This window comes from Vipera ursinii (genome assembly GCF_947247035.1).
Source record: "Vipera ursinii genome assembly, chromosome: 1".
Taxonomy (NCBI): domain Eukaryota; kingdom Metazoa; phylum Chordata; class Lepidosauria; order Squamata; family Viperidae; genus Vipera; species Vipera ursinii.
The window spans coordinates 295,691,610-295,813,505 of NC_139512.1; the positions used below are offsets into that span (position 1 = coordinate 295,691,610).

The following is a 121,896-nucleotide window of genomic DNA, read 5'->3' on the forward strand; positions in this document are numbered from 1 at the left end:
CAGCCAATTAATACTAGAGAAAAGCAGATCCTTGTCAATAATAATGTATTCTATTCTTGGGCTCAAAGAGGTAGAGGTATTGCATTCTGAAGATCTTAGGTTAAAACCATTGCATCTCCTAGTTAAAGGATTATGAAACGAAAGCTCTTTACTTGAGACCTTCAAGAGCATTGGTGATATTCTAGAGAATAAAATCAATGAGTAGGTGATATGGCATACAGCATATGGCAGATTTTTATTTTAGTCTATATTAAGTATATATATATTGCACCACTTAGGAAATACAGCAGTTGCTACATACTGATCACAGGTGGAGTCCAGAAATGGAAGATGCCCTTGAGGAGCTAGGAGAATTGTGGGCTGAATTAAAAAAAAGGCATCAGGAAAATGGCAAGGCATTGCAAGAAATTGACACAGTGAGTAGTAGCCATCCCTGGAAGCAATATTTTATTCTTCCTTTCTCCTTTGCAGTAGTTCAACAAGCATTGTGTATGTTTCCCCTGCTATCTTGTATGTGGAAATGGAAGCAGAGGAATGTGCCATCTTAAGTTGGGACAAACACTACCAGATAGGCTCTGGTGGAATGGGAAACAGGAATTTGGGGGGGGGGGGAGTCCCTTCTAAAACTTGTATCTCACTCATTGCAAGTTCTAATCCCAAGATAACTTCCATTTTTGTTCTCTGTCCAAGCGGTTCATTTGCTTGCAAACCAACCTTGCTCTGAAAAGTTTTTTTTAAAAGCATCTGGATTTGCTTCTTTGTTGGTGGAGTGTTCCTACACAATTTTTCCTACAGTTACAGAAAGCTGATCCGGGGATTTGTGTGAACTCTTTTCTCCTCCAAAGGAGACTACTGGGGTGCTATATATCATAAGCTAGATGTATCTCATATATATGCTATTCCTTTCTCTTTGCAGGCTTTGCAGCTGGTTGGGGAGCTAGAAGCTGCTGAGTGTTGGCTGGAAACTGTGGCAGGCTTGCTCTCTCAGCCAAGAGCAACAAAGAACCTAGATGACCTCCAGAGGGATCTGCAAAAAGTTGGCACCTTGAAGAACAAAGCTGGAGCATGGGCTACTAAGATTCACGCTCTGCAGGAAGAGATGCAGATGGTGTCCTTCTCTGAAAACACAGCAGCTGCAATGATTCAGAGAAAAATGAGACGAGTAAAGGAAAAGTGAGTTCCTAAGGATCAAAATACTGTAGTGTTTTCTGTATGGAAGTAATATAACAGCTGAGTTTTTCAGAAGGTAATACAAAGAGACCACATTTCTTCAGGGAGCCCTTATTTAAAAGACAGCTAAGCAAGAAAAGTTGACTTAAAGGACTAGGGTGGTTTAATAAGGTCTTGTTGCTAGAAATTTATCTTCTGAGCTAACCTGTGGTTTCTGGTTGATAAATCAGAATAAATTTCTCTGTGCCTTATATTGCTAAATAGTTTACATTTTCTCACCAGGCTGGCCTGTGTGCAGGAAGCCCTCCAGCGCCAAGCATCCAATTTACATGATTCCCTGATTTTAATGGAGTTCCTACAGAATGTCCAGATAGATCAAAGAAGCCAAATAAAGGTGAGAAGCAAACAAAAGGAGGAGAAATGTATTACAGAATTATGGAATAACAAGAGTTGGAAGGGACCTTGGAGGTCTTCTAGTCCAACCTCCTGCTGAAGCAGGAGACCCTATAACAGGGGTGGCAAACCTATGGCACGTGTGCCAGAGGCGGCACTCAGACACCTCTCTGTGGGCATGCATGCCATGCCCTGGAGATCGCAACTGTCCCTCTTCAATCAGCCGCCCGCTAACTCGGATGCATCCCAGCATGGCTGGTTTCCCTCCCACCCCTCCCTCCCATCCTTCTTGGCCTCGCATGCTCTCCTTTTCCTGGGCATGACCCACTGCATCGCCTCCTCAGCTGTTGGCCAGCTGTCCAGCTCAGAGGTGGCTTCTCTGAACTGCTGGCAGTGGGCTGCAGAGCCCCAGAGTATGCTGGTGAAGGGGCCAGCAGGCTGTGGCTACTAATGGACACTGTTGGCCCCCATGCGCTCACTGGCCTCTGTGTGCAGGAGCCGATGGTGTCAGGCAGCAGCCACCCTGGTCCCTGCCTCACCTTGCCTTGCAACAAGGGCACCCCCACCCTACCTTGCCTTGCCTCACCTCACCTCACCTCACCCTGCAGGACGAGCCTCCTGCCCACTGCCCCACCTGCCAGAGTCCTCCTGGATCTCCCTCAACCCTGCCCGGCCCACACAGGCGTCCCTCCCCACGAGCAACATCGAGGTGACCATGCCTACCTTGGCCCCACCCAACCAGTCTGCCATGTACACCACAGCCACGCCCACCTGGCACCCGGCAATAAATAAGTGGGTTTTGGGTTGCAGTTTGGACACTCGGTCTCTAAAAGGTTCGCCATCACTGCCCTATAATATTGCAGACAAATGGCTGTCAAATCTCTTCTTAAATACCTCCAGTGATGGAGCACCCACAGCTTTTGAAGGCAAGCCATTCCACTGATAAATTGTTCTCACTGATAGGAGATTAGGTTGAACCTCTCTTTAATCAGTTTCCATCTGTTACTTCTTATCTTGCTCTGAGGTGCTGTGGAGAATAGGTCAGTCCCCCTTTTCTCTGTGACAGAAGTATGATCTCAATCCCTTTCAGTCAGTGGGAAATAGACATTATGAGAGACTTCTCTTTATTGTTTAGTTTGAACAGTTTGATATCTCAGTTCAGAGTTAATTGACCAAAGTAAGGTTTTTGCCGTTAGGGTCAGGATTTCATTCCTTGCTTGGATATAACTTAGTTCTGTGATTGTACATTGCCTCTAAACAGATCATTTGGTGACCAAGAGGAGTTATTCTTTTTTCAGGATTCATTGACTATCAAGAGAAATATGAATCTAAATTAAAATTGATAAATACTTTATATAGCTGAATTTTAACCTCATTCTAGTTCTGATGGTCTCCAATTGTGAAAGCATTAGCTCTAATCCACTAACTGTAACAACTGAAACCAGATGAATTGTCACAATAATCTGCCCTGCTGTTTACTGAAATATCTCTTAAAGAAGTTCATGAGAAAGAACTGGCCATTAGAAATATGATAGATATCAATGTCCCTTTTAGGCTGATTGATAAATTGATGTTAGCAGCCTTGTTGTTAAATGCTTTTTAAGCATATCTGGTAAATAAATCCAAGGGAAGCCTGTTCTGTAGTAGTGCCGTGTCTTTGAGTAGTCTACAAGTTTAAATCTGTCAAGAGTGTCTCATTTGCCATTGACTGAAGAAACTTTTATTTTAAATGTTTACTAATTACTTTTAACATCTATTATATATTTACTATATATTTTGTTATTCTTTATTTAAGCATGTAACAATCTTTTTAATCTTAAAACAGATTTTTTTTTGCAGGATGGTTTAAAATATTGTTTCTTACTGCTTTTATAAATTAGCTGTTGTCCTTATTTTAAGATAATGCTTAATATAGATGAAGACTGGGATCTAGTTTTTTATTATTTTATTTTTATATAAAAATTAGAAAACTCAAAGGCTTCTATCTTTCATGTATTGCAAAACTATTATGTGCATGAATGTCTTGCTACCTTTAATACTGTATATGCAGCTCACATCTCTAATTAGTTCTTCCAATTAGGACTCCTTGTGGATAAAATGTATGTCTGAATATAAAAAGAGAGATGAGATGAGTTTTTCACATTGTTTTATAACTGATAGAGAATTGGTACCATTGTATGCTTGTCTGATACTCTTTTGTGTGATCATAAAGCAGACATGTCAAACACAAGGCCCGGGGGCCAGATCCGGCCCGCGAAGTGGTTTCAGCCATCCTGGAAACAGTGAGGGAACGGCCCCCACTGCCTTGGCCCTGGCCCAGAGACCCTCAGACCCACTCCTGCCCAGGCCCCCATAGGCACCCTTTATGCGAATGATGTAGAGCTGGCCACACCCACCCAGTAGGCCACGCCCACCCAGGCCATACCCACCCGGCCCCCTAAGGGCAACCTCAATGCTGATGTGGCCCTCAATGAAATTGAGTTTGACACGCCTGTCATAAAGGCATTCAGTAGCCATTTTCTTCAGTTTCCAAATGTTGGCATACAATTCAAAAGAAAATGAGCATCAAGAAAAATAGTAAGTCTTCCAAAACAAAATTAATATGTGAAGCAAATTTTGTCCTAAAGAGAATCACTATGAAAGACCACATCATAAGAACCAATCACAGGCTTGTAATTTTTGTAAATAGCATGAAAACTCCTCTGGTACTAAGGAGATTCTGAAGCACTTAAACTTGCCAGCCCACGTAGACTTCAAAAGAAGTTTTAGCTGAATATACAATGATTCTGCTTTTCATGGGAAGGGAAAGCTCATTGAGCAACTATTAGTTATTACTCTAATTGCTTGGTTTAAGATATAATCTCCAAACCCTGTCCAAGTTCTTATGAAAGGATTATCTTGCTATTTTCAATTTGGATTTCCCCTTAATGTTAATATAGCATGCTCATACAGAATAAAGCAGTTGGAATGCTATTGAATACTAATCCTTCACATCATATAATACGTTGGAATGGGAATTCCATAATTACCTGACAGTCAAACATGTTAAATATACCAGTTTCTGAGTTAAACTACAAAGGCAAAAATCCAGGAAACAAAATTTATCATTTATGACTATAAAGGAGACTGTATGATATAAAACTAAATCTAAAGCATTTTTTCCTGAGTTTAGGATTTAGGGTGGGTAAAAATTATTCTGAGACTTTGGACTATTTTCATGATATTTGGATGACAAATGTAAATCATACATATCATTGGATATGTACATTAGTATAATACTGAATTTTTTATTTCTCTGACCAGTTTGCTGGCAATTTCATCTGAATAATCAGGAAAGATTTTATTTTCTTGCCTTAAACTTTCTGAGTAGAGCAGTAAGGTCGGCTGGAGTATTTTGGGAGTTGAAATCCACCCATCTTAAAGCTGACAAGGTTGAGTAGAGAAATATGGATATTATATTATCTTGTCTCTGTATATAAGATTTTACAGGAAATTTCACATGAAAACGTCTCTATTATTTTACACAGCATACTGTATATTTGGTGTGAAGTTTTCAGTTATTATTTCAGTTGTCAAGATGGGTTGGTATATAAATTGATTCATTGGTTAAATAAATATGGATTGATAACCTGGGGATAGTGTGTTACCATTTTCATCCAAATTGAGATTTACCAGGCATATCTAGATATCCTGTATGATGATAATCACAGCACAGTCATGTAAAATTCAACGTTGTATGAGTTCAGTTCCTAGATTTGAACCCAATAAAGTAGATCAAACTAAATACCATGTTTCCCTGAAAATAAGACTTATCCTGAAAATAAGGCCTAGCTTGATTTTTACACGTGTGTCTAATACAAGCCCTACCCCTAAAATAAGTGCTAGTTAAGACCCCACCCACTCCGTCCCACTGTCTGGTTGCACGAGGTAGGGCAAGGCACACACGTAAAAATCAAGGTGGGGGGCAGGGGATGGAGCTGCCCCATGCACCCTGCACCTGCTTACCTCAGAACTGTCACAGCCAGGGCTCCCATGTGCTCACATCTGCCTCACCTTGCGGCAGTGGCACCCACAGCCAGGAGCCTGCGTGGCCACTGCCAGCCCACTTCTGTGGCCACTCGCTGCCGCTAGTGCGAATCACCCCTGGCCTCTGTTTCGCTGGCAGAGGTCTTCAGGAAAGCCCAGAATGGAGCTCCAGGTTGAAGGCCTCTTTTCCTGAAGGCCTCTGCTGCCAAAACAGAGGGCAGGAGGGCAATGTGTGCGTCAACCCAAAGCTCCGTTCTAGGCTACAGATGCCTGTCCTGAAGGCTTCTGCTTGCGAAACGGAGGGTGGGGTGCAACTCAATGAGCAGCTGCAGAAGAAGTGGGCTGGCAGTGGCCATGCGGGCTCCTGTTGGATGGGGTTGTTGGTGCCGCTGCCATGAGGCAAGATAGTAAAAAAAAAATCCCCTGAAAATAAGGCCTAATGCCCCTTTTGGAGGCAATAAAATTGTAAGACTGGGTCTTATTTTCAGAGAAACATGGTCCATCTTATCATGTCCCAATAAGGATGGTAACATACTGTCTCACTATAGTCCAAAATTTATCCCTGACCTTATCAGATAGTCCTTGACTTGTAACAGTTCATTTAGTGATTGTTCAAAATTACAACAGCACTGAAAAATGTAATTTATGACGTATTCTAGCAGAGAAAAATTCCCTGAAGATGGGCTCCTGCATGAGTCCAAAAGCTCAGAAGAGTAAATCTCTCGTCCTAGTGACCGATCCAATCTTGATTTATGACCATTTTTCACACTTACAACCGTTGCAGCATCCCCGTGGTCACATGATCAAAATTTGGATGCTTGGCGACTGGTTCATATGACGGTTGCAATGTTCCACTATCATGGGATCTCCTTTTACAACATTCTGACAAGCAAAGTCAATGGGGAAGCTAGATTCACTTAACAGTCGTGTTATTAACAACTGCATTGATTCACTTAACAACTCTGGCAAGAAAAGTCATAAAACGGGGCAAAATTCACTTCACAATTGTCTCACAGTGACAGAAATCTTAGGCTTAGTTGTGACTGTAAGTTGAGGGCTACTTGTATAAGCTCTTTGTGCTCAAGTATTTCATCAGAATCTGATGAGCACACACTGACTCTAAAAGTCCATTGGTAAATCAGATGTTTCACATCTGAAGTTTCAATAAAGGCAGCAGGAAATTCTTTTCCCCCTGTCCTTAGCAATGCTAAAACTGTGTGTGTTTTTTGTATCACTATGCTTCCAGATATTAACCTGGTTTGTGGTATTTTATTAGCTTTTTTTAAGTTGTTATAGCAGCTTTAGAAATTGTTTGACTACCGAAATTGGGAAATCATGTTTCCTCTTACATGAATTTTATCTGTAGTTGTATTAAAAGGTGTTTAGAATGCATTCATTGAATCTTGTATTCTTCTAAACTTACTAGTAATGTTTTTATTCATTTCTTTAACAGAGGACATCAACTTTTCAACTTTTTCAATGGATATTTCATTGAACAGCTGGTGCTGTAGCATTGTGGCATCATTGTAGCACAGGTTAGGGCTTCAGGATCTTCCTCGTTTTGAAGATATCTAGGCAGTATATATCTAGGCTCTTTAGAAGGCCAGATCCTGAAGTTGAAACTCAAATACTTTGGCCACCTAATGAGAAAGAAGGACTCACTGGAGAAGAGCCTAATGCTGGGAAAGGTTGAGGGCAAGAGAAGAAGGGGACGACAGAGAATGAGGTGGCTGGATGGAGTCACTGAAGCAGTAGGCGTGAGCCTAAATGGACTCCAGAAGATGGAGAGGACAGGAAGGCCTGGAGGAACGTTGTCCATGGGGTCGCGATGGGTCGGACACGACTTCGCAACTAACAACAATAGGCAGTATATATATTATTTAGACCAAGAAACATAGATTGGTCTCCTGTTTATCAATTCTAATTACACAGATTCCCACACACACACACACACTCAATTGTGTGTGATTCTTGGAGACTGCCTGGACACGTCCCTGAAGTTTTCTTGGCAAGGTTTTTCAGAAGTGGCTTTCCATTGCCTCCTTCCTAGAGCTAACAGAGAGTGACTGGTCCAAGGTCACCGAGCTGGCTTTGTGCTGGATCTTCCAATTTCTTGCCTGATGCTCTGACATCACTACACAAAATTGGGCCTCAATTAAGGAGATATATATATATATACAACTCTAAGGCAACAAGAACAGAAAAACACACAAAGATCTTGACTAGCAGTTTAAATAACAAATGATTAATCTTACTGAGTAGGATTGTATTGTCTTATTACCTTTCTGTTTTAAATTCCTGCTTTGTAGAACGGAAATAATGGTATTTTTCCCCCCAAAATGCTGTGAAAATTAATAGAGTGATCTATGTATTTTAATACCAATGTTGCCTGTATACTTATTTTGCTTCAGGGTGCACCGAACCAATTCAGTTCCCCAGAACCTTTGCACCTTGTCTTTGCCCAAAGTGCTCAACAAGGGAACAGTAAGGATATGAGTAGACCACTAAAGGAATTACAAGAAGCAGTGGAAATGCTGAACAATGTAGTGAAGGAAAGAGAGCAGGCCTTGAAGGCGGCGACTGAAACCGAGAGCCTGGAGTGCTTTACTCCGGTCATGAAAGATAAGGAGGAAATTGGGGTAAGAGGAAGCTAAGAGGTGCCACATATTAGCATACTTCTCTAATGGTTAGAGAGAGAAGAGCTACATTTTTTTACCCTTCCCCAACTCATTGATTGTTGTGATAATGTTTCTGGCATTGAAACAAGAATCGGAGGCCAACAGATCAATTTATTTTCCTATTAAAGATATGTCTGAACCAGCAATACAGAACCATTTGCAAGTTGTTATGTTTTTTGGCTTGCTTTAATCCAGTGCAACTCTTCATGCAGACTAACATCTTGAAAAGTCTTTAGAGGAAGCTGATTTATATCAAGTCAGACTGTTATGGTCCATTTAATTCTATATTGTCTACTCTGACTGTCAACCATGCTTTGGAAAGGAGAATTTCTCAGAGATTTAGAGATCCTGGGGATTGAACCTGAGATCCTTTTGCATGTAAATCATGAGCTTCACCTGTGATGAGTTCCCCAAAGTAAATGAGCTGCTCAGGCCCCCTCACATTTCCTCCCTGATGTTCTTCTATTACTGAGAGTCTGTTTATACCTCATACCTTTTCACTGTATTCCTACATGGCTTTCTGCACACTCACATCCCATCCATATAGAAATTATGAGAATTTGTTGGAACTAAATCTTCAAATACATTGGATCAAACATGTAAGTGGTCCAAACTAGCACTACAGTGGATATTATGAAATGCTTTAACAAATCCCAGAAATGGGTCTGCAAATCTAAGAATCCTAAGGGAAGATGGCATGTGTCAACAAATGCATAAGACAATATTTTGTTTAAAGAAAAACAGCTGTTATGAATATCCTAGTTTTCATATTAACAAATCTGCAGTAGGGTGCAAATTAAGACCAAGATGCAGCCATTTTAGGGGGGAAAACCGCAATGTAAAACAGCTTGGTCAGAAAATGTCCTTAAATGATGGAAGAATGATCCAAACTCAGAAACCAAGAATTCAGTCTGGCCTAAACCAAATGGTTCTGCATCTAGACAAGTGCAACTTCAGGTGTTAGACAGATAGCAATAGCACTTAGACTTATAGATGGAAAGCTGAGTCAACCTTGAGCCGGTCAGGATTGAACACCTGGCAGTTGGCAGAGTTATCCTGCAATATTGCATTCTAACCACTGCACCACCACAACTCTATATAACAGCCTATCAAGAAATGTTGGGCACTTGACTGCCATTGCTAAGCTTCAACTTTGTTCTTCCTCTTCTCAGTTGAGCTGGGTTACCTCGCAGATTGAAACAATCCATGAGAGAGCAGAAACACTGGCTCAGGACCTCATCCAAGTAGAGAGGAGTTTTACTACAGTAAAAAGTGAGATGGATCTGCTTGATGTGCAGGGCATACAGAAAAGGCAAGAAGAGATAGAGGTGAGATCCAGAGCTTTAGTTCTGATTTTTCTATCTTGAGGAATGTTGAAACTATGCTGGTTTCCTCCACTTTGGAAAGTTTTCGGGTGGCCCTAGTTTTTAAAATTAGAATTAATTTTAATTAAAATTCACTGTACAACTGTTCTAAGTTTTCCTCCTTTGTGCTTCCATTTGTAAATATAAATGGGGGAACTGGTAGGAAAGGAAAACATTACAAATGGAGAGTAATATCATCTGGATCCCTTGTAAAAATCCAGGAATGAGGTAAGGAAATTGTTTAATAACTGTTTAGTCAGGAACCATTCCATCTCCTGCTAATCTTGTCTGCACTGACAGCTAACTTTTCTTGTTTAGCTCATTCTGTTTTTGGTTTTGTTTTATTTTTTTTGTGTTTTTTTTTGCTTTTTTACGACTTTGGTCTTAGGCTAATCTCAAATGGATGGGAGTGAGGAATGTCCTGGGATTTAGAATTAGATTGGCTCTGGTATATAAGAACAAATATATTTTGCTGTAGTCAGAATGTCCCATATGACACTTACTGGATGCTTAAATGCGTTCCTGGACTTTGTAGGTTGAAGATTTGGAAATAGTTGAACATATTCCAAGGGTTAAGTGGTGTGAAGTGCTTTTCAAGTTTGCACAGATGTAAATGCAGCAACAACTAGCACAATGTACACAAAGTTGCTTGGCTCAGTAGCCACTTCCCCCCCCCCAATTAAGTTTCATTATTTCATACCACATGTGGGAACTATAGATCTTTAAGAAGACATTATACACAGGTGTTCTTTGTACACACACACATATTCATATACATATACATATATACATATATAAGGTAAAGCTTCCCCCGCACATGCATGCTAGTCATTTCCAACTCTAGGGGCCGGTGCTCATCTCCGTTTCAAAGCCGAAGAGCCAGCGCTTGTCCGAGGACATGTCCGTGGTCGTGGCCGGTATTTTTAATTTAATTTTAATTTATTAATATTTCTATACCGCCCTTCTCCCGAAGGACTCAGGGCGGTGAACAGGGCAAGAATAAAAAACACAGAATTACAAAAGTTAAAAAATGATTAAATACATGCCCACTAAAAAACAATTGATACATAGTAAAACCCCAATAAAATACAGTAAAACCCCCACCAATCCCCCATCAGGCCAGGCCGGCTTGTTCGAACAAGTATGTTTTTAGATCGCGGCGAAAGGAGCGAAGATTGGGCGCCATCCGGAGCTCAACCGGTAACTCATTCCATAGTACTGGGGCGCCCACAGAGAAGGATCTCCCCCTGGGGGCCACCAGTCGACATTCTCTGACCGGTGGCACCCTGAGGAGGCCCTCTCTGTGGGAACGCACAAGGCGGAGGGAAGTTGATGCCGGCAGCATGACTAGCATGACTAGATGCCAAAGGCGCACGGAACGCTGTTACCTTCCCACCGTAGTGGTCCCTATTTTTCTACTTGCATTTTTACGTGATTTTGAACTGCTAGGTTGGCAGAAGCTGGGACGAGTAACAGGTGCTTACTCCGTTACACGGCACTCAGGATTCGACCCGCCAAACTGCCGACCTTCTGATCAACAAGCTCAGTGTCCTAACCCACTGAGCCACCGCGTCTCTTATATATGTATATACATATATATACATACATATATATACATATATATATATATGTAGATCTTTGGTCATTTGGGTTTTTTCCCACGTAGAATTGGAGGTATCAGGGCAACGTTTCAACGAAATCTCATCCGTCATCCTCAGGCTGGTGACTTCAGCTTCGTTCTTCTGGGAGAAGTGTTTGTTAGCAAGCCAAAAAAAAAATTTTACACAAATATGAGCTGCCACTGCTGTGGCTACTGCTTGTTGATGGCCTTGGGCTAAGCTGAAACAGGAAATAAGATTTGTCCCGTGTCTGGACTAAGCAAGTGTATTCTGAATGCTTAACAAACATTTAACACATAGCTTCCTTGCTTCTCAGCTAACACACACAGAGAGAGAGCCTGTGGCCTAGTGGTTAAAACAACTGCTTAAGACGCAGTCGGCCCAGGTTCGAATCTCAGAAGAGTATGGCTAACTGATGAGAACAAATAAGTTGAAATGATCATATTGGTCTCCCTTTATTCTTTGTTAGAAGGCAAAAAATTTACATATATATATATGTAATTTTTTTTGCCTTGCTAACAAAGAATAAAGGGAGACCAATATGATCATTTCAAACTTATGTATATATATATATGTGTGTGTGTGTGTGTGGGTGGGTGGGTGTGTATTCTGCCTTGTTACCATTGCAAATCATGGAAGATTATTTCACAAGCTTAAGTGTGACTATAATTTTGAGCAGTACTTTTTTAAAGAGGTATGAAGTTTATTGGTTCTGTGTGCTTTTTTTAGCTTTTTATTTTTTATATTCAAAAACCAATAGCAAAAAAACCCTATCTTTTCTGGGATAGCAACAAGGATTTGCTATCCGGAAGGAACCAGAAAAGTGTCTTCACCACTGTGAATCCTGTTGTCTTGTGTCCCGTAGAGTGATATGTCTCAGCTGGAAGGAAACATAGAGGACCTGGAAAGAGCAGTTACTCACCTGGTTCAAGTATCTGATGACTCCAAACCGATTCTTGAAATATTAGAGGCTTGGAAAGATCTCCAAAAACTGGTGCTAGAAAATTCAGTTCATGGACAGCAGACTGTTCGCTTATGGCAATTCTTTAAAGGCTACCTGGCCATTATGTAAGTTAGTTTCTCTTTCTCTTATTCTCCTTAAACTCTTGGGGTGCAAGATGCCCAGATTTAAGAACTGTCTTAAACTCCCCCCAAAAAATATTGTTTTTCAGATTTCCTTATACTTTTTATACTTCAGCAAGAATGTGTCTTGCTCTTAGAGATATCTTGGGGAGGGCTTGATGTTTTAAAATTAATTAAAGATCAGAATCAGGAAATAGTTCTTTTATTTTTAAAAAAATTAAACCTTCCTTAACCTCCAAAGTGTTTCGTTACTAATCGCGTCTGTGGGATGTTTTTGTTTTGAAGACAATTCAATTAGCTTCTTAAATCTATTTCAGTTCTAGGCACAGTTCTCTACAGGAAGTATTTCTTGACATCGAATGAATTGCGTGCAATTTGAATGTAAATTGTCACAGTTGACAAACATACTGGGAAGTTGCCATTGGCTACAGAATTCCTTGCCTTATACATCTTTATTGAGCAAAATATACATACAAATATTTTAGTGTTGTCAAGTATGATGACCTATGTGTGAGTTCCTTGCTAACTTTTAAACAATAGTGGGAGAAGCTGACATTGTTTCTACATCTTTAATATTTCCTGAGTAGACTTTGAGACAAGGTAATGGAAAGTGTTTCCATATCTTGCCAAGAAAACTGAATGGAAATGTCCATGTAAGTCAGTAGGTGTCCAGCAGAGCTTGAAGGTGATTTGATGTTTTTAAAAGGCTCGAGGGAAGTGCTGCCTAGCTTAATTATGAACTATAGGCAGATAAATCCTGCCATCTAGTGATCCAGATGCAGAATAGACATCCAGTGGGATTCTTGGCTCTTAATTGCTAATGTTCTGCCTGCAGTCTAGGTCAGGGGTCTTCAAACTTGGCCCTTTTATGACATGCTGGCTGGGGAATTCTGGGGAGCTGAAGTCCACAAGTCATAAAACAGCCAGGTTCGAAGACCCCTGGTCTAGGTGAATATTCTGTGTCTTTGCTGGTAGTGCAGAACAAGGATGGGTAGGCTTCAGATCTGTCTGATGTGTTTTACTTTTTTTTTTAATTAAAACCTGAGGACCCACCAACCAAAGACTGGTGTAAACGATGCATTTAGAATTAAGGAATTTATTTATTTATTTTTATTTTTATTCCATTTATATCCCGCCCTTCTCCGAAGACTCAGGGCGGCTTACAAGCTTAGCAGTAGCCTTCATTCTATGTATATGCCTGCTTATTAGGGCTTTCACACACACCCCAAGTGGCATTATTACAAAGTCAGCTTAAGATGTTGTTGTTGTAGTGTTGTTGTTGTTGTTGTTGTTGTTGTTTAATTCCATTTATATCCTGCCCTTCTCCGAAGACTCAGGGCAGCTTACAAGCTTAGCAGTAGCCTTCATTCTATGTATATGCCTGCTTATTAGGGTTTTCACACACACACACCCCAGGCGGCATTATTACAAAGTCAGCTTAATTGCCCCCAACAATCTGGGTCCTCATTTTACCTGCCTCGGAAGGATGGAAGGCTGAGTCAACCTTGAGCCTGGTGGGATGCGAACCTGCACTAATTGCAGGCAGCTGGTGTTACTTAAGGAGGCATTAGCCCACTGCTCCACCAAGGCTCATAATAAGTTGCCCATAAGCATTTCTGAGCCTAAGAGTACACTTTGAGTACCGGGATTGCATTGAACATGCAGCATTTTCTGCCCCTAAATCCGTTCCCTATTTACTTCCAGCTTTCCTCAGTCAGCAGACAAATTTTGGTGCACAAAGTCGTCGAGGGTTTTTGATATTGTTGCTGCTGCTATTCTAACATCATCCAGAAATCTACCTTTTTGTTTTAGTCTACCTTCTCTCCACTTTTGCAATGGAAAGTTAAATTGGCTATATTTAGGCAGGTATGAAGACCTATTTCTTCTGGTTGCGTTCACAGCTGTCCTCACACACTTGATTTTCTAGCTCTTGGACAGAGGACACCCGGGCACAAATTTTCTCAGAGAATCTGAATTCACAGGGCCTTTCAGATGCCCCCTGGGAGAATCTGAAGGATAGTATGGAGGCTACGTTCAAGGAATTTGAAGAGCTGGCAGCATCAGGGTGGGACCTGGTAACTGAAGGGCACTGCTTGAGTAAAACGGTAAGTTTGAGAGGGATGCAAACATCCCATATAGGCTACCAATGGAGATGTCATTTTGGTAATTTACGGATCAGTATTTAAGCCCAGAAAAAGATCATGGTAGCTTTTCAAATATGCACGTCTTTATGAATTAGTGGCTCAGAGCAGCTAATGGCTTTCAGTAGATTATGGTTTTCCTAGCTTTCTCAGGACTGCTCTTAATTACGGGCATTTTTTGCACCATTAAGCATTTCCCTCCTGGGCATTAGCTTCATCCAGTAGCAAATGCTTTCCATGTATTCTCAGGCCCAGATGGGTTAAAGTCCTCGGGAGAGAGAGAGAGATAATAATGTAATTATAGATTATATCCAATTCACATCCTTGGAAGCATTTTTTTCACGTAAAGAAATACAGTGAGCAAATTTTTTTAAAAAAATAACTCATAGCGTTGCCTAGAGCACCTATTTGCTATCTGTGATTTAGCGAGGTCCAGTAACATGATCTTATGAGTGAGTTATTCACTTAGTTATCACTAAAATGATCAGAAAATAATATGATGGTATTAATTATAAAACCTCTCTTAATTTCTGCTATTTGAGCCAGTGAGGAGAACCTACTCCAGTGGGGAAGTGCAGCACAGGTGGGGTAGGATGGACACACCTATCATTTAAATCTAGACCTTAAAATGAGAGATGAAATTCAATTCTGCAAATATATGTTGCCCTCTACAGAAGTGAAAGCACTAAACACAGTCCATGGTACAAGCAGACAAATGTAATCACAGCCCTCAGTCTGGTTTGTAATCATTATTGCACTGGATCAACATGCTACGTTTCAAACAGATGTTTTAATTGCTTTGATTTCTTAAGAAAGTTCAAGTTTTCCTATAGCTGATCTTGGAGAAGTGGGAGAAAGAAATGGTTTCCGAGCAATGACTGGGATCAAGGATATCAAAGATTTATTTATTTTTCAATTCTGAGAGCATATTTAGGAAGAAATAGAGCAGGGGTCTTCAAACTTGGCCCTTTTATTCCACACTGGCTGAGGAATTCTGGGAGCTGAAGTCCACAAGTCATAAAAGGGCCAAGTTTGAAGACCCCTGAAATAGGGTGAAGCTATGGGGTCCTTGGTAATAACCAAGATCAGAGAGCACCAAAGAATCCACAGTTCAACCCTGAGCTACAGAAATTCTCTTCTGTTGGTAGAGTGAAACTAGTTCAAGAGTGTGAGAGGAAAGCAAATGGACAGGTTTCAGAGCTGGTCACAGATCAGATTGCAAGGGAAAATAGCAGCAGAAAACCAGCTGAGTAGCGCTACAGGTAAAGTTTGGGAATAGACTCACGTAGAAGAATCTAAAACAGGAAAAAGCAACTAAAGCAACACAGAGAGTAGCTGCTGAGAACAGGGAGCAACATCACAGGAAACATTGAAAGGGGCTAATTCCTTTCAATTAGAATGAAAAGTGCTATTAACTGTAAGGAATATCGGTTCTTGTCTGCTAAAACAAGTGCAAGAGGACTGTAAAAGATGAACAAGGAGTTTCTCTCTGGGGAACATTTGAGGAGAGTCCAAAGAGATGTGATAACCTTGTTTCCTTTCTCAAATAATTCAATGCATGAAATATATGAAACATCAGTTCCACGCTTCTGATAAAGCTTGCTACGATCTACAGAACCTTTGCAATTATCCTGGAAGTACCAATAGTTGTTCATCATTAAGGTCCCAATGGTTTTTGTGATGAAATGATAAGATTTTCTCAGCAGGCTTTATTGGGGTAACTGGACAAATAAGTAGGGTATAATAGTTAAACTCTTCGAATGAAAAGGGACAGGTACAAATCTATTAATCTACCTGGCATCCTTAAGAATATGGAAGCCAATATTTAAGAGAAAGAAAATAGTTTCAGAGATACTGTAATATTGCATTTCAGGTGTGTTTTTTTTCCTCTCCTCTTTCACACTTTTTCTGCCTTTAGATAAAGGAGCGAATGGAGGAGCTTCAGAACATGCTGGGATGGGTAATGGTACGATATCAAGCACAGTGTTCTCCAAGGCACCCTGGAAACCAGAATGATGGGCCAGAGACTCAGGATAGCACTCTAAACATGCCTCAGAACCTCCAAGTTAGTATGCCTCTAGAGTGCCTTTGTTACAAATAGGAACTTTTATTTATGGACTGACTTTTATTTATGGACTGGGGAAAAGATGAAGACAGTATTGTGCAACCAAGGGAGAGGGTTGAAGTTTCCTTATTATTTAGCTTTATTATCTTTTTCTCTGATTTGTATCACTGGATTGTTATGCGAGTGAACTAGAGAAGTATTCGTGAATTCATGTTTGTATTTGTAAATTCTGCCATCAATATTGAATCTGCAGTTAATATATCCAATTGTTGTCCGTGCCATCAGCTGTCCGCTTATACATGAGGACATAGAACAGCTCAAGATGGTGAAACAATTTTCACTTCTTGTCCTCAGGTTTTAAATGGGCAAAAGTAAAGATGGGTCTCCTTCAAACGTCTGAGAACACTGACAGTGAAAACAGTGGTGACATAAAAGTGCTCCTGATGTAACTGCAAAAACATTAACTAGACTAGTAAATTCACTGTTCATTAAAATGCATGTTCTGATTCAATAGTTCTTTTGATTGGCTCCACCAATCAAAGCACCTATCTAGGCCAGGGGTCTGCAACCTTGACAACTTTAAGACTTGTGGACTTCAGCTCCCAGAATTCCTCAACCAGCATAGCTGAAGTGCACAAGTCTTAAAGTTGTCAAGGTTGCAAACCCCTGATCTAGGCAGAGGGGTGAGATACAGGAGAACAATTTGGTTTTAGAATATTGCCCCACATACATAAGCTTGTGTTTGGATCGGTACAATGGGCTCATAGAATGCAGTGAATCATGACTGCAGTATGCAGTATGCATCTGGATTTATAAAAAAAAAAATAATAATCAAGTGTATCACCAGCAGGGCTCAGAATTCTTAAATAACCCAATTCTGTTGCTTTGTCAACAGCTTCTCATTCTAGGATTTATAGACAAAGTACCAGTCCACTCTATTTTGATAAAGATGAGGACATCTGCCCAAAGGATATACGTACCTCTATCGATGTTTTGTTACCAAAAATAGAAATGGATATTCTACGTCTCATGGCTGTGTTTACATCCTTTAAAAAACATGCTGCTGTAGAAAAAGTGCAGGAGCTAATCACCGGGATCCTTTGTTATTGCCTTCTTCCCCTTTTCAACCTAATTTATTCTGGTCTCTTAAAGTCTCAGAAACTGGAAGGAGCGTGCAATTCTTTTCAGGGCCCTTTGCTCACCTGTACTTGTTAAGACTTGGAAGGAGATAATTCTGTTTTAAGGAAGAAAGCTATCTGGATCAGCCTTGGATAGTGACTACAGATAGTTGAGAACTGGGGGCTAGACTGAGAAGTTGTCAAAACATCACTGAAGAAGCCCTTAGAAGTATAATTATGACTATATTAATATTTTTAAATAACCATCATCTTGGCTCTCATACTCCCATTTCTTAATCTGATTCCTTTCCAATAAGAAGAAGAGCAACGACCGTGCCCTGTGTCTATTTGCTCCCTTTCTCCAATGTTGGAGTTTTCCCATTTAAGTTTTGCTATGCTTGTTTTAAGTAAATTTTTGCACATTCAGATTAAAACTCTCCAAGAATCAATACAGCAGTGGAACTTTTCTCTATGGTCTCCATTCCTATTATATTTAGGTAAATTGAGCTGTTGGTTGATACTTGCCATCAGAATAGATTTTTAGTTGCTGGGGTTTTTTTCCCCCTCCTGAAAAACTCTAGCACAGGAGATTGAGGCAAATAGCCTAGTTTCATATGTAAGGCACTTGTTCACTTGAATGGAGTGTCTCCAAATTTGCAGCAGACTTGCCCAACTGGTCTTTTGCCTCCTGTGTGTGAACCAACCACAACACAGAATGAGGAACCAATCCCTTCCCTGGATTCAATAACGATGGCAGAATTTACAAACACATTCTAATTTTCTGAATAGGCCATGATCTTATGTCCAGTTCATAGTAACTTAATGCATAGAAACCTGTACAGGCAAGAAGGAAGGAGAACCCAGTTCAGAAAAAATAACAATGCATTCAAGCTGAAGGAAGAAAATAAATGATCCACTGCAGCTTATTTACTGTGTTTTCTTACTCCCTAGATTGAACGCGATTCTAGAGCTGCTGTGATTGAAACAGATGGTATCCTGCACTCTAAGGTGTTAACGAAATGTTCAGCAGGAGAGTATCATAAACAACAGAATGAACCAGGCTCCACTGCATTTGCACTAAATGTTCTTCCAGGGTACAAGCAGAGCTTGGAAGAATCAGGAAATGGTTTACCCTTTGAGGTGGACGTCCCCAAGGGAACTCTAGTTCTAGAACCCTCAGAGACCCCAGTGTTACTTGTGCCACGAGCAGCCCCTGGCAGTTTGGGTAGCACAGTCAGCTTGATCTTGAGCATTGAAAAGGAAGGGGAGAAAAAGGCTGCAGCAAGGCAGAGTGCATCTTCACCAACTGTAGGGCAAGAGACTTCACACAAGGTAAGGCACGGACATTTCCTTGCCAAAGAGATATATGTGCTTAATTGCCAAATGCAATAAATGTAACGCTGCCTCTACAGCAGCGTTTTTCAACCTTGGCAACTTTTAAGACGTGTGGACTTTTAACTCCCAAAATTCCCTAGCCAGCATGAATTTGGGGCGCTGAAGTTCACACATCTTAAAAGTTCCTGAATGCATCATTCTAGAGCAGACATGTCAAACTCGCGACGTCACGTGACGTCACGCAACGTATCAGGACGGTTTTGCCATTGCCGGCGGTAGGGTGGGCACGGCTTCCAGATGACGCATTCGGCCCGCGAGCCGGCAGTTTGACACCCCTGTTCTAGAGTGATAGGAGGTAAGAATTTCTAATGTGAGAAAATATCCAACTAAGAATGTCAAGTCGGGGATCACCTAACATCAGCAGAAAATTTGGAACTTCATGACTGAGCAATAGGGCATTAATACGCAGTATGGATCAAGGAAGCCAGTTTTGCTTTCTGCTTCTTACATAAACAGCTGCCATTCCTACATCTAGCATAGTCTTTTTATGTGGCACCAACTGACTTTCTGCACTTTCACTTCTCTGCTGGCTGTTGTAGGTTGTCGTTACTACTCCTTCACTTTCCATTTTTGTTTCCTTCCTAATATCCAGCTCTCTGAAATTAAACCCTCAGCCTGTAAAACATTTTGGAAACGTTGCCAGGGACTTTTAGGAAATACTTTGGGTAGTTTAAAGAGAAAGAAAAGGCTGTACCATCAGCATGCGAAAGAGGTAAAATTGCTGTGAGGTAGGAATGAAGGAGTGAGGACCAGGGATGCATGTTAGAGCACATGGCTGCATGTTGCAAGGTCCTTGACTAACTAGCTCATTGCTACTCCTCATAGTTAACTCCTGTGTTGATTTACGGTTATCCATGTTAGGAATGAGGCAGGCACTTTTTCCAAGGGCGCAGTGTATAAAGGCATGAATACATAACAGTTGCATTAAAGTTTCCATCTCATATCCCAATATGTGCCATGAAAACTGCTCCCATAGGACTTTAAATAGCAATAGCACTTAGCCTCATATACTGCTTCGTAGTGCTTTACAGCCCTCTCTAAGCAGTTTACAGAGTCAGCATATTGCCCCCAACAATCTGGGTCCTCATTTTACTGACCTTGTAAGGGTGAAATGCTAAGTCAACCTTGAGCCGGTCAGGATCAAAGGATTCGAACTCTTGGCAGTGTGAGCAGAGTTAGCCTGCAATGCTGAATTCTAACCACTGCGCCACCACAGCTCTTAAATACTATATGTTGTATTTTATCCAAGCTCTCTCTATATGCTGTATTTGTTCTCCTGGGCATCTTGCATCTTCAGTAATTGAAGCCTACACAGTTTCTGCTGTTAGTCCCTACATTCATGAAGGTTCTCTGTTCTGTGTAACTATTGAAAATGGTGGACTGGTATCACCTACTATGCAGATTTACAAATTAACGGAAGATATACTAGGATGAGGAACAGTATGTAATTTAGATCCCAGTATGAAGGAGCAAATGGGTTTGCAAAGGAAAAAGAATCAACAAATGAGTTCTGCAGTATACTGAATTTCGAGCTAAGATATGGACAGGAGAAATTATTTTATTTCTGGAAAATGGCCAATGCCTCTTTCAGCTAATCACTTTGACTTAACCCATTAGATGTTTTTAGTACTCTGTTGATAGTTTGAATGTTGAAATGAATTGAAAATAGGCAGTACATCATCTATACTGAAATGCTTTGAGATGCATTTAGTAATGGTTCCTCTACATTTAAGTTCTGCCCAACACTTCCTCCCTTCCTGAAAAGCCTGGAATAATAAAATGAAGTAAACTAGAATAGCTCGAGTTTCAGTTGGTAAGAAAATTAATAAACCTGAAGTGCATTGTCCATTTTGGGGGGGATTGCATGAATGGGTCTTTCAGTGAAGAGCGAATAAACATTTGGCAGAAGAAAGCATGTGCCAGTGCATGCCTTTAAATAAGGTTGTAGGAATGCAAGTTTGCTGCTGTGCTATCCTAAATAGTTGGTTGAGACTCCAGCAGCTTCATGCAGCTGAAAGATGTTCTTTACTTTACTTGCCACGTTTTACAGGTGAGCACCTATCTACATGTGAAGGAGAAAGATGGATGTAGAAATCAAGACGCCAACTTTGGAAATTCATCCTTCATACCAGAATCTGTTAAACTAGAGCCTCCCAGAGTTCCTTCTTTCCCATTTTCCGGGGTAGAATGGAGCAAAGCAACCTCTCACACATTCCCCAAGATTAGTTCCAGCTGCTCCTCAAAAAGCCCAAATGGAAAAGCCAAAGCAAGGGCAGTAGATATCCAGTGGCTCACTCCACAAAGGATTATGGGTACAAAAGCAAATTGTCTGCAAGAAGGGAAGCATAACACTTGGCCACCTAGATGCAGCCGGAGGGTGCAAGTCCTGCAGGCATTGTCCTTACCACAAAGAGAGCTGATGGATTACGTGAGGAATCCGCTAGAACGGGCTATTGATGCTGAATGTGATTTAGCCAGAGAAACATCTGGAAAGTGCACGTTCCTGAAACAAGACAAAAGTCTCCATAGTCACCACTCATCCACAGAAAAGATGAACACATGTCAGCATCTTTCCCTGGGATCTGTTTTGAGCCTGGAACTTCCCAAGGACCTCAGTGCTCTTAGAAATGTCCATGATATTGTCAAGGTAGCAAAGAAAGAGGTAGCAGAGAGGAAGGGAGAAAACCAGGTGAAACACGTGGCCCAAAGGAGTACAGAAGAGGCAAAGTCACATGAGACCAGTATCAGCCTGGAAAAGGAAATCATAAGAGGACAGCAAGTAATGCATTCAAAGCACACAGGAGTAGAGGATGTTTCTCATAAGCTCCCCAAGACTAAGAAAGGCACTTGCTTTGAAGAAGTGAACATCAGCCCAAGCTATGGTAGGCAGAAAGCTTACGCTGTTGCTTCTAGTGAAGAGGTGAGGCTGCATCCTGCAAGTCAGAACAATTCCAGTGACGATTTTTTTTATTTCAAGCAGAATAAACCATCTCATATCGGTGCACTTCATGAGCAGATAGGTTTGGAATGGGATAAACTAGCTGCCTCACTGGGTAGAATGGATACCTCCAAAGAGAAGCAAGTAAAAGGTGTAGATGACAAGAGAGTCAACGTTCAAGAAGCTTTGAGGTTGAAATTGAAGCCTTCCTCTGCTGAATCTACAAGCAACCCTGATGTAGTTTCTCATCTAACCAGAATTAAAGATCCTTTAGTGGACGAGATACCCAAAAAAGAAAATGCCCAGTGCTCTGAAGAAAGCACGTCAAGACACCCGCCTTCATTTCTGCACTTGGGACATAAATCCCCCACCGAACCTTCTAAGCTTGATTGTGAGTTGGGCTATGAGGAAAACACTCTGAGTAACCCAGAACTTTGCCCTTTCAATTTGACTCCATGGGCAGAGGTAACCAAAGGAGCAAAGTTGCAAGACCTGGCAGCAGAGGTGCGTCATCCTGCTCGTGACATGTTTGAGGAGGAGGAAGAAGAGCTGCAGGCCATATGGAATAATATGGAGAAGCATCAGAAAGGGTCAGATGTCGGAGGGAAAAAGAGGGACAAAGAACAAACCATGGGCAGTTCAGTTGGAAAGCTTCTCCTGACATCTGCAGATAATTGGTTGATAGCGAAATTCAAGCTTCCCACTTCTGCTGAAATGTTACAGAATTCAGAAGGAGAAAGGAGGACCGGTCTTGGGGTTGACAAGAGGAAAAACGGACCAAATCAGTGCAGCAAAGCAGATATATCTATTTGCCAGGAGCTAAATAAAGAGGCAGCAGCTTCACCCGGAGAATTGTCACTGCAAAAAATAAGTCCAGCAGATCAACAGAAATTCCAAGAAGAAAGCAAAAGTGTTAGCAAGGTGAGGATGATTGGCTTTCAAGGGGTGGGATAGGAAAAACTACATTAAAACTATAACTTCGTTTTATCTAAGATTTAAACTGCGATTCTTTTTCAAATGTCCCCCAAAGAATTGATAGATTTATCTTCTCGCTAATGCAAAACTCACACTTTTTAAAGTAGATTGCTGTGGACACTGAGCCCTACAGGTGTGTCTGAGTGTGATGTTCATCAACACCATTCAATTTGGCCCATTCCGTGTAGCTGGAAGATGATAGCTATGGTAGACAAGCACACCTGGAATTTACTTACTTAACTAAGCTAAGGTTAGTACAGTAGCAAGTTTGTCTAGGGAAAAAGAACATTCTCCCACCCTTTGGCTTCATTTTGGGGAAAGTGATACAAAAATGCCTTGAGTTCCTTTGCAAGAGATTGGGTGTTTTTTTTAAAAAAAAATGTTTTTAGGAGACTATATATTATTATCCGTCTTTTTCTAGACTCTTCCAAGTAAATTGGAACTTCAGATGATGGAAGGACCTCTGGAAAGAAAGAACCTGTTGCAGGCAGGGGGCAGAAAGGTATTTATATAGAGAAAGGGAAAGTATGTTAATTTCTTTTTTTATTTCTTGCTGGTGCTTGTCTGCAGATCCAAACAACTACCGGTTGTCAATTGCCACATTGAAACAATCTCATCTAGTCTTGTAGTGATATGTTGTCAGTAACGTTGATGCAGCTCCAAAAGTTTTTCAATGAGATGATTCAAATATAAACCAAAGGAAGAAATGATATGAGTTTTCAGGATAAGTATAACCCATAGTTTGTCAGCTAAAATAAGGTTAAAAACTAGTTTGATTCAAACCAGACATGGAGTGGGAAATTATTACCAGGGAATCACCCATACTTTATTTGCTTGGTGCCAATTATATAGCTCTTCATGTCCTGAAGGAGCTCTCTGACGCTGGTTGTTTCTGTTGGCCCATGTTTTAGGAGAGAGTTTACAGGTAGTCCTCAACTTACGGCTTACAGTTGGGACCAGAATTTCCATTGCTAAGCTCCTAATTTTACAGTATTTTTTTTGCCGTGTCTGTTAAGGGAATCACTGCAGTTGTGAAGTGAATCCCATAGTCATTGGGTGAATCCAGCTTCCCCCATTGACTTTGCTTGTTGGAGGCCAGCTGGGAAAGTCACAAGGGCTGATCACGTTACTGCTGAATGCTGCAGCCATCATAAATATATGCTGGTTGCCAAGCACCCAAAATATGATCGTATGACTGTGGGGATGCTGCAAAGGTTAAAAGTGCCAGGACAGGTCATATGTAACTCATTTTTTTTCAGTGCTTTATAATCCCAAGGATGCTTTTTCAAGAGGCAACTGGACTTTCTTGTTTTCACTTCTCATCCAAGAAGCTTCTTCAGCTCTGACTGGATAGTGGCGAATGGAAGGATTTATATTCCTTGCAGACAGCTGATCATTTGTATACTTTTAGAGAGTCATTGAGGCCACCTGGAGGTTTATTGGTGTCGTCAGGACCACCTGAGTAATGCAAATGGGCGTGGAGTCTTCTTGGAACTGTTGAAAGGACTGTATGGCTTGTAAACTTTGGTCATTCAACAAATGGTTGTAAGTTGAGGACTACCTGTATTCTAAAAGCAAGTTTGGATAAAAGAGGTTTCATACTTGTGCTACTTTATGTACAGACCAATCTTCATCTGTTTTAGATCTGACCTTGCCCTTTTTTTTCTTTCAGGCAAATAGTCGCTCCTGGAACACATTTCACACAGTTCTGATGAGGCAAACTTTGTGCTTTTACCAGGACAAGAAAGATACCCTCAAGGTAATAGCTGGTGAAAGAGAGAGAAAAAGAGGGAGAAACACACAAAATGGAATGCTTCCATGATTGATTATATGCCATCGTCAAGTCTTTTTGTACCCCTAGCAATCACATAGTTTTTCTCCTTGAGAAAGGTCTCTGCCAGACATTTAACAGTGTTGATGTTCTCCTTTTTAATTCTGCTTGAATTTGTTTCTCCACCATTTTATATTCTTTATAATCCTTCACCCAATGACTTCTGCGTGAACAAGGTCATTAAGTATATCTACTTGAGAACACTTTATACTGTTTTTGTTGACTTAGTTTTAGAAATAAATGGTATTTTTGCCAAAATAAAACTTAAAATGACGTGTATCCTAGTACGGTCATAAAGCATAACAATACAAATTACCCAAAGCTGCATTGAAACTGAACCTGAATTGCAATTATAAACAGCACTGATTAAAACTCACAAAACTTTCATAGAATAGAAGCACCTGCATTGGCTCTCTTAGATTAGAATACTGACGTTGATCCATTAAGCAAGACGAGTGAACATGATCACAAAGAGATCCTTGCATTTTGCATTGTGTCTATCAGAGGTCTCCAAACTTGGCCCTTTAAGACTTGTGGACTTCAAGTCCCAGAATTCTACAGCCTACAAGGCTGGCTAAAGAATTCTGGGAGTTGAGGTCCACAAGTCTTAAAGTGGCCAAGGTTGGAGAGCCCTGGTCTAAATCAGGCAACCTAGAACTAAGGAGAAACTTCCTGACAGTTAGAACAATTAACCAGTGGAACAACCTGCCTCCAGAGGTGGTGAATGCTCCAACACTGGAGGTTTTTAAGAAGAGACTGGACAGCCATTTGTCTGAAATGGTATAGGGTTTCCTGCCTGAGCAGGGGGTTGGACTAGATGACCTCCAAGGTCCCTTCCAACTTTATATTATTATTATTATTATTATTATTATTATTATTATTATTATTATTATTATTATTATTATTATTATTATTATTATCAGTAGAAATGAGAAACAAAATCCTGGATCATTCCTTTCTTCAGTTTGCCATTTAAGCTTTTTCCTGATTAAATATGTACTAGCCATAGCTATAGTTAGAAGCAATATTTTCAAGTGTGGGGACTTTTATGTTTGCCTTCTTTGCATAGCAGAGCTCTGTGATGGCCTTACCAATGAACTTGTCTGGAGCTGTTTGCACCCTGGAAACAGAATACACCAAAAAGAGCAATTGTTTCACATTACAGTGAGTAGCATCAGTTTTTCCATTCCTGTATGAGGTAGCTGGATGCATTTGGTACTTTCAGGTATATGTACTGTTAGAATTGAAAATTTTCATTCTCTGACTGGGCATTTGGAAAAGGTGCTGTCCTTTATATAATTTTTGTAGATACCCCAATATGCCAACAGTGGAACACGTTCACTGTGTTCAGTTGCTTAGGAAGGACACAAGCAGTTTGTCATACCTTGGTGGAGCCTTGGTGGAGCAGTGGGCTGATGCCTCCTTAGGTAACACCAGCTGCCTGCAATTAGTGCAGGTTCGCATCCCACCAGGCTCAAGGTTGACTCAGCCTTCCATCCTTCCGAGGTAGGTAAAATGAGGACCCAGATTGTTGGGGGCAATAAGCTGACTTTGTAATAATGCCGCTTGGGAGGTGTGTGAAAGCCCTAACAAGCAGGCATATACATAGAATGAAGGCTACTGCTAAGCTTGTAAGCTGCCCTGAGTCTTCGGAGAAGGGCGGGATATAAATGTAATAAAAATAAAATAAAATACCTCCCCATCAGATTTCTAGGACAACCCATAGTGCCAATGAATTTCCTGAAGAGAGCAAGATCAACTTTTTTCCCCCAGAATTCCAGCACAAATTGGTTCCTCTTCACATACAACTTTCAATCATCCCCATCTCTTAACTGGTAGTAATGTTTAAGGTAGATAAGTTATTTCTACCTATTACTTATGCCTTAATTCCCAGTGAAATCTGGAATGTAGCCAGCTATCATCTAATAGTTCTATTGACAGATGTCTTAGGATTAAAAAGAACTGGAAATTATTCTATGGAGTTGTCTAGACCAGTCTCCAAAATTATACAGTATTCTTTGCAACATCATATGTAGAAGGCAGAGGGAATGGCCTTGACAGACAGGAGAAAGAGCCACTGCCAAGACAACAATCAGATAAAAGAGGACTGAGTCCAGGGCAGGAAAGTATCCTAAGTAAACATCTCAGACAAGACCCTCCTGAAGGGACAGAGGAGGAAGCACGTTCAGATTTATAAGATTTTGTTACTATAGCTTTACAGAAAGTAGTACTGAGTTACTTAGCAATGAATTCTTAATCTGATCTACCTTGAAGTTTGATACCATAATACGTCTTCTCTCACACAGGTTGAATGATGGCTCCAAGTATCTTCTCAGAGCTCCAACTGAACCACTCATGAAAGAATGGGTCACCAAATTACAGCAAAACTCAGGTAAGACTGAATATAGAAATTGGCCTAAGCAGAGAATCTAACAACTTTTATCTTCCCTCACTACGTATCTTACTGAACCTGTATCAAACCTAAGATTCTAACATGGGCTAATCTTAATATTTTAGGGAAAATTCACTAAAATATTGGGATTTATTTGTGGGAGATGAAGCTAAAATGAAACAATCTCCTAGGCTCAGCTCCTTGTGTGTAACAGTATAACAACAGTGGCTCATACATGAGCTACTGTGCACATTTCACGTTTGAGCCAAACTACAAAAGTAAAGAAGAACGAAAGTGCTTTAAAATTCATGTATCTTTCCAATATGCTCATCAGAGAGACTACAGCACTCTGTTCTTTCTTGCTTTTCTTTTTTTACTCTGAAGTGTAAGAAGTAGACCTTTGTCATAGGTTTGCTTGGATATGAGACCTCTTTTTGAACTACTTGAATGGTTTTATTTTAAAATGTGATATCTGAAATGACTGCTTTCATATGCTCCAAGGTTTACCTGAGATGGATTTCTTCCCATCATCTTCTCAGCCTGCTCAAGGGATGGGCTCTGTGGTTAGGTAAGAAGTTCAAGCCACCTGGCTACAATACTGTGCAGTTTTGCAGAGGAGAGTGCAGAAACTTTTTGAGAATTCACAAACTGATACAGTATCCCTATAAATATTTTGGTGCTTGCTTTTTAAAAATGCAATACTCTGTCAAGGTACTTAGAATATCCAGGCTCTAGGATTCCTAAATGTAAAGTTATGGCCATGCCAGATGGAGCTGATGGGGATTGCAGTCTAGCACATCTGGAGAGATTAGATTAACGACAGTTTTTAATATTTGGCAATGCATTTTCTTCAGATTGAATTAAGATTATCACTGTAGTTTCCTTGCTTTTTCCTTCCTGTGTGACTTTCCAGCCTCTGCATTATTAGAAGCATCTCTAATGCCCACTTCTTATTAACATGCAGTGTGCTGGTTTACTTTCAGCCACATAAAAACTGCGAGTGGACCAAATGAAATTAATTGAGATATCCTAAACTGGTGCCTATGAATAAAGCAGCTCTGTTTGCTTTATGGAAAAGACAATCTACAATTAAGCATTGCCTGAAATATGCAGCATAGCACTCTGCAAGTTCGGATTTTAATCCACTTTCCTATTTCCACCCTCCACCACCACCCCTTTTTTTAGTGCAATTCCTGGCCAAGGAGTTTCCCACTTCCAGAGCTTTCAGAAAAAGCTTCCAACTAAGAGTCAAGAAATCAGATTTCTGCCCAAGTCAAGCGTAAAGCTGCAGTTACCTTATAGTGCTCGCAATGAACCAGTGGATACTACAGGTAAATATGGAGCTTACTGCAGATTTTCAAGAGCATTTTCCTGACAACCTCAATAGATTATTATTGTAGTATCAGCAGTTAGACAACCTGGGCTCCTCTAGACCCTGAACTAAACAAGGCTGGGTCTAGTAAATAATTGGATGGGACAATACAAGTACAGACCCAAAACATCATTAAAGGAAAGAGTGATGAACTATTTGCTGCCAAAAATCGATGAAGTCACCAAAGGTTGATCTTGATCTGAAAGACACTACCTTTATCTTTAGTACAGTAATATTGCTAAGCTACCCAGTGAAGGAGTTCTTTAAATAAAGTATAGTGTAAAAAGTTCCTGTCTTCTCAATCAAAGCACCATATGAGAGCATCCTTCAAAAGCTACAGCTGTAGAGGACAGGTAATAACTAAACACATAGACCCCATTTAAGCATCTTTTTAATTTATTTTGGACTTTTGAAGTCTTGGAGAAACTGGCAAAGGCAGCAGAAATGGCCATTTCCATACAGACCTTTGCTGGGCTGAACTAAGTGTTTAAAAGGAATCCACTGAGACAGAAGTTTTTCCTCCAAGGAAGAGACATCTACAGTATATGAACAAACCCCCAAACTGTGATTGCTGACAGCTGGAGAAAGAGCTTCTATCTACAAAAGAACCAAATTAGTGTACTGTGTACACACGTATATGCACAATGGCTGAACTGAAAAGAACCATGGTTCTTTTCCTTTTGTTTTTAAAATTAGTGCTATCACTTGCCCTGATCCCAGATTGTGTATTCTCTTGCTTTATTTAACATACTTTATTTAACATAAGTTATAAGGTGGATTGTTTTGGTTTGGCTTTACATATCGGGTGGAGCTAGCTAATCATATTTAACCAAATCATGGCTTATCAGTCTTTCCCACTCACCCACACGCAACACCCACACACACACACACATACATGTCCTAAGCTTATTTCTTGGTCTTCATCACAGTAAAGGTTACATAATCAGTGCCAAAGCTAATATCTGATATCACATAAGCATCTGATCCAACCCTGGCAGGGCTTTAAAAGCTACAACTAGCACTCTGAGATACGTGATTGGAATATTTAGCCTTAATGCGGTGTGTCTCTCCTTCTAGGTCTAGGAAATGGCCTCAGAGCTGCACCTATTTATACCACAGAACAGAATCTAAAGCAGCGTTCTCCTCCTTTGGAGTCAGCACGGTCACAAGAGACTCCGTTCTGTCAGGAAGATGACTGTGGACTGGTGACAAGCAAAAGGCGATCATATTCGTTCACCTCAGGTGTGACATGCATATCTATAAAGAAACACTCCCCTGAGTTATTAGGTGTAATTATTGATTTGGTTATGCACAGCATTGATAGAATGACTCTGTCTATAGGCACTGTCAAAGAAATAAATAAGTGTTGCTAAGACTATTTCCCCCCCTGTCTTTCTAACTGTTTGTACAGCTAATCAGCTATTAAACCCATTTCCTTATGTTCAAATGCAGCTCAAAGGTCTGCCATTAAAATGTGTCTACAGTGACTAACATGACATCATAATGCTATTTTCAGACTATATCATTTCAGTTAGAAGTCAAGGTTATTTTCAACTAACAAGTTTATTGCTTAAAATCTCCACTAGGTGCCAGGAGCACACTTTTGGAGTCAGATCCATTTGTTTTGATTTTGAAATACACTTCTCACTTTAATGTGCTTTAAACAAGGTGGAGCAGACTTTGATTACACAGGAGGAATACTAGATTTACAATGGGGCCTAGTATGGAAAACATATCTTTAAAATTAAATAATTCTGCTCCAATAACTGGTTGTGAGCAGAGAACCAAAAGTAAATGGCATTTTCTTTTTTTTTTAGTCAGAAAAAGAAATACATTGAAATATTGTTGATAAAATTGCAGATCTCTAGATTTATCAGTAAATCCAGACCTGTCTTAACTTTCTTAAGATGCATATAACTGCCATTTCAGAATGATAATATGCTCAGTCATTCAGTCCTCAAGATATGTATGTTACCTCTGATAAAAGGAACTGTGACTATTCCTGAATGGCAAATGCATGCTTATACTTTGACAAATGTCTTCCAGAAGCAACTGTCAGAGGCAATTTTGAAAAGGTTATTTCTGAAATCTGATTAATGGTAATGGAAGAGCAAAATGCTCATCAACAAGTAATTGTCCTAAGTGTGAAGGAGGTGTCAGCAGGCCAATACTGGAGACCAAGTGCACCCTGAAGTTTCTCAGGGGCCAGATATTCATTCCTTGTTCACTGTTCCCAAAGCTGAATTTGAACACTAGAAATACTCCAGATATCAAGAGAAGAAGGAAGTAGCACCATATTTGTGGTCATTTCCTGATTAGTACAGTCTGTGATGCCTGAGAATTTTGGCAATAATAGTCCTCAAGCTGTTAGTGAGAGCTCCTGGCTATGGAAGACTTCAATAAAGGAGAATATTTGTAACTCAGGGTTGACATGAGGGGTTCTTGGTGCTCTCTGAGCTTGCTTGTTTCTTGCCGGCCTTTCATTACCCAAACTAGGTAACTTCATTAGTGCAATAGGGGAAGGCTGTTATTTTTTTTAATTTTAATTCCATTTATATCCCGCCCTTCTCTGAAGACTCAGGGCGGCTTACAAGCTTAGCAGTAGCCTTCATTCTATGTATATGCCTACTTATTAGGGCTTTCACACACACCCCAAGCGGCATTACTACAAAGTCAGCTTAATTGCCCCCAACAATCTGGGTCCTCATTTCACCTACCTCGGAAGGATGGAAGGCTGAGTCAACCTTGAGCCTGGTGGGATGCGAACCTGCACTAATTGCAGGCAGCTGGGGTTACTTAAGGAGGCATTAGCCCACTGCTCCACCAAGGCTCTTAATTTTCTCCTTATGATCCCAGCCACTTTCTCCCTCTTTAAGTTTCCTCACTCCATCTTTAATGAAACCTGGTCCTTGCTGAAATAAGAAGTAGAGTTGCTGACTCTCTTCACTCTGCTCTTTGGGCATTTTTTGCTCAACATTTGACTACATTGCCACCGCTCTCAATGTCCTCTTACTGGGGCAACCAAGGCCATTTTCTTCCAACTTGGCTTCAGAGCAGCTGGAATCGACAACAACTTTCATTTTGTCATCACAGAAACTCCACAAGCTTTGAGGACAGGCTGTTGGGGACATTTCTCATTCACTCAAGGAAGTCTTGACTGGCTTACTTCCTGCCACCTGGACAAGGATTAGCTAGTAGACTTCACAGGCAGCCCTACCAGCCAAGTCGATCTTTCTAATCAGTTTCACTACCTCTGAAAATAAAACTATCCAGCTTGATTTTTCTCTGATTATATCAGTGGTTCACACGAAGCCTTGCTTGATTCACCCTGCCTCCCAGTCTCTGTGCTCAAGCAAGCCACTACATGTTACCCACACATATATACCAGCCCTGCACTCAACCTGTTGAAAAAAGATGCCTGGCTTTAATGTGTGTGTGGGGGGGGGGCACTGACAGGTGATTTTTGCACTCTCCTTCCAATCAGTTTGGAGGGAGCACTGATTGGTCCAATCTCTATTTCCTCTACCGAAGTTAGCGAAAAAGGGATCGTGTGTCCAAAATGCTTTAGAAGGTTTGGGGAGTTGAAACAGTGCCATATGCAAGTGTCCTGTGTTTTGTAACTGCTAGTAAAGAAGCGAGTACAGTATATGTAATTTTCATAATTCATGGCCTGGTGATAAGGCACAAGTACTAAAATTGGAGTTGCCAGGCGATTCCATTGATATTATAAAAAATAATAAAGATTCCCCCCCCTCTCTTTCAGCTACATATCAGAAGATCACACCTTTATCAAAGTCTAAAGAACCCAACAACTACTCTGTTACTCTGTACATTGGTGAGCAGACTCCAACTACTCCTCCCCGGCCCCGTTGCCACTCCTTCATAGCTACTCCTGGTGGAGCCCGAGAAATGGTAGGTGAGCAAAACCAAGGTGCTTCACCTAGCCAGAAGAACAAATCCGTCTTCAGGAAATTCTTTGGGAAGAAAGATTGAATTTTGAAGAAATGGGAACTGTGGTACTAACTGCTGGCAGTGAACTGTCCTTTGCTGGACAGGCTGAGAGTCCTGACTGCTTCAAGAGGTTCTGCTACTCTGCCCCAGCTCTTTCCCAAGAGGCCAGAAATTGAAGGAGGGGGGATAGGCTTTGCTCGGTAAAATATTCAGCTCTTTATTCACCCCCGAAAGAAATCAGCTGATGGAGTGGAGGGACAGACCAGCAAAACAACAAGGACCCTTCATTCATTTTGAGGCATAATATTACGTAATTTCAATTATTACAGGGTCTTTCTCTGCAGTGGCAGAGTACCATCTTTCTTTGGCACAGATACAATCAGGTAGTACATTCCAAGACACAAATGTTATTAATACTATATTTGTATTCAGCCTAAAGATGGAGGGAGAAACTATGTTCCTTCAAGTCCTTCCTAGCAAATCTGTGCATAATTCATGACAGGATCAAAAAGCAAAGCAGTTCTTAGATCCAATTATTCAAGCCATGGAATTTATCCGGGCTGAAGGTTGCCCAGCTTTTTCACTTGATTGCTACTTTTGTGCCTTTAACCAGTCTGCAGACATTAGCAAGTAACAATTATGTGCTTCATGCAGAGAGAAGATTTCTCTTTTCTGTTTTTATTATTCTTTTTTTTATAAATTAAGCTGCTGTAAACACAGACACCCCAAAACAGGTCACAGCAGGATTTTTTCTGGTCAGTTGGCAACATTGAATGAGGCCCAAACAATACAATGGAAGCCCGGTCTTTTACAGGGGGAAAAAGAGCACTTAAAACACCAATTTAAAATCAGCATATATGTGAACTGCAGTTATTTTGAGGCTGGTGAAAACTCGTGCTAGATTTTTTTTTCCAGATATTGAAGAGAGCCATTTGCCTTTTACTGTTCAGTGTGGAGTATTATGCCAAGAAGTTCCTTGTCATTTAGTTCTCCTTCCTTCAGCAACATTTAAGGCTGACTTAATAGCCAATTGCATCTCCTGGAGAAATATTAACACCATATTAAAACACCAGTTAGTCTCTGTGCTTTCATTCAAAATGCATTAGAGTTAACTGAGTTATGCCTAGTTATGCCTGAGTTATGCACCGCCAGGCTGCTACTGCACTTAAGATACCCAAACACATGCTGCACTCCATTTAAAAGAATGGTATGGGTCCCTCAAATAAAACAGGAAGGTAATGGACAGATTGCCTGGTGTACTTCGTAGTCCATCTGGAGAGCAAAACGGCACTCTGTGCAAAAACCTGAAATACAGCCTTTGCTAGAATCCAAGGTAATAGCTCAGCATCTGCTGCTTCCAAACTATAAATATTTCTGATAACTGTAGAGATTTTCATTTGAAAATGGGAGCTCACTGAGGACTTAACTTTTTTCACACCTACTGATTCTTCTAAAGAAATGCCCTTCACTGGGGTTTTTTCCCCCTGGTGGAGAAACCTGGAAGAATAATAAAATAACAGCAAACTTAGCATATGCCATATCACCCCATTGCTCTAGGGAGGAGAGAAATGATGAGCAACAAGGTGTCACATTTGTGGGACTGTTCTAGGATATCTTGGTCTGAAATGCAGGAATGGTTATTTAACCTTCTGATAACTTTCATATCTATATTTGGATGACACAATTGACTGAGTTAGCTGAGCCCCGAAGTGCCTCAACTATTTTAAACTAAACTAATCCTTCTGGGTTAATTTCTGGAATTTGTTGGCTTGGTTAGAAGTACACAACAGACTGTTAAAGCATGTCCTGCAAATTGTACTAATGGATCTGCAAATCCAGACAACTGGGTTTCCACAGGAAATCATAGGTATGATTTTTCCCATACACAAAGTTCCAATTCAAAAGGTTTATGAGGCAAAATGTGACTGCAAACCTGAAACTGCTGGTTTCAAATTCTGGTTCCAGACAATTGGAAATTAGAGCCACTCTGATGTTGCATGGTATTGCTAAACTTTAAGTAAACGTGGGACAGGCAGGAGAGGAATAAGATGATGGGAAACACACCCTCATTGAGAATACAGGCTGGCTCAACACGAATTACGTTTAACATGTAGCTCTGCCACTTCTTATCTCTCAAGAAAAAGAAAAAGAATTGTTGCTGTATCTTGTAATCTATTTCTGTGGGTGGAAAAAAATGCTGATTCAAGGAAAATAATCTGGTTATTACATCCCGTGATCTAAACATGTGTATCTGCCTCCCCAGGAGTGCACTTCAAAGATATGGACTTGAATTGGGAATGATAGATTCCATTACTTTAACTCTCACCTTTCTGTTGCACAATTCACTAGCACTATCTTTTATTTGTGTCCTCAGTTTTGACACAATTGAACTCAAAACACATATTTTCAAATGAAAACAGTGAGTACCGGACACCAATAAAAATGGCTACACATAACCATAGAGTTATCCATATTTCAATTATGAAACTCTGGTGCAATCAAAAAACTAAACGGCCTAGTGCAACAACTTGTTTATTATGGGAATTAATATAACAAGAAATTACAAAGCCCAAATAGATGTCTGTTCCACAAGGACAGTTAATTTGGACAGTTAATTGTGCTTGGTTATCCACAACCTGCTCAGTTGTTAAGCCACACTTTTCACTTTCAGATTTTATTTGGTCACGAATGAAAATAAACCCTATAATAATCATTTCTGGACAAGGTATAATCTAACTCTTGTACTCATGCATTCAAGAGTAAACACCTGTATTGTTGGAATAAAAAACAGTCCTAAAGAAGAACTTGAATCTTAAGAATTCTGAGGGCTGCTTCTTTCACACTTCCACAGAACAACAATCCCAGAATTACAATAGAACTGAAGTAACTTACGTTAAGAATTTATCATAATTACATACATACGTATATACCTACTGAACTGGGTCACATGTACCACTGCAAATGGTTACATAATGGCTGGTGGGTAAACTCAGCCATGGCTAAACCCATGGCTAAACCAACTGATGAATTAATGCTGCCAATGAGCCCATTTTTTAGAAGTGAAACAAGCATGTCAGGCAAAGTAAATTACTAAATTGATGAATTAAGGCAGATAGAACAATGTGTGAAGATTAAATATGAAAGGCTCAGATCAACAAGCATTGAGCAACCATGCCAGCCTCATTTACTGATGCTGGCAGTGACATCTGGTTCAGCTGGTCTCCCAAGATGAAAAGGCTGTGAAATGGTGTCAAAGTGATACTGCATAGATACTAAAATTAACCCTTGAAATGGGATTCCTGGAGAACTGGATTCAGCTCAGTCTGGAAGGCTGGCATCTGAGCAGGTAAGGGATTTTAATTTGACCTTTTTGCAGGAAGGGTATTTGAATTCTTTCTAGTATTAAATAAAGAAAAAACTGCTCAGTCAGTAAATTCCTCTCTACAAGCTGCTCTTTTGCCTGTAAAGAGGCAGTACTGAAGTGTTGCATGTTCTTATACGTACAAAACCATGAATTTAATAAGATAGCAGTGCTGGGGGGGGGAATCATTCTGGATTTTTGCTATATATAGCTCATTGCCATCTGCTTCTGTATGCAAATGATGCTATAAATTCTAGCACTTTCACATATACAACCATGTGTAGTCTGTACACTATTCAGATGAGTACAAATGTAGTGCAGCAACCCAGGGCACCAAAAAAAGGAAACAGATTGCCTACCCAACATCTTCCAACAAAATGGAGACCCATGTAATTTTATCAAAAAGTACCTGACCACTCAATCCATTATGACACAACTAACACAAGGATGAAAAGGATAGCACTGCCATACACATTTCAGAAACACAACAGACTATTACTACCACATGTCATCACCATGGCACACAAAGCTTAAAGCCCTCCAAAAACTTAAATCTTAAGGTTTAAATAATCCAAGAAGAAAAAAGAGTCACCTGCAGAAAACTAACAAGCACATCAATGGATATCAACTAGAAGTCAAAAGACACCATGAACGTACTTTAATCTCACAACACATGGACAGACTCGACCAAAGTTTCAACTGAGACATTGTGAGCATCTTAGACCAAATTAAATGCAAATATCCTAGGGAATTACTGGAAGCTTGGCATTGAGATAAATCATCCAACAATATAAAGATAAATCACATTTATACAAAATAGACCATAAAAAAACTAAGAAGGAAACAAAAGACTAGAACACATCATTTCCAGCAACCAATACTCAGAGAAGCAGGGACAACACCAGACAAGTAATCAAGCAGAAAACAATATCTAATCAAGGTGTACGTGCCGGTATCTCAGGAAATTCAGATTATTCCATCTCTTACTATGGGGAGTGAGTTATTACCCCCCATAGATAAGGCTCGCAACTTGGGTGTCCTCTTAGATTCACAGCTCTCCTTTGAAGATCATATAGGAGCTGTGACTAGAGGGGCTTTTGCCCAGGTTCGTCTGGTGCGCCAGTTGCGACCCTATCTGGACCTGGATGCCTTGCGTACAGTCACTCATGCACTTGTGACCTCTCGTTTAGACTACTGCAATGCTCTCTACATGGGGCTGCTCTTGAGGACCACTCAGAAGCTTCAGCTGGTACAGAGTGCAGCCGCGCGAGTTCTGTTGGGGGTCTCCCGATACTCCCATGTTACATCTCTGCTCCGTGAGCTGCATTGGCTTCCAGTTGCCTTCCGGGTGAGATTCAAGGTGCTGGTGATGACATATAAAGCCCTACATGGCATGGGTCCCTACCTACGGGAGCACCTGCTGCCGGCGTCAACTTCCCTCCATCCAGTGCGCTCCCACAGAGAGGGCCTCCTCAGGGTACCACCGGTCAGAGAATGTCGACTGGTGACCCCCAGGGGGAGGGCGTTCTGGGTGGGCACACCAGTCCTTTGGAACCGCTTACTGGCTGAACTCCGGATGGCCCCCGACCTTCGCTCCTTCCGGCGTGATCTAAAAACTTATCTATTCGAACAAGCCGGCCTGGTCTGATGGGTTTGGGGTTTTAACACCGTTTTTAACTAATTTACTGCATCGGGCGCAATCATTTAATTTTAAATCTTATATTCTGTATTCTTATTTTTTTATTGCCCTGTACACCACCCTGAGTCCTTCGGGAGAAGGGCGGTATATAAATCAAATAAATAAATAAATAAATAAACAAACAAACAAACAAACAAACACCAGACAAGTAATCAAGCAGAAAACAATATCTAATCAAGGTGTAGTACCAAGGAAAAAAGTCACATCACCACCAATATTGGCAGAGCAAACTACTGAATATAAACAGAGTCATACTCACTAGCACTGATAGTGTTACCTATTTGGATAATGAAATGTCTGCAAGCAAACAACCAAGCTCAGAGAGCACCAAGGACTCCACAATTCAACCCTGAGCTACATATATTCTCTTCTATTGAGTCTGCTTCCAAAGCTGGCTTTTTCTTTTTTTGATATACTGGGAATCAAACTAGATCAGGGGTGTCAAACTCAATTTCATTGAGGGCCGCATCAGCATTGCGGTTGCCCTCAGGGGGCTGGGTGGGTGTGGCCTGGGTGGGTGTGGCCTACTGGGTGAGCGTGGCTAAAGTGAGTATGGCCTACTGGGTGGGCATGGCCAGCTCTACATCGTTCGCATCAAGGGATGCCTATGGGGGCCTGGGCAGGAGTGGGACAGATCTGGGGGTCTCTGGCAGGAGGAGGGTCTCTGGGTCAGGGCCAAGGCAGAGGGGGCCGTTCCCTCACTGTTTCCAGGATGGCTTCGCGGGCCACATGAAACCACTTCACGGGCCGGATCTAGCCCCCCAGCCTTGTGTTTGACATGTCTGAACTAGATTCTACATGCAGATATAAGAGGAGATAAACCCCTCTTTGGATAGCTTTTCATATAGGTATCCTAAACTGGAATGAAAAAACCCATATGTGCCTGAATGTGTGAACACAGTCATTGTATTTATGGCTTAGGCTTTAGCTTTCAAAAGCTGCCCTGGAGAAGTTAAGTGAAAACAGATAGAGAGAAGCAGTTCTTTTAACTTTCCTTTTGTTCATTATTTCCCTCCTCCAAATCACCTCCAAGCTTCTGGGGCACAAGAAAAAAAAATTCAATTGCAGATTTATGAGTTCAACTTTTCAAAGAAAAAAAATACAATTATGCTGTAGCTATAAATGTATGCATGACAAATCCCAGAGGTATTAACTATTATGTCTTTGAAAAGGTGTTGCAGCTACATATTTACATGGAGCATGACTTTTGATTCTCAAAATTATTCTGCTGGCTTAACTAGTTCTTCCAGGATTCTAAACTTCAGAAGAAAACACATCTACAGGTAGTCCTCGACTTACAATCATTTGTTTAATGACCGTCTGAAGTTACAACAAATGCTGAGAAATTGACTTATAACTGATCCTTGCACTTATGACTGTCGTAACATCCCCTGGCCATGTGATTAAAATTCAGGAACTTGGCAACGGGCATGTATTTATGATGGTTTTGGGGTGACATGATCAGCATTATCGTCCTTTTCAGGGTGCTTCCAACATGCTAAGTCAATGGGGAAATTAGATTTACTTAACAACTGTAGCGATACACTTAATGACCATGACAAAATATCTTTTATAGTCAGGCAAATGTATTTAACATTACGTTAAATACGGTACCAATTGTGATTATAAATTGAGGACTACCTATAAGGTAAAGTCTTTGATTCACTCCTAACATCTATAATGAAAATATGAAGGAAGAAACAAAAATTCAGATTCCAAAAAGCCACAGCCAGGCATAAAAACTGCAGGATTCATCATTTTTGTAGAAGATTGTTTCCTCCTTTTTAGTCTTGAATACAAAGTTCATGCGAGAACTCTGGGGGTTACTGTAGCTTAATCATCAAGTTGCCTGCTTTGTCTAGAAAACATTCTTCATTCAGTTCCTGGTATTCAGTTCCAGACTGACGCTGAAAAAACCCCAAATGAATTGTTTAAGCAACTTCAACATTGATAATTCTGGCTCAGCAAACCCAAAAATTTGATTCAGATCCTAAATCGTGGTTTTATTATTTCTTTCTCTTTAGTTGTACTGCCTAAAAAAATTATATGCTACATAGTACTTTAAATAAGGCCCACTTAGGAAAAAAATTAGGCTCCAACACAAACACCAAGTTTGCCACCGTAGTGATTGGTTTTAGAAATAGAGACATTGCAAGGAGGTTTTCTTCTCTCACAGAGCATGCATATAAAGCCATGAGAGAAAATCTGTGAACTCTTTAAATTCTCCATAATTCTATAGTAGACTTGCTTTAGTATACTGTAGTATTTAATGCACCAGGCTAGAACACAGGAAACTGAGTTCTAATCCTATCTTGGGCTTGAAACCAGCTAAATGACCTTGGGCCAGTCATTCCCTTTAAGCCCTAAGACGAAGGCAATGACAAACTACTTCTGAAATCTTGCCAAGAAAACTGTAGGGAGTAGTCCAGGCAATCAGCAGGAGTCAACACTGGATCACACATAAGACACAAATCTTTACTAATCGGAAAGATCAGTGCTTTATCTAAGTCCTGTTAATAGATAAAAAGATTCTGGATAAATAAACAGCAGCTAACAATATGTTTTTATTATGTGTTTATTGAACATCCTTTTCACTGTCAACATTCATTTGTTAGAAAAAGTATATGAAGCTCCTAGAATAATTGGCTTTCTTAAGTTGAATCATGGGCATTTACAATCAATGTGATGACAGTCACAGGTAGATTTGAAGAGGCCTCCCCTATTTAAAGAAAAACATGTTAGTTGCCATCATTAGATTCAGCTCTTCATAACAGTTCAGGAGGGAACAAAGAAGTCCAGAGATACAGCAAGGGATCTGCAAACTACTCTTGCATTGTTGATGTTAGTATAAGAAATATACTGAATAAGACTATACGTGCATGGAAGATAAAAAAGAAAAAAACCACAGCCTTCCACAAAGCACATTTTTGCCTGCTCAGTTTTGACAAAGGCCACTTGGATGATCCAGCAGAATAATGTTCTTGGAACTGGTAAGACTAAAATGGAAGTTTCTGGCTTTAATGAGGAATGTTCTGTTTGGAGAAAACAAAATTGTAATCCAGCAAAACAAACCTTGTTCCAACTTTGAAACGGCAGTGGGAGCCTTCTCAAAATGGAGGCAGTTTGCAATCATTTAGGGAGCAGCAAATTCTGCAATAGTTTGGAAAAATGCCAGGGTTTTGTCAGTTATCTGAAACTTGAAAGTTTTAAGACAGCAGGTACTAATTGACCTCCGCCTGTGTAAAAGTAATGTTTAATTGCATTTGAGGACCTATTGGCTGCTTGCAATGTATGATCCAGGTGTGCCTTCCATGTCCCTTGCGAATGGAAAACCACCCCAAGGTATCTAAATCTTCTAACCTGTTCCAAAGTATGTCCTTCTATTTTCCAGGAGTATTGGCTGGGTCTTTTAGCAAAAACTAAAATTTCTGATTTATCAAAGTTAAGGACCAACTTGTTCTGTCTGCAATAGCCAAGTGTTACCCTAATTGCTCTCTTCAGTCCTACAGGAGTTTGTGAAATAATAACAGCATCATCAGCATGTAGGAGAATCGGGATTTTGCATTGTGCTAGGTTAGGTGGATGCAAATCAGGGTTCTGTAAGAGATCGATCAGGGGGTTGATATAGAAGTTTAAAAGGGAGGGGGACAGGATGCAACCCTGCTGTACCCCTTTTTGTACCTTTACTGAGCCGGTTAAAGTCCCTTGAGGATTACACCTCACTTTCAAGGTGGAATTGGCATACAATTTTTGTATGAGGAAAAGGAGATGTTTTAATTTCTCCCAGAGGGTGTTTCTGGATATTGAATTGAATGCCTGCTTAAAATCAAGGAAGGCCACGAAAAGAAGATTTTTTTTATATATGTGTGTATTTTTGTACTAGATGGTGAAGTACCAAGATATAATCCTCCGTTGATCTTCCTTCTCTATAAAACCGGCTTGTTCATCTTTGATTATCCCCCCCGAAATTAGCCAGTCCTGAAGTTTATAGTTTAGGTGTTTGGCATACAGTTTACTAATAACACTCAGAAGACTAATGGGTCTAGAATTGCCTGGGTCATTTCTACTACCTTTTTTATAAATTGGTATGATAATTGCTAATCCCCAACCTCTTGGCATATGGCCCTTTCTATCTATAAATGTAAACAAAGATGCTAAAAGTGGAGCCCACCAACTGGCATTATTTATTATTATTTCTGGCAGGACATTGTCAGCACCAGGTGCTTTATTTATTTATTTATTTATTTATTTATTTATTTATTTATTTTTATTTGGATTTATATACTGCCCCTCTCCGAAGGGACTCGGGGCGGTGTACAGGGCAATTAAAACCCTATAAATAACACATAATGTATAAAAATTAAAATAGAATTAAATCAAATAGCCCTAAACAATAAACACATTCTAAAATTTAATTTTTTTAAAAAAATTTAAAATCTAAAATCCCAGTCCCTCAGTCCAGGCCGGCAAGTTCAAATAGCCAAGTCTTCAGGTCGTGGCGAAACGAGTGAAGGTCGGGAACCATCCAGAGCTCAACGGGAAGCTGATTCCAGAGGGATCCCACAGAGAATGCTCTCCCCCTGGGGGCCACCAGTCAACATTCCCTGACTGACGGCACCCTGAGGAGGCCCTCTCTGTGGGAGCGCACAGGATGATGGGAAGTTAACGCTGGCAAAAGGTGCTCCCTTGAGGGCTCCAATCAACTGGGATATCTCGTTTGGTGTAACGGGGCCAATAAGGGGATTGGTCCAAACTAATTTGGCTCTCCTTAGTTACATAATCGGGGTCTGCATATAGCTCTCTAAAATATTCTTCCCAGGCATGAATCGGTACCTGATTAGTTGGGGGTAGGCGGGATTTCCCCAATCCTCTGGTGATGTACCAGAAAAGGGATGTATTTTTTGTCCTGACTGATGCAATTAGTCTATGCCAAGACTCCTTCAGAGCCGCGCTTTTCTTGCTTTAAGTAGTAAGTGTGATCCTCAGAAGGGGCATTTTTACTTTTTCTGTACTCCTTGTTATATATATTTTTTTACTTGCACGCAATCCCTGTCAAACCATTTTTATTCTTTAAAGACGGCTTTTTGGACTGAGCTAGTATTCTGTTAGTGGGAACCGATTTCAAATATAAAAAGTTTCAAACCCCTCTAAGTATGATCCTTCAAACTTATTCCTTAGTAGAGATGTATGTAGTTCTATGGTTTCTGGGGCTAACATCCATTTAGTAATTTCCTTTGCATTTTTCTCAGTCCATTTAATTTTTACCTGGGTATTTTGGTTCTCTAACCTGAGTAGGTAGGCTGAGGTCAGCCCTTAGCAATTTCTGGTGTAATGTAAAAGTAAGGATTAGTGGATCGTGATCGCTTTCCAGTCACAAGTCTGCCTCCATCTTCTGCAAGGTCGTACAATATTATCCAGTAATCAACTGTGGATTTTCTTCTTGCCTCCCAATACATATAGTCTGCTGGGTAATCATCCCATTTGGAACCATTAAGGATACAAAGGTCCAAACGTACAGTCATCTATCTGTCTTAACACAGACCTGCCCAATTTGCCTTGGTGTCTTTAAATGCAGGGGTTCTCCTGGTACATTCTCATCATAATGGATCTAAAATTGATTAAATAATGATCGTTTGGGCCCATCCTAGTGTTTAAGTCCCCCCCCCAATAATTATTGATGCTGTAGGGTATTTGTCTAAGCAGCCCAGGATAAAATCTTCTATACCGTCCCAAATCTTGTTGATCAGATTATTCTTATTGAGTAGAGGAATGTAGATATTAAAAAGCAAAATCTCTACCTGTTTAAATACAGTAAGAGTAAGGTAGTCACAACCCATGGCTGAAGAGGTGGCAGCGATACTACATTTAAAATGCAAGGATGTATTCACTAATGTCACAATTATGGAGCGAAGGAACTGAATGAGGCTGTCGGCAAGCCCAGAGGAAGAGAGAGGCACTTTTGGAGGAGTTGGTGGCAGTGGCAGCATGCTCCAGGGGCGAAAAAAAGCAAGGCCTCTTAAAGGAAAAGGTGGAAGAGTCAGGATCAGAAAAAGGAAAGAAGGCGAGGTTGTCAGAGTACAAGCTAACTTGAGGGCTAATCCACATGGAGCCCCATTTCCATCTGTCCTGTTTGCCATTGTTCACTCCCTAGAGACTAAAATGGACAATGTGAAATTTGAGCGGGCCACGAACAAGGAGTATATATCACAGGTGGTGACCCTTTGAGAGCTGTATGCAATGAAATTTCATTTTGATGTATGCCGATTGGTGTACATTCAAAGTGACAATAAAGTTATCATAACCAATCATAACCAATGCCCCCTTTAGCTTTCCCACAGACCTTACTTGGGACTGCTGGGATAGAGTTAACCCAATAACCATCTAACTGTATCTCTGTGGAGGCCCAGGTTTGCTATAGGAAGAGAATGTCAAATTGTGATATATAATAAAAAAAAAGTTGGTCTTTTGATGGCACAGTCCAACCCGCTATACTGTATTCCAGGTTAAAATGGAGAGGGGATCATCTTTTGCAACTCATCAGGAAGTTTGATTTATACAAAGGGAAGTTGTAGGGTTGTTGCAATTGCTTGAGGTGTCATCACGCACGAAATTGGCCTTCTCTAAAAAGAGGGGAGCCCTATCAAAATTCTCTGTACACTCCTGGGAAAATTGTTAAGGGTAAGAGGATTTAGCACCAGCTAACAAGGCTTGCTGTTCCGATGCCTCTTCTTAAGGGGTTATTAGGTCATGCTCCATTCGGCTTTGAGATGATGACACTGACATGAGTCCTCTCTCAATTTCTTGAGGTGGTGGAGGTATCATCGGATAATCACATAAGGATGCTAGCATCTCCTTCTCTATTGGGGCCTCTACTGGCCCCTGTGTATCTTGGCTTCTGTTTTCCATGATCTTATATTCATGCAAACCCTTGCCCCCTGGGGGAGAAGAAAGAGGCTCAATTATAGGGGAAACCAAAGCAATAAGCGGTTCAGCCGTATCGATTGTGACCAATAAGGATTTCTTTAGGTTTTCTAACTTGAATAGCATATTATCTTGTTCTTTCCTTGTAAAAGGTAAAGGTAAAGGTCCCCCTGCACATGCGTGCTAGTCGTTTCCAACTCTAGGGGCCGGTGCTCATCTCCGTTTTAAAGCCCAAGTGCCAGCGATTGTCCGAGGACGTCTCCGTGGTCATGTGGCTGGCATGACTAGACGCCAAAGGCGCACAGAACGCTGTTACCTTCCCACCGTAGTGGTCCCTATTTTTCTACTTGCATTTTTACGTGCTTTCGAACTGCTAGGTTGGCAGAAGCTGGGACGAGTAACAGGCGCTCACTCTGTTACGCAGCACTCGGGATTCGACCCGCCAAACTGCTGACCTTCTGATCGACAAGCTCAGCGTCCTAACACACTGAGCCACCGCATCCCTTTCTTTCCTTGGGAGAGCGCCAAAAGCATTAATAAGACCACAGTTTCTGTGCTGTTAAGTACATCTTCACTGAACGAGGCTGGCTTACTCCCACTTTCTTTCTCTGCCTTTCCCAAGGTTGAGAATGCAGAAGAGACAGCAACCTTGGAAGCTTGCATGTTAACAATCAAGGGTTTAACCCTTTCCTCACAGAAAACTCATGGGAAAGATTTGAAAGGAGGCTAGATGTGCCTTCATCTTAAATAGCATCAGCCTAGAAGATGATGGTCATTCATTAGCTTAAAATGCATTTCTTTCCAGAGGGACTGTCCCCACTAGTGTTGACTGACAACTTCCCCTCCCCCTGGAAGCAGGCAATAGATCACAAGCTGTGCTCTTATGGGCTCTCATCGGTATTCTTAATGTCCCTGGGCTTTGACCAAGCAAAGCAAGTATTATTCAATAGAATGAAGGACATGGAGTTCCAAGAAATAGGTTGCCTTGCCACAGTAGGGATAGAATCAAACAGGGTGTGTGGGAATCGGCAAGATATCTAAAAGATCTGACCTTCCCAAAACAAAGAATAGCTTTCTTCAGAGCCAGATTTAACATTCTGCCCTCAGCACTCCTCCAGGGCAGGCATAAGAGAACACCAGTAGCAGAACGGGTATGTATTTGTGGTAAAGGAGAAGTCGAAGATATCTCACATGTTTTATTGTACTGTGAGTTATACCGAGTTTATAGGTCAGCATATATTCTCCCCTTATTAGAGAGATTGCCAGGGAGGGCAGACAATTTTTATGCAGGCTTTCTCCTCCAGGACTCAAACCCTTCTACCACGCATGCAGTGGCAAAATTCTTTATTCTTTATTTCACGAGAAAAAAATTGGTTATAGATTTATAGCTGTCAACTTGTGCCAATTTTTTGGATATATCTGTAACAATTTTTGGAACATTATATTTACTCACATACTTATCGGCTTTTCACTCACGTAAACTAGGGAGTGACCCTAACATTTTAAGAACATGTATTTTCTTAACAGGGATGTTATTATTTACTATTAATGTCAGTACTATTTTTAATATGTTGTAAAAAGTGATGTCTATTGCTGGTCCATGACTGTAATAAAGTTATATTATTATTTTAGTTGTCTGAGACTTAAATGAGTGTGGGTCATGTAGTGTGATAATGATTCTAGAGACACAAGTATATTTACAAGAGACTGGCAGAAAAAGAGGAACATTTTGTTCCGAGTCCAAGCCCTCCATTTAATTCAAGTGAAATTAAACTAAGGTCTGAAGTTCATCCAAAAATATCAATGCACTGAAGCAGTTCAGTAAAGATGAGTGGGCCAAATACCTACAAGCTAATGTTCAGGATTGATTGACGTTGCTGTTGCTAAAGGATATGCCACCCATTACAAAATAAAACTTCACATACCTTTTCCAGTGGATGTTGGCTCTATAGTGCTTGGATGTAGACAAAGCGCAGCTCACATTATGGGTTTCCATACACAAGAATGATAGTGGTGAGATAAAAGTTCATGAATTTTTAAAGAGTGAACAAACTTTATCTAAATACGGAAGATACTGTCAGAATCCATTTATATCATATTCATAAATGTTTAAAACATTATTCCATGGATTCTGCCATCTCCTGAGGAGGAGGGAACGAATGTGTATTGAGCCTGTATTAGGCATTTCAAAGGAAAAGAGAAGCCTTTTGAACTGGGGGAACAAAAGGGGGGGTTAGGGCAGGAGCATCTGGCTTGTGTTATGGAAGAGAGCAATAAACATAAAAGGTCCTAAGTTCCTTTTACCCACGAGAGGGATGATACGAGGTAAATGATGGGGGACTGACCAAATGGGGTTAAGGGGGGGTTGAACTGGGAACTCTTTATAAGGGTTTAGTTTGTAGAACAATATTAAGTCCTGTCTTGTATTTCTACAACCAAGCATGTCATAGTAAAGATTCCTTTTGGACTAAGATTTGGCTCCAGGAGTTTTGTCTTCCTAAGACGTGGTTTGGGGTGGGTCCTGACAGATACATAGAACCACTTTCCCCGCAGAGAACCTGGAGAGCTGCTGCTGAATGGAGCAGTCAAACCCAAACATCAAGACTTTCAAGTTGTTTGATTAGGGATAGCACATTAGGTAATCTGCCTTCTTTGCCAAAGTGAGTTTGTGCTAGAATTCAGCCCTGGATTGTTTCAGTATCATCTGTATGGACTGGAATATTTAATATAATCAACAAATTATGCAAACTGCCTCTCCTTTCCCAGGGCCTGTTTCCACATAGCAGGAATTAAGGAAAGTCTTCCAAAACATAAGGCATCTGGCCAGGTCTTGTACTTTGTACATTCAATAGTATCATTCAAAGCTCTTGGCTCAAGTTCCTTTTCTACCTGCTACTAGTGTTAAAAACTCATGTCCAAAAAATGTTTGCCCGGTACAGACACAAACGGTACAATATCTTTGCTGTGATTATAGCATAGGTACATACATCCACAACCATCGATCAATAACCCTGATTGGCAGGGAAAGGGTGAGACAGCCAAAATAAGCGGATGTAATCAACTGTTGTGTGAAACTGACTGGTAGGCAAAAAAAATCTTTTGGTGGGCAAAAAAAGAACAAGAACCTCCAGAACCAAGTCCCTTTTGATCAGGAAGCCTGTAAAGTGTTATTTTCTGTTCCTAAAAACTGAGTGGGCAATGATCCTAAGCAAGCTATTTTTACCCAGACAGAAACTAAAAACGTAGAATACAGCAAGAGGGGAGGTTGACCTCTTTCAACAGAGTTTGGTAATTTTTCTCCAATTCATAGACTGAAGCTGCCTCAGAACAGTGTTGACAGATCTCCAGAATGATCTTTCCCTGTCTTGGCCCTTCAGATTTTCCAATGGTGCACCATCACCATCGTATTTGAGCAGATCGACTTTGCTGCTGGACAGGGTTTTTTTCTTTCTCTCTTTCTCAGCATTATAAACTTCTCAAGAGAACTAAGTCTTAACTATGTCCAAAATATAATAATGTGAGGCTGGTCATTTGTATGTCAAGGGAGAATTCTGGGTTGATTTGCCCAAGGATCCATTTGTGTGTTTTGTTAGCTATCCATAGTATTCTTAAGTCTTCTCCAAAATCAATATTTAAAAAAAATATTAATCGGCCTCTTTAAACAACAACTTTTGCAGGGAAAATTTGAGTTTTGTTTAGGGACAGCTTAGCATTTCACCTAGCATTTGCCATAAAGAATGTAACCATGTGTTGCTAGATCCAGAGCATTTTCATTCCCCTTAGGGTCAATTTCCAAAATACTGATTGAACTCATACTTGTTACGGAAAAAAAACTTTGAATTTATTGGCTAATTTATTAGAAAGCTCATGGCACGTTAATTTTTAAGCTGTTCGTTTGTGCTATATCACAGATTGTGTCTGCAGATTCAATTCTGGTGCCGCCAATGACCAACGCTAAAAATCACTATCTTCTGCTACCCTAAGGAATAGGATTAATATGCTAATTTATGCCAGAATAAAGAATCGTCTTTTTTTTTAAAGGGCAACTATAAGCAGCAAGCAAGCAATTGTGGGCACTGTCGTCCGAAATACGTGCCGGGTCTTAGGTTCCTCACTCCTGGTTTCAAATAGGAAGCTAAGAAGACGGGATGGTGTATGTGTGTGTATAGGCCTGCTTATTCATTCATTCATTCAGTTCATTCTATGTATATGCCTGCTTATTAGGGCTTTCACACACACCCCAAGCGGCATTATTACAAAGTCAGCTTAATTGCCCCCAACAATCTGGGTCCTCATTTTACCTACCTCGGAAGGATGGAAGGCTGAGTCAACCTTGAGCCTGGTGGGATGCGAACCTGCACTAATTGCAGGCAGCTGGGGTTACTTAAGGAGGCATTAGCCCACTGCTCCACCAAGGCAATAAAAGTTTGTCTGTTTATTTTTATTTATTTATTTATTTAAATTTAATTTAACTCTCGCGCTCTCTAGTCGGCGTCCTGGCACTGCCTCCGAGGATGGTTCAGAGTGCCAGTCTCCAGAGAGCACTAGGACCTGGTGATCGCCCTCCGCCGCTACTAGTCCCTAGTAGCGGGCAGCCGGGAGTCTTTCGGGGGCCTGGAAGAGAGCGGCGAAGCAAAAAGCGAGCAGCGAGTTGCGAGCCGAGGAAAGGCCGGGGCTCAGCGAGAGAGAGAGAGAGGAAGCCTTGCAGCCACATTGACATGTAAGGAAGCGCACACCCCCTGCTTCCGGGCTCAGAAGGGGCGAGTCTGGGACTATCGCGTTTCTTTCTTTCTTCGGGGGAGGGGAGGGAGCGAAAGGCGAGGAAGCTCGCCGCTTCGGGAGCTCTTGAAAGCCTTTATCCTTCCGCCTCCCCCGGATGGGCTCGATTCCTTTCTGATGGCAGGGGCGGCTGGAGGAGGCGGCCCCGTTTCCACCGACCGGCAGTGGCTCTCATTCGCCCGAAGTGAGGGCCAGTTTCGAGGTGGAGCTTACTTCCCGGGGCGTGGCCTTCCTGCTAGCAATTTGCATTTAGTACACGTTGTTCCTCTGGAACAGGGGTCTTCAAACTTGGCCCTTTTATGACTTGTGGACTTCAACTCCCAGAATTCCTCAGCCAGCTTTGCTGGCTGAGGAATTCTGGGAATTGAAGTCCACAAGTCATAAAAGGGCCAAGTTTGAAGACCCCTGCTCTGGAAAGTCATCTGCCGCGAGAGTTGGGCCCGAGTGCGCTTACATGTGCTTCGGCATAAGAGCCCGGAGGCAGAGCGCCTTAAGTCAGAAGCCTGCGGCTGGTGGCCTCTCGCTGCGGCTGCGCCCTTGGTTCGTCTGGGTTCATTGGATGTGGGGAAATTCAGCTGTGGAATGTTGGTATACAAGTAGTCCTCGACTTGCAGCAGTTCGTTTAGTGACCGACGTTAGAACGCTACTGAAAAAAAAATGACTTATGACCGGTTTTTTCACAGTTGCAACCCTTGCAGCATCCCCACGGGTCACGCGATCAAAATGCAGACGCTTGGCAGCTGGTTCATATTTAGGACGGTTGGAGTGGCCTGGGGGAGGGTGTCGTGTGATCACCTTTTGCGACCTCGCAAGCAAAGTCAACGGGGAAGCCAGACTTACTTAACAACCCTGTTACTAATTTTAACAATTGCAGGGATTCAGGTAACAGCTCTGGAAAGAAAGGTTACAAAATGGGGCAAAACTCACTCAGCAACAGAAATTTCGGGCTCAGTTGAGGTGCTAAAGTCGAGCGCTTACCTGCATTGGAATTACAAGCTAGTCTGTAAGGTAGTGTATTTGTTTGGTGTAACCTAGGTTTAGGGATTAGCAGATAAATGTGAACGCAGCCTGGCAGTCATCTTGGATTCCCCAGCCATTTCTGTAGTGAGAAAGGTATCTGCGTGTGTGCTTTGGACCTTTGCTACTTGCTAATAGTCAAATCCTAGGAGCGATGTCTTGTTGGGTCTTATAGTTCTTGGTAATAATAATGTCCAGGCTGTGTGAGGATGATGGAAGTTTGGAAAGAAACCAAGTTGGAAAGGCCAGGAGGAGCACTTTTGATTTGTTCTTGACCCTTAGCAAGAAAATATAGCAAAATTCCCACTCCCGTGCTTGGCTTTGTATACAGCACTCTGAATACCAGTTGATAGTGGTGACGTTTTTTTTCAACTTGTATGCTGTCCAACTCTGACAAATTGACATGCTGCTCTGGACAGTGCAGGATGCCAGAAAATGAGAGAATTACATTGCTAGGTGTAGCATGTTTCTGATAGGGAGCCCATAACCATTCTAGAGTAAGGTGCAAAGGAACTGTTGATAAGTCAGCCTGATCAAACATTTTAATGTTGACTAAAGAAATGGACCTTTGCATGTAAAGTCTAGGTGTGTTTTTCTCCAACCTGTGTTTTGAATGGATCTTTTTGCTGAGTCAAAACAAGATTAGAATGTGTTTAAATGTCAGGTCAAGCAAGGACAGGAACCCTGGTTTGTGTTGTCCTTGGTGTTTACTACCCAGACCAGAATATCTGATTCCAGTTTCTCAAGGTCGCAGTCTTGTGAAGTACACAACAAAGACTCGTTTCCTTTCATTGCTTCCGGAACAGCCCCCCTCCAAATTCAAAACGGTTTGGATTGGAAGGTCAGTGGTGGTAAATAACCATCTAGAGGTGAGAGCATACTGCGTTTGTCTATTCAGGGGAGGAAACAAGAGACTGGGGGAGAAGCTGGAAGATTGCTTATGGTACAAATAAGTATATATTTTAGAAAATGTGAGTGTGGCAGAATCTGACTTATGTTGAAAGGCATCCTCTTCACCTGGAGACTAAAACATATGAAGAACGGCTGCAGGACCTGGGTTTGGCTAGTCCAGGGGTAGACAACCTCGGCTCTTTTATGACTCGTGGACTTCAACTCCCAGAATTCCTGAGCCAGTATGGCTCAGCTTGGAAACTCCCTTTCCCCTCAGCATGGCTGGCTCAGGAATTCTGGGAGTTGAAGTCCACGAGTCATAAAAGAGCCGAGGTTGCCTACCCCTGGGCTAGTCTAAAGAAAAGAAGAAATAGGGGTGACATGATAGCAGTATTCCAGTATTTGAGGGGCTTCCACAAAGAAGAGGGGGTCAAATTATTCTCCAAAACAACAGAGGGCAGGACAAGAAACAATGGTTGGAAACTGATCAAAGAGAGAAGCAACCTGGAATTAAGGAGAAAATTCCTGTATTAGTCTCCAGGCCTTTGGTCATCTTAGTTGCTTTTCTCTGAATTTTTTCCAAAGTCTCAACATCTTTTTTCTACTATGGTGAACAAAATAAAGAATAAAGAATTTTAATGTTTTGGGACTGTAGTTCCTTTGCTTCCTAATCATTGACTACACTGGTTGAGATTGTGAGAAATTGGAATCCAAAGACAGGAGGGTCACCTTTTGCCCTTGGCTTTAGATAATTGGTCATTCTAACATCCTAGTATAGTGGATAATATGTATTATCATCTTATTGTCCCCAAATATCAAGTTAAAAAAAAGACAAGGCATGTTTCTGCAATTTTTCCTCCAATCCCTCTTGAGGGCATTGTTTGGAAAAGACAGAGCTAAACATTTTTTAAAGGGGCCATTAGAACATAATTGTATGCATACTTGTTTATAAGTAAACTGTCACTGAGTTCAGAAGGACTTAATCTCGAGGTGCAATTAAGATTACAGTTTTTGCTTTACTGTGATTAACTCTCCTCCACAGGTATTTGTGTATGCTGGCAACTAAATATGTTAAGCAGAATATGTCGGGTTGTACATGACATGCTCACATGTAACAGACTTCATTCCAAAATGCATAGATTTGAGGACAAATAAAGTCAAGTAAAGGAATTTCATGATATCTCTCCAATAACTATTTACAGTTGTCGCATTTATATTTTATTCTTAATTGACAGCAAGTATCAGCATAACCTACCTGATGCTTTTGCCAAAGGCTTTCTCTCCTTTTTAAATAACTAATTATTTAAAGTGTTCATTGCCATACTTTTCTATGCAAATATGATTATAGGGCCACATCTGAATTATTTTCCCCAAAATCTCAGGATTTTGTTGCTGCTTTTATAAACCCCACTACTAGCTTTGGTAGAAGATGGTCAAATAAAAGCAAGGAAATTGCAGCCACTGGTCATCTGGCCAAATTCCGAAGAATCAAACTTGTTTACTTTGGTAGCTGTCCATGGTAAGCATGAATGAGGCTGACCCCAAAGTTATACAGAAGATAGCAATGAATGGGGAGAATGATGATAGTGACAAGGTATTACACTAATTGAAGAAGTCAGAGAAACAAAATTCATTTGGGTACCTGTGATATAACATCCAAAGAACATTCATTGTGGCAGTAAAACTATACAACAGTAAATCTGAAGGGTGAACCATTTGTTCCCCCTAAATATTTTCAAGGTCTGTCATTTAAGGCAGGCAACTTTAGTTTTCCAGAATTTTCATCAAGAAATGGAATCCTAAATAGGATCTGAGCTGATTATTATCAGAATGGAATCTGCATTGTGCTACTTCTTGATGTAATTATTGCAAGGGATTTTGCATTTTCATATGATACCCCAGTCTTGACTTCAGCTTAAGCAATGCCACAAGGAAAGATTATTTATGCAACTGTCCAGACTGGTTTCTGAATCTTGCTACTACCATTCCATGAATGCTGTAGTGACTTTTACCCAGATTGTAAACCTGTATTCCCCTATCACTAGAATTGTGAATAGTGATTCGTCAAGGACTGTGTTCTATCATCTAGCTATGAAAGCCTACTGGTCCAAGATGAAACTTGGAAATCAAGATGAAGAGACAAACTTTCTTTCAACAACTAAGCATCATTTCTCCAATCATCAACACAGATCCCAGTTTCATCTATGTACATTTTCTCTTTTTTAGTAACACAACGATCGCAGACCTTTATCTTTGGGGAAATGGAGGATAGATTTCCAGAGCCCAACTTTGGACTAAGATTTAGATTGCAAAGAATCCTGTTCAGAATGCAAATCTCTTGAGGCACCACTTCAGGAAAGAGGTTGTTGTCTTTGCTTTCCTACACAAGATAGCACAAGGTAGCCTGCTGCCAAGGGGAAATGGAAGAATGTGCCTGTTTCATTGTTGCAGTTAACTGGGGTGTAGATAGAGGAATTCTAGGATCTCTACCAGTCTGGCAAGCCAGTCAACAGAAAGGTGACATGGCTGAATTTTCTGATGATCAGATTGCCTGGTGCCTTCTAATAATTAGGTGGTCTTTCTTTTGTTAAGACTCTGGTCAAGCCTGCTGCCCTCGCCCTGATCATTCCTTCCCTATCAGACTCCTGCCAGTTAATTCATCTGTACTTTGGCCGTTCTGAATTAGTTTCTAAGATCTAAGCAGTAAACACACCCTGAATGCTTTAAGATTTTACTCTAGAGACATCAGTGGTACAAAAGATTTCTACTCCCCCAAATATTTTGAACTTTTGGCTTGGCTATATGAGGTCAAGAAAAGTACTTCAATTTAGCATCACTGATTTTTTTTTTTATTTTTTTGGTAGCTTGAGCTGTGAAATTGAGTGACTCTTCAGAGTCCTTTTTGGAAATACTGTGCATTGTAAAGGTAGTATATTTTATATCAGAATGCCCTTTAATAGGATAAGGTGAAACCAAATGGAATTTCTGGGTGGGAAATATGTTCTTTTCCCATCATTGTTATGTTGGGCACCAATTTGCAACTAGTCCCTGAAAGAGCTAATCAAGTCTAGATTACAGAATATGATGAGGATGTGATGAAAATGGCCCCAAATCCAGATGATTTCCAAAAGACTTATTTCCTGTGGCATACAGCAGACAAGGTACATTTCTGCTAGGTAGTCACTGGTTCAGTTTGTTGCATTTCTATACTTACAGGATCTCTATAAGCCAGGCAGGAAAGCTGCATCTTTCCTTATGCCAGGCTGTGGATGCTTCCAGCATTAACATGGGAACTGGTCATACCAGTATTGAAACCAAGTATTGGGTCAGAGTTGCTTTCACTGATGAAGAGGACACAGCAACAGAACAACATTTCAAATTGGCCCTGATCTTACCAAGCCACAGGAAATAAGTCATTTATTTCACAAAGCAACACAGGCTAGAGAAGGTTGCCATTTTTATTTTTTATTTATTTTTATTACATTTATATCCCGCCCTTCTCCGAAGACTCAGGGCGGCTTACAAGCTTAGCAGTAGCCTTCATTCTATGTATATGCCTGCTTGTTAGGGCTTTCACACACACCCCAAGTGGCATTATTACAAAGTCAGCTTATTGCCCCCAACAATCTGGGTCCTCATTTTACCTACCTCGGAAGGATGGAAGGCTGAGTCAACCTTGAGCCTGGTGGGATGCGAACCTGCACTAATTGCAGGCAGCTGGTGTTACTTAAGGAGGCATTAGCCCACTGCTCCACCAAGGCTCTTTTGTGTGGCTTATCATAAATCACTAGACTTCCTTCTACTTTTTTTGCATATTAAACCATAAGTAAATGCTTTTACTACAAATAGGAGATTTGCATTTCCATTAAATATTCTGGTGGACTTTTAGGAATAATGGGAAAATATATATATACACCAAATTTGAAGATATGCCTTAAAACAGTCTTTCCCAATCTAATCGCAAAATATGATACTGCAGTTCCCAAATTATATGAAGAGCATCAGACTGGAAATAACTGCTAAATATTGATCTGTTGCATTGTAAATTATGATCACAGAAGTTCTGTGGGTATCCAATTAGCTTGTTCACTAAGATGGTGCATTTCAGTATCTCTGAATAAAGGAGGGGCCTTGAGTATAGTTTATGTAAATTGCTTCATTGTTGTTGTTTTTAATCTAGATTCTAGACCAAGGATTACAATACAGAAATCCCTTTGAGAGAGTAATAATGCCTTGCTTTACAACTTCTTGTATACAACTTTTACCTGGTTTGCTTTTCTCTGATATTAACGTTTTGTCCTTGGCACTTGTAATCTTGTTAGCATTAAAAAAAAATCAAGTCTATCAGCACAACAAATAATACCATTTTAACACTCCCATTTTATTACTGAATTGAAAAATATAATTTATGTCTTTGTTTATCTCTCTCTCTCTCTTCTTTGGCTGCTTTTCTCACAGGATGCTCTGTTTTCTTGCATGGCATCTCTGAACTCTTCAGTTTGGTGGCAACAGCATAAAGGTCTTTCATTAATCATGCAGTGTGTTTGCTTGACTATTACAAGTTGGGAAAACTACTGCTGACTCCATATATAAGAACCTAACCCCTTTTAGTAGATGTTATTTTTCTATAACATTATGAGAAATAGCCATAAAAATGGATGTTCGAACAGCATGTATTTGATTACTAGTGTTATGCAATCTTGTTCTAGTTTTACATGGATATCAATGCACATGTCACGGATGGAAGTATTATCATATCAGATTGGTTTCTGGATTATTTTAATGACAACCTGTTGGAACACGATCTTGGTCAACAAAATAGTAATGCACAAACATTCTTTATAGTATGTGTCAGAGTGCTGATTTTTTGGCTCCCGGTGCTCTTATACAATGAATTGTTTTTATGCCACAGGTATTGACTCCGCTTGGGTGTTCTGCATCCTATCTGGAGATAATTTCAGTGGCAAAGAGGCTGTTACTCAATAACCATTTGCCAGTGATGTGGGACAGTAAGTAGTCATTAAGCAGAAAGAAAATATAGAGTATAGGTTAATGAGGAAATAAGGGGAAGAAGCTGAGAAAGGAGAATGTGTATGGAAGAACATATTCATTGTTGTTTTCTCAGTGCTCAACAATGTCAGTCAAATATTTTGCAGCTGCATTTGCACAGCATGGGAAGATTGGTTAGTTTTTATTTGGGTTAGGTTCTTTTGTGTTGGATGTCAAACTCATATGCTTAGTTGATATAGCAACTTCTTGCATGAATCCCACACAATAGTGAATTCAGGAATCAGGCTGAATGTATTAACCAAACACAGGCATTGAGTTGTAGTAGACCAAATCAGGCACCTGTCTTCAGCTTATGACATCCCCTGCATTGGCAGCTGCTTCATTCTTCCTAATGAGCCAACCTGGTGGTTTTCCACACTTAAAGCTCTTCTTAAAAACTATGGCGTAGAGTCAAGCAACTGTACACAATGGGTACAGATTTGGAAGAGAAGCTGGTAGCTTGACGTGAGGACCCTTTTACTCTAAGAAAATAGCAAAATAAGCCACTTCTTGGTGCTCAAGCTGACTGTTTACTTGTCCTAAGTTAAGAGATTAGGGGTACCAAAGCTGTTCAAGTTTTGGTATTTAGAATTTTGGACCCTTAAAGCTATTGGGTTCCTAATAATAATACCTCCAGCAAAGAGCCATTGTAAAATCCTGTTTAGGTTAGTTATTGATGTCGCACACAGCTCAGGTAGAGAACCATGCAGTGCAATTGTGTGGAATGTGCACAGCTGAGAATCTTCTCCAAAGCTGGGTTGAAGCCAGAGCTACAGACAGTACAAGTTTGTTTCTGCTTATTGAGGCAGAAGGGCAAATGCTATTAATTCCGAGACAATTAATAGTTCCCCCAGATAGCCACGTTACTAGGTGGAAAATATCACCAACTCAGAGTGGTGGCAGAAGGCAAAATGGTGGGCATACACTTGCATGCCATCACAAGTAATTGGGCATAATGACCCCTTTGGATGCTGGTGCATTTGAAAGCTTAGGGGCTGCTGCAGCTGTGTCAGTTTCGGCTTGGATGATTAGGTCTGGTCTACCATTTATCAACCAGGAAATTGGAACGAGATGCCTTCCAAGGCACACAGGTTTCTCCAGCAGAGGGCAGTCATTCCATATACTGCATTGCATTGATATCACAACAGCACCCAAAATTTAATTGCTAAGCTCTCATCCCCATTGTATAATTTCATTTTTAAGCATTCTTCATTATATTTGTACATGCATCTTCAAACTTTGTTCGCCATCTTGTGACTGGGCTGTGGATTGTCCATAATTACTTGGGAACTTGATGCAACCATTGTAGGTATAACTACAATAACAAAATTTCATTGCAGCAGGATTCATTTTTAATACCAACCTCTTGTCTTTTCAGTTAGCCTATATTAATGCAGTACATTTTAAGGTCAGTGTAGAGGTATTGAACTGAATTCTAAAATACAAAATTAGGATTAAGTACAATTTAATTCAAAATTGGTTTTAGGATGATGACCTTATTAGGGCAATCAGGAAGAAAAAAAAATATCTCTCATTTAGATCTCTCCCCCCTTATGATTGATACGGTTCTCATTGAGAGAAGCCTACTCAGTGAAGCAAAATGATTATTATGAACTATTTGCCTGTTGGTGGCAAGCGCTGATTTTAGATTGGATTTGATATGACGCACATATTGAATTCACGTACGCCTATCTTGACTGGAATCAAGTCTTGAGATTTTTAAATAATTACCACAAGGTGAATATGTTTGGAATTGCTGTTTAATTATTTCTTTATGCCTTTTTTTAAGTGGTTGATTTCTCTAGGGATTGAACATTCATTCTCTCACACCTAATTAGCTGTTGTCCAGGAATGTACTTTGATTTATTTATTTTTTTAGGAGAGCATGTTGCTTTGGTACTTACTTCAATAACTTGCATGATTTTATTAATTTTCTTACTAGCACCCTAGGAACTTGCATTTTATTTAATTTAGTCCAAATATACCCTTCCACGCAAACAGAGACTACCGTTATCCATATCTGGCCAGCCACTTAACCCAGCACTTCTTTGCTAGTTATCTATTGAGTTTTAGAGTATGGAACACTGGGAAGTATAAAGACTAGATTCTGGAGAAGCAGGCAGTCCGTGATCTTTTTAACTATAGTAATCCTGTAACAGATTATCCAAATAGGTATTCCTCAGGCTCTTAATAGCTGCTATCACTCAGTCATACACACGCAAGTAAAAGGTAAAGGTAAAGGTTCCCCCGCACATGCGTGCTAGTCGTTTCCAACTCTAGGGGCCGGTGCTCATCTCCGTTTCATAGCCGAAGAGCCAGCGCTTGTCCGAGGACGTCTCCGTGGTCATGTGGCCGGCATGACTAGACGCCAAAGGCGCACGGAACGCTGTTACCTTCCCACCATAGTGGTCCCTATTTTTCTACTTGCATTTTTATGTGCTTTCGAACTGCTAGGTTGGCAGAAGCTGGGACGAGTAACAGGTGCTCACTCTGTTACGCGGCACTCGGGATTCGACCCGCCAAAGTGCCGACCTTCTGATCGACAAGCTCATCGTCCTAACCCACTGAGCCACCGCGTCCCTTACACACGCAAACCTCTGTTGATTGGACCATAACAAATAAATCTCTATTTCCTTCTAGATTCTTAAACTGGATAAAAATGTAGGTATTGCTTTGTGGTAAAGCATTGCTTTACATGTGTTTGGTCATAAATCTCTTTGGTTATTGACAGTCTCTATTGTGCCATTTTAGATTGATCTATTAGCAGTAATATTTAACTGAATTTATATGTTGAAATAGCTACAAACAGATTATGGTAATGCTATTATGTTAAAGCCAGTCACTCTTTGCCTCCTGTTTCTTGTGTATTTGGTGGAGAGATTCTGCTCTTAGGAGATTTGTGGATTCCTGCAACTAAGTGGAGGTGTTTTTAAATATTTACCAAAGAACTCATTTTGTTGGTACTTTAAGATAAGTATTTTACATGTATTTCCCGGTATATTTATTTTATTTTATTTTATTTGAAACAGTCAATTAAGCAAAGTTCTACAAGGACAGATGAGATAAAAAAGAAGCTGTGTTTCAGCTCAGAAAAGGTCTCTGTTTGTCCACAGTTGGTTTAACCACTGCAAAATAAACAAATCCTACTTGCCTACTTCCTAATGCCATTAAGATGAACTCACTGATTAGCCAGCTAAAGTTTCTATGGATTGAAAGCCTCCACACCATCAACACATTAGCAAACATTAACATGACACAAATCATTAAAGGCCCCATTAAGGTTAGAGGCTTCCCTGAAACTTCACAGTAAAGCTGCTTTTTTTTTACACATTGCACTCATCTCTGCACTTAAGAATATTGGGGGGTGGGTGGGTGGATTTGCTGGAAAATGTACTTTGCTACATCCTCAGGACCCCAGTTTACATGTTATGTTTTAGGAAAAAGAAAAGACACCTCCCCAAGATTAAGGACTCTGAAATTTGGGAGAAGTCAGCCTTTCTCTTCAACTTTTTGATCCTTCCTCTTTGTAGTTTTCCTTTTCCAGATTGTTTATTGCTTTGTGCTGGCATTACTAAAAGCTTAGGAAGAAACCAGGGTTCCTTGTTCTTCTTATCACTGTGCCACCAAGCTTAACTCCTGGGGCTCACAAGCAGAAAAAAAAACCTGCCATTCCACCTCTGGAATGCTTTTTTTCTTCCTCTGAAACAGGTTACGTTGGCATCACAAACCTCAGCCTTTGTTCTTCTGTCTTCCCTCATTCTGCCAAGCAAGCATAACTTTTCATCTTTAGCTTCCTCTTCATTCCTGGTACGCACATGGTTTGGGACATCTGAAGAGCTGCTTATTCCCACACAAAGCCACCTGCATACTTCATTTTCAGAGGTTCTTTTCTAGACATTACCACCCTCTGACATAGGAAGGTGGCAAGCAGCGAGAGCCTTCTGGACTTTGGGAGAAGAGATGTAGTTGAGTGTTACCAGGAGGAGTCAGGTGGCACCTTTTCAGATCAACAGATTTTATTAAAGTTGATTTACAGCTGAAGAAAACTTACACATTTGGGTAAAATGAAGTATTCTGATTTCCCCAAGAAGTGTGGCTGGATCTCGGCTTAATCACTGTGGAAGGTTTGCAAAACATGCCGTACAGAGTTCCTACAGATGGCTTAGTGAGTCACACAGATGTCATCCAGAAGATGTTGATGGAATTGCTTATTTAGGTTTTTATTAATAATCTTTTTCTTCTCTGAATGACTTGGCTCGAAAGAGACTTCTTAAAATAAAAGTGCTAGAATTTCTCTCTATATATATAGACTCAAAGCCTCTTTTTCTGGCTTGGTTTCCTTAAAGCAGCAATAAGGTAGCATATATGTATACATACATCCTGTCTCCTGCCAAATCAAATGTTAAGTGATGGTTTTATCATCATCATACTAGGTAAGATATGCAAGAGGTAATGTAATCTAGCAAGGCAGGATCAATGACATGAGATACCTCAGCAGGAGTCTAGTAGCAATAGAATAGCTCAGGGCTATTAGTAGTGACTAGGCATGGAGCATAATCAAGACACAAGTGAAGGTTATTTGATTGATAACTAAGGCAGACTTCTAGATAGGTTTTCATAATCATTTTGCCCAGTGTTCCCAGAGAGTCAAGAAATAAAGTCTTGAGCGCCATCTCATTCTATTCATTGGTCCTCTGCCAAGGAGCAGCAATACTTTCACGAGTCAGAGATTTGATTTTCAAGGCATGAGGAGTTGGAGGGGACTGGTTCCAATCTGGATTCCATGCTAAAAACTAATGTTTTTTAGAAGCAGGGGATTGTCTGCAAAGGCTGCACTACCATCATTTGATTTTCCCTCTCTCAGCCCTACAAGATAAACCAGATCAAGAAACTGACACTGTGTAGCCTAAAACTAATTAGAATGGGTATAGGTACGTAGTAAGAGAAACTTGCAAGACTCAATGTGCTTCTCCTCCTTCCTCTTTTATCTTCATGTGAATTAAGGAGGCGTCTCTCTTAGGTGGTTTTCTTTCTCTTTCTTTGTATGGACCTAAACTACGTTTATCTGTTCATTGCCATGGTAATGGACCTTCTATCTTTCACACCATCATCTGTGCTCTCTCCACCCTCTTCCTTCATCGAGATATCTGAAGGAGTCATGAAACTGGTCACACTAAAAGATACAGAATTAGCAGAAATACCTGTTCAGTGATTGGCTTGTGCTTTGGATTTTCTTTTTATTTCCAGAAAAACCTTCACTGCTGTTTCTCAAGGAAGATCTTGACAGGTAGTCCTTGATGTACTGCTATATAATTGAGCCTGGAATTACAGACAAAAGTCACTGTGGTTGTAAGTCGAGGATCATGTGACCCGATTTTCCAAATTTTGTGCGTGGGGGATAGCTGTTAAACAAATGCCATGATCATTAAGCAAATCAGTTTTACCTAATGGGTATTTTGTTTTCCCCCTGGAAACCAGAAATAAAAGCTGAAAACTGACAAAAAAAACATCGTAAATCTCAGGATGTTGCAAATGGCCATAAAAGTGAGCCAGTTACTAAGTGCCCAAATTGCAATTGTGTGACTACAGGGGTGTGTTTGTGCAGCCATCATAACTTCACGAATGTGTCATTAAGTACCTTTTGTGGGTCCACTGTAACTTTGAACTACCACTAAGTGACCAGATTATAAGTTGAGTGCAAACCTTAGTTCCAGATTCTTGTACCAGGTTTTCCTGCAACACTAGGCTGAGTTGGTCAGTTTGTTCAATACTCTTTCTTTTTCATTATTAGTATGAATTAAATGTTTCAGGAGAGGGAGGGATCCACAGTACCTATATCATTTTTTCTCAATATTTATTTTATTCAAAAAAAGTTAAAATACAAAGCTCCAAGAAAAAAATTCCACAGGAACCAACAAAACATTTTAAAAGTAAATTAAAAAAACACAAACACATGTACACCTATTATCCCCCCCAGTTGGTTATCAATAAATATATTGCAAAAATATTACTTTGCTACCCCTTAGAAACAGCCCAATTTTTAAAATATTTTATAAAATGGAAAGGTATTTCTATCACTGATTAATTTGGCAGTAATGAATGAATGTCAAGAATTTGACAATTATTTCCTTTAATTGGAAGCTTTTGTGGATTTTGCAAATGAGATAACATTTATCCTCAAAATATTAATATTAAACTATCAAACAACATGGCAAAAGTAATTTTTTGGGCAAATGTTTAGACAAATTTAACTATGCCCACAGCTGACTGATGTAACCTGAAATCTAAAGAGCACTTCCATAGGTAATAACAAAGGAGGACTTTGTAGTTCCTTAACATATTTGCTAGTATTAGTAACTACATTTATTATGTTAGTTAATCCTGAACACTGGTGTAGTTTAGAAGCTGTTTGTTCTGTGACTTGGAACAATTTGGTCTGACGTTTCTTTGGGCCATAGCATAGTTTCTGCTTAAAGAATAACTTGTATGGATCATCTAAGAGATTCAGTAGAAACATTGTTAAGAGAAGCCAACAGAATAAGATGTTGGAATAGAAATTCATGGCCACCAAGATAAAGAATGAACGAGCAGATGAGCTCTTCAAAAACAGCAGACCTAATTTCATTCATTTTGTGACATATATTTATGTCACAGTATATATGGCAACATAAACATACAAATGCACACCTGAATCTAAAATTAACTATACTCCTGATTCTGTTTAGCTTTTTTTTCTGTATTCCTCTTCACCTGGAACACTCGTGAAGACTATAGAATAAAATTATAGCTTCATTTCTTCTGTTGTGGATTTGTCAGATAATGTTAGAATCACCAACTTGTAGTATGGGTTTGTGAGAAATTAACTAATTATAGTAATCAAGCAAGAATACACTGTAGTGGATGTGTTATGTTAGCACGTTCTGACTGAGCCTTGCTTTTTAGAGAAGTGGTTAGCTTTTGCATCCTACTTTTAAAGATTTTCCTGAAAATCCATCTTCTTTATAGTAGTGAAGATATAACACTTTGCACATAGACAGTGAACCCTTCGTTAGTTGCAGGGCTAAACCCTAAGAATTCTGGTTCTGAAGCTAGGGCTCGGTGCCATCACATACAGCCATAGTTTGGCGCTAGAGAAACAGTGAGAAAAGAAAAACAGAAGGCAAATAGTCTTTCAGTGACTCTGTGAAGATACTGTTAATACTCTGCAAATCTCGAAAAGTAAATATATCCTGGCCTCTCCCCTTGCTTGTTTAACAAGCACATTATGCAGAGTGTGTGGTTTAGCAAGATGAAAACAAGGAAAAGGCTTTTGTATATAGGAAAAGACTCTGTAGTCTGCTTAAGATTCAGATCCATCTCTATGTTAAGTAGGAAATCATGGTGACCCATTTTGCTGTCTAGGCTCCTGAGAGAGCGGAAGCCATTCCTCAAGTAGCCTGAAGGGTAGCCAAATATGGAGAACTTTGAGGAGAAGGGAGAGCATGAGGGACCGAGACATTGGGTGGGCCTAGCTACCAACAGGAGTAAAATTCATGCCAGGAAGAAGGAGTAGTCAAAGTAGGCTCAGTGTCAGTCACAAAGATAAAAAGGGCATTGGTGTATTGAAGTGATGGAAAAGATAGTCTTCCCATTCCAGATTATGTATGCCTGTTAAGACGACTTACAGTGCACCCAAATGAATAGGCTTAACTTCCAAGAAAACAAATTTAGGTTTGGGGCACAAATTAGGTTGCAGATTTGGTCTTAGCTGCATGTTAGAGCACTTTTAATTTTCACATTTTTATACTGCACACTCCTACAGTGGGCTTCACAGTGGCTGAATTCATGAACAACTAGACTCATTTTCAAACATTTTCAGGCTTCAGATCCTGTTCTTAAAAAAAAAACCCTCCCAGAATCTAGTGATAAGAACTCTAGTGATAAATATTGACTGCATTTGTGTGAAGTTGTTATTGGCCATTAATTATTCATGGAGACTCTTCAATTCTCAGAATTCAGTTTGCAGAAAGAAAGAAAAAATCCCTGATATAGACAGACCATGGCTTTCTCAAGCCAATGTTCTTGATTTATAATCTACATTAAATCGTAAACTAATCATACAGGCCTCGGTTTACATAACACCAGCTAGAGGTTCTCAAACTCTGTGTTGTGTTTTCCTGGGGAATTTAGAGTGGGTTGCAAAACTTTTTTATTTTGCCTTAAGCATGTTGGTTGATCATGGAGGTATCAACAATAGTCAGACTTACAGATCAGGTTCTACCTGCTTCCATTTTTAATGAACCACTAATAGTACTCTCGTTTTTAAGCGATCATGTTCTAGAACATTAGTTTGAAATTAACTTTTATACTTGCTTATCTATACTAGCAACTGTATGAAGGTATCTATTAAAATCTGTCAGGTTGAGTCATGCATTGTGGTGTTCCAATCCCGTGACTTACCTATGCCTGTTCAGCGGTGGGGTGCAAATACAAAAGACTGCTTTGATTTGTGGCATTACATGGCACATCTATGTATATTAGCAACATATTAGCATATTGTATTCATTTTATAATGATGTTAGGTGCTATTATTTGATGAGTGCATATAAACCAGATAATCCTCGACTTGCAAGCATTTGATAACTGCAAGGGTAGGCAACCTTGGCTCTTTTATGACTCATGGACTTCAACTCCCAGAATTCCTGAGCCAGGCTGGCTCAGGAATTCTGGGAGTTGAAGTCCATGAGTCATAAAAGAGCCAAGGTTGCCTACCCCTGGTTTAGTGAGTGTTCGAAGTTACAATGGCACTGAAAAAAGTGGCTTACGGCTGGTTCTCACAGGACCATTGCAACATCCCCCTAGTCATATGATCAGATTTCGGGCACTTGGCAACTGGCATGTATTTATCATGGTTGCACTGTCCCAGAGTCATGTGATTCCTTCCCCCTTTGTAACCTTCCCAGCCAGCTTGTGATAAGCAAAATCAGTGGGGGAAGCCAGATCCACTGAACGACTGCAATTGTTCACTTAACAACTGTGACAGAAAAGGCTATAAAATGAGGCACCCACTCCACATTACAACTCCTTTGCTTAGCAACAGAAATTTGGGGCTCAATTGTGGTCATAAATCAAGGATTTACCTTACCGAATTATGGGAAAGTAGTGGTTATACCCATATTTCACATTTTGCCCAAACCCTAACCACAATCACGGGAGGCTTGCACAAATTGATCAGTATGTTGGCGAAGTTAGTGAATTCCTGGCGCCAGGCTCAAATAGTAAAGGTAAAGGTTCCCCCCGCACATGCGTGCTAGTCGTTTCCAACTCTAGGGGCCGGTGCTCATCTCCGTTTCAAAGCCGAAGAGCCAGCACTTGTCCGAGGACGTCTCCGTGGTCATGTGGCCAGCATGACTAGACGCCAAAGGCGCACGGAACGCTGTTACCTTCCCACCGTAGTGGTCCCTTTTTTTTACTTGCATTTTTACGTGCTTTCGAACTGCTAGGTTGGCAGAAGCTGGGACGAGTAACAGGCGCTCACTCTGCTACCCGGCACTCGGGATTCGACCCGCCAAACTGCCGACCTTCTGATCGACAAGCTCAGCGTCCTAACCCACTGAGCTCAAATACCTTTGGCCAATTTAGTAAGTTCAGCCCGCGAGGCAGGGGAAAAGGCAGCCAGAGCATTTTCTCTCGATCCTCAACGCCAGTCTGGCCAACTGCTTTTGGCTCAGGCCTGATACGTTGATAATCGCAGCCCGAGATGATCAAGATTGTTGGGGGCAATTAAGCTGACTTTGTAATAATGCCGCTTGGGGGTGTGTGTGTGAAAGCCCTAATAAGCAGGCATATACATAGAATGAAGGCTACTGCTAAGCTTATAAGCCGCCCTGAGTCTTCGGAGAAGGGCGGGATATAAATGGAATTAAAATAAATAAATAAAATAAAAAATAAGAACGGGGGGGGGGGAGGGCTCCACGAAAGGAAAGGCTCGCACAAAGCAAACCAACTTCTCTGCGGTAGAAACGCATCCTTTAGTTTGGGTCGGAGTCCCTTAAAAAAAAAAAACGGCGTTAACCCCGGAGTAGGTGAACCGGGAGCCCGTCCGGAACCACCTCCCGCCACAAAATGAGTCGTCTCCATTCATCTCTGTTCTGGCTTGCCGGGCGGCTCTCGGCTTCTTCAGCATCCGCTCACCGCCGTCCTGCCTCCCCACCCGTGATGTCTGGCGGCGGCGGCGAAAAGGCGGGCGGGCGGGCGCGCAGTGGGAGGGTCTCTCCGCGGGCGGGGTTGCCTCGCGCGGCCCCGCCCCGTTCTATTTGAAAGACACGAGGAGGCCGCTAAGCTGAGAAAAGGGCAGCCGCGATCGGATTGGAGCTGCCGGGTAGGTAGAAAACTTGGGGTTCCCGCTCTTTGCTTCTTTCCACTTGCAGGTGCTTTCGGGAAGAGGGAAGACCTTCCAGCGCAGGGCGGCAGGTCGTTCCCTCGACGCCCAGAAACGCTTTCCCATTCATGGCCCAAAGGAGCGGCCGGAGGGCGGGGGAGAAGCGGCAGAATGGGCGCCCGCGGGCTTGCCGGCACCTGTCGCTTCTCGGGCTTCTGGCCCGGCAGTGGGTAGGATCGGCTTCCCGGCAGGCTCGCTCCCAACCCCTAAGACAGCGTTTCCCAACCTTAGGAACTTGAAGATGCGTGGACTTCAACTCCCAGAATTCCCCAGCCAGCTATGCTGGCTGGGGAATTCTGGGAGTTGAAGTCCACGCATCTTCAAGTTCCTAAGGTTGGGAAACGCTGCCCTAAGAATAGCGCCCCGCCGCCGCCACGAGGTTCCTCTCCATCTCCTCTCCTAACTTGAGACGGAGCGTTGAATTCTCTGCGTCGGCGGCTGAGTAATTTACGGCTGCTGAATGCCGAGAATTTCCCCCCCGAAAATGTGCCGAAGAGCCGCCGGCTTCCTTTTCCGCGGAAAGGAACCACTTCGAGCAGCAGCGTTGAAATTGGCGGGAAGGAAGAAGAGGCGCTTCGGACGTGGTGGGAGGGGTGTTCCGCAGGCCCACTTTTCTGATTTCTCCCCCCCCCCCCACACACACACAAACACACTTATCGGAACTTTAGCTGTCTTTGAACAACGTCTCTTAAATGAAGCGTGATTAAAAAAAATATTCAAGGTGGTTGGGCGGGAAAGTGCCGTGTAATATCTGTAACCTTGCAGATCACCCGTTTTGGGCTAGACAAGGAATGCCTAGTTAGCGCTTTTTTTTTAATCCAGCTCACACATAGCACATATTGATTTCTCTGCCTTTGACGACAGTAGCAGAAATGTGTGAATGAGTTCCTGAGAAAAGCATAGGGGAAGAGCTCAATGAATAGGATGCTTGTTCTGTGTGCGAGAGGTGTCGCAGGTTCAGTCCTTGGCATCTCCAGGTAGGGTTAGGGAAAAGAAAAATCGGGTGAGCTACTGCTAGTTGTGATACAGTTTGGTGTGGATCCAGGGCATCCTGTAATCTAAGCTAAGGCTGGGTCGGTAACATCAATATCCTAATAATAAATTTAGTCACTATTGAGCAATGCAAAACCGCATGATTCATGCTCTAAAGCAGACTTGAAGGAACCCCAACTTTCATAAAAGTACAAAGTAATACGGGAGGGGGAGTCCCATATTGTAAAGACTGCATGCTTTGTACACTTAGTTGCAGGTGGGAAATGCATGGAAAATTGAGAAGAAAAAATGGAATATTGTAGGGCACCCTGGAAAAGGACATAGCTAAATGCCAAAAATTCAAGCAACAATATTTTTTTTACTGCATTTTGTTGAAAATCCTTTTACTTTTTCTATTTAATTGTGAATTTAGAAGATGACAGTCCTCAAATTACAACAGTTCATTTAGTGACCATTCAAAGTAACAACAGCTCTGAAAAAAGTGCTAATGACTGTTTCCCACACTTACAACTGTTGTAGCATCCCCATGGTCATGTGATCAAAATTCAGATGATTGGCAACTGACTCATATTTATGAAGGTTGCAGTGACCACTTTTGCAATCTTCTGACAAGCAAAGTCAATGGGGACGCCAGATTCACTAAACAGCTGTGTCACTAACTTAACAACTGTGGTGATTCACTTAACAACTGTGGCAAGAAAGATTGTAAAATGGGAAGTTCACTTAACAAATGTTTCGCTTAGCAACAGAATTTTTGGGCTCAACTATGGTCATAAATTGAAGACTGCCTGTATTAATCCTAGAATTCTGCAAGAGTTTGATGAAGTTCTATGAGATACTATGGCAGGAATAAAGTGTTACGGTACTTGAAGGCAGCCAACTTTCTATCACTATAGCTTTGCACTTGACTAGAGATTTTTGGAAATTATTTTTTTTAACAAATGGGTTCTATGACAGGAAAATGTTTGAAAATCCCTACTTTGTTAAACTTGATATCTTCAAAATATGTTGAAGCTACAGCTTCCAGAATTCTAACCTAGAACTCTTGGCAGTAAATAAAAAGTTAAATAATAGATGAAAATTAGAAAGAAGTAAATTATATTTTTAGGGGAAACAGAATAATGTTTAGTTATTGAATGTATATGGAAATATTGACAGATCTTGTACTGTTCAACAGAAATCGATTTAATCTAGTTGTCAGTAATAATCCTTTATCATTCTAAATACAACTTGGTTCCATCTATCAACGCACATACAAATCTGCCAGAACTGCTTCCTCCAGAATTATGGTATGAATTTTGATAGGCAGCATAAAAAAATTATATAAAGTCTAAATGCTTCCTAACTCTGCAAGAAATCAAATGATGGGTATTGAATTTGGGGCCTTCTCCAAGTATAATAAAGCTGTGCCCCAGTGTAAATAATAATAGATTTAACTCAGTAGCAGGGTCCCTTTTCATTGGAAACAATTTTCAGAAAATGTTTAATATCAATGATGTGCTATTAAAAATTGGAATTTTTAAGGTATTTCTTTTTTATCATTATTGAAGAAAGGGAAGGGTACAAATGAAAAAAAATACATTAGTATTGCTTTCCCCAGCTACTCCAAGAACATCTGAAGGCACCAAGGAGACAGTGCTTTATCTTATAATCTTTGTTATTTAAGTGTCTTTTTTCTTGTAAAATGCTCGCACATGAGAGAATGGATGCAGTACATGGAAAACTACATTTATTTACTGTCTTTGCAGAGTGCCCTTTGTAGAGTGTAATACATTAGAGGTTTATTACGTTACTTTTCATAGTAACTCACTGGGTAAGGTGGAGAAAGTGTTTGAGCAAAGATCATTTTTGTCAGTCTTATGGCCAAATGGAGGTCTTACCCAGATTTTCCCTGGGGTAATATTTTCTTTTTTCCCAGTCTAGCTGCCTGGTAGATGTTTATATAAGGAATGAAGCTGGGAGAAAATGTAATTACTTTAAATGTTGTTATATATAATTGCGGTGGGAACATGTAGATTTTTTCCTGTTTTATTTTCCATAAAAAAAAATCTGCCTGCTATTATAGTCCTTAATGGACAAGAACCCTTGTTTTTTTGTATTCAGTTTCTTTTATTTAATATTTTATTTTCTGCCACTAATGAACCGGTGTTGCCTTCTACTTTCCCTGTAGGAATTCTGCTACCAGTGCACCAAACAGACACCAGCCAATCTTGGGAACAACAAGCACAGAAGGTTAGTGGATAGATAAAAAAACAATGATGATGAATGAAACAATGAATTTCGTCAAGACGGCTGGAACGAATCCTTCCATGCAAATATAGGAAGTCCTCAACCTATGACTACAGTTTCCATTGCTAAGCAAGATAGGTGTTAAGTACGTTTTACCTCATCTTATGACCTTTTTTGCCAGTTGTAAAGCGAATCACCGCATTGTTAAGTAAATTATATGCTTATTAAGCAAATCTGGCTTCCTCTTTTGACTTTACTTGTCAGAAGCCAGTTGATAAGATTTACAAGTGATGATCACATGACCCCAGGACAGTGCAACTGTCGCAAGTACATGCCAGTTGCCAAGTGCCCAAAGTTTAATCGCATGATCATAAATCACTTTTTTCACTGCTGCTGTAACTTTGAACGTGAATGGATGTAAGTCGAGGACAATCTGTACTGATGAGCTTCCTCCTAAATTTATCATATGGTGGCTGATTAACCATCTTAAAACATTCAATAAGATCCTTCTATGTTCATAATATCCTAAGGACCAGGGGTCCTGGAGGAACTTGTAATTTCCTTCCCTGTGGTAATTATAAATCCCTAAGATTGTGGGAAAGTAACAAACCAGCAAATCCCAGGAAAATTGCATTGCTGTTACTTTCAATTTGGTATATAGAAAATAGCATTGGCTTGTATCTGAGGATTCATTTTTCTCTTCAAATAAATTTGTTGGGATTTTTCTTAAAGGCAATCTTACCTGTCACCAGCAAGGTTGCATGAAAAAGATGCCAGAGAATTGTGGTGACACAGTTGTGTTTATTTCTGTCCTTATTGATATTTGCATTCTTCCCCCAACATACTTTTAGCAAGTTAATATAACTCAACAAAGAAGAGGTACATTGGCTTATTATGCTGTGCTGTGCTAATACTTTTGAAATGTTGGGCAAATATTTGTTTTGCACTGTACTAATATTGTACACAAAACTTTTTGATCTAGTCAAAAAGGAAAGTTTGGTTCATCCCCCTCTATAGCATTTGCAAAATTATATTCACACATAATATCACTGATATCAATAGCTGTAGAAATAGTTTTTTAGCCTCGATAGTTGTAGATACGGTTTCATGAAGAAGCTACCCTGGCCCCTTTCAAACCCTGCTTATTTGAGAGGGTTCATGTTGCAGCCATATAGTTAATAAAACATGTGAAGGGATTGTACTGACTAATCCTACCCCTTCGCACAAGCATGAGCATAGCTAAATGTTTAGCTATTTATTAATATGGACAAGCTCTGTGAATGGACATGGTCATGAAATAAATAGGGGGCTAGGTTAGCCTGCACAGTCCCAAGGTCCTTACCTGCTTAGTTAAAATTAATAGCTGTGATGGAACAATCTTCTGTTGAGACTCATCTGATTTATGGAAGAACAGAAGTAGGAAAATTCTTTGTATTGAATTGCAAATTGAAGTCCATTAGATACATTCATGTGTTGCATAATGGGAATGGGGGGAAAAACACTTAGCTGCCAGAAAACTGGGTGGAACTCCAACATATATTCTTTTCCAGTATTATCTACAGTAGGCTCATGTTTTTGAGATGGGTGGAAATTGTCACTTGGACTATCCATCTGGGATGATCATTCAATAATGGGACCTGTGTTCTCAGTTGGTCTCAGGACATTTGGAAAAAGGCAGGATAGGGAAGGCTTTTCTCCACCAATATGATTGTGGTTTTCCATCCTGCAGTGTCCTATAAAAGGTATTTTGTATTGCAAAAGTTCTATTAATCTTTCCTCATTAGCCTGTAACAGATTATAGGTAGAATCTATACTACACTGAAGTTTCAGGGAGGAACTACTTTCAAAAAATGTATGTAGCAATGCATTCTTGTTTCAGCAAGCTTTGCCTTTCAAATTTAGGGAAGGGAGAGATGGCTGGTATTCCTGGGCTTCACAAATGGGAAAGCCATCAAATCCGAAGCTGTCTGTAATGAACTCTGGAGGCCCTTCTTAGTTACTATTTATTACACTGTAGCAACTTTCATACCACTTCAATCTGGTTGACACTTATGAAAGTAATAGCACACTCCGTATGAACCAAAATAACATAGTAACAACCAATTTAATGCATTGAAATTGCACTCTTGGCAACACATCTCAACCAAAGGAATAACTAGTGATTCATCTTCAGTCATTCCCAGAGGGCTCTAAAAACATAGATCTTCACAAACCTCTGTTAACATATGACATAAGAGGTTCCTCCCAAGACAAACAGTTTCCGAGCCCCCACAGAAAAATGTCCATTTGCTTCCCTAAGATTCCCTAAGGACCCCCTTAGGCACTTTTTATTTGCTCATTTGAAAAGAGAGGCTCTGTTTGGACTAGACGGTTTTGAAGATTCTACGATGTTTGCTTAAGTTAAGCAACAGGCCAAGAGATCCTTCTTGTCCTAAATTTTTACAAGTCATGTTAGCATTAAAAAGGTATTTTAGCAGTTGTGTAGCTTAGCTATCTTTAAACACTTATTATGCTGGTTGGTATTTTTATAATCCTTTTAAAGAAGGTTTGTAAGAAATAAAAGATTTTTTAAAAAAAAAACTGGAAAATGCCTTGCAAGGTTATAAATATTTTAAATAAATATGCTTCTATTTAACACAGACTTGCAATTATTTGGCAGGGAGGGGGCGGGGGCTGAGTTGATTGCCTTCCAGCCATGATTCTTAAAACAGATGATATAAGTGTCAGAAATCCCTTTGACTTGTATTAGCTTAGAATTATTAGAAACCACAATAGTTATTACAGTATTGTTGTTTCCAGCTGAATAGCCTCCATTCCTGGTCAGTTGTATAACATTTTTCTCTGGAATCTTGCTCCCACTTCAGTTCCTAGGAATGTTTTCTAGTTGCTTGTGATACTGAGTCACATTTAACCTAACACAGAAACAAAAAACAATAAAAATATAGGGCAGACTTTCTAAACAAGATGCCATCCAGGTTGGAACTGAAATTCAGACTTCCCAGCTGAGCACTAATTGGGAATTCTCAGCACCAAGACATTATTAGTCTAATGAAGAGAGGGACTAGGGGTGATGTGATAGCAGTTTTACAATATTTGAGGTGCTGTCATAGAGAAGAGGAGGTCAATGTATTCAAAGCACCTGAGGTCTGGACAAGGAGTAAGAGTTGGACACTTATCAAAGCTTATCAAAAAGAAATCCAATCTAGATCAGTGGAACAACTTGGCTCCAGAAGTTGTGAATGCTCCAATGCTGGAAGTTTTTAAGAAGAGACTGGACAACCATTTGTCTGAAATGGTATAGGGTTTCCTGCCTGAGCAGGGGGTTGGACTAGAAGACCTCTGAGGTTCCTTCCAACTATTCTGTTCTATTCCTGAAGAGGTATTTCCTGACAGAACAATTAATTGGTGGAATGACTTGCCTTCAGAAATTGTGGATGCTCCACCACTGGAGGTTTTTAAAAAGAGATTGGACAACCATTTGTTTGAAATGATAAAGAGTCTCCTGCCTGATCAGGGGGTTGGAATAGAATATCTCCAAGGTCCCTTCCAACTCTTGTTATTTTGTATTCTGTATTTAGGTATTGTCAAGTTGGTGAATGCTGACATATGCTGAAAGTCAGGACGTTGTTTTAGGAGTTGGCTATTGTAGCTGATTAAGCTGGATTTTTTTCATGGTATGGAATATGTGGTCTCTATTGATTCGGCAAGATCATATTTAGACAGGGGCCTCCAAAGTTGGCAACTTTAAGACTTATGGACTTCAACTCCCAAAATATCTCAGACAGCCATGCTAGCTGGGGAATTCTGGGACTTGAAGTCCACACTAAGACGTTTGCCAAGTTTGAAGACCCCTGCAAACCTTCACCCTAATGGTGGAAATACTTTCAAATAAAGATTGTTGGGGCAAGGAGCCAGGATGCTTCTGATCATGCAGAAAATGCCAGGACACCATGGACGTGGCTAGTCTTTAGTTTCAGCATGCTTATCCAGGGAGAGGAAGGGTTCTCTCAATTGGCAGTGGAAGCAAAACTAAGCTTTGAGGTCTTCTATTTGATCACCACCTGTGCACTACACAAAGTGCAACCAGAGATAATGGCAAATGCATGAGTGACCACAGTCTTTTCTAAGAAATCAGGCATCATGTATATATTTCTGCTAGATTAGCCAAGGTTGGCTTTCTCCCATATTGATACTTACTTGAAGACCTTTTTTTAAAAGATTGCTCTTGTAGAACCTATTTGAACTGAAGCCCTATTATTTCAAGTGGGATGGGAAGGATCCAGTTATCACTGTGATTCCCAAACTGTGTACCAGCTGCCAGAGAACTCCCAAGGGGTTATTTTAAAGAAGACAACTGTGACAGTTAAATAATTTGTGTGGCAGCTGAGCTTTAGTTATACTTTCCCTAAAAACTTGCAGTAGTAAGAAATAAGGCTACATTGAATTTACATTCACTGTGGCCGTGAATATAAAAAAGAGCCTTAAGAACTTCAGTCTGCCATTTGCTGGATTTCTGCAGCACAGAAGTAATCCTGAACCTTCAACTTGATCTCTGACATTTTCCAGCTTCTAAATCTTTTGTTGATCATATGAGATACACCTGATTCAGCAGTTAGGTTTTCCTGCTTGTCGCGTTCATACTAACCACACCTTAGTTACTTGGCACAGAATTTGGTAAGAGTGATATTTTTCAGCTGTCATGTGTAGCTAATTACTGCCACCTACTCACTCTCTCTGAGCTATGGTGCAGATTCCATATAAGAGAAGCACAGTGTTCCATAGAAATTTAATTGGTTTTGGTTGTATTGACAATTTCTAAAAACAAATGTCTCTTTTTAGATTAGTGAACAGAGTACAATGCTATTAATGGTTTCTAGGTATGATAGCTATATATAATCTCCAGCATCCGAGGCTGTATGTTTGTCCTTCTACTCGCTGCTTGGTTCATAAATTAGAGAGAACTATTGTGTTTTTGTCTTTCTTGAAGCACACTGTGGTTATTTTCTTCTCTAATAAATCTATTAATAATTTATGCATTCTGATTCAAAACTCCAAATATTTACTATTACTTTCAGCTTGTCCAGATCTGGAAACTAGAATCCCCTGCTCCCAGTCATGCTTTCAAATCAAGAATAAAATCCCTGTTACAGTCCCAAATGTTGTTGCTAAGCTTTACTGCCTAATATGATGTGTACAATGAACGTGGTGTATTAAACAGTCCCAGATTTATAGCTGTATATGTAAATAGTACACTCAAAATAAACAGTGGAAAGTATACAAATAATGATAAAGTTTATTTAATTATTCCAAAATGTATATATATAGTTACTTGGGTGGAAAAGCTTACACTGTTTTCTTTAGTACAGCAACTGTTTGTACATTTTATGGGTAATGCAAATGGTGCTTAAAAATAAAAAAAAAATTAGGAAACAGATATTATAGTTAGGAAGAATTATTGCTACCTGTACTATTGTATTACCTAAGATTTGTAGACAAAATATTTATGGGATATTGAGAGTAAGAGCCTTTTTATAACAATGTTATTAAGAACTTCATTATAAAATTAAAACTAATATAAACTACAAAAGATAAAAAATACAAAACATTTTAAAAAATAAAAAGTCAGAAAAAAAGAAGCTCTCCCTCATCCCATCAAGGTATAGTAAACATCAACAGCATATCATTATCTCTTAAAATTCAACCAACCATCTTGATTTTCATAAAGTTGTCAGTGATTTTGGGAGAAGAGACACTAAGAATAAGAAGGATGTGGATTACCTATTCATTCTGCATCTACAAAAGTGGCTTACTAAAGTTCCCAATGGATTTGTGAGACAAGACCAAGAGAACGTAAAAAGAAAACAGATGTTTAGATATTATCTAAGGGGACTAAATATGGTTTTGAGAAAGGGGAAAGAATACAGAGCCAGTTTATTTGATCACAGTTACAATAGATGAATAGAGAACTACTAAAAGATACTATTTGTAGCTCATGGCTGAACTGTAGGGTCCTTCTTGCTCTCTGAAGTTGGTTGTTTTCTTGCAGACATATAATTACTAAACTAGGTAACATCATCAGTGCTAGAAGGGAGTGGAGTTTACTATCATTTTATATACTAGTGCAGTGATGGCGAACCTTTTAGAGACCGAGTGCCCAAACTGCAACGGAAAATCCACATGTGTCCTCAGGTGCCTGGTGGGTGTGGCTGCGGTGGTAATGGCAGACTGGGTGGGACTAAAAAGTTCAATCAATTCCAACTGTGAGATCTCCTCCCCCCCCTGAGAAGTTGAAATTGATTGATTGAGCCTTTTTTTTTCTTCACACGGCAGCGGAGGCCTAAAGCAAAAAGGTTTTATAAAACCCAGCTCAAGGCCTAGGATCGGGGCGATGGCTGTGCGTGCCACCTGCGGCATGCGTGCCGTAGGTTTGCCACCATGGTACTAGTGGCTTGCCTTGTCAGGTTTGGTGGAAGTGGTCTTGGTGGTTCCTTGATTAGGCTTTTGTTTATTGTAGCTTGTTGTGAGAGTTGGTAGTTCCTTGATTGGGACATTGTTATTCAGAATTTATCCTATCCCTATAAACAACTGCTGAAGTTGTGGGTGTCACTGATGCATAGTGTTCAATGATGAATTATAACTCTAGGGAGAAGTTTGGAGTTGCAAGCCTTTAATGAAGCTAGAGCTATTTTTCTGAAGAAACATTGTTATAATCCTTTCTAACTGAAGGGAGAAAGTATGCAGAGGTGTTAGTGAAGAAGACTGGTTGAAATGAGCAGTTAAGCTAGATACATGAACCATTTGCGGTAATCCCAAAGGTGCTTTTTCCAAAAGGTAACTGGATTTTTTTGTGTTTTTTTGTTAAAAATATTTTGCTTCTTATCCAGTTCTCTTCTTCAGAAGCACCTTGGGGACAACCATGACCTAGATCAGAGTTGCCCAACCATTCCTAGTTTGCAGGCCATCGGGGGGGATGGGGGAAAAGGGGATGGTTCTGCGCGTGTGGTGGGTAAGTACATACCTGTTGCTTGTGCACACAGCTTGCCTGCTGCTTGCATGAGTGGGGATGCATGTGTGCATTCGTCTGCCACTTCCTGGGCTCAGTTCCAAAAGGCTCAAGGCTTAGTATGGGCCACATGATCGAGAATCTCCATAGACACTTGTGGTTATCTAATAGATTCCATTTATCTAGTTCAGGGTGTCAAACTGCCAGCACACAGGCCGGATGCATCATGGCGAAACCGTGCCCACTCCATTGCCGGCAATGGAGAAAAAGTTGCGATACATTGTGACATGTCACGTGATGTTGTGAGTTTGACACCCCTGACCTAGTTGGAAGTGGGTTTTTTTTTAATCTAGCAAGCCTTTTCCCCAGTTCTTCTACATAAGACTCCATACAGACACCATGGATCACCATTAAACCATATTTTTCATTCCACTGATATCTCGTTTCTCAGATGATCTTTAAATCGCAGCAAAACATGTTTAGAAAGGCTCTAAACAGAGGGAGAGAGAAAAAGAGAGAGAAAAGATATTACAGTAAAGTAGAAAAGTGTAGGAAAGGAAAATAAAATTATAGCAAAGATTTTAAAGCTTCTTAAGTGCCAATTCACAATCTAGTGGTGTGATGGGCAGTTAGTGGATGTCTCTTTCATGAGTTCATATTTCACAATGGGCCACTACTTACATCTGTAATAGAATTTCCAGTTTGAATTTCAGCTTAGGTAAGCCATTCAGAAGAGGTTTTCATTAATAAAAATAAAAGCACTAATTATTGACATTGTAGGAGGAGAGCCATGTTAGTCTATGGTAGCTATGTAAAAATCCGGAGGAGTCTAGTTTTGTATCACTGAATGAGCCCAGTTCCATTCTACATACAGTATTCTCCAGTCCGTGTACTTCCTCTATCCTTGACTGGGGTTATTTTAGATTAGGTGTGGGGAACCTTGGCTCTTTTACCACTTGTGGACTTCAACTCCCAGAATTCCTGAGCCAATGGCTGGCTCAGGAATTCTGGGAGTTGAAGTCCTCAAGTGGTAAAAGAGCCAAGGTTCCCCACCCCTAATCTAGATGATGTGAAATCAGGGCAAGAACTGTTCAACTTCCATAATGCACAGAGCAGTAGGTCACAATCTTTTCCTTGGAAAATCTTAGTATTGATTGTTCTGAGATTTTCCAGCTCTACTGATGGAGAAAAAACACAAAATGCAGTACGCTCAGCCAATACTTGTTATGGTTACCCAGCTTTTATTTGTTGTATTATTCCTGCAGGTTGTTGATATTGTATGAAGGTGAGTGTCAGAGCCCACTAGGGGCCAGAATGCAAGCAATCAGTTTAGGTGTCCAGGTCAAAGTGCTTTTCAGTTGAGTGATGATCAGGGCTGAATAAATATATTTCATGGCAGGTGCAAATCTAATTCCAAAAGCAACAACTGAAAGGGTGGGTTGTTTCATCCAAGCTAAGTGAACCAGCCCCCAAAGGAATAGACTTGTAATTTGGCAAAAATCTCCTTGCAACAAAATGGGGTCATGTTAACATTTTATGCAAGGCATAAGATGCTGCCTTTTATAACTAGTGAGAGTTGGATTGATTCTCGGGATTTTATTTGCAGCCAGTTGGCACCCATCAAAGTTTGCAGATTGAATAACTGCCAACATGGTTCTGGTGATATAGAAGATAATGTTTTAGAGTCTGGCTATTGTGGGCTCTTCTTCAACCTGCACCTTATAACTACATTTTACATCATTTGTGAAAGACAATGGCAAATTTAAATAACTTTTAATACTCTTTTATTTATGAATGCACAGAGCTTAAATTGAGATAAAGCAGGCACTGCTAGACAGTGCTTTCTACTTCGTCCTTGCTTAGATGCAGTGCTAAAGGGCCTCCAGATAATCCACTGTTCTTCAAGATTTCTCTCATTACCTCTGTCTCTATGCTAAGCTGTTGTGTATCCATATATGCCCTGTGCTGATAGTAGTGGGCATGTAGATCTATCAGGTTGTCTCACCTTTTTCACCCATCTTTCCTCTCCTTTTTATCAGATAATTTGCTTTATTATTGCTCAGTTAGTCAAAATTTAAAGCTGTGTTAGAGCCACTGTACATATGGACTTTTTAAAACTGGAGTATCACTCTGGCAGACAAAGTATATAAAAGCCTGCATTTCTTACTCTTTAGTGGTGATTTCCTGCCATTTAATAGAATTTTCCATCTCATATATGATAGTTCTGAGAATATATTAGTGGTTAAGGCACTGGATTAAAAGTAGGATGATCCAGATTCAAGTCATCCCTTAGGCACAAAAAGCAACTTGACCTTCAAAGAGTCAGTTTCTCTCTGCCTCAAACCAGCATCAGATTGAGGAACCAACCCTTTATCACATCTTTTATTGATGAGACATTGCTGCTGTGTGAACCAGGCAAGCACAGTGCAACCAAGTGGGACAAAATATACTGCTCAAATATATAAAGGGAACAGAAAATAAGACATCTTACTATTAAATACAGTACATTGTGTTGTTTAAGTGTTCCCTTTATTTTTTTGAGCAGTATACTAAGAAAGTCCTAAGTTCTGCTTGGTCTGCTATTGTCATGATCCAGTCAGCCATCACTATTCTTGAACTTTCTTAGGAAAATATGTACATCAACTTAGTTTGAAGAAATAGATGTGGTGATACACAAAGGTGAGGCTTGAAAAGAGGTATTTCTGCTTTAAAATTTTGGAGAGGGCTGTGGAACCAGACATGACTTTTGTATAATTAATCTTCCATGGAGATATCACTTTTCTTCTGCTGTTGCAAGATTTAGCCATTGTGATCAAGTCATGACTTAGTGGCATATGTAAAGGCAGCAATGTCTTTTGAAGGAATGAATTATAGTTAGAAGGTAGATATTAGAAGACCTGAGATTCTACAGCTATGGAGCAGGATAAGAAAATATTTCTTAAATAATTGTTTTCAATTTTCAGTGCTAGCAGAATGTTCTGTATGTATTATCTTTTTCCTCACTGCTTTTATTGATTAGTGATATTGGCAGTCAATAGGGGTGCTTGTTGTATGTTTGGCAGCTCTTTTGTATCCATTTGCATGCTTGTTCTTCTTTTGTCCTTTCTTTCCCCTTGATAACTACTATTCCTGTCCATGGATTTCATATTAGAATTCATTATGCTATGCAATATTTGCTTTTGCATTGATTCCGTCTCTTTTTAACGTTTGGATGTTGGTTTAATGTGATGTGAATAGTTGGCTAGAAGCTTGGCTTGAAATGGACCCAGCTTTTTAGCCCTTGCTATCTCATGAAGTAAACTGAATCAAAACCATAAATATGATGTTCCTCCAATAATGATTGCCTATCAAACTGTCAGTCTTCTTTGGGAGATCAATCATGAACCACAAGGACTATGTCTGCCACTCTTGGCTTGAATTTCATTTCTGAAGACATTATTTTTAGCATGTGGAACATTTCATTTCTGAAGACATTATTTTTAGCATGTGGAATTTTGGTTTCAGCTACATTATTTTTGAATTGGAACCAGCTGCTAGGTTTTGAAGTGGCCCCAATGCTGAATTGGAGAAGAGCAGAAGGCCCATACATCTGGAAGGGAGCAGCTAGGCCTAAATAATGACTGAGTGAAAACCTTTCTGGGCCTTTCTGAAGATGGAGGAGAGTGCCTCTTTTGCCATACCACAGCAGGCCTTTATGTTATCTCACAACTTTGCCAATGTGAGATGTTCAGAATTATTTTTGTTTTTTTAGTACATTCCAGATTGTGTTGCTAACCAGCTGTTTGGTTGGATTGTATTAATTTCAGTAGTGGAATGAAGGAATAGTGATTATCCATATGCCATAGAACTGGTTTCAATGTAATCTATTGGAATGCTAGTGCAGACTTACACACTTCTGGAGTATGCGTGTGTGATTTTGCTTAAATATCCTTGCATCATTCTGCTTTCTGTGTGGGATTTTTGCAAGGATTAAAACAATAGCTGAGGAAGAAGAAAAACCATAACATCCTGCAGAAAATTATACAGCAGTCATAACTGAATTTCAGCATGAATGGCCGTGTTAATGTAGCATAAAGATACTTATCAAAACTTAAGGCCTGACTTGTTCTAAGTGAAATATTAAATTTCATCCCTTGTGCTCTGATAACCGTATTAAATTTCAGTTAATATAAACACTTTCTAGGGCACGGGTGTCAAACTCGCCACGTCACGTGTCAAGACATACTGTAACTCTTTATGCATTGCTGGCAATGGGGTGGGCGCTGCTTCGGTATGATGAAACCAGCCCATGGGCCGGCAGTTTAACATCTTAGGGAGAGATCTGTGTTTTTTATATAAAAATACGAGAGCAATACATAGAAACTTGAGATGTTGTCATACAAATGGCTTAGTGTACTTTTAGTGAAGCAATTACACAGTATAGCTATTTTTGCTCCCCTTATGGTAAGAAAAAGAATGGAGGAAGAGATAAGAAAACAAGGAGGATTACAAATGGAAAGTGATATCTGGTTATTTACTAGAATAACAGAGTTGGAAGGGATCTTGAAGGTCTTCAAGGTCAGCATCCTGTGCTGAGTTTGGGCAACTGCACAAAAAAAGTTACACTTGGAAGCTGCCATAGATTTAGAGCTGACAATATTATTTTGAAAGTATTGTTGCCAGGCAAGCAGGGTAGATTGTTCTATTGTATAAAGAAAACCGATATGTAGACTTTTCTAAAGGATTGTTTCTGTGCATTTCACGTGTGACCAATAGCTGTTTGGTCACTATTCTATCATCCCTTCATATAAGTGCCCAATAAGAATCTCTGCTCACCTCTGCACAATTCCACCCAATTACAAAAGTGCAAAATTACTCAGTAGTTTCTAGATGGCAATGCCTGTTCAGCGTGAGAAACCTTGGCTTGCCACCTGCTAAAAAAGACTGCACTGTTTCCGGGCAATCCACTGAGTTGAACTAAACAGTGAAACAGTGAGGGAACGACCCCCACTGCCTTGGCCCTGGCCCAGAGACCCTCCTTCTGCCAGAGACCCTCAGATCTGTCCCACTCCTGCCCAGGCCCCCATAGGCACCTTTGATGCGAACGATGTAGAGCTGGCCACGCCCACCCAGTAGGCCATACGCACTCTAGCCACACCCACCCAGGCCATACCTACCCGGCCCCTTGAGGGCAACCGCAATGAAATTGAGTTTGACACCCCTGCCCTAGAAGAATGGAGGAGAAAATGCTCTTGCTTCAGTGGGGAAAGAGGCGGACCAGGAGAATTTTAATATACACTGGACAAGGTCCTTGAGGAGATTATTAAACAATATGTTTATAGACAAGGGACGCGGTGGCTCAGTGGGTTGGGACGCTGAGCTTGTCGATCAGAAGGTCGGCACTTTGGCGGGTCGGATCCCGAGTGCCGCTTAACAGAGTGAGCACCTGTTACTCGTCCCAGCTTCTGCCAACCTAGCAGTTTGAAAACACATAAAAATGCAAGTAGAAAAATAGGGACCACTACGCTGGGAAGGTAACAGCGTTCTGTGCGCCTTTGGTGTCTAGTCATGCCGGCCACATGACCACAGAGACGTCCTCGGACAAACACTGGCTCTTCGGCTTTGAAACGGAGATGAGCACCGGCCCCTAGAGTTGGAAATGACTAGCACGCATGTGCGGGGGAACCTTTACTTTACCTTTATGTTTATGGACATATGGATAGGAATGTAACAATTAGCAAGAATCAATTTGGGCTTGTTGTCACAAGTCATGTCAAAGTAACCTCATTTCTTTCTCTCGTCTCTCTCTCTCTCTTTTGCAGCGTAATTAGATTAATAGATGGAGAAATTAATGGATATAATATACTTTGATCTAAGCAACCCTAAAGATTTGACAAAATCTTATAGCTTCATTAATAAAATAAAATGGTAAAACATGGGCTTGATAATACCATTGTTACATATAGTCATAATGGGCTGAATGACCACATCCCAAAAGTATGCATTAATGATTCCATATCAGTTTGAAAAATATTATTGAATAAACATTTTTAGCATGCAGAAGAGAAAAATAAGAGGAAATAAAGGTAGCAGTCTTCAAATATCTAGTTCTCATAGAAAAGAGGGTGTGGATTTTTTTTTTTTAATTACATTTATATCCCGCCCTTCTCCGAAGACTCAGGGCGGCTTACAAGCTTAGCAGTAGCCTTCATTCTATGTATATGCCTGCTTATTAGGGCTTTCGCCCCCCCAAGCGGCATTATTACAAAGTCAGCTTAATTGCCCCCAACAATCTGGGTCCTCATTTCACCTACCTCGGAAGGATGGAAGGCTGAGTCAACCTTGAGCCTGGTGGGATGCGAACCTGCAATAATTGCAGGCAGCTGGTGTTACTTAAGGAGGCATTAGCCCACTGCTCCAGCAAGGCTCTTTGTTCTGCTTTGCTGGGATGACAGGACCAGAAACTACATGGAAGCAGAGTTAGGTTAAATAGTCAAAGAAATTTCTTGAGAGAGTAGTTCAACTAGTTTGACATGTTGCATGATGAAATGCTATATTCTGCTTCAGATAGAGGCCAGAGCGCCTTCTGTCTGAAATGGTTTGGCAGATCCCGCACTGAGCAGGGTGTTGGACAGATGATTTGTGAAGTCTTTTTAATACTGCTGTAGTGGTTTCTTAAAAGTTATGTAGGAATAAGTAAAAATATTAAAAAATAGTTTCATCTCGGTATACTATTTTCTCTAATTTCGTTCAGGACACAAGTGGTTGTATTGCTGTATGTGAGGCCATTCATCACTTCGTCATTTCCAAACTGAAATATATTAAGACATGGCTCACTGTAGGCTGCAATTCTATACATCAGCCTGCCCCAGCACAGGCCCTTACAGAGGCTTGAGAAAAGCTCTTAAATGACCTCAGAGTTCCTTACTTTAATACAGGAAAAATTCAGAAATAGCTTACATTTGGAAAGGTGCTAGAGTGTTTGAATCTTTCATATAAACAACATTTTCTTTTGATTAAACAATCATAAAGTACGCACTACAACACAAAAGGCAGTATCTCGTAAGCCACCCAGAGTTGCTTAAAATGGGCGGCCATTTTACAAAAATAAACATTTACATTGAAGGCCACCACCGTGCCATTTGTTGTTAAATGTATAGGTAACATGAACACAATTTCATTTCTCTATTTGTAATATGCCACAGTTCCAAGGGACTCTTGGCAGTTCAGAAAGGTAAAATACACAACTGAAACATTCAAAAGCTTCTTTCCAGGGCTGAGAGAGAGTTGCTGGCCCAGGGTTATCTTCTTGGCTACAAACCACTACAGCAACTGGCACTCTGCTGGGCTGTTTGCTCGTCAAATAAAGATGATCTTCTAGAAACAGTATGACCTCTTTGTTTTTGGACCACACCACATATTCAGTAATCCACTGTGAAATAGTTTTCTCATTAATAGCAAATACTTTTCTAGTTATTTCTGTTCCCAGTCAGAACTAACAGCTGTATTAAGGGCACAAATGGGCTTAGCCAACATGGGAAGGCTGATATATGGTTGTGTTAGCAATATATCTAACATATCAGCCTTCCCATGTTGGCTAAGCCCATAGCTGGAACAGTGAGGAGGATTGTGCAAAAGCATATTGCAAAGAAGAAACCCTGTGAACTAGGAATAAATTGGCAATGTGTATTTTCCAAATATAAATTTTTGTTCAATCCATGAAACAAAACAAAACAATTAAAAAATTAAATACTTTTAATTTGTTTATTCTAATTTCTTTAATAAATCCAGTAATCTGACTCAATCCTTCCTTGGCTCATTTTTACAACTAATATGCTAGTAACCAACTGTGGTAATATGGAAATGTTGCAGTCACACCAGATTTTGCAATGTAAGTCCAAAGAATGTGTCCAAGCTTAACATGAAAGGAAATGTGTGTTCATTGTTTACAAAATCTGCCTTCTGGTGTCTTCCAGCGAAGCCCGCCCATAGTAATCAAAAATAACTATCCAAACAAAAATAACCAATACAATAGAACACGTAAAAAGGTCAGATGAAACTTAACATTATAAAATTAATGGGGGAAAACAGCTAAGATAAATTTTTAAGGCTATCTAGAGGAGAAATAGATGTCATCATAAAGGTATTATATTAAAATAAAAATAAATGGTACTATTAAGCTGTCAAAGCAGTTCCATGAGATTATGGAGCTTTTCCTCTACGGCTCATATACTACACCAGCCTGCTGTTTAACAGCATTTAAATCATTTTTCTGCTTCCTTGTACTTTCTCCTATAGAAAAAAATCAGGGGCGCACAGAGGAAGTACTTTCTTTCCACTGAGAGTGGCCTTGTCTTATCTGTCAGTGTTTAAAGAAGAAGAGAGTGTTTGACAGGACATGAAAAGTTAATGCCTACATCTCCCCTTTAGTCCTGATACCTAGTAGAGAGATCCTTTCACATAGTTGGAGATGGCTGCAATTTATCTTTGGTGGTATTGTTCTGATGGTAACCTTGCAGCCAAAAATGGTTAGTGTTATCATGTTAAGAAGCTCAAATGATAATTTGTCCCTAGTTGTAGCCTGGCTGGCTGCCGCCTCTTGGCTCCAGCCTGTTGAAATGAGTCCAGGTGAACCTCGTGAGGAAAATACAATGAAACCATCTTCTCTGCAGTCCAGAAGCTGGCCTGCTTTCCATGTTTATCTCTGCTGCAGCATGATGCCAGATGACAGCTGGATAGCAGAACACTCCATATCAGGGTTTCTCAACCTTGGTGACTTTAAGATGTGTGGGCTTTATCTTCCAGATTTACTCAGCCAGCATGCTCTGCATAAATAAAATAATATGAATCGTTATTACTTTTTCCTAGCAAATTCACTGTTCCATAATCTCAAGAATGATATGAGTTTTTAAAAGGTAGGTTGAAGAGGAAATGGAAATAAAATGTGTTTTCAACATATGACAAGAAGGCTCTTTTTCAGCAATTAGTAGAATGACATGACTAGTTACCATTAGATCGATTGGGGTCCTCCTCCTAGCTTGAGGATACTGGTTATAACATAACTGTGTTATCTTTTCCATGTCTCCACAAAATAGGCATTTGCCTTTAAACCGAATGATGGTCTGGCATAAAACAGCAAATCTCTATGAATTTATATCTCGGGAACAAATGAAGAGGCCATCAGTCTCTCTGCAGCCAGAAAAGGGGTACTCTTGTTTGCTGGAACGTAAGGAGTTACTTTGAATTATATCCATCGACAAAAGTGATTAAATGTTCAGAATGAACTTTGCACTCCTGAGAAGAATATATTTTGCAAGATTATGAGTATTTTGGCAAGAATTGGGGTAACACAGTCCAAGGGGAAAGGCAGTTTAGTCAAGTGGAATGAGGTGGGGCCGTGGCTATTTTTGCTAATAATATTTTAAGCTTAGTCCTCAAGTGGAATTCACTTCTAGATTTTGTATATTTATAATTACAATTATAACTGGTAAATTCTTTTGGGAACTTTATGCACATAGAGAGAGAAAAAGGACAGAAGTCATCATTCTTTGTGCCCAGAAGGACTGTCGTCCATCAAGAGATCCTGGGCTGCACAGGAAAGAGTTTATCAGGCTGGAGTTTGCCTCTCTGAGCACTGGGAAGGGATGCTGGAGATACAAAATAGGCTTGCCCTAACTTATATAGGTAGTCCTCTACTTATAATCATTCACTGAATGACCGTTCAAAATTACAACGGCACTAAAAAAAAAGTGACTTATGAGTGTTTTGCACACACGACGGTTGCAGCCTCCCCGTGATTATGTGATCAGAATTCGGGCATTTGGCAACTGGCATATATTTATGATAAGTGCACTGTCCCAGAGTCATGTGATCACCATTTGTAACCTTCCCAGCCGACCTCCAACAAGCAAAATCAATGGGGGAAGCCAGATTCACTTAACAACCAGATAATTCAGTTAACAACTGCAGTGATTCATTTAACTATAGCAAAGAGGTCATAAAATGAGGCACAAGTCACTTAAAACCTGCCTTGCTTAACAACCTAAATTTTGGGCTCAGTTGTGGTTGCAGGTTGAGGACTACTGTACTTGTTTAGATGAAACTTCTTCTAATGCTAGAGTAAGAGAAACTCGTGAGGCCTGGGAAGATAGGCAGAGTCTGGAGAAGAAGCTTGGTGAACTGAGAGGTATGTCCTCAAATTTCGTTTAGCCACAGGCTAACGGAGCACCATAATGGATGAGCAACCAGTGAATTATGTAGAAGCCATACTATACCCTTTATACTTCCCAGAGCATTGTAAAAGATTTCAGCAGGTAGAACCAAGGTGAAGGAAGAATTAGTTTACTTTCATAGGTTTAGAAAAGAAGGATCTGAACTCCAATTCCACTTCTAGTTCCTGTTAAGATTTTATTGTCCATCATAAAATAACTATATAACATTGTCTTAACAGCGAATCTCTTTTACACAGTTCTTGCCAACTAGTGCAGTTGCAGGTCAGATATCAAAAAAGGTGAGCACTAGGAAAGACACCAGGACTAATATTTATTAGAATAGTCCTTTTGCTCATAGCACTGGTGAGTGATGCTCAGTACAACCATAGTTGGTTTGGATTGTAGTGAGGCATGACTCACACAAAGGGGTTGATTTTATTGGGCAAGTTTCATAGCTCTTTATTCCTCCCCGCTCCCAAGATTTGCTTAGTTTAGGTATCAGCAAAGGAAGCTTATATATTAGTGAGGATTTGAGTTCTTTGAGAGCCAGTATGGTCTAAAATCAGAGACGTGAACTTGCCTTAAGCACAAAACCAGCTGGGTGACCATGGGCCAATTACTTTCTCTTAGCCCTAGGAAGGAGGCAGTGGCAAATTACTTCTGAAAAATCTTGCCAAGAAAACTTCAGGGACAAGAAGTCTCGGAAAATCAGACATGATTGAACAGAAGAAAAAAAAAGTGTCTAATGCAGTGTTTCTCAACCTCAGCAACTTTGAAATGTACGGATTTTAACATCCAGAAAATCTCGGCCAGTCCATGCTAGGAGCAATGCACACAACTTAAAATTGCTGAGGATGAGAAACACTGATCTAGTGGGCATCGGGTGCTTGCTAAGACTAAGGAGGGAAATAATTATTTAATTCGGGAAGTTTGTTATCTCACAATATGTGAGAATAAATTGAAAGAGCTAACTTGTTTAAGCAGCCTCTCTTCCATGTGTTAATTAAAAAACAAGGATCAGAGGACAACTTAAAATAACAGTTTCCTATTTTTTAAAAATGTAATAATTAAACATTACTCTTTTCGTTAAAGTTTAATAATAATATCAACAGTATGATAACAATACGCTTAAATTAGTTATTTATAATGAAGAAAAAAACCAAAAAAATGTAGGTAAAAATCCAGCATTGCCAACTGCTTTTTCCTTTCTAGCCACCAAATGCCAGTAAGAAAATGTGATTTGAGTTGTTTGATTTTGCAGAAAACTAATTGAGTAGGACATCATTAAAGTCACTGGAGAGACTTATTTTCTAACCACAAGGCTGTCATATGACAATGCTTCTCCATGTAGTTACTGTTTACCAGTATATACATTGTCTCTAATATAAGTGAAAACCAGAAGATGACAGGAAATGCAGCTATAACTTTTGGCAAGCAACACACATGCCTAGATGGGTATGTGAGAGAGAAAAGATTAATTAGCCCTATTCAAGGGTTTCACTTTTCATACATCAACACGTGATGGGTAAGAACAAGGATGGGCATATTAGTTTTACCCATCCATTGTTGTTCTGGAAAATCTTGTGATGCCTAGAATTATCACCGTCTGCTTTTCTGGGTTGTATCTTCTTCTCAAAGAGACGCTTGTTAGTGATCTGTCCCATAGACACTGTCAAGAGCAGGTGGTTCAGCTTAGATACCAAATCTGTCGATTCCTCAAAGGCATTCTGCAGGAGCTCTTGGCAAGTATAGCCTGTGCAGAGGGGACAAATTCCCCTGAACTCTGCATAGGTTTTATTTCAATGTTATTTTAAGATTAGAGGGGCTAAGGTCAGAGAAGCTGGAGTTGTACTTACTGATATTGTTATGTATTAAATGTTATGTATTAAAGGTTACGTATTACATGTAAATAGTTATGAGGTAAAACCGATCTGGAACACGCGGCAGCTTTTGACAGCTGTCAGAAGCTGCCGAAGGTAATGCGCAGGCGTGACGGCTTGACAGCTCTCAGCTGTCAGAGCGCAGGTAAACAGCGCAGGCGCGGCTAACACAGCTCCGGGCTGTCAGAGCTAGCCGCCGCCAATTGGCTCGGATTGGTCGCCAGCCTGCCAGCTGGGGTATAAAAGTAGGTGCTGTAAATCTGTCTGTGCCCGGTTCCTCACCAATAAAGGTTGTCAACTTGAGCCAGCTGTCTCACGTGATCCTTACCAGAAGACACTTCAGATATTTCTGCCTAATCCTGCCCTCACCCTCTGAGATTTGAAAGTATAATTTGACTCATTTTTATAGTGTCTGAAAGAAGCAAAATTAGAAATGGGATTACTTTAGATGATAAACAGTTAGGCAAAGTGAAAAAGGGCCCTTACCATTTGGTTGACTAGTAAGGTTTAATTACGGATGTTATTAATTTTGGACACTGAATTATCTTGTGTAGAACTGTTTTGGGTAGTATTACTTCTCTGATGGATGAGTGTATATAGAGCTAGAGGTCTGGGAGAAGGGTACAAACAATCAATTAGTCTTTTAGATATTGGCAGTTGTTTCCAGTTGATATTTGCTATGGGAGAGGCCTTTTGAAGATTGAGGAATAGAGTCTTTTCATGCTGCTTCCTGAAAAATGGATTATAATGTTTATAACATGACTATAATGTCAACATGATTATAATGTCCAGTGGCTCTTAAGTTTATACTACCTTAAGGGAAAGAATATAAATACCCAAAGGCCTATTCTGAATGTTTATATGTAGCGGTAGAAGTAATAAGCCCATGCAAACTGGCCCAGCTTTGCCCTCCAAAAGTAACATGATAAATGAGCCAGCTTGGCAGTTGGTATAAGAAGTATGGCACCCACAATTTATATAAGCAAAAAAGATAAATCTCTTTCCCTCAGAGCATTATTTGATTAATTTAAATTTTCTGTTGCACTTTTTTCTTATAGTTATACTTAAATCTAAATAGTTAAGTACAAACTGCTCTAAGTTTCTGATTTAGTCTTTCATCAATTCCCTTTACTCGTATCTAATCCTTGCTGGCTATAAATGAAGTTTCAGTGGATGTACATGGTTGCATTAGTTCAGTGCATTTAAATCATTATAAGTAAGGAAATTATAAACAAAACTGGTTATTATTGAATATTGCTGTCATTTACAATGCTGAGTCTTATAAGATTGCAGTGAAAACTTCAGTAATGGGGTCAATTTCCATGACTAATGAAAATAACTTTTTCTGCACTAATAAAGGGAGAATCATTTTCCTGTATGTGGGGACAAGATTCATCTATATTTTCACTTACTAAGTACTAAATAAATTCAACAACATCCAAGCTTCATTTGAATCATACTTTAGATTAGAATTCCCCAAACTTTCCAGCTTTGTGGGCTGGTGGAGGGCGGAGAGGGAATGGTACTGCGTGAGCAGTGGGCTAATGTGCGTGCACGTAACTCCATTTGCACAAGCGGTAGGCATGGGCATCCACCACTCTCACAAATGGAGCTGCGCATGTGCTTCCCCACCACTTGTGCATATGGAGCTGTGTGCATACTTACCCGCCGTTACTGTGGCCTGGTTCCGAACGGGCTACAGCCCATTGCTGTGTCACCCCCAGGGGTTGGGGACCCCTGCTTTAGACAACTTCCCCCAATTCCATATCTCAGTTATAATGCAGAATCGAAATGTAACAAAACAGTACCCTCCTTTTACATCCATTTCATTCAGAAACTGTTTTCGCTGGTTGCTCCAGTGTTCCCACTTGAGAAAGTAATAGCTGCAAGTGGAGGCTATCAAAAAACAAACAAACCCACACACAGTTTGAGCTTTAGCCAAATAGTTCTTCCCTCTCATTTGTTGGACTACAAAGCAATTACCTACCTATATGCAAGCTGGAAACTTACAGAAATTAAAGTCCAATATATCCGTGACATTCCAAAGATAGACCATATTATGATGGTGATCCTACAGATGGTTAGTTTGGGATTCAATCATCTCTGACAATAGATTTGAAAGGCTAACTTTGAGTTAGGTGGGTGATGGGTTAGGCTCTTCAGGAAGCAACCGTTCTTTGATAAAGCAGTGTGTTTGTGTCTCTCTGAATATCAGCAAATCACATGGACGTGTCTTGACATAATGTATGTTCTACATTAATTTACCTAAAATGAAGAAGACTCCTGATTGTCAAACAAAGCAAATGTTTGTTGATACATTTTAAAAAACATACCTGTTATAAAATTCTTCCTGTACTGCTTTTCTATACTTTTATTGTGTTTTTTCCCCAATAGACTATATATATTGATGTCAGTCAAAACAACTATGATAGCTCCAGAGCAGAGAATATCAGTTTAAGAACAGGGGAAGAAAGGGAGAAAGAGACAGGACAGGAAAGGCCAAGTTCCAAGATCTTTGGAGATCCTTTCAGACAAAATGGGGATCCTTTTGGACAAAATGATGGTATATCCTTATTTCAGAATAAGTGAAGCAGGAGCATAAATGTAAAAGAGCAAAGCAAAAAAAAAGTCCTCTTAGCGTGTAACTGCTGATTGTACTGCTTGTCTAATATTGGTTGGGGTTTGCAATGTGTTAAGGTAGATAAATGTTTGTTTATCTAAGGTTCAAGTGTTTTAAAGTGGTACAAAGTTTTCCAACACATAATCTTATCCATGTCTGCTGAAAAGTAAGTCCTAGTTGTTTTCAATGGAACTTGATCCCAGATAAATTATATGTAAGACTTCATTCTATGATTACACTTGAATAATATGTCTCTATTGATAAGCAATGACAAGTAATTAGTAGTTACATGAAGTAGTTTGCATCTCATGTATTGAAACTGTTCTGTAGTTATTTTTATGGAATTGTGCAGTATTGAATTTTAAAATTCATACATTTGGAGTCAGCCCATATCTAACTTGTTTTATTTGAGTGATGGCTTATCTTATCAGTTTAGTACTTTTAATCCAAACAACTAATTGGATTCCCGTTATTGATATATTTGATATTTATCTGTTTCATAACAGAAAGAAGGTTAAGAAGTGACATGAGGAAGATAACTTTTAATTCAAATATGGGATATATAGGGTTTTGTGCGCTATCATTTTTAATTACAATCGTAACTTATTTTAAACCAATCTTTTTCATAATATCTTCAATTAAGAATACAAAACTCCTCTCCTGTACATTTTATGGACATTTTTATAAAAAAAAATTAATAAATTTTACCCTGCTAAAATATATCTAATTGCTAATCTGGAGTAGCAACACTTGAAGTAAACTGCCATTTCTGTGATTATCTCTGAATACCATGGCTGATTTTCTGATCTGCAGTTCTATCTTCTGACTAAGAATATTCTTAGGAATTAAGATGATTCATTATTAGGGTTGGTTGCATAATCAGCGAGATGCTTAGACTGGATTTGGCATTTTTATCCACCTTTTGAGTCCTTCCCAGGGATCTGGGATGGCAAATGTTGCTGTTAGATGGTGTCAAAGTAATCATTGCAGGATGTAAACTGTTCCATATAAAGTTGCCTTTTGCAATTGACTAATGGTGATTTTGTCAATGCCGATGAGGTTCAAATAGTGCTCTTGATGTTTTGGGATTGCATCCAAGGTGCCTAATAATTATGGCTTTTTTTGTCATAGTCATTCTATTTGCCATAGGTCCTTATATTTTACAATCTTCTCTAGTTCTTTCTGTTGTATTCTACTGTCTCCAGGTATTGTCACTCTACCATTATCTTTCTTATTGACAAGACTAGCAAAAATGTTTAAAAACATGTCAGATAGATGTTGGAAATGCAAACATAAGCCAGGCACTTATTACATGTGGACATGTGCCAAAGCAAAGAGTTATTGGAAAAAGGTACATGCTTGGCTAGAAAAGATGTTGGGAGAATACATAGATTTTAAACTTGAACTTCTTTTATTAGGTATAATGCCAGAAAAGACTGATAAACAAAGCATGTATTTGACTTTGCATGTTACAACAGTGGCAAGAATTATATTTGTGCAGTATTGGAAAAATGAGGAAATACCATCAGATGAAGAATACCGTAACTAAAAAAAATATTAGAATGCACGGAGATGGACTTGACTTTGAGGCTGAAAGAAAAAGAAGAAACGAAATATTATCAAACTTGGGACTTATTTTATCGATGGCTAGAGGAAAGAATAAAGGATTAGGAACTAAATAGGTATTAGTCTTATTGACCATGGTTAAATCTGGGGTGTTATGTGACAGATGCTTGTCTGTTTGAATTGTACATAAATTCCAAGAGTACTTTATCTTCTTCATTTTCAATTACTTCATCTATTTTGTGGTTCTACTACTGTAATGTTTGCTTGCAGGTAAATGGTATTTCTTGCAGATATTCCAGAACACCATTGATACTGCTTTGTCATATACCATTGTTGTAATCAGTTTGTGCAAATCTTCTTGCAGCAGCTAATTAGGTGGTCCATTGTTTCTTCAGCTTCTTTGCAAAGATTGCAATTGCTGCCTCTTGCTTTCTTCCCAATTCTGGATTTGTATGCGTTTGTTCTTAAAGGTTGATTTTGTACACACAGAATTAGTCCCTCTGATAGTTTCTACAACTTTCCTCCTCTTAGCCACTCCTAAGACTTGTTTTACCTGCTTCCCCCCCCCCCCAAATGTTCTGGCCATGTAATACTTTGCCTTGCCATGTCTCTTTTCTATTTTTCATTTAGTCTTTCTTGTAGACCAGTTTGGTCTCTCCAGCACTTAGTAAGCTTTCCTGGTATTACTGTACTAGCTTCTGTGCATCTTCTTCACTACCCTTCAGATTGCCTTCCAATGCCCTTTTCTCTTTTTCAACTGTCTGTTGTACTTGCAACATGTCATGCCCACCTATTTTCCTTGGCAAGTAGATTCTGTCGACATTGCTGCATTGATGAAGTGCATCATCATTCATTGTCATTGTTTTTCTGGCATTCTTATCCAGGGTTTTAAATTCTGCTTGAGTTCAGTCCATTATTCCAGCCTTTTATCTAATGACTGGAATTCCCTCATGCTTCATTGTGCAAGACATCTATTTGCTTTGGGTCTCTTGTTTGTTTTTGAGGTCTACTTCTCTGATGGATTGTAGTCTTCTTGCACTTTTCCCCTCCCCAATTCTACAGGTAATCCTTGATTTATAAACACAGTTGGGGGTCAGATTTCTGCTTGTAACTAGTTACAGTCATAAGTTGAGGTACCCACATGACTGAACCAAATTTTATGACATTTTTGTGCTGGTTGTTAAGTGAACCACCACAGTTGTTGGTAACATAACTCAGTGTTATACAGTGGTGAAGGATGCTTCACATTTGTAGTGATGTTACATTCACAATCGGCTAAGCCATGCTCTGGATTAATTTTTCTTCTTCGAAATGACTCACAGAGGTAGAATAAATATTTGAGGAAGGATGTGAATGAGACATGTAAAAGACCTGATTCACATGGAACACATTGCAATGTATAAAGAAGGGGGCAAAATGCCCAATCTAAGGACCAGCTCACATTTACCAAAGAATTTCGTATGATCCACTCAGCTATTTTTGAGGGTGTTTTTGCATAACAACTACTTTCGGATGAAAGTACAGAGAAAATAGTTGGCAGTAACTCTTGGAAGCAGTTTTTGCAGGAACTGCCATATTTCTGCCAGTGTCTAAAAAATAGATGAAGATAAAGGAATATGCCAGCAAATTTTGTAAACAGAGTTTAGCTACATAATAGATGATAAATATTTAAACTATCCATTATAATGATTATACTGAGTGACAGGTTGTTGTGGGCATGTATCCAGAACCCTGCACAGCTAGGGCAGGATGCCTGTGGAAATTGGTGACAATGGATTTCCTGGTTGTTTTTGGCACTTTTAAAGATTCATTCCAAAGAGAATTGTGTAAGATGAGTCATTGTCAGAACAGAGAAAAACAAGATTTGGGTAAGATTTATTGAAGAGATATTCTTAACTGTTAAATGTTTCTTATTTATCTGTTCTTGATTAGCTTCTTTTTCATCTTCCTTTATTCTTACTCCTTTAGAGTTAAATAACTTCCCCCCTTTTTTAGCTGGCTTACATTCTGTCACTAGAAAAGACTGTCAAGCAATGTGTCTCCCAATTCTTAGAAAAGAATGGTTCTCTATTATTCTAACTAATCCCAACTAGAGGATGGAATGAATGGGTGTTTTTTAAAAATTTTTTAGATATGCCACATTTGAGAGGATTGACTAATATCTTAGAGGACAAAGCTGCAATTTTAAATGACTTCAGTACTTGAGTAATAGGCCAGATTCAGCAAGATGATGTTAGGTTGGGATGAATATAAGATATAGTGCATTTGGATAGGGACAGTCAAATTTATAGGCACATGATTGCAAAATTGGCTTGATTGCTTATTAGAAATGTACTTTTTTGCGTTTTTTGTTTTTTTCTGCTTTTTTTAGGCCCTCCTTTTGTTTTATTCTGGAAGGTTTTGCTGGAAAGGAATTCTTAATTCCCCAAGTTGAAATATTAGAGAGGACTTAGTAACTGTAGCTTCTGTCCTCTCTAATAGGAAGAAAGAGGCAGAAATAATGGTCTTGAATCTCAGAACAGATGTTGTAGCCCTGCTAATCCTTCCCATGTTCCTAACAGTGAAGAGCTTTCTCTACCCCATCTAATGCCAGACTCAGCATCCTTTATGGTGCTGAATTTTCAGTCCTATCTGGAAGCTGGGAAACACACTATTTCCTTACCGAACATCATTGACCAGGTATGATATTTCAGAGACTGCTCTGATGGAAGCCCCCTAGATCAGCTCTCCAGCTTGTAGGCTTTATTCTGAAGCATAGAAAGTACTATTTGGTTCTGTTTCCTTCCCATGGGTAATTTTCAAGCTCAACAACCCAAAACATAGTGTATTGCCAAGAACATTTACCATTTGCTTCGTTCAGTATACTCTGCTTACAACCAGGATATACGGTAAGCAGGATTATGTGTCATCATGTTGGTGTTGATTCTTAGTTAACCACATAGATCAGGGGTGTCAAACTGCTGGCCCACAGGCCAGACACATCATCCAGAAGCCGCGCCCACCCCATTGCCGGCAATGGTAAAACCGTCTCGATATGTTGCGTGATGTCGCGAGTTTGACATGTCTGACATAGAAAATCTCCAGGATGATGCGGCCCCAACCTAGTTACACAAGCAGTATAGCATAGATATTTTTCTATGTGGTACATTCTGTCATGTTCCTATTTCTAGGAAACACTGACAATATTTGTTGTTCTGTGTCACTATATATGCAAAGTCCTAGATCCTAGGTGGAATTGGTTTTGATGTCATGTTTTCCATGTGAGTAGCCTAGAACCATTTGGCGTTCCAATAGTGAGGCCTTTTCAACTACAGTAGTTAATAAAACTGGCAAATCCTCCTCTGTATGAAAATCAGACAATTCTAGAACATTAAAACTGGGTATTGAAACAGAGCAATTAAACTGATTTAGGAGGACCTTAGATGAATTAAATTATTTTCATTTTTTTAAAATGGAGACACAAAATTTCCTCCATCTCATGGTATAATAATATAAAGAATTTATTAATCACTTAAGGCAGGGGTTCCCAACTGGGGGTGCGAGACGATATTCCAAGGGGTGCGAAAACTTGGGTTTTCAAAATTATAGTGTATGTGTATAATTTGTTGCCATTATTTCGAACTTTTTTTAAGGGGTGCGAGAATATATCAGAAGCGTTCTAGGAGTGCAGGGTATAGAAAAAGTTGGGCGCCGCTGACTTAAGGTTTAAACAAAAATTAGGTCCATAGTAATTTTTTCTGAATGTGTCCGTACATCCACAATGAAGTATGTATTTTCTAAAATTACAGTGCTTAAATTATGTTACCTTTATTATAGTATTTCCAGAGAATTTCTCAGCACATAAACAATCTGTACCTTAAAACCTTTGTTTGTGATCATAACTGTTATATCTTTTTTGGAACTTGTCAGGGTTTGAGCCACCTAATTCATATTTTTTTTTGTATTACGTTTTGAAACGTTGTTGTCTAATGCAAAGCATCAGTCCTAAGCATAACCTCTCTTTTCTCACATGATCTCTGAATTCAACTTATATCTCAGAAACCTTCTTAGAAATAAAATGGTACATATTTGCAAGTCTCGTTTGTAAGGGTGCCAAACTACTTAAAGGGAGGAAAGATAGCAAAGCATATCTTGGCCCACCGTAGGCTGAGAAATCCTGTTCCCCCACACACACACACTTTAGACTAACATATATTGTATTTATTGTACTTGTATAGATAATTTAAATTCTGATTATTTCTTAATCTTGTTTCTTGACTCCATGAATTATCCTACTTCTTCCTCTTAATTAATTATTTTCTCTTTTCCCCATTGTTTCCTTTTCAGGTGACCAACCGTGACGTAAAACAATTCTGCAACCATTCTAAAGTGCCATTATGACAGGCAATACTCCCCAAGACAGGTACAGTAATTCTATAGTGAGATGGTGTTGTTTCTCTCATGAACAAGTGCACACATGTCATGTCATACTGTTTGCTAAACGCTAAGTCAGATGTCAGTAAACTGCAGTCTTGGGCATCTGTCGGTATCCTATTGTTCTGACAAGGATCATTTTTGGTATCTGCTATGGGCAACCCATTAGAATATTTTTTTTCCTAACATTGGATAGAACTACACATTTAAACCTTATTGCAACTTAGCAAATATCTGACAATCAGGGGGAAAAATTTTTACCTTGTCATTCTGGTGCTAGACCTTTTTTCAAGAAATACATATGAGTTCTCCTTTCTTGTTAGTTGTTTTTATTTGAGGCTTTTATGAACTTGCATAGCCCTTCTACGTATTTCCAGTTTCTTTGTGTGGTTTATTCTGTTATTGTGAAATTTTTTAGCTGAGGGCGTTTGTTTAATAGCTTAAACAATATTTTAAGATTGCTTTTGTCTTTACGGGTCTTTATTTTTAATTTATGTTTTACACTGTTCAGGGATATGTAAGATTATTTTTAAATGTTACACATAGGCATTGTAGAGTTCCTGGTGCTCTCTGAGCTTGGTGATATGCAGATGTTTCATTGCCCAGTTAGAGAAAATCATCAGTATGGGTGATGATGATGTTACCTATGTGTCTAATGAAACACCTGCGAGCAAACAGCTAAGCTCAGAGAGCATCAAGACCTCAACAGTTCAACAGTGAGGTATATGTATTCCCTTCTATTGGAGACAGACATGGATCCTCACCTCACTTTGTCATTTTTAGTGTTCATTAATCAACCTTGTTTCTTATAGATATAAGGCTGTTTGGCTCATCTTTTTCATACTTGGTCTTGGGACACTCTTGCCATGGAACTTTTTCATGACAGCTTCAGTGGTAAGTTAAGGACGTATGTGCATAATTTGTACCAGATTCCAGACCAAGGAATTGCCCATATCACTGATTCTCATTGTATGGTTCCACTAAGATTATATTAAAAGATGCAAAGCCTTACATTGATAGTTGTTGAAAACACAGTACAGGTAGTCCTTGACTTACAGCCATTCGTTTAATGACCATTTGAAATTAAAATGGCACTGGAAAAAGATTTCTTGTGACTGTTTTTCACATTTATGACCGTTGCAGCATCTCCATGGTCATATGATCCAAATCCAGATGCTTGGCAACTGGTTTGTTGCAGTGTCCTGGGATCGTGTGATCATCTTTTGCAAACTTCTGACAAGCAATGGGGAAGCCAGTTTCACTTAACAACTGCAGCGATTCGCTTAACAATTGTGGCAAGAAAGGACATAAAATGGGGCAAAACTCACTTAACAACTGTCTTGCTTAGCAACAGAAATTTTGGGCTCAGTTGTGTTTGTAAGTCAAGGACTACCTGTAATCCTTTTCATTTTAATGGGAGTTCAGTGCAGTTAACCTACTCTCTGTTACTCTATTCAATTTATGTAACTGATCATTTTTAGCCCGTTTTCTATTTTCATAAAGATTAAAAGTACTGGAGAAATGTGACTGTTTTATATACTTGCACACGAAAGGCAGAATTCTTCTGTGTGAATTACTTAGGAAATAAGAGAAAAGTGCTAGATGTTGGAATCGATTTTCTTCATTGGTTTGTCTGACCAATTCTTTATTTGTTTTCTGTAGTACTTTACCAACCGCCTCAACATATCGTCTGATTCCTATGCTAATGTGAGTGTCACAGGAAAAGAGGTAGTTTCTCCCAAACATTTGCAGTCACTAATCAACCAAGTGAATTCAAGGGGGATGTTTGTGAATTGTGTGAAGCAGCTGTGCTTCATCTTGAATTCCTCCGTTAGGGCAGGTAATTGGAATGGGTCAGTGGTTCCAAGCCATACACTTTGGTAGTTGCAAGGTGGACTAGGCTGTCAAACAGTATATGTATCTAGCATTGTATAACTATTGAGAAGGGGAGGTTTGGTTCCTTATTTTTTTGCCCATACTGTATATGATTAGTTATCTCTTCCTGAGGTAACTCATTGTTCTGGAATTTTCTGCTGCTACTCTACCACACTGCATTTGAGAAACGGAAGAATTCCAGATGTACTACCACTGTCCAGCTACAGAAAAACATGCCAAAGTGCAACACTACTGTGTCAAAAAAGTTGCTTACTTGTATCTATCTCCCAAAGGTGCTTTTTCAAGAGGCAACTGCATTTTCTTGTTTTTCTTTGAAGACATTTTGTTTCTCATCCTAGAAGCTTCTTCAGCTCTGACTGGATGGTGGGGAATGGAAGGATTTATATTCCTTTCAGACAGCGGGGTATTTGCATTCTTTTAGAGAATCCTCGAAGCCATTTGGAGGAAACAACCATTTCATAAACACATGGCACAACATAGGAGAACAAACCCATCAGGACAAGATTCAGTATCTGCATTTAAAAGACAAAGGCTATAGTTTTGAAGACAGTAACTTCCACATTTTGGACACAGAGGACTGCTGGTTTGAAAGAGGGGTCAAAGAGGCTATCTATGTCAAAATTGAACACTCCTCCCTCAACAGAGGAGGAGGGATACAATCTGCAGTCTACAACACAGTCCTTTCAGCAATTCCAAGAAGGCTCCACACCCATTTGCATTACTCAGGTTACCCTGACAACACAGATAAACCTCCAGGTGACCTCAACGACTCTCTAAAAGTATACAAATGATCAGCTGTCTGAAAGGAGTATAAATCCTTCCATTCCCCACTATCCAGTCAGAGCTGAAGAAGCTTCTTGGATGAGAAGCAAAATGTCTTCAAAGAAAAACAAGGAAGTCCAGTTGACTCCTGAAAAAACATCTTTGGGACAACCATGACCTGAATGACTGAGAATCTCCGTGGACATACTTCTCTCTATGAGGCTGAGGAAAAAGAGAGTCAGTAAATATACATAAAACCGTTCTGAACATAACAGAAAAATATTCCATTAACTTTTAACTAGGAACAAAGTGTGCCAGAAGATTCTTGGAAAACATTCCAAAATGTTCGGAAAGATTCCATTGTGGCATAAAGTAAAAGCAAAAAAAATTTTTTTGGTTTTTTTCTAAATGTTGTAGTTCCTTTTGTTCATGAGATAGGTGCAAGCATCTTTCTTTAGTTTAGTTTGCCACAGTGTGTAATAAGTTTTATTATTTATTTATATCACAGTGCGATATAAATTTTAAAATAATAGTTGTTAAATTAAATTGTCAGTAAAAAAAGTTTGAAAAGGATATATTGCGGTATCTGGAGAATACAAGAGAAATAAATGGCAGAAATCAAAGAAGAAAAAGAAGTACAATGACTGTGGCAAAAGAAGGCAAATATAGTACCAATAGGTAGGTGCCTTGGGTGCAATCCCTAAACATCTGGAGCCCTACTTGAACGCCATCAGCATTAACAAAATTACCAATAGTCAATTTGAAAAAGGTAGCTTTACTTGGAACAATTTACCTCTTGCAACCATACTGCCTACAACATCTCCATTTCTTAGTTCCTTGGGAAGGGCTCAATAGATAGATAGAAATGCCACATCTAATCTAATTAGCTAACTATGAGACCAATCATCATAATAATGATAATACCCCTTTCTAATCACTTGCAGGACTCTTACAATCATTCTAATGTGAATGTCACGGGGAAGAAGGAAGTTTCTCACTCAAACCTGGCATCCATATTTAATAATGTGATGACATTGTGTGCCATGTTGCCTCTACTCATCTTCACCTGCCTTAACTCTTTTATCCACCAGAGGTATGATTTTTATAGATTTTCCAAAATGAAAATTTTAGACTTCAATTCCTTTGATTTCCAGCATATTGGCAGCATTCAGACTAGGTCATTTTGAGCTTCTCAGTGGGAAAAGAACTTTATTTTTTGTTCTGCAAAGATTTGATCAGTTTTTGATATTTATGATGCTATCCAAGCATTTTAATTATTTCCATATAGTGATCCAGAACAGTTTTAGGAGCATAGTACCTAAAAGCAAAAATAAATTGTTTCATTTTGATGTATTGTCTTTAGGTTTTTGAAGTACATAATTATTTCAGTTTTACTACATGTTGCTTTTGTTTTATGCAGATGGAAGCAACTGCTTATATCATTACTGAACCATAACGCAACAGATAATTTATACATACATAAAATCTCTTCATTTATGTTCACAAATTCAACATGGTCAGTCTAGATAGCTTCCCAACCTGAATGTTTCTAGTTGTTGAACTTTAACTCCTTGAAGCAGGATTTCTGTTGAACATTCTGAGAAATGAAGACCACCCATTTGAAGAATGCACAGGTTGGGAAAAACTATTTCAGATTGTGATTACACATCTAAAAACAGATTATCCATTGGTTAAAGTTTTATCTCAATAGAACGAATTGGATTTTATTACGATTTTAGAAAGTCAAGGGGTTTTTTATCTTTATCTTTTCCCATTTATTAGGATCCCTCAGCAAATACGGATCATATCTAGTTTGGCTGCCATCTTCTTGGTCTTCATGGTAACAGCAATCCTAGTCAAGGTCCCAATGGAGCCTTTGCCTTTTTTCATCGTTACCATGGTCAAGATAGTCCTCATCAATTGTAAGTGAAGTTCTGTTGTGTGTATATATGTTGTGTGTGCGCGCGGACACACACACACATTTATGAATTATCAAAGGGAACACACTTTTTCCATTCTTACAGTATAGGTATACATATATAGATAAACACATTCTGTCTCTGTTGTGCAGTATTTCACCCTTACCTGTGTTTGAGAAGCTAAACAGTTTTTAGCATTGAGCACTTTGTCAGGGTGTTGAAGTGGGTAGAATGTAATTCTTGCAAATCCAATTTTTGCCAGTGGGAGGATGTGCAAGAGCAGATAGAAACATTTCCCATCCATGCTCAATATAACGTGCAAACTATAGTGATGTAAGCCAAAAGTCTCCAACTTTTCTCAGTTGGTGGACCGGAGGGAAAGGGAGGGGAAAACATTTTACACATGTGCATGTGTGCGTGTGCGTGCGCACACACACACACACACACACACACACACACAAATGGGGCCAAGAGCACAAGCAACACAAACAGGGCAGTGTTAGCACCCGTGTGACACTTGCTAGCACCATCCCATTTTTGCTGCACAGGAGCCAGCTCCTTGTTTTTGCACCGTACCTGGTTTTAGCACCGCATGGTGCCCCATTTGCATAGCTGAAGCACCCTGTTTTCACGGTGCTAGCATGACTGGGGGGGTGAGTGGGCGCACACATGCATGCACTGGCCAGCCTGTCCTGCGGCCCGGTGGCCAGCAAGCCAGAGCCCGGTAGTGTGCCGCCGACCGCAGCTTGGGGATCCCTGAGGTAAGCTACATCCTGCCCTTCAGCTTTGGGCTCATTTTATAGTGCTTCCTTTTTGTGGATAAGATCTATTTACAATTACCTTTTAAATATTTTTTTTCTTCTTCTTTTTTGACAGCCTTTGGGGCCATTCTCCAAGGCAGCATTTTTGGATTGGCAGGGCTCCTTCCTGCCAGTTACACAGCTCCTATTATGAGTGGGCAGGGCCTCGCAGGGACATTCACGTCAGTAGCAATGATCTGTACTATTGCCAGTGAGTATTACATGTTGCTTGTTTTGGTTTATGCTACACCTTTCAGCCTATAAAGCAGTCAAGGCCGGGCATTCATTCTCTCTCTCTGTATTATTGATGTACAGCTGTACATCACTTACAGGCATCCTTCGATATTTCAGAGAGGAAGAGGTTTGCTCAGAAGCCACCCATCACCAAAGATTCACCACTTTTCTCTAAATCTTTTGCAGGTGGTTCCAAACTAGAAGAAAGTGCCTTTGGCTACTTCATCACTGCCTGTGTTGTGATCATGATCGCAATTGGCTCCTATATCATGTTGCCTCGTCTGGTAAATATGTTTTTTTCTGGAAATAGCCTTGAGTACGCTGAGGTAGTGGGCAAGTGAGGGAGCCTCCTGACACGCAAGCACCCTTGTGCAAAGAAAGCTGGGCTCTTCATTCAGTCCTCAATGATAGGTGTGAATAAGTCAGAAGATGCCCAGCTTGTTTCAGAAGAGTTCCCATTGTCCAGCCACAAGCAGTTTTTTTTGACCCCTGTTTCATTTTCATTCTACACCACCTGCATAGTATCTTAATATTTCCCCAGGATTTTTTCTGCTTTTATTCGATGAAGAGTAAGAGAGAATATGCAACTTCTGTGACTCGGGCTGAGATGGAAACAAAAGTTGATCTCATCAAGAAAGGTAAAAACTAGAGTATGGAAAGAAGGGAAATGTATTCATGTCCATGAATGCGGGATGAAAAATGGTATATCAGATATTCCCAGGTTACAAATAATGTTGCAACCAATGTTAAGGGATGCTGGAAACCACAAATCAGGCATATATCAAAGCTTAAAAGTAACAAATCTCTTAATTTAATACATGTGGGGTCATCATCAGAACCAAAAGGCAATTAAAAAAGCATAGCCTGTTTTTATTGTCTTCTAATTTCTTCTCAAGTTAGCAAGTTACAATAAAACCCATGGTCATCATCACATATTGATGGCCTAGCATGAGATTTCTTATACAATTTTCTAGCGGTAATAGTTTCATCTAAGGCTCCAGAATAACCAGCGGTCAGCACACACTGAGCAATTTTTTATTTTCTAGCCTTTGCTATTGTCTTTCAAAGATTGTATGTGAGAAGAGATGTACCGATCTTTAAATACCCACCAGACTAGAAGGCCAGTGATTTAAAAAATGAACTCTTGTTTATTTAGGCAATCTCTCAAAAACACATTTTTAGAAAAACAATTTACTGAAATGCCATAATGGGTTTTACAACCTGTCTGTTCTCATTAAATTTCCCTCATATTCTCCAATGAACCAAATGTTTCATTCTGATTTCTGCTGTCAACAATTCTAAACATTTTTTTTCATATGCATTTATATACAAAACAGCAAGGACTAAAATGTAACAGGCAACAGTGACTAAAACAGTTCCATGCAGATAAAACCCCTTTAAAATAGCAATTAGAAGCATTTAAGAAACCTCTGCACAGAAAACATCTTGGCCTTTCACCAAATTGATTCCTGGCCAGCATCTCTGGAAAGAACATTTCACGACTGAGGACTATTCAAAGTCATTTGGACGCAGGCAGGAATAGAGGTTAGGAGGCTCTTCTTCAGATACTGTGGCCCTGAATTATGAAGCTTTAAAGCATAAAATTAACATTTTAAATTGGATACAGTACTGGAATGGGGCCAGGGGAAAAGGAATAGTACTGGTTCAGTAATAATGTGCAGACCTAGTTTCTGCAAAATATATGTATTAAAAGTTCATTTTGTCAAATTTGTCCTTTTCATCTGTCTACAGATGTGGTTAATGGTGTTGAACAAAACTACTCTGTGAATGGAGATTCCCTTCCCGCCAGACACACATCTTCAGTCCTTGGCATCTTTAAAATGGTAATTGGCCTGTGGATTGGGCCTAGGTGTGGGGTTTTTTTCCCCCCACACCCTAATATTCTGTTTCTTTGTTTGTTTAAAATTGTTATCTGGAATTCTATGTTTGTATTTGCCTTTGCAAATACAATCATAGGGAGCGTGATGGCTCAGCGGTTAAAGATGCTGAGCTTGTCAGCTGGAAAACTGACAGCCCAACTTCAAGACCTGAGCACTGCACAACAGGGTGAGCTCTCATTCCTGTCTCAGTTTCTGCCCACGTAGCAGTCTGAAAGCATGCAAATGTGAGTAGATTAATAGGTACCACAGCATTCCATGAGCCTCTGGCATAAAGCCATGCTGGCCACATTACCATGGAAAATGTCTTCAGACAATGCTGGTTCCCTTGGTTAAGAAATGGAGATGAGCATTATATTATATTATGTTTATTAAATTTTTATACCGCCCTTCTCCCGAAGGACTCAGGGCGGTGTACAGGGCAATAAATATTAAAAAATAAAGTACAAAAGTTAAAAAACAATTAAATAATTTATGCCCGATATATACAATAGTTAAAACCATATTAAAAACCCAACCTCAAACCCATCAGACCAGGCCGGACTGCTCAAATAAATAGATTTTTAGATCCCGCCGGAAGGAGCGAAGGTCGGGGGCCATCCGGAGCTCAACCGGCAAGCGGTTCCACAGGTCTGCCGCACCCACAGAGAACGCCCTCCCCCTGGGGGCCACCAGTCGACATCGGAGGCACCCTGAGGAGGCCCTCTCTGTGGGAGCGCACTGGATGGAGGGAGGTTGACGCCGGCAGCAGGTGCTGCCGTAGGTAATTGCGCCCTAGAGTCCAACATGACTGGTTAGGGAAACCTTTACCTTTACCTATTTGCCTTTGCATATATGTTCTCTTTTCTAGATATGGGTTATGGCGGTTTCTGTCTGCTTAGTTTTTACTGTTACAATTGGAGTCTTCCCAACTATCACTATTGCAGTAAAGCCAACTATTGGACAAAATACACTTTGGGGTAAGCTAAACTTGGTTCTTAGAAGTGATTAAGATGGACAATGATAAAACAGTTTGTGAATCTTTTAGAACAGGAATCTTCAAACTTAGCAACTTTAAGACTTGTGGACTTCAACTCAGCTGGCTGAGGAATTCTGGGAATTGAAATCCACAAGTCTTAAAATTGCCACATTTGAAGACCTCTGTTTTAGAACTACTGTATCTGTAATCCTACAATCCTATGACAGTGTAATCTGAACTCCATCTAAATCCCACAAAACAACAAACAAAGCAAGACATTTATGTAACTGCTTCATTTCATTGATGTTTTGAGGTTGAATTCTCACAACATTTCATATCACACCATTTCAGTTGGGTCATGTCAGGATTTTGACTCAATCCATTCCAAAACGTGAAATTTCTTCTGCTTCGTCTAGCCATTCTGTTCTAGATGTATTTTGTGTGTTGCTTAAAATTAATGTTGTGCTGCATGGCCCACATTTAAGCTTCAGTTCATGGACAGGCTATCTGATATTTCCTGTACAGTTTGTTAACACAATCCAAAATACATTGTTGGCATCTATCATTGTGATCCATCTAGATCCTGAGGCTGCAAAGTTGGCCCTAACCATGATACTCTCATGGCTTCCTTCGCAGTTGAGATGAAGTACTTCTATTTTCATTTTCTCCAACTGTCATGTTTCTAAATAATGAAAATTCCACTTTCCATCTCATGTGCCCACAGCACATTGTTCCAATAGCCAGCTGACTTATCCAAGTGGTCTTGGTACCTTTCTATGCATGCCACTTTGTCTTAATTTATAGAAGCTATATTAAGTTTCAGATCACATTGTTAGTCACAGAATGGCAAGATTACAGAGATGTGCAGAGTTCACAAAAGGTTTCTCTTGTAAGCCAAACTTCCTCTGGATCAGTTTACAGAAAGTCTCCTGACAGTCTGCTTAGCCTTAACTATTTGCCATCTGCATTTGTAGGAGTCTCACTATGAGTAAAGATGATTAAGTATGGGCATATTTAGACTGGAGAGTGGGAAGACCTGGAAGAGAAGGATAGGGTGTGGGACAAAGTAGTTAGAAAAATACTGAAAACTAAATAAACCCTTTCTATTTAGTTTTCCATATCCAATTAAGACACAGTTAATTTGTTTTCCGGCTTTGGGGGTGTTGCTCTTCCCACATCCATGTACATTTATGCCATTTATTATCCCACAATAGAGTATATAGATACTTTATTGTTTATTTTATTTTATTTTGCACTCTCCAATTCCACATATTTTACAGTGTACTGGTATTTAATTCTAAGGAAGGATTTAATAAAGAATTAAACATCATAATCACTGTATTAAATTAATTGAGCATTGTGATGATGGACCCAAATAGACTAGAGAGGTAATAATAATCCAGACCAGAATTGAAGAAGAATGAGGATTGGTATAAAACTGTTAGGAAAAAAAAAATCCATGTTGAGAAACTGTGGATTCACACTTCTTTTTGAAGACAGAGCAGCTTTGAAGATCAGATCAACCTTTCTAAAACAGATCAAACCAAAATTAAAGTTAAAAGGAATTCTTAGACTACTCAGATCTGTATGCAAGGTGCTGTTTTAGTCTCATGTCTATCCTCAGATCCTTCAAGAGACCTAAATTGCAAACTCAGACTTCAGGATTCAGCTGTGTTTACTTAGACAAACCGTGTTGTTATTATTATCTGTTTGAAGAAGATGGAAAAGAGGAGCTAGCATGTACTATCCGCCTGAGCCTGGCTAAAGTCATCTCGATATTGCCCCGTTGGACATTGCAGCAGACAGAGTTCTAGTCCTGAGACTGACCACACTTCTCTATTACTCTCTCTTCAGTTGACTATTTCAGCCCAGTTGCTTGTTTCCTGGTGTTTAACATCTTTGACTGGGCAGGAAGGAGCCTCACAGCTGTCTGTGTTTGGGTGAGTATAGGGGAACCAGGCTTTATGGTAGCTAGCTAATCCACCCTTCTTAAAGTTCAGATATGTCTTCTGAGCTAGGATCAAGAAAAAGGGTACTTTTGTGAAAAAGAGTTCTGAGAAAAAAAATACAGAAGGATCTGAGGAAGAATAGTACTTTTTGTTCAGTTTTTCCAGAAATGGGGCAGTTCATCTCATAACTATATACATTGAAGAAGGAAAAATATTAAAGACGGTGATCCTGCTGAAGCCATTTCAGATAAGACTGGCTAAGTTATTTAATGCTGCTTATTGCTTATGTATCCGATATAAAGAAAAGAAGACTGATCTGGCAATGGCATTGGAAGTGCCATAAATAAAGATGGTAGAATAGTCTGACCTTACCTTTGAGTAACAGATGCTAGTGGCCGTTATATACTCATACTGCGACATAGCAGCAAAGAAAGTAAGAAGAGGCAGGAGACAGATTTTCAAGTTGCTTACTAGTAAACAATAAAAAAAATCTAAATAATGAACGAATATTATTGGTGTAATTTTTGTACAATAAAGGTGCCACAAAAAGTCAACTGTGGAGAGAAGTCTTAAGCTGACAAATCACCGGGAATCATAAAAAAGGAGCTTAAGATGGGATGAGGGAGAAGGAAAATACTTCAAGCAGGCAATGAAGAAAAATGATTAATAGAAAAAAAAATAAGCCTTAACAGTCTAATTAACTAGACGCATCAGTAAACAATGGAAGGAAGAAAGAAAAATGCAGGGATGACACATTAGTTTGCTTTGTCCAAATAATACGGTCTGGTTTTTTCCTGTCATTATTACCCACCTATTTGGTGAGGGCACTTCCAGTTGTCTAGTCAGTAATCCCGCACTCACTATTTGCAATTTACAGTCCATCTGGCACTCCGTAGGGATACTCAATGGTTGAAGGACTAAAATAAATATTACAGAGCAACCCAAGATCTTGAATGAGAATAAAGAAGCTGAAAATGTTTCTCATGGGGGCTGGGAGAAATATATTTCCCCACTATCACTTCAGCTCAGCATTTCAAACATTATGTCAGCCTTTACCTTTCAGGCCAATAGCTTCAGCATAATCTTAATAAGACTGCTTGATTAAGATTGATTTTTGTTGTCGGTGTACAACCTTGTACACTGTACAACTTCAGCAGGAAACCCATCCCAGTTCCAGTTTCTCCTTTTGTACTGGGATCAGTTATGTTGGCTGCTTTCCCTCCTGCTCACCCTTCTCAGGCTTATCCCAAAGAGAAAGATGGGTGTGCACAAAATATGTTTACCAAATTTCTTTGTGGAAAGTTTGACTCCACGGAGAAGGTGGGTGGGTGGTTTGAGGCTGATGAGCCACACAGGTCCTTCCTTTCCTTGGTCTGGCACTCTTCCTGCTGCTGCCTTCCCTCTGGCAAAAAGTCTTATTTTGTATGTCTGCCACAACACATGTGGGAAATGAAGGGGAGAGAGGAGGGCTTTTCATCCACTTTAACATCTAAAGTGAGTCCCTGATTATCCAGCTCCAAGGGGGAATAATGCTATTTTTGCAACCAAGCAAAACCTCAGAAAGTCTCATTCTGTTCTCAGACATTTCATTGCCCTGTCAGTGAACATTTCTGAGTTAAATTGGAACTAACAATGTAGGATATGTTTGGCTATGTCACTCTGTTTTTGGAGAGAACCTTTTTCCTTTTTTTGGAGATTCAGATGTTTAGTTGGGATGATAAGAATTATTTTGTTTCTATTCCATTTAAGTATTTAGCCTTCAGATAAACATATATAAGGCACTGTGACATAATTTGGTTTGCACCCGCAGAAAGATCCGATTAGACCTGATAGATGACCCTAGTAGGAAGGCCAAATGGTATGTTACAGAAGAGGGAAAAACATTTCCAGTTTAGAGAGCAAATGTGTACGGTTGAAGTAGCTGATTTAAAATAAAACATATAACCTTTATTTACAATCTTGCATGAAATGATGAGGTTGACATAAATTCTCTGTTAGTAAAAAACTACATTTAGTCTGAATCAGATCAATTCCATTCTTTTATAATCCTGCTACCCCAAAAGGTGTTAAATTATACATTAGTGCTCCTAGAGATTTGTAGCAGTTGTTAACAGATCTACTTTGACTGTCTATAAGTTTCCAAGACTTCAGGTAAAACAGGAACTTTCAAAATTCAAATCCTGTGTTTTATCAGTAAACTGTAGCCTTTCCCAACAGCTTACTGGTGAAGCCTGGGCTCTGAATTCAGAAAGTGCTCCAGTTCTGATATATCCTGAAGAGAATTCTCTGAACTCACATTTAATGTTCAGATTTAAACTGCAGATTAACTTGATGCTAACCATACTAAAAATACTTTTTTTGGCAGAATGAGCTGAAATTTGATCTAGATAGGGAGAAAGAGACTGGTTAACAAGTCCTCTAAAGTTCTGAGTGAGAAATGATCTAAGGGTTGATCTCCTTGCCAAAGTTGAGGAAAGGACATGTTTTTTTTAGAGTATCCTGTTTGGGTAAGTTTTACAACTGAGTTTTTAGGATTATTTTTCCCCTTCTGATTGGTTCATTATTGGTTTTGTGGAATGATTGCTCAGTGTTTTGTCTGATGGTGACCCAGAACCGAGGAACAGCTGTCCTTTCAAACAGATATTTTTGTTCAAATATAAGGAGTGTTGCTGTGGAGGAGGTAGATCTGAAGGAAGCATATAATGAATGTGGAAAACAAGAAAGCCACAATGTCCATTTCCCTGGTCTAAGCTCTGTGGAGCAGCCAACACAGCTTCTACTACAAAGGATATGGCCAATGGTATTTTGGCTGGCAGACCCAGCTCTGGAGCCCTCTGAAGCCCAAGAATGTATGAGGAAAAAATGTTTTCTGATTTATAATTTGAATAGGATACTGTACTAAAAGTACTTCATGAAACATAACACTGTGAATCAGTAAAAACAGATTAATAAACTAAATACAATAAATATTAGTATTTGCGAAAACTGTTCAAACATTTCCCTTCACATAGACACAGAGAGAGAGAGAGAGAGAGAGTTGAGAAAGAGTAAAATCTTTTGCAAAGGAAACTCAGATTATTTCTCCCAAAGAATAATAAAATTATACAATTTAAGAGAAATTTTAAAAATATTCTTCCCTAAATATGTTGCTTGGGCAGGGTTCTAAATCTAGTTAATAAAATAATAAATAAAATTTAACAATGACATCATTTAATTAGAACAGATATGTCCTTTCGTATTTCTATTCAGAGAAAATCCCTCATCATATTTTCACTCTAGAATATTATTATTTTTTTCTTATTGTTAGTTCCTAATACTTAGACAAACAAACAAAGCTGTATGGGCCATATATCTTGTTTTACTTTTTGATCAAGGACGGTAACTCGCCACTTTCAGGTAATTTCTGCTGTGGTTTTTCCATATAAACAAAGTTGAGGCTGAGGCCTGCAATGCAGTGAAAGATGATAGAACGATTGCAGCACTTTGATCTCAACTGGTAGATCTCATTTGTATGCCCACTTCGGAAGAACTCCATGTAAAAGGAAACCAAAATCATAAGACTGTATTAAGCTACAGTCTCTCCTTAATGCACATGTAATTGCAGAATAAAATTTGGAGAAGCATTCAAAATTATAGCCTCCATTCACAGGATGCCTCCTTTCCAATTCTGTTGCCCCAGCATAAGAAAACTCCCATTAGAATAGAATAATAGGTCATGTAATCCAACCCCTGCTCAAGCAGGAGACCTTATACCATTTCAGACAAGTGACTGTCCAGTCTCTTCTTGAAAGCTTCCAGTGATGAAGCATCCACAACTTCTGAAAGCAAGCTGTTCCATTGGTTGATAGTTGTCAGAAAATTTCTCTTACCTCTCCTTGATCAGTTTCATTCATATATAATATACATACACATATATACATACTTTTGTGTGTGTGTGTGTGTGATACACACACACACACACACACACACACACACACACACACAGAGAGAGAGTCCTCGATGTACAACAGAAATGGGCCCTGCCCTTTATGGTCGTAAATCAAAATGGTCATGGTGGCCCAATTTTACAACTTTTTGTGGCAGTCGTGGTCATTATGCAAAGCCACTGTTTGCTGTGGGGCGTTTTCGTTGAAAACGGAAGTAAACATTAGTTTTCAGTAAAAACATTGTAAATCTCAGTCATGTTACTGTAGGACGGGTAGGCAACCTTGGCTCTTTTATGACTTGTGGACTTCAGCTCCCAGAATTCCTGAGCCAGCATGGCTCAGCTTGGAAACCTCTCCCTTACCCCTCAGCATGGCTGGCTCAGGAATTCTGGGAGTTGAAGTCCACGAGTCATAAAAGAGCCAAGGTTGCCTACCCCTGCTGTAGGACATTGTAAACAGCTGTAAATGTGGACCAGTTCTAATCACCTGAAATGTGGTCATGTGACCACTAGGTGGTGGGCCACACATACAATTATGACAGTGGGATCCGTTATAACTTCAAACAGTTGCTGAGCAACCAATCGTAAATTAGAGACTAACTGCCTCCTCCTATTCAAGGCATCTAATGGCCTAAGAGCCCTAATTTGTTCTTCCAACAACTGTGAGTCTTCATTTGGACAAGACAGATTAAGTAACAAATGCCTGACTTGAGTAAACTGCTAACCAGCAGTCAGGTAAACCAAACTAGCTTTTCAGTTATGAAATATATCTAGAAATGGCTTGGTCAGAATTGCATTGCTCCAAAGTAATAATATTACAAGAAGCCCAATTTGTTACAAAACATTTACCTCCCATTTTAAGCTATGTCCCTCTCGTGCTGTAAGCTTTTCCTGAATAACGCTAACCAGTGTTCTCCATAGACGGTTTGTGGCATTACGTGCAGGGTTCAAAGTGATTCCAATACTTCCTAGGATTTGGATCAAGTAGTAATCGATCAAGTAAAGTCTTACATTTAGGCAAGAAAAACCAAAAAGTACACATATAGATTGGGTGAAAGCAGGCTTAATAGCAGTAACTGTGAGAGGGATCTTGGAGTCATAATGGACGATCAATTAAATATGAGCCAACAGTGTGCAGCAGCAGCCAAAAAAGCCAATGCAATCCTAAATTGCATTAACAGAGGGATTCAATCAAGATCATGTGAGGTACTAATACCACTCTATAAAGCCTTAGTAAGACCACACCTAGAATACTGCAACCAATTTTGGTCTCCACACTATAAAAAAGATGTTGAGACTCTAGAAGAAGTGCAGAGAAGAGCAACAAAGATGATTAGGAGACTGGAGGCTAAAACATATGAAGAAAGATTACAAGAACTGGGCATGGCTAGTCTAGTGAAGAGAAGGACCAGGGGAGACATGATAGCAGTGTTCCAATATTTGAGGGGCTGTCACAGAGAGGAGAGGAACAACCTATTTTCCAAAGCACATGAAGGCCAGACAAGGAATAACAGATGGAAACTGATCAAGGAGAGATTCAACTTAGAAATGAGAAATTTTCTGACAGAACAATCCACCAATGGAACAGTTTGCCATCCCATGTTGTGGGAGTTTCATCACTGGAAGCTTTCAAGAAGAGACTGGACTGCCGTGTGTCAGAAATTGTGTAGGGTCTCCTACTTGGGTGGGGGATTGGACTACATGACTTACAAGGTTCCTTCCAACTCTGTTATTCTAATTCTAAGTGATAATGCTCAAGTCGAGTATATAGAGCAGACATGTCAAACACAAGGCCCGGGGCCCAGATCCGGCCCGCGAAGTGGTTTCATGTGGCCCGCGAAGCCATCCTGGAAACAGTTGAGGGAACGGCCCCCATTGCCTTGGCCTTGGCCCTGGCCCAGAGACCCTCAGATCTGTCCCACTCCTGCCCAGGCCCCCATAGGCATCCTTGATGTGAACGATGTAGAGCTGGCCACGCCTACCCAGTAGGCCATATGCACTCAGGCCATGCCCACCCAGTAGGCCACGCCCACCCTGGCCATACCCACCCGTTCCCCTGAGGGCAACCACAATGCTGATGCGGCCCTCAATGAAATTGAGTTTGACACCCCTGATATAGAGAAAGTAAATTCTGGAAGTCTAATGCCATCACTATTGGCAGTTAAAATAAATGCCGTGTGATAAACCTTTCCCCAACAGGTAATTTTAGTTTGTAAAGTGAAAATTCCCTGCCAAGGGAATCTGTTTTTATAGGAAATAGTTATTTATGCACCCTCTAAATACAAATACGTTGTACCCTGGTTAGCTTTTGGAGAGTTGTTTTAAATCTTATGAAAATAGTCTGCTATGATTTTTAAAGGAGGCTAATAGAGGAAAAAGTATTTTACGTATACCAGATATCTCACATAAAATTGATTTAAGAGTTGCTTATAATTGTTCTTGACAATGCAGTTTAGGAGATGGAACATGAATATGTCCTATTATTGCCATATTCTTGGTAAGCATCAATATGGCTCTAGTTTTATCATTATATGTTAAAGATAAAATTGTGGCTGTGCCCCATATCAACAAGACAGTAAGAATTGTGGACTTTTTGAGCATAGCAAAAGGGAAATCTACACTTGATCTACAGCAGGGCTTTTCAAACTTTTCACCCATTTTACCACTTTTAGGATATGGCAACATCCGAGTACCACCAGTCGCCTAGCAAGGTGTCAAAAACTTGGATGACACCCCGCCCCAAAAGGAAAAAAGTGATGAAGTACAGGTAGTCCTCAACTTACAACAGTTCGCTTAGTGACTGTTCGAAGTTACAATGGCACTGAAAAAAGTGCTCCCCAAGCCACAGCTGAGCAAGACACCTGCCTGCCCACCCGGCAACGCTCTTCCTCCTGTCCATTTTTTTCACTGTTGTGAGCATTTCTGTTGAGGATTGGCAGCTGGGGTGGGGTGGGGGGAGAGTGTTTGGTTTTTATTTCCCCCCCCCCTTTGCTGGGTGGTTTTGGTCACTTCACATGACCCTAGGACACTGTGACTGTCATAAATATGAATCAGTTGCCAAGCATCTGAATGTAAATCACAAGACCCTGGAGATGCTGCAACATTCCAGCTGATTGGCGCTTCTGGGCTCAGAAGCGCCAGGATCAGCGCCGAGCTCCAGCTGGAGCCTGGTGCTGATCCTGGCGCTTCTGCTGAGCCCTGACAGCCCTGACAGCCCTGCAGTTCAGCTGTCTCGCTCAGGCTTGTGCAGTGCTGCCACTGGTTCAGCTGCTACCACTTTTCTAGGATGGGTGCGTACCACCTGCCAGGTGCCAATGTACCACAGGTGGTACCCATACCACTGGCTGAAAAGCCCTGAACTACAGGAATGAATTGTTAATATAATGTATATTTTACTAGCGTTTATTTATTTGTTACACTGGGCTAGAGAAGGCATTTAAACAATAGGGACAAATTTTTGTAGAGTTGTGTTTATGATCTAATTTTCCAGTCTTTTTATTATGACTAATGTTGATATCATAATATATTATTCTTGTTATTCCCTTCCCACAGCCTGGAAAGGAGAGCCGCCTGTTACCCTTCCTGGTGATTATCCGTGTGATTTTCATTCCCCTCTTCATGCTGTGTAATGTGGAGGGCCCCCGGAAACTGCCTGTCATCTTTGCTCATGATGCCTGGTACCTCATCTTCATGGTGTTATTCTCCTTCTCCAATGGTTACTTGGCCAGCCTCTGCATGTGCTTTGGACCCAAGTAAGTGTGGCTTGAGATGAATGAATTGCAAAGAAGGAAAAGGAACTGATATTTGGATGGCTGGTTGTTAATGCTGAGCGTCGATGACTAGTTTTTATTTTTCCTTCTAGGAAGGTGCTATCTCATGAAGCAGAAACTGCTGGAGCCATCATGGCCTTCTTCCTCTCCTTGGGTCTGGCTTTAGGAGCCATCTTATCCTTTCCACTCAGATACGCAATTTAATGGGGCAGCTCTGGGCAGAGGAGCAGTAGAGTCATAGTACTATTGCCTGGTTCCTGGGAACTTGTTACCTCTTGCCTTGGAGGAGGGCTTCTATCTCGCTGACAAGATGGCCTGGCTTCTCCTTGGGTATAAGACCTCCCCCTTCACACACAAACATACAGAGAGAGAGAGAGAGAGAGAGAGAAACTCACAAACTTTACCAGTGCCAGCTATGAATGATTTACATTGTCTCGATGTGTTCTGCTTCACTGTGTGTAGCAAAAGAATTCTTCCCAATCCACCTTCCAGCTTTTCAGTTGCTCCTCTGAACTTGCTGAGTGTGCTCACATTAGTGTCTACTCTACCCTCAAAAGCCAAGTGTTTGAAGAAGCTGCTGTGCCCCCCCCCAAAACGTTCTTCATTAAATGACCTGCCCTCCATGGAAAAGGAGGAGTCCTCTTCAGCTGCATGATCAAGCTTCTAAACTCCATGGTTTGTGGACATCAGAATTAGGCAAGAACTTCAACAGCTATCCCTTCCAGATGGGTGATGGAAAGTGGACCTTGCCTATTCCCACACCTTAAGTAGTTTGGACGACAACAATCAGGCCCATGAAGTACTGGTTACTTTGAAAAATTGAAGTGTATTGTATACAGACTGAATATGCCCCACCTTCTGAAGGCTCACCATGTCTCCTTTCCATGATTTCATGTGATCTGGCTCTAGGTTGCAGTAGTGGATGAGCTTATGAACTCTTCAGCATTGTACAAATGATAAAATGGATCATTCGCAAATCCAGCCGTTCAGAGACCCTGCAGTTTTCTGTGCTTCTTCATGAATTTATGAAACTCAGGATTTACGTATTTGAACTCTTGTTTAAAAATGGCGAAGTTATTTTTTTAAAGAGAAAGGTAACGGGGTTGTAAAGTTTGAAGCCATAATGTTACCTTGTTACCTTAAATTATTTAGTATTGTTAATTACAAAAGTCCATTTCATATGGGAATACAGCAAAGACCAATCATATTAAAGTAGTGATTCACTGGGATCATGTTCAACATCCTAAAATCTGTTTGCCTGTCCTTAAATGGTAACTGACTTTTTTTGTGAACGAAAAATGGAACTCGAGCGCCATCTATTGGTCATCTTTTATATATTCCCATCTGAGTGTCAGAACCCTGTCTTTTTATGGGCATAGGGCTTTTTGTTCTTTTTCGGGTTCTACCATTTCTCTAGGGGGAGGGGGGAGTTTGGGGTTGATGCAGTGTATTTCCTTTGCTTTGTTCCTTGCTCCATTTTCTGATGTTTCTTTCTTGGTGTGAGAATAGAATGTGCCTCCAGCCATCTGCCTTATCTCTGGATACAGAAGAAGAGGCGCGGAGACCTAACAGCCTTGGAAGTGGCACCTTATTGCTCTGTTCCCACATTTTCACACCTGCAGATTGGCCCATTTGAACTGTCCAGATGGACACTTGGGGAGGGGTTTTCACTGACTCTCTTGACATTGATTCACGCGGGAAATCCTCAGATCCTGCCTTCTATTACTGCTGTCAACGCCTTCCAATAAAAGTTCCTTTTGAAATGATGTCCATATCAAGAGTTCTGCTTTCTTGCGAGGACAGACTGAGGCAGGCCCTTACAGTGGGTCTTAATGATAAAGATAGTCTCAACCTAGGAATGTTAGTTTAAAGATTTGAAGTTATGACGGCCTTGGAAAAAGTAACTTATGACTGGTCCACAAAATTAGAACTATTGCACCTGCATGCACACCTCCCTGTAGTCATGTGATGACAGTTTAAGCACTTGGCAACTGGCTTGTATTTATGACAGTTGCACTGTCTTGGAATTAAGTGACCTTCCCAGCTAGCTTCCAATAAGCAAAGTCAATTGGGGAATCCAAATTTGTTTAAAGACCATGTGATTCATTTAATAACTACAGTAAAAAGAATCATAAAATTAGGTCTGGTCACTCCTTTAATGACTGCATTGCTTAGCAACCAAAATTCAGGTGCTAATTGTGGTTGTAAGTCAAGGACTACCTGCATATTTATGTATAAAAAGCCAAAATAAACAGGCCTTTTGAAAAAGCCTCTGTAAAGCATTTAAATTGTGTGATGTCCTTGAATAGCAAGGGGTATAATGCTTCTTTATTTGTTGCTCGGTGGTTTGAATTAAGACAGCAGTTTTATTATTGGATTGTGAAGTATTTACAGTTAAGCAGAAAGTTAGAAATTTCAAATAAAATGCAGAATATCTCTGATAGGCTCACAGTCAACTTTTCTAAACACTAAAAGTGTAGAATGACATCAATTGTTGGAATCATGGATCTTTTCTACTTCAATGGTGAGACATAATCTTGCATCTTTTTTTAAAGCATTTAATGGAATATTTAGGAAGCAATTACATCTTGCAGCCTAATTTGCCTTACAGAGGAGAAGTTATGAAAGGTGTTCACATAATGATGACTGGTCCTTTGATTATTTTATTAGCCACAAGCATTATTATTTTTTTCCTGCATAGCATATAAAGGGCATTATCTCTGCAATAACACAGTGATACCCATGAAAATACCGTAAGCTAGCTAGTTGGAGCCCTATGCATTTCTTTAATGCAATTTTTTGGCTTAATTTGGAGGACGGTATATTGATGTAAACAAGAATATAATAAATGATATAGTCAAAATAGGACAGGAGAGGATAGAACAGAACAGAATAGAATATAATTCTTTATTGGCCATGTATGGTTGGACACACAAGGAATTTCTTTCCAGTACATAAGCTCTCAGTGTACATACAAGTAATAGTGATAATCGTGATCATATACAACATGAATATACATTCATCATAAATCGTGAAATACAACACTTCGTCATGAATCATAAGAAGCAACACTTAGTGATAGTCATAGAATACTAGCTAAGCAAACAACATCAATCATAACTAGGGTACAAAACCCCCCAATATAAATTGTAAGATACAAGCAGCAAAGTTATAGTCATAAGAAGATAAGGATAGGTAATAGGAAAGATGAGTCTCATTGTAATAAAGCTTTACTAAGTATTTTGACTGTTGTAGGAATTAGTTGTTAAGCAGAGTGATGGCATGGGGAAAAAAACGGTCCTTGTGTCTAGTTCTGGTGTACAATGCCATGTAGCGTTGTCTTGAGTTTATATCCAGGATGTGAAGGGTCTAGATATTTTCACAGCTCTTTCTTGCTCATGCAGTATACAGGTCCTCAATGGAAGGCAGGCTGGTAGCACTTGTTTTTTTCTGCAGTTCTAACTATTCATTGAAGTCTGTGTCTGTATTGTTTGGTTGCAGTGCCAAACCAGACAGTTACAGAGGTGCAAATAACAGACTCTAATTATTTTCTAGAACTGTATCAATAGCTCCTTGGGCAGTCTGAGTTTTCTGAGTTGGCTCAGGAAGAAAGTTCTTAGTTGTGCTTTTTTGATTACATTTTTGATGTTAGGTGTCCATTTTAAATCTTGAGATATTATAGAACCTAGAAACTTGGAAGGTGTCTACTGTTGATACTGTGTTGATACAAAAATGAAATTCAAAATGAGACAACAACTAACATCATCTAACAAAATGAAATTCAATGGTGAAAAAAGTAAGGTTCTACACTTAGGCAGGAAAAATCAAATGCATAGGTATAGTATAGGTGGTACCTTGCTCAATAGTAGTAACTGTGAGAGGGATCTCGGAGTCTTAGTAGACAATCACTTCAATATGAGCCAGCAGTGTGCTGCAGCTGCCAAAAAGGCCAACACAGTGCTAGGGATAGAGGGATAGAATCAAGATCACGTGAAGTACTAATACCACTTCACAATGCTTTGGTAAGGCCACACCTGGAATACTGCATCCAGTTTTGGTCACCACGATGTAAAAAAGATGTCGAGACTCTAGAACAGACATGTCAAACACAAGGCCCGGGGGCCGGATGCGGCCCGCGGAGTGGTTTCATGTGGCCCGCGAAGCCATCCTGGAAACAGTGAGGGAACGGCCCCCACTGCCTTGGCCCTGGCCCAGAGACCCTCAGATCTGACCCACTCCTGCCCAGGCCCCCATAGGCACCCTTGATGCATAGGTCATACACACTCTAGCCACGCCCACCCAGTAGGCCACGCCCACCCTGGCCATACCCACCCGGCCCCTTGAGGTCAACCGCAATGCTGATGCAGCCCTCAATGAAATTGAGTTTGACACCCCTACTCTAGAAAGGGTACAGAGAAGAGCAACCAAGATGATTAGGGGGCTGGAGGCTAAAACATATAGGGAACGGTTGCTGGAATTGGGTATGTGTAGTTTAATGAAGAGAAGGGTGAGGGGTGACATAGCAGTGTTCCAATATCTCAGGGGCTACCACAAAGAAGAGGGAGTCAAGGTATTCTCCAAAGCACCTGAAAGCAGGACAAGAAGCAACGGATGGAAGCTAGTCAAGGAGAGAAGCAACCTAGAACTAAGGAGAAACTTCCTGACAGTTAGAACAATTAACCAGTGGAACAACCTGCCTCCAGAGGTGGTGAATGCTCCAACACCAGCACAAGCTTTCAAGCAAGAAGGAGTTATCTTGTCTGGGCCTGGTGCTTTTCCAGGCTTTTGTCTGTGAAATAGATCTTGCACATAATTTTCTGTGATCACCAGAAGTGTGTGGGGGGGAACCAAGGGTTTGGGGTCAGTTGTAGGAGATATGGTTGCCTCACGAGTTCGCCTAACCCCTGGGGTTCCCAGACCTGTTGTCATAACCAGATCTTGAGGGAGCTTTGAAAGCTCTGGAGTTACAAGGCCAAACTAATCTCTGGGAAGAGAAGATCCCACAATGTGGGCACCACAGCAGGCCTGCTTCATAGGGCCTGCTGGGTGGAATCTGTAACATGCCAATTGTGTTGGATCTGGCGGGTTGGGCAGAAAAAATCAGGAGGAGGCAGTCCTTCAAATAAGCAAGATATATATATGAAGAAGGGGACGTGGTGGCTCAGTGGGTTAGGACGCTGAGCTTGTCGATCAGATAGTCGGCAGTTTGGCGGGTCGAATCCCGAGTGCCGTGTAAAAATGCAAGTAGAAAAATAGGGACCACTACGTTGGGAAGGTAACAGCGTTCTGTGTGCCTTTGGCATCTAGTCATGCCAGCCACATGAGCCAGACAAGCGCTGGCTCTTCAGCTTTGAAACGGAGATGAGCACCGGCCCCTAGAGTCGGAAACAACTAGCACGCATGTGCAGGGGAACCTTTACCTTTACCTATATATGAAGAAAAATTGGCTCTAAATACCTTGACTCTTTTAGCCATAAAATTCCACTATTATGTGATAGTGAACTTAAATGTGAGTTTCTTTAAACTGTTTCCTCTTGGTTTATCCAACTAAAAGATTTGGAATCTAGAATATTGATCCTGATGCCATTGCTAACTCACTGCTCATTCCAGAATTTTGATTCTGAGCGACTCAAGATTGACTCAGCCTTCCATCCTTCCGTGTTCAGTAAAATGAGGACCCAGATTGTTGGGGGTAATATGTTGACTCTGTAAACTGCTTAGAGAGGACTGTAAAGCACTGTGAAGCGAGGTATAAGTGCTATTGCTACTTCACAAGTTCCATGTCTGTTAAAAGATTTTGCAGAATGCTGAAATCAGAAAACTGGCACAAAGTTCCTTTTACCAGCTCCTTTTCCTATCATCTTGGCAAGAGAGAAAGGGGGAGAAAAGCTCTTCCCTCCCCCTTCTCCCCACTTTTCATGCTCATCATTGCAACGTTCCTTGGTTCTTCCTCTTCCACTTGGTATCAGCAGTGAAAAATGCAACAATCCTCTACTTAAAAGTGTGGCACGGCAGACTTTGACAGTCTTTAACACATGCAGGTGTGTTAGAGGTTACTATTATGATAACTTTATTGTCACTTGGAATGTACACCAATCGGCATACATCAAAATGAAATTTCGTTGCATGCAGCTCTCAAAGGGTCACCACCTCCGATATATGTACTCCTTGTTCGTGGCCCGCTCAAATTTCACATTGTCCATTTTAGTCTCTAGTGTTGTGATTCAGGGTCAGCCTGTGGGT

At 40.1% G+C, this 121,896-nt stretch overlaps 2 protein-coding genes across 6 annotated transcripts; both read left to right on the forward strand.

Moving 5' to 3' along the window:
• Positions 1-18,712: 18,712 nt before the first annotated feature.
• Positions 18,713-33,745, forward strand: LOC310650881 (uncharacterized protein). The gene is made up of 10 exons (XM_083379696.1): positions 18,713-18,989; positions 21,103-22,911; positions 23,387-23,467; positions 24,638-24,724; positions 25,869-25,960; positions 27,103-27,188; positions 27,690-27,756; positions 28,374-28,519; positions 29,638-29,802; positions 32,324-33,745. The coding sequence occupies exons 2-10, from the start codon at positions 21,361-21,363 to the stop codon at positions 32,551-32,553; spliced, it is 2,505 nt and encodes an 834-aa protein (XP_083235822.1). The 5' UTR covers positions 18,713-18,989; positions 21,103-21,360; the 3' UTR covers positions 32,554-33,745.
• Positions 33,746-49,014: 15,269 nt separating this feature from the next.
• On the forward strand, positions 49,015-117,419 carry SLC29A1 (solute carrier family 29 member 1 (Augustine blood group)). 5 transcript variants are annotated; one of them, XM_083379074.1, is made up of 15 exons: positions 49,015-49,212; positions 69,812-69,873; positions 97,456-97,531; positions 98,355-98,436; positions 99,205-99,270; positions 101,145-101,293; positions 101,983-102,122; positions 102,996-103,130; positions 103,340-103,437; positions 103,695-103,791; positions 104,906-104,997; positions 105,902-106,010; positions 107,864-107,949; positions 115,436-115,635; positions 115,746-117,419. In XM_083379074.1, exons 3-15 carry the CDS (start codon positions 97,506-97,508, stop codon positions 115,855-115,857), a joined length of 1,392 nt encoding a protein of 463 aa, XP_083235200.1. In that variant the 5' UTR covers positions 49,015-49,212; positions 69,812-69,873; positions 97,456-97,505; the 3' UTR covers positions 115,858-117,419. The 5 variants fall into 5 exon arrangements, with proteins under 5 accessions (XP_083235200.1, XP_083235199.1, XP_083235203.1 ...); XM_083379073.1 differs by lacking the exon at positions 49,015-49,212 and adding an exon at positions 66,477-66,588; XM_083379077.1 differs by lacking the exon at positions 49,015-49,212 and adding an exon at positions 66,478-66,588 and having other exon boundaries at positions 99,205-99,249.
• Positions 117,420-121,896: the final 4,477 nt, after the last annotated feature.

Bases quoted from the DNA above. Each gene is read 5' to 3' on its own strand.
- LOC310650881 (XM_083379696.1), top strand. From the start codon at position 21,361: ATGGGTACAAAAGCAAATTGTCTGCAAGAAGGGAAGCATAACACTTGG. The intron at 25,961-27,102 runs GTGAGTAGCATC...TCTCTCACACAG, and splicing joins AGCAATTGTTTCACATTACA to GTTGAATGATGGCTCCAAGT. The intron at 28,520-29,637 runs GTAAATATGGAG...CTCTCCTTCTAG, and splicing joins TGAACCAGTGGATACTACAG to GTCTAGGAAATGGCCTCAGA.
- SLC29A1 (XM_083379074.1), top strand. From the start codon at position 97,506: ATGACAGGCAATACTCCCCAAGACAG. The intron at 101,294-101,982 runs GTATGATTTTTA...CCCATTTATTAG, and splicing joins AACTCTTTTATCCACCAGAG to GATCCCTCAGCAAATACGGA. The intron at 102,123-102,995 runs GTAAGTGAAGTT...CTTTTTTGACAG, and splicing joins CAAGATAGTCCTCATCAATT to CCTTTGGGGCCATTCTCCAA.